Genomic DNA, 127,500 nt, shown 5'->3' on the forward strand with positions numbered 1-127,500 from the left:
GGGGGCCTTTCACGGGTCGGACAACAGAAAGGGGTTACCCCCTGAGTTTTTGGCTGGACTTGTGGGTCCTGGCTAAACCATTTCCTGTGTTGTGTGACCTACACAAAGCCAGGACGGAAGACCCGAAGCCCGACAGATTGTGTGAATGCCAATTGAAATGCCTCACACAACAACAGAGGGAATCGTCTGTGCAGGAAAATGAAAATTTTTGTTTAATTCCCACCATGGATGACCGGTTGCAAAAGCCGATGGGAGTTTTAGCAGAGATGGTTAAATTGATTGCTTTAATTAAAAGAACATGAGTAATTTTGTTTCTGCTTGGACACGGCTTCTTTGTGCTGGAGGTGGAAACCCAAAAAATGAAACTTTTTTTGAGTTTGGGCTCTGCGGATTAGATAGGTCTGTGGGTATACAAATGACTAGTACACATTACTATGCTAAAGTAAAAAGTTGAGGTTTACATGTTATTATTTGACTGCGCTAAAAATAATTCTTTTCCTTTCCTCTTGTGTAGGGTAACTACACTTTTTCCCCCGCTTCCCTGTTTTCCTCCCCTACTTTTCCGTTAATTCTCATTTTTCTTTGCATTTCATATTTCAATCATTATATAGATATATAAAAGCAAAAAAAAACAAAACACGTTTTGCGAGCCAGCTGAATCCTCACAAGGAAGTTTCTCTCCCTCCGGGCAGCTCCGGCCTCCATCCCTTCGGGATGCACGTCACTTGCAAGACAAAACCAAATTTGGGAAGACAGGAAACGAGTTCAAAACCCCCCACCCCTACCCCCCCCTTCCCCAAGTGCTGGGTCATCCACTCTCAGGCCTGTCTCTACCCGGTGGCGAAAAAATGGAAATAAACTTTTTTTTTCCCCCCAGGAAAAATAAGCACTCTGAAATCCCGCTTTTCTAAAAGCTTTGGGGTGGGGGGCAGCTTTAAAAGTTTGCTAAATCTGCTTTGTTTTCTCTTTTTTTCTTTTCTTTTGGCTGAAGGCAGATGGGGAGGAGAAATAAGGGGGGGGGAGAGAAAGAATTAAAAGTAAAAACAAGGACCGGCCCTCTCGTACGCTGCATTCCTTTCAAGGCGGACGTCAGCTTTCAGCTATGCAATGCCCGGTGACATAATTGTATCCAGCACCACCACTTGCTTCCCACATGCCACAAGCTCTGGGGGTTTAGGTTGCATCTGGTGCAGCCCCCTCCCCAAATCGGAACAAGATGCTGGTTGGAAACAAGAGGAGAGAAAGGGACAAGAATGGAAGTTATCATTGCTCCGAGGGGCCAGGAGTCTCCCAAGTTAAAAGTGATTTTCAGATTTGTGGACTTGCAACTCCCAGAATTCCCTAGCTTGGCAACTATCCTTAGCATATAGGTGGCTGGGGAATTCTGGGAGTTGGAAGTCCACAAGCCTTAAAAGTCATGAAGCTTGATGTACACACACACACACACACCCTGCTTCGGGTCCCCAAATCTGTTGAGCCTGTGCAAAAAAAACCCCCCAACAACAGATCACCCAGATCCCTTTTGTCGACACCTCAGGATCCATTTGGCTACGGGCTTGCGTTTAAGACCGTTGCACCGTCCCGGGATCAAGGGATCTCCGTTGGTAACCCTTTCCAGCCAGCTTCCGACCAGCAAAAGTCAAGATTTGCTTTGCAGCTGCAAGATTCGCAGCAATCTGCTGAACGACTGTGGCAAAAAAAAAAAAGGTCGCAAAACGAGGCCTCCCAAAACTGTGGCTTGTATGTCAAGAAGGACCTGTACGTGGCCCGGTGCTGGACAAAGGACCGGGGCTGGAGACCCCTGATATACAGGCAGACCTTGACTTGTGTCCACCACGGAACCCAGAATTAAAGTGAGTTTTGCTCCACCTTATAACGTCTTTCTTGCCACAGTTGTTAAGTGGGATCGCTGGAGTTGTTCAGCTGGTAAAACTTAACAACTGCGGTTGGTTTGAGGACTTCCTGTAAACCAGTCATGTCAACCGCATGGGCACAGCACGCCAACCCCGGCCCCGTAAGGGCAGAACACGTCACAATACAGCCCACGATGCAATGGACGGGCGCTGCATTTTTTTTTCCGGGGAGGGGGCATCCAAAGGGCGCCAGAGTTCACGGGGAATTCTCTGCTTGCACCGGACAGGGACCCAGGAGACGGAGTCACCAGTTGCAAGGCAGATGTGACTCAGGGGTGACGCAGCTTTTTTTTTTTAAAAAAAGACCCAGCCATTGTCTTCGGTTGCTGGTCAAAATTGGGACAATTTCTAACTCACAAAAGCTTCTGCTTCGGGCAAGTCGTTCCACCGGTTAATTGCACCTTAATTCCAGGTTGCTTCTCTCCTTGATTCCTGTCCATCCGTTGTTTCTTGTTTTCTGGTGCTTTGGAAAATAAGTTGAGCCCTGACCCCCCTCTTCTTTGTGGCAGCCCCTCAAATATTGGAAGACTTTGTTATCGTGTTCCCCCCCCCACACACACACCTAGTCCTTCTTAATAATTCTCAATTTGGGATTTAAGAATGGGGAAAAGGAATAAGAAACAGCACATCCACCCTGAGTTTGGGGATTTGGCCCACAGTCCTTGGAGGCAATGTAGCTTTGGTCTTCATTACAACTCCCGTCAATGCTGAGCACTAGCCACTACTGAATTAGGGCTGGGGGATGGTGTGTGTGTGTCTGTGTCTGTGTGTGTGTCAGATCTGCTCCACTCGTTTTATTCCCCTCTTTTTCCCTTGTCTGCCTCCAAACAAGCCCGCAGACCTGTTCTCAAGTTACTTGAACGCCTTCAATGACCCAGCTCCACCTTTTTTTTTGCAAACCAGCTCTTAACGTATATGCTATTTCATGTTTAAGAATTTGCAAGATGCCAACCTTTGGTAAAATGTCTTTTTTTTTGTCCCTTTCAGCAAAGCCCCGTTTTACCAAACATCCCACCACCCGCTTCTTCTGATCTAGAATTCTGCTGGAAATAAATCTGGCGTGTGCGTTCATACACACAAAAGACACCCACAAGGGTGGTGTCAAAATGTATTTTTCTTCCTGCCTGGATAAAACACTCAAGATTTGGGGAGAAACTTGCAGAAAATAAAAAATAAAAAAATTGTAAGCCGCCCTGAGTCTTCGGAGAAGGGCGGGATATAAATGGAATTAAAATAAAAAAAAATTATCTTGGGAAGTCTCAAGGTTCCAAAGCAGTTCTCCTGCATGCCTCTAGAGGGCAGAGTTAGCATTCAAGTTGTCCCAAAGCTTCCCTCTTGTGGACAGAGGGTAAACTGCACCACTCCCAAAATCCCAGGGAGTTTTTTGTTTTTTTTTGTTTAGAATAAGGTGGCTTGCTCAAATCGCTCATCCTTTCTGCTGGAGTCCATCTTCTGCCGCCGTTGCTGAATCATTTCTCGCCGATGGCGATAAGCGAGGAATTCTTTGCGCAGGGCGGCACAACGCTCTTCCGGGCTGGCCAAGGGCAACGGAGAGCTGGACCCATCCAAGGTGCCGACCGACTGGGAATTAGAAGGGGACGTTCTGCTGGGTTCGGCTGAACCTCTGAAGCCTGCAAAGGGGAGGCAGAGGAAGACATGGGTTCAAATCACAATGACACCCCCCCCCCACTCTGTCTGGGGAAAGGGGAATGGGATTAATTTGCTGTGCTGCCATGGTTCCGACAGAGAGAGACGAATAAAGCAGAACTCCCGAGGCTTGGAAATTAATTAATTTATTTAATAATAAAAAATAATAATTAATAAATCTAATCATCCTCATCCTGTGCTGTGTGCACTGGGCAGTAGTTTCCAGCGGTTTTGATCGTTTGCAGCAGCTTCGGCAATCGTCCCAAGGGACATTAATAATCTTAAAATCTCCCTGAAGTATTTGGAACAAATCTTAATACATACATTTAATAAATAAAATCCCATTTGGAATACTCTTTCCTACAAGCCGGGGGTGGGCGGGGGATGTGGTGTGTGTTTGCTTACTCTGTTTCTCCAACTCCTGGGCCGCGATGGTAGAAATGGGCCTTTTGGGGTCTCCACTCCGATAAACCTGCAAGGCGTCCAGTAACTCCGATTCCAGAGCGAACTCTGAGTCCCATTCGTAGTTCTCGTCCACAGACGTATTCCTCCTGGAAGAGATTTAAGGGAGTTAAGGCAGAAGGGTGAGAAAAGTGCAAATAAAAAGAGATGGGATGTCGTGGCAATTGTTATCAATACGAGCCACTGCTAAGCGCCCAGATTGCAATCCCAAGACTGTGGGATACTGTGATGGTTGTAAGTGCAAGTCACGTTTTTCGGTGCCGTTGTGTTTTTCGGGTGCTAAACGAACGGTCGTAAATCCAGGCCAATCTGCCGAACAAAATTTGGCGGCCCTTAAAGTGTTCCAATTAAAACAGGGCTCTTCAAACTTGGCCACTTTTAAGACTTGTGGACTTCAACTCCCAGAATTCCTCAGCCAGCCAGAGTTGAAGTCCACAAGTCTTAAAGCGGCCAAGTTTGAAGAGCCCCGAATTACAGGGAACATCCCCACCTGGTGGACACATTGGGAAATAGCAGCTTCCCGTACATCTGTGGCACGGTCAAAGCAATTCCCCTATCAAGATTTTTTTTTATTAAAGAGTTTTACAAAAACAAAATTTTATAATATATCCCCAAATCCCCCCCACCCCAAACCCGCCCACTTCCCCCCCCCCCACTTCCCAGAGCTAAATACAGGATTATAGTTATAATAATCATATTCTAAATAAAAATTATGCATAATATACAATTAACCAAATTCATAATGTGCTTTAACTCCCCTTTAACATAACTACATACAAAGTACCAATAACAATATCCCACTAAAATCTACTCATAAGCTAAATGGAACTTTTTAGTCCCATATTTGCTCTGAATATAATCTATCCATCTCCTCCAAACTGAAATATATCTTTCCTGTGAATGATCTTTCAAATAAGCAGAAATCTTAAGACATTTCTGCAAGATTCGAAACTTTAAACACCCATTCTTCTATAGTAGGCAAACTATCCTTCTTCCAATATTGTCCCACCAGTAATCCCTATCAAGATTTGGGATAAACAAAGCTGCTTTTTTTTCTTTTCCCCATTCCCAAGGCCCTCAACGCCCCCCCCAAACTCAACCAGGCCACTTTCAGCATTTGAGTCGATCTGTCTAGGACGGATTCTTACAAAATGCTCAGCCTCACGAGACACACAGACACACACACGGGATTCGACCTCACCTTTTCTCCAACACAGCAACTATGCTCTCCTTTGTGGATCTGCTCTCTTCTCCCGCGGAGCTGCTTTGGCAACTGGCCGCTTCTCCGAAGGGGGAACTGAGGTAGCTGCCCGCCACGGAGGTGGCCAACGAAGGCGGTCTTAAGAAAGACGCGCTGCCCCGTCCGCTGCTTTGGCTGGTCAAGCTGCCCCTCAGGAATTTCTCCGAGGGGAGGACTTGGGGGAAATTGGCAGGGGGGGACTTGTGTTTCTCGGGGGGCAGCTCGGACAAAGGAAGGGCCAGGCAGGAGACCTCTGCCTGGGGGCAATCCGGAAGGGGCTGGGAGGCTGGTGAGGAGGAGGAGGAGGAAGAGGAGGAGGAGGAGGAGGAGAGCGTCCATAAACATCCTTGGTCCTTCGACGGTGGGCTCTCGGTCCTGGAACACAGGTACAGTGGGCAAGCCAGGGACCCTGGCAAAGGGGTCTTTGCTGGACCCGTATCGGGATCCGGAAGTCGGAGGAAGGAAGTTTCCATGAGCTGATCCTGAACGAAGCTCGAATCGGGCTTCATGTCCATGTAGATCGGGCCAGCTGGCCTGTCCTGATCTGGCACAAAAGGCCGCCCGGGGCTGCCCAGAAGGCCAGGCGTGTGGCGGACGGTCTCCGGCGAGGGTCCGTCTTCCTTCTCATTCTCCTCCGGAGGCCAGTCGCCATCCACGTTCATCTCTTTGAAGAAGGGCAAACTCAGATACTGGAGAATCCCGCTCTGAGCAGAACTGCTCGCCCTGGCCTGGACTCTGGGTGACGTCGACTCTGACGTACGGCGAGGCGAGGAGGAGGAAGAGGAGGAGGAGGAGGACGGAGACAACGCCACGCTGTCCGGGAGCCACTGGGTATCCTGGGTAGCGCCGTACGGCGTGGCGGCCACCGGGCTGATGCTGACGATACACAAGGGCTCGGCTTCCTCCATCAGGCTGCTGCTGCTGTAGTCGAAGTAGCGGCCTTGGCGGTGGCCGGAAGCCTTGGCTTCCTGCTGGGCCTGGCCGGCGTTCTTGGGCCTCAAATGGACACTCTGGTGCCACGCGGAGTCCGTGGGAGGAGAGAAGAGTTGGAGATAGGGCCCCGGTGGGCCCTCGCCGTTCTCCAGGTGGTGTTCTTGCGACTCGTCCTCGCTCTGGACCACAAAGCGGCCGTCGGGACCTCGGGAGATGCGTTCAAGTGGAAGCAGCTGGTCCACCTGACTCTCGTAGGGGACGTAGTTGGTGCTGTTCATGGCGTGGCCACCAGAGAGACGGAGACTGAGGTTGCGGCCAGCTTTCTCGTCCCAGAAGAGGGTCCGGCGAAGACTTTGGTAGGGAGACCCCTGAAGCTTCAGCTTCATAATGCTGTCCGGACTAGCTGTACCTGTTGAATGCCTGTTGGGGGAAGAGATACATATAGGCTGCTTTACTAACCGTAGTGCAGGGAAGAGCAACAAAGATGATCAGGGGCCTGGAGGCTAAAACGGACAAAACGCATCGCGCAACGGTGCAACTTACTGTGTAGACAGAAGCTTCTTGGTGGAGGAAAACACAATGGGTAGATCTGGAAGGTCACGGAGAACACAAAAGGGGAAATTAGACACAAAACCAGGCAATGAATGAACCAACCTGGCAACAGGAAGGACCACTGCCACACCGCAACCTGCGACCAGACACACACCTCTGGACTTGGGAGTTCCCAGATCCCTCAAGGCCCAGCCTAGCCCACCTCACAGGATTGTTGTTGGGGGGAAAATGGGAGGAAGAAGCAATACCCTGTGTGTTTGCTGTGTTGATATATTTATAAAAAATAATAAAGGCACGATTTAAAAAAAGCAAAAAATTGAAAAGAAAATCATCGCATTCCATTTTTTTTTAAAAAAATAATAATTCAAATTTATACTAGGTATAAAACGCAGTCAGCGTGCCCGGCTGAGGAATTCTGGGAGTTGAAGTCCACAAGTCATAAAAGGGCCAAGTTTGAAGACCCCCCTGATCTCGACTCTCTGCCCACCAAAAATTTTCGTTTCGACCGAAGAAGTTACTTGGATGAGTAACAAAAACCTCTCGGTTTTAATAAACATCGGTCCGGTTGGAAGGGTTTAACCTTTTTATTTTGTTTTTTTAAAAAAGGTATCTTTCTCCCGTACCGCTGCCACTTTTGTTATCACGCCACTATGGCGCTTTTTGGGGTGGGGTGGGGTGGGCCTTACCTTGCCTGCGTTTGCGGAGACGGGCTGCTCTCCGCCGGTTCATGACGCAGGCTGCCATGGTGCTAAAAATGACAGCCGTGCTCAGGAAGCAGACACCCCCAATCACGCCAGCCAGCACAGGCTGGGGTAGCATGTCGGGAAGCTGGGTGCGGGACGGGTACACCTCCATTCCTGTGAAGACCGAAGCAAAACAAGAGCAATTAAAGATGTGGTTCAGATGCTAAGTCATGTCTGACTCTCCACGACCCCGTGGACCACAGCAGAAGGCTCCTGTCCTCCACCATCTCCGAGTTTGCCCAAATTCATCTTCATTGTGTCAGTGAGACTATCTAACCATCTCCCCTTCTCCATCTGCCTTCCATCTTTCACGACCGTTATTTCCCTGAAAATAAGACTGGGTCTTCTATTAATTTTTGCTCCAAAAGACACGTTAGGGCTTATATTTGGGGAAAAAAGAATAGAATAGAACAGAATAGAATAGAATACAACAGAATCTTTATTCAGAATAGAATAGAATCTTTATTCAGAATAGAATAGAATAGAATCTTTATTCAGAATAGAATAGAATAGAATAACATAGTTTTAGTCTTAGCCCCCAAAGACAATTTAAACCGGGTGAATCACATCCTTGGCTGGCAAAAGGATTAACTATCCCATCATATGCCACAAATCTTGGGACTTACCTGTGGTTGAAACATTCACCACATTGCTGGGATAACTGATGTGGCTACCGGCAAAAGCCGTCAGGCGGAACTCATAGAATGTATCCTGTGTTGGAAGGGGGAAAGAATTAGCAGATGTACCTTAGGTTCGCCCACCAAAATGGACACTATGTCACCATGATGAGATGGGTGGACTTCAACTCCCAGCATTCCCCAGCCACCATTCTTTAAGATGGGTGGACTTCAACTCCCAGCATTCCCTAGACAGCATTTTTTAAGATGGGTGGATTTCAATTCCCAGCATTCCCTAGCCAGCATTCTTTAAGATGTGTGGACATTAACTCCCAGAATTCCCTAGCCACCATTCTTTAAGATGGGTGGACTTCAATTCCCAGCATTCCCCAGCCAGCATTAAGATGGGTGGACTTCAATTCCCAAGCCAGCATTCTTTAAGATGGGTGGACGTCAATTCCCAGCATTCCCCAGCCAGCCACAGGAATTCTGGGAGTTGAAGTCCACACGTCTTCAAGTTGCTAAATAATACACTTGCAAACCCCACCCTCGGGCTGAGGATTCTCCAAGGGCTGGCAAAGCTAGAACTGGCATCAAACGCACCTTGATGAGTCCTGGCACCAGGAAGTGGGTCTCGGAGCTGGGAATGGATCCACTCAGCACCTCCCACTTTCCCTGATTCTGGCGCAGCTCCAGCGAATATCCGGTCAAGGCTGAAGGATCGTGGAGTGGAGGTTCCCACAGAAGGAGGACCCCCCGCGTGGTCTCGTTGGATCTCAGGAACTGGGGTGGGGGAAGGAAGACCAAGGAGGCAGTGGTGGAAAGGATGGGGGGCACAGTCTGAATTGGGACCGCTGAAAAAGGAAGAAAGGGGGGGGGACTGCCTTGAGGAAGAATGCAGATTGCTTTGATCTTCTTAAATCTTCCTCCTCGACTGACTCTTGCAAACTTTACTTTAAAAGTAAAATACAGGTAGCCCTCGACTTACAACCATTGGTTTAGGGACCGTTCAAAGTTACAACAGCATTGGAGATTGGACAACCATTTGTCTGAAATGGAATAGGTTTCCTGCCTGTGCAGAGGGTTGGACTAGAAGACCTCCAGGGCCCCTTTATTCTATTCTATTTTAAATTCTAATTCTATTATTCTATTCTATTCTATTCTATTCTATTCTATTCTATTCTATTCTATTTCTAATTCTAATTCTAATTCTATTCTATGCTATTCTATTCTAATTCTATTCCATTCCATTCTAATTCTGTTCTATTCTCTATTCTCTTCTATTATTCTATTCTTATTCTGCTCTATTCTATTCTCTATTTTCTTCTACTATTTTATTCTTATTCTACTCTACTCTATTCTATTTATTCTCTTGTATGCTATGCTATGCTACGCTATTCTATATTCTACTTCACTCCACTTTCTTTTCTATTCCATTCCATTGTCCATTCCATTAACTGCTGTTCTAAATTGAGGTGAATATAGGTGGTCACCTATATTCCTGGATGGCCTCTTTCTTAACCTGGTCAGCCTTGGAGGTCTGGCAGTTATCTATCCTTGGGCTATACTGACCAGAAACCTGAGGATCGGAATCGAGAAACACCGTCTCCCGTCCCGAGAAAAGCGGCAACCGCTTCTCACCCAGAGGCGTGATGGAGACGATTTCGCTGAACGGACCACTGCCGAGTTTGTTCTGGGCCAAGACGCTGAACTGATAGCTCGTATCTGGCTGCAGGTTCTCCACCAGGATGTGGGAAGCCCCCACGGGCACCGGTAAAGAGGCCCAGTCGTGGTGGGGCCGGTTCAGGCGTCTCAATCTACGATTAAAACCACGTGTCAAGGTAATGATTTAGAAGCTAACTCAAACTTGTATAATCTGAGATGAAAGATGCAGTGTTAGGAATGACTCAGCAGGGGTCTGTATCCCTTTAAGAGCTTGAGTATAAAAGGAAAGGCCTTGCTGGAGTCTTTCTCTCTCGTTCATTTCCTGCTGTAATTGCTGTGTGTTGGGAGTTGGCTGTATTACCACGTGTATGCATTTTGTTCCTTGTGTATATTGGTAGATAGTGTAATATAAACCACCATTTAACACAAACCACGCTTGACTGCATTTACTCCTGGGTTACCTCAGCGCAATAAGACTGTGCGTGCTCTGACACAACGTGTGTTAAAAAAAAACCGAACAAACATGGAGGCAACAGAATGCGAGCTTTAAAACAGAGGGGCGAATTTCTTAGCCTCCCCCCCTGGAAAGAAAGCAGAAATGCAGACGAATTTGTGGATGAAACATCCGGAAAGTATTTTAAATTTTGACAGAAAGAGAGGGGGGGGGGAAGGGAAATAGAATAGGTGAGAAGCCCCCAAAGGGTGGGCCCAAAGACTTACATTGGGGTGTACCAGATGCTGAATCTTTGAAAATAACCTCCATCAAACCCTGGTTCCCAGGTAACATTAACTGCTTGTCGTAAGGGCCACACGGAGACGTTGACCACAGCGTGGGGGCTGGTACCTGATTTTTTTCCGGCGGCGGCGGGCGGGGAGGGGAGAAAGAAAAGGAGCTGCATTAGTTTAACTGGATTCAGTGGACAGACAATAAATAAAGAGATTTAAGGACGATCAAAAGAAGAGATTTTGCCAGACAGAATTTGGGGTATGAAATAACAGGTAGTTCTTGACTTACAACCATTCGTTCAGTGACTGTTTGAAGATACAACAGGGGAAAAAAAGGACTTATAAAAAGGGACCGTGTAAAAAAAAAAGATGTTGAGACGCTAGCAAGAGTGCAGAGAAGAGCAACAAAGATGATCAGGGGACTGAGTAAAACATATAAGGAACAGTTGCTGGAATTGGGTATGTCTAGTTCAGGGGTAGGCAACCTTGGCTCTTTTATGACTTGTGGATTTCAACTCCCATGCTGGCTCAGGAATTCTGGGAGTTGAAGTCCACGAGTCATAAAAGAGCCAAGGTTGCCTACCCCTGGTCTAGTTTAATGAAGAGAAGGGCGAGGGGGGACATGATAGCAGTGTTCCAATATCTCAGGGAGTGCCCCAAAGAAGAGGGAGTCAAGCTGTTCTCCAAAGCACCTGAAAGCAGGAGAAGAAGCAACGGATGGAAACTAGTCAAGGAGAGAAGCAACCTGGAACCAAGGAGAACATTCCTGACAGTGAGAACAATTCACCAGTGGAACCACCTGCCTCCAGAAGCTGTGAATGCTCCAACACTGGAAGCTTTTAAGAAGAGACTGGACAACCATTTGTCTGAAATGGTATAGGGTTTCCTGCCTGAGCAGGGGGTTGGACTAGATGACCTCCAAGGTCCCTTCCAACTTTATTATTATTATTATTTACTCACCTAACACGTAGACAGTGGTGGTGGCACTAACCCTGGCCACACCATTATTGGCGGCACATTCCCACAAGCCGTGCTGTTCCTTCGTCAGCGGCCGCAGGATCAGGCTGCTGTTCGTGTCCATCTGCCCGTTGACCAGGCTCTTGCTGCCCACCTGTGCGGCAGGAAAACCCATCAAACCGGTCATCTTACGTGCAGCAAGCAATCCTCAATTAACAACCCTAATTGTGGACCGGCAACTGTGCCGCTCTACCAAGCGGTCGTTAAGTGAAAAGCCGAGCGACGTTCTTTATTTTTATTTTCACATTTTTTTCTACCCCGCTTTGGGAGCGGGAGGCCTGCAGGGCAGGTTGGCATGCAAACGGCAGTCTTAAAAGGTTAACTTTTTTTTTTTAATGCATCTACTCAATCTGTCGGGATATGCTCCACTTTGTGCAAAACGGCTGGGACTCACTTTTGTCCAAGAGATGATGGGTATGGGGTCTCCCTGAGCCACGCACGGAATTAGCAGCTCCCGACCCACTTCCTGGAAATATTCCTCTTTGGGCCGAAGGGTGAACGTGGGAGGATCCTGAAAAATAGAATGCCGCAGGAAAAAAAACACAACACCACTGCTTAACAGAGTTGGAAGGGACCTTGGAGGTCATCTAGTCCAACCCCCTGCTCAGGCAGGAAGCCCTATACCATTTCAGGCAAATGGCTGTCCAGTCTCTTCTTAAAAACCTCCAGTGTTGGAGCATTCACCACCTCTGGAGGCAGGTTGTTCCACTGGTTAATTGTTCTAACTGTCAGGAAATTCCTCCTTAGTTCTAGGTTGCTTCTCTCCTTGGTTAGTTTCCATCTGTTGCTTCTTGTTCTGCCTTTGGGTGCTTTGGAGAATAGCTTGACGCCCTCTTCTTTGGGGCAGCCCCTCAGATATTGAAACCCTGCTGTCATGTTCCCCCCCCACCGTCCTTCTCTTCATTAAACTAGACCTACCCAATTCCAGCAATTGTTCCTTATATGTTTTGGCCTCCAGCCCCCTGATCATCTTTGTTGCTCTTCTCTGGACTCTTTCTAGAGTCTCCACATCTTTTTTTACATCGTGGCGAGCAAAACTGGAGGCAGCATTCCACGTGTGGCCTTTATCAAGCACTACTAGCGCTTCACGTGAAGAGAACAGCAGCCTAAAACCGCCAATGAAAGGCGAAGCCAGAGTTGAAACCAACCCACCTTAAGTCAACCAGGGCCTCTTGGTTGCCTCAAAAGATGCTTTTTCAAAAAAAAAGCAACTGGATTGTGTTTTGCTTTTCACGGTCACCGTCCAAGTTGCCTTTGGAACAAGCAACCCATCTTAAAAGTTGCCAAGCTGGAGTGACCTAGGAGCTACGCATCTCTGCCAGCATTGCATGAGACAAGAGATACCTGGAACGTTTTGCTGAGAGCTCATTTTGTCGTGCCCTCCAATTTCTTACTCACTCTGAGGAGGACCCGCGTGGGTGCTGAAGTGCCCGCCGTTCCAAAACTGTTGTAGGGGGTACAAGCGTACACGCCCAGGGCATCGTCGTTGCTGGTGGCAATGAGAATTGTCCCGTCGGCTTTCAGAGACCAGCCTGGGAACTACAGGAAGGGAGAACGCAGGGAGTCAGGAAAAACGATGGGATAAAAACCAAGCTGGGGCAGGGGCTGCCTCAACCTCCCCAAAACGTTACCTTGCCAACCTCCAGCGGCTGCCCATCCTTGATCCAGCTGACGGAGAGCAGTGGGGGGTGGGCTCTGCTGGGGCAGCGGATTGTGCCTTGCATGCCGATCGGCAGAAAGGTCTCTGGAGGCATCTTAGCCACTTGAGCTGGATCTGTCAGATGGAGGACAGCCTGGTGTCAACGGTGGGGTTGTGAGATCTGTGCACTGGGGAGGGAAGCTAGAAGAACTAGGTGGTAGCAAAGGAGGGCATGAGATTGCGAGATCCTTGGGACTAGGATTTTGAGGTCAAGGGGTTCACCAAGAAGCTAGAAAGGAATTGGGTGTTAGCAAAGGAGGGCTTGGGGTTGTGAGATCCTTGGGACTAGGATTTTGAGGTCAAGGGGTTCACCAAGAAGCTAGAAAGGAATTGGGTGGTAGCAAGAGGGGGCATGAGATTGCGAGATCCTTGGGACTAGGATTGTGAGGTCAAGGGGTGGACCAAGAAGCTAGAAAGGAATTGGGTGTTAGCAAAGGAGGGCTTGGGGTTGTGAGATCCTTCGGACTAGGATTTTGAGGTCAAGGGGTTCACCAAGAAGCTAGAAAGGAATTGGGTGTTAGCAAAGGAGGGCTTAGGGTTGTGAGATCCTTGGGACTATGATTTTGAGGTCAAGGGGTTCACCAAGAAGCTAGAAAGGAATTGGGTGGTAGCAAAGGGCATGAGATTGCGAGATCCTTGGGACTAGGATTTTGAGGTCAAGGGGTGGACCAAGAAGGTAGAAAGGAATTGGGTGGTAGCAAAGGAGGGCTTAGGGTTGTGAGATCCTTGGGACTAGGATTGTGAGGTCAAGGGGTGGACCAAGAAGCTAGAAAGGAATTGGGTGTTAGCAAAGGAGGGCTTGGGGTTGTGAGATCCTTGGGACTAGGATTTTGAGGTCAAGGGGTTCACCAAGAAGCTAGAAAGGAATTGGGTGTTAGCAAAGGAGGGCTTGGGGTTGTGAGATCCTTGGGACTAGGATTGTGAGGTCAAGGGGTTCACCACGAAGCTAGAAAGGAATTGGGTGTTAGCAAAGGAGGGCTTGGGGTTGTGAGATCCTTGGGACTAGGATTGTGAGGTCAAAGGGTGGACCACGAAGCTAGAAAAGAATGAGGTCCAGGTAAGGCGATTTGGTGGCAGAAATTAAATCAAGAGGTGAATTAAGCAGCCCTTACACAGAACCGTAAGGAAGGCCGAAGCGGAAGGCGATTTCCTCAGCCCGTTGCTGGGGGTGCAGGTATATTTTCCCGAATCCTCCGGGGTCGTTTTCTCGACCAAGAGGCTTCCATCCACCAGGATTTGAATCCGTGACCGGAGATGGCTGGAGATCAGGAAGGAAAGAGGAGTCAAATGAAGTTGCACGAAGAGACAGCTCTGTTCTCATCCTAGATCAGCGGTCTCCGAACCTGGCGACTTTCAAGACTGATGATGGATTTCAACTTTCAGAGTTCAGGATGCTGGCTGGGGAATTCTGGGAGTTGAAGTCCACAGGCCTTAAAAGTTGCCGAGTTTGGACATCCCATTTTGACAACTGGCTCACGCTTTATGACGGATTCAGTGTTCCCGGGAACACGCGATTTCCCCCCTTTGTGACCTTCCGACAAGCGGATTCGCTTAGCAACCGTCGGGCCAATTTTAACAAGACCCAGTGATTCGCTTAACAACGGTAGCCAGAGAGGTCGTAAAATGGGGGCAAAACTCACTTCGCCAACGTTTCGCTTAGCAACAGATATTCTGGGCTCAGTCGTGGCCGTTAAGGCGAGGACTACGAGGACTTTCTGCCACCAGAGATAAAAACTTGGAGGGATTCTTCTTTCTTCGTACCCTCTCCATACCTGAGGTGGAAGACGTTGGTGCCCCCATGGAACCAGCTGTAGGTGAGGTTGGCAGGGTAGGCTTCCGCTTGGCAAGCGAAAAAGGCATTTTGGCTGAGGTTCACAACGACATCTTTGGGAGGAACCACAATCACCGGTGGCCCTGGCAAAACACAAGAGACAGAAAAGTGAATTTCTGCAGAAACATATGTGAATTCTTGTTAAGTCGAGGACCACCTGTGTATGTGTTTGGGTCTTTTCAGCTGGGAAGATGTGGTTTTGTGTGTGTGAGAGACTCTTACTACAATTTTGGAGACCATCTACACCTTTATGACTGCATGGTCGAGTGACAGGAAATTCCCCCTCTCGCTGTCGTCGTCACTTGAGGACTACCAGGCTGAGAATTTTTAAGTGGGGTTTTTATTTTTAGGGATGATTTAATTTTTTTTAATTGTTTTTAATTTTTGTATTGATTTGGTTTTAACTACCCTGTAAACCGCCCTGAGTCCTTCGGGAAAGGGCGGTATATAAATCCAATAAAATAAATAAATAAAATAAATACGGTTTGAAGAAGTCATAAAGGAATCTGGCCTGAGGGTGGCATTGTGAACTCTGCTGGGGTACAGGGGTTGGACTTGAGGACCTCTTAATATCCCTTCCGACTCCATGATCCCTCTTCCGGTTAATTACCCTATTTCCCCCAAAAGAAGACCAGGTTTTATATTAATTTTTGCTCCAAAAGACGCATTAGGGCTGATTTTTGCGGGATGTCGTATTTTTCCCATGTACAACAACAATCTACATTTATTCAAAATAAATAATGTCAATGTTATTTATTTATATTTAATTATATATTATTATTTTATAATTCAGTAAGCCTGTTGTGTGTTGCAACAGGAGTACTAAACGCGTCTGGCTGACGATCGTAACTGGGGGTAGAGCTTATATTACGAGCATCCTGGAAAAAAAATCATGCTAGGCTGGGCTTATTTTCCGGGTAGGTCTTATGTTTGAGGAAATACGGTAGCCCCTCTAGGCCAGAAAGGACTTACCTTGGATTAGGAGGCGGGTTGTGTGAATGATCGTGCCTTCTTGATTGCTGGCATGGCAAGTGTACAGCCCAGCACAGGTCCGTTCAACTTTAGCAATAAAGAGAGTCCCATTTTTCACCTGGAAAACGAAAATAAAAAATGGGTATGTTGCTAAAGACAAGCCAATCTTTAGGACGCTCTGATTTAACACCACCCTCTGATTTAACGGATCTCCATTTAACGGATTTTGGGTGCAGCAGGTCAAGTACACACACCCAGGCACACTTAACCACTTGCTTAGCAATGGGAAGTCTGGCCCCAACTGTGCTTGTTTGAAGTTTTTCTAAACTGCCGCCAAGGATCTACCTTTTTGTATTTAACGGACCTTTCTTTTCACGTAGGCTGTTAAATCCAGGTTTTACTGCAACAGGCACCCACAGGAAACAAAATACCTGCATTTCTTTCCCATTTTCAATGCTTTGGCTTCCTCTCTTCCAAGAGACCAAGGGTGGTGGGTTGCCAGTGGCCGAACAGGAGAGGGTCACAGACTTTTGGTCCTGGACCTCGATGAAAGCTGGCGGGGTCTTCTGGAAAACGGGGGGAGCTGCAAGACGGATGGAGAAAAGCACAGATGATTCCCACATGCCGTTCTTTCATTTCTCTCTCCCTCTCTCTCACTTGCTCCTATCTCCACCCTGTGCTGTTTGTGGTGAGGTTTTAACAGCCAGGATAAATCCCAAATTTTGGGGTTTAACATTCACTTGGAACAGACTTTATCACGGCTGCTAAAACCTCACAACAAACAGCATGACTTTCCACATAAATGCCGAGTGTTTTACTTAAGCTCTGCTACTACGATCCGCACGGCAGTAAAACACCACACCACAACACCAATACGATGCAGGTGAATCCTAGACTTACGACAGATCGCATTTACGACCGTTTGCAGGGCTCTGTGGTCAAGTGGCCATTCTTTAGGCGGTTTCCCCCGCTGTAACTTTCAAGTGTCACTAAATGATCCGTTGTTAAGACGAGGACTACTGCACTGTAGTTAACAGGACCTTCCCATTATGACAAGATGGTTGAGACCAGCAAATCTGGTTAAAACTCGATCCTTAAGCTTCCTGGCTTAACCAAAAAGTTCAGATTGATCTACCTCATGGTTTGTGAGGATGATTATAAAAACCAGGAACTCTTTTGACAATCGTTTGGTTACTATTTTCATTCAGATGTTCCATATTTGGCGAGGTTTCTGGAGAAAACATGGGCAGTTTGATTTGTTGGGAGCATGCAGGGAGGGGACACAAGCCTTATGGGTCTGTTGGTTCTAACCCTGTAGCTGTGTGTGTCTCTGTGTGAGTATATGACAGTCACAACCTTTGCTTAAGTCCCCCTTTGACCAGCATTTAAATTCAGTTTTAGCGAAACTGGTCAAAGTCAACAGCCTATGTGAGATACTCTTTGTTGAAGATTTTAATCCACGGCTCCCTGGGTGGGGATTCCCCCCCCCCAACTCCCCAATTCAAGGCTGGTCATTCACAGAGCAACGATTAGCCAGGAAGGAGATTACAACGAGGTTTAGCAAAGCAGCACCAATGAGAACCGGATTAGGTTCAAAGCACGTCTAGAAGGAGGTCAACAATCAGCTAAGAAAGAACGGCATTCGTAGGGCAAGAAATCCTTGGGTCAAAATGCGTGTGGGCGTAGGATGGTCACAATCTGGTCTGCTTTGAAAGGGGAAAAGAGTCACATTTTTTTTTGCAAAGGGAAGGAAAAAAAAATAAAATGGGTAAAATTGTCCAAAAAGCAGGCCACCAATGATGAGAGGCAGTTTTGTCTGCCTGCTTGCCCTCTGCAAAATTCTGTATAAAAGCGCCTCCGATGTTAGAAACAGTATCGTGATAAAATGTAAAGACTATTCTAAGTCCTCCCTCAAAATTAGACACACAGACGCTTCCGAACAATTTTGCAACCCCAGAAAATGAATCTGGTCACGTGGAATTTCGGTAATCAGCTCTGATCGAAGTAGACTGCCCAGGGAATTTAACTTCCTTTTTTTTTAATTAAAGAGTTTTACAAAAACAAAATTTTACAATATATCCCCAAATCCCCCCCACCCCAAGCCCGCCCACTTCCCCCCTACTTCCCAGAGCTAAATACAGGATTATAGTTATAATAATCATATTCTAAATAAAAATTATGCATAATATACAATTAACCAAATTCATAATGTGCTTTAACTCCCCTTTAACATAACTACATACAAAGTACCAATAACAATATCCCACTAAAATCTACTCATAAGCTAAATGGAACTTTTTAGTCCCATATTTGTTCTGAATATAATCTATCCATCTCCTCCAAACTGAAATATATCTTTCCTGTGAATAATCTTTCAAGTAAGCAGAAATCTTAGACATTTCTGCAAGATTCGAAACTTTAAGCACCCATTGTTCCATAGTAGGCAAAATATCCTTCTTCCAATATTGTCCCACCAGTAACCGTGCTGCTGTTATCATATTCAACATCAAATTGGTTTCTTTAACATCACAATCTACAACAATACCCAATAAAAACAATTGCGGAGAAAACTTTATTTTGCTTCCGAACAATTTTGCAACCCCAGAAAATGAATCTAGTCACGTGGAATTTCGGTAATCAGCTCTGATCGAAGTAGACTGCCCTGATCTGGCAAGATGTAATGTCAGAATAGGATAGGATAGAACAGAACAGAAATACAGATTAGAAGAGAACAGACCAGATATACAGAATAGAAGAGAAAATGAATAGAGAAAATGAATAGAATAAAAAACGAATAAACAGAAATACAGAATAGAATAAAACAGATATACAGAAGAGAAAAGAAGAGAAAATGAATAGAATAGAAAATGAATAGAGTTGTGCTTTAAATTGTAAGCCGCCCTGAGTCTTCGGAGAAGGGCGGGATATAAATGGGATTAAAAAAATAATACAGAAGAGAAATGAATAGAATAGAAAATGAATAGAGTAGAACAAAAATACAGAATAGAAAATGAATAGAATAGAATAGGCATAGAGTAGAGTAGAATAAAATAACAGTTGGAAGGGACCTTGGAGGTCTTCTAGTCCAACCCCCTCTTGAACAGAACCGTGGTTCTACTGAATTTTTTCCACTTACTGTCCGAACCCAGACAGACCATGCTCAGAAGGGAAAGGGCATCCAAAGCTTACAATTGACAATCAGGTGGATCCAGGTGCCATTCTGGAACTCATCATCGTTGTTGGGGCGGTTGAGGAACAGCACCCGGCATTCGTACCAGCCCTGATCCTCGGCACGCAGTCGGTCGATCTGCAGAGAGGCCCCAGCTTGGATCCGTACCCGACCTGCATTGCAATAGGAGAAAAGACAACCATTTTGTTAATTAAAAGCTCCTATCGCCTCTCAGCCTCGTCTTTTATACAGTTAACCCTCGACTTATTTGAACAAGCCGGCCTGGTCTGATGGGTTTAGGGGTATTTTAATGTTATTGTATTAATGTATTGAATTGGGCTGTAATATTTAATATTATTAATTTTTATATGTTATATTTTATTGTATTGCCCTGTATACCGCCCTGAGTCCTTCGGGAGAAGGGCGGTATAGAAATTAAATTATTATTATTATTATTATCAGCTTTGGCAAGGCAGGATATGTGGAATATGTTTGTTTCTTTAAAGCTGCGTTTTTTCACTTCCAGCTCCCAGAATTCTTCAGCCAGGATGACTGGGGAATTCTGAGAGTTCAAAGTCCACCCGTCGTCCTCAAGCGATCAAGGTTGAGAAACTCTGCTTTGAAAGAATTCAAAATCAAAGCAGTAAATTTGGATGTAGGGCGAAGGGAGCAAGTTCTGTAAGCTTTCAGCTACCCTGATGAATTGTGGCCTGCTTTTGAGGGTGTGTGCACAGGCGATCAAGAACAAACAAACAGATACCGACGCATGCTTAATTTTATTCTATCTGCTTGCTGCCACCCAGTTTATCAAACACAACGCCTCTGTATATACAGTAGCCTGAGTTGCAAGGCAAAATTTAACATTCTTGTCTCTTTGCATGCTTATTCCTTTCGCTGGGAAACAAAGAAAGTGGACTAACTGTGATTTATTTCTAGTCCAGCCATGCAGGTTCACAGCACGGACATTATTAGCAAAATGTGAGGAGATTAATTGTATTGTATTCGTTTCCAGTTATGTGGTGGTTTTTTTCCCCTTGTTTTATTTTCTTACATTGTGTTTCTTAAGTGTCAAGTTTGCTCCTTTTTTATTTATTTTTCTTATATTAAGTGTCAAGCTTGCTCCTTTTTTATTTATTTTTCTTGCATTTGTTTCTTGTTATGTAGCAAGTTTGTTATATGGTGAAGTTTTTTTTTCCTTTTTTTAAAAAATGCCTTACACTATGCAGAATGACATGGTTTGAGTGGGTAGAATCATAGAGAAAGAAAGAAAGAAAGAAAGAAAGAAAGAAAGAAAGAAAGAAAGAAAGAAAGAAAGAAAGAAAGAAAGAAAGAAAGAAAGAAAGAAAAAAAGAAAAAAAGAAAGAAAGAAAGAAGGAAAGAAGAAAGGGGAAAGAAAGAAAGAAAGAAAGAAAGAAAGAAAGAAAGAAAGGAAGGAAGGAGAGGAGGGAGGGAAAGAGAAAGAAAGAAAGAAAGAAAGAAAGAAAGAAAGAAAGAAAGAAAGAAAGAAGAAAGAAAGAAAGGAAGGGGAAAGAAAGGAAGGAAGGAAGGAAGGAAGGAAGGAAGGAAGGAAGGAAGGGGGAAATAAGAAAGAAAGATGAAAAGGAAGGAAGATTTTAATAAAGCCTGAATCTACAACTAACTCAGTTTAGGATTTTCTCCTGATAAAGAAAAAAATCTGTAGATAGAAGCCAGACCTAAGCTATAATCTCCATTTTCTTGCTCTCTGCCGTTTCCCTTCCTTGCAAACCACCAGGTTGTCTGGCTTAATCAACCCCTCTTGCGGTCTAGATTTTGGCTTGGCCAAACCCAACTGGCAGATGTTTGAGAATGCAAAAAAAAAAAAGGCAGCCATAAATAAATAAATAAAGCAGGACCACTCCAGATAATCACAGGCAACCACCAGTCTGAGCAAGTCCGCCAGAGTTTACAATCCCGAGAAAGATTCCTATCCTCGGTTGTTAAGAAAAGGGTTCAAAAGGCTGGCCAGACAATTGGGCAGAGACGCCTCTTAAAATTCCTTGACCCGGGAAAAAAGGAAAGAGGGGGGAGGGGAAAGAGGGCGAGGGGGGGTAAAGAAGGGGGGGGAAGGCAAACAGCGGCCATTTGGGGCCACCGGAGAATGCTGGAAAATCCTTTTTTGTTGTTGTTGTTGTTGCAGAACCTATGAAATTTCCCAACTCATTTGAGAATCAGTTCCTGATTTTCCTGAAGAATGAAAAAAAAAAGGATAATCCAGCATTATCTGGGGAATTCTGGGAGCTGAAGTCCACAAGTCTTACAGCGACCAAGGTTGGGGACCCGTGCTGTAGTCTATAGTTTCAACAGCTGAACATTGTATGTGTGTGTGTGTGTGTGTGTGTGTGTGTGTGTGTGTATAGTCTAGTTTCAACAGCTGAACATTGTATGTGTGTGTGTGTGTGTGTGTGTGTGTATATATAGTCTATAGTTTCAACAGCTGAACATTGTATGTGTGTGTGTGTGTGTGTGTGTGTGTGTGTGTGTGTGTGTATATATATATGTATATATGTATGTATATGTATATGTATATAGCAAGGTCCATTCAAAAAGCCTTGACAAATACTTAAACATACATTTGCCTTGCCTTCCAGCTAATATAAGAGAGAAGGAACCCGTGGCTCAGGAGGTTAAAACACTGCCTGATATATAATCAGCCCGGGTTCGAATCTCAGATAAAGGGTATGACTAACTGATGAGAACATAAAGAGTTCGAAATGATCATCTTAGCCTCCCAAATTCTTTATTAGCAATTTGAATAATTTGCACAAATAATGAGCTGTCATAAGTTGACTAGTTCCTGTGGATAAGCCCTGAGCCGGGCCAAAACAGGAATGAAAGAGTTAATTAAGCCTTGACAAATACTTAAACATATATATATATATATATATATATATATATATATATATATATATATATATATATATATATATATATATATATATATATCCAGTTTTGTTGCATTGCCACACAGAACACTTGGGACCTTCCCCCTGGGATTACTGTCTTCCAAACTTGAAGCTGACTCTTTCACTGAGATACCCAACCTGGGCACTATCTTACTATTCAGATCGCCTCCAAGGAGGCTTATAACAGAATAACAAGAGTTGGAAAGGGACCTTGGAGGTCATCTAGTCCAAGCCCCTGCTCAGGCAGGAAACCCTAGACCATTTCAGACAAATGGCTGTTGAGTCTCTTCTTTTAAAACTTCCAGTGTCGGAGCACTGACGACGTCTGGTGGCGAGCTGTTCCACCGGTTAATTCTTCTCACTGTTAGGAAATGTCTCCTTAGTTCCAGGTTGCTTCTCTCCTTGATTAAGTTTCCATCCGTTGCTTCTCGTCCTGCCTTCGGGCGCTTTGGAGAACAGGTTGAAAACACCCCCCCCCCCGCCCTCTTCTCTGGGGCAGCCCCTCAAATATTGGAAAACTCTTATTGCATCACCTCTAATCCTCGTTTTCCTCAAATTATAAACAGGATAAACAGGAATTGAAGGGGGGGAAAGTGGCAGCTGCAGGCCTGACGGAAGACCAAAGAATATTTTGTATTTCTTTGGCTTGGCTTTCCCTACTTCTCCAAACAAACACACCCTGAAGCTCTAAATCAATCTTGCCATTGCTATCAATAAATACGGGCAAAGTTGCCAGCACCTGTCTGCAAACACAAACACACCCTCCTCCTGGGTGAGCCCAGTCCATTGTCTACATATTAAAAAGAGCCTTTACTCTCTTGGAAGACAGCCAGGATTTCTCAAATGTCGGGGTTATTGCAGCCTTAAAAAAACAGGACAAATCGAATCCGCAATCCACCCAATGGGATTAAAGATAGGATTTTTATTCATCAGCAGCGCTGCGCAATTAAAAGCACCCTTTGAATTATTTTAATGGAGGAGCCATATCGGAGGGCTCCTGAAATTACCCTACGGGCTTTGCCACTGGAAACAAGAGCCCCCCCCCCAGCGTGTTTGAACTTTGCTTCTTGCCCTCGAAATGAACTGACTAAATTGGTTTATGGCTAAATTTATGATGGGGCTCCAGAAACCCAGGAAGGGGACTCATTTGTTTCGCGAAAGGCGTGTGTTGCTAGGATCTCCGCAACCATTTCAACGGAATCAAAAGACATACAGAACATAGAATTACGGGCGATCCTTGACTTAAAAGAGTTTCTTTTAGAGACTGTTTCAGAAATGAACTGGGGGAATTAAATATCTTGCTTTTTTTTCTTATGGGCACAATGATGGGGCCAAGACACCGTTTCCACAAGGTGTCAAAGTTTAGATACAGGCTCAACTTACAGTCATTCATTCAGTGTCCATTTGAAGTTATAATGGCACTGAAAAAGTGCCATTTTTCACACCTGTGTCCAGGGGTCTTCAAACTTGGCCCTTTTATGGACTTGTGGACTTCAACTCCCAGAATTCCTCAGCCAGGAAGAGGAATTTTGGGAGTTGAAGTCCACAAGTCATAAAAGGGCCAGGTTTGAAGACCCCTGCTTATGACCGTTGCAGCATCCCCAGGGTCAAGGGATCAAAATTCAGACACCTGGCAACTGACTCCCATTTATGACGGTCACAGTGACCCGGGGTCACGTGATCCCCTTTTGTGACCTTCTGGCAAGCAGTGTCAATGGGGAAGCCAGATTCACTTAACAACCTTGATAAGAAAGGTCGTTAAAAACGGAGCAAAACTCACTTTAAAAAAATGTCTCGCTTAGCAACAGAAATTTTGGCCGAGGACTACCTGTAAGAGGGTTCGGAAGGGACCCTGGAGGTCTTCTAGTCCAACCCCCTGCGGAAGCAGGAAACCCTATAAAATTCCAGACAAATGGGGGTCCAAATCTAAAGGGATATTATTAAAAACCACACATTAAAACTATAAAACTAAAGGCTCAGACGCCACCAATTGCTGCGCCACCGATCCCAGACCAGGGGGAGGGGAAAGCTTTCCCGGTTGAACTTCTGCCACAAGTCACTCACCAACGTAGTCTGGATCCACACGGGGGGAATACAGCCCGAATTTGATGAAGATGGGGAGCAGGAAGCCAAACCGCACCCACTCGATGACGTAAAGAGGGGGACTCGCCTCGTCCGGCTTCAGCAAGTTGCAGCGCAAAAGGGCACCTTCCCCTTTGCGGCCGATCACCGTGCGAGGTTCTGCTTTGTTGTTACCTGCTGGAAGAAACATCGATAGAAAACACAAACCAGCCGCTTTCTGAGGCTTCCGTTTTTCTACCTCATTTTTTGGAAGCCCCCCCCCTTCCCGTGGACTTGCTTTTGGTTAAAATTCCCCCAAGTGGGAAAAAGAGGCTTCCGTTTTTCTACCTCATATTTGAAGGCCACCTTTTTAAATCAAGGGGGTCTCGAAATCCCTCAAAGGGGAAAAAAAGAGGCTTCTGTTTTTCTACCTCGTTTTTGAAGGCCAGCCTTTTAGATCAAGGCCGTATTGAAATTCCTCCGAGAGGAAAAGGCTTCTGTTTTAAGAATTATGTTACTAGAAAAAGACAGAGCTGAGAGGTCCCAAGCGGGCTGTGTCTTGACACCCCCCCCAAATTGTATTCTCAGTTTTGGCGGGGGTCCATGGGGGAATCCCCGCCCCCCATCTAGGAAACCCACTTACCTTCAGCAAGGCTGTTGCAGACCAGGGTAATGCAGGCAAAACTCAGCAACCAATTCATAGCACAGTTATCCAGGCCAAACACTGCGCAAGGACGACCGCTATACCAAGACACCCCCCCCGCAGCACAGGATATTTGGGGAGCAACCCCTTAGGGAAAAGGAAGAGGTTGCCAGCCCACAATCACACCCTTCCTTGTGCACCACGCGGCTGGCTTTTCAACACAGCCCTCCAGAGGCGCTTGCAAAGTGCGGGCTGGGGTGTCTCGCACCCGGGTCCAGCTTTTCATCTCCTGCAGATCCGTCTGCGCAACGCCGGCCTTGGTGAGAAATTTCTCCCTTCAGCATTGACCTGGTGGAGCAAAGTTTGCGAAAGGAAAGAATAAAACCCGAGAATCGTAAAACTTATTTCAGTTCCAAAGAAAACCCCACATAGGGGGGCAAGCTACATAAAAACAGCTATTTTGTCTTGTCTTTAAAAGACAGGCTATATAATTTCAAAGGGCTTCGGCCTTGGGATGTACTATTTCTACAATGGCTCTTAAAGCCAGGGACGTTCAATTTCGGCAACTTTTAAGAGCTGTGGTTGGCTGGGGAACTCTGGGAGTTGAAGTCCACAAGTCTTAACAAGTTGCCAAGGTTGGGAACCCCAGCCTGTCAGGTGGTGGCAAAAGGAGACGCTGAAACCGACGCGAATACCAGTCAGTTGCCAAGTGTCTGGACTTTGATCACAGGGCCGTGGGAATGCTGCAATGGTTGTAAGTGTGAAAACAACGGTCACAAGTCACCTTTTCAGGTGCAATTGTAGCTTCAAATGGTTGCTAAATGGTCAATGCTGCAATGGTTGTTAAGTGTGAAAACAATGGTCACAAGTCACCTTTTCAGGTGCAATTGTAGCTTCAAATGGTTGCTAAATGGTCAATGCTGCAATGGTTGTTAAGTGTGAAAACAATGGTCACAAGTCACCTTTTCAGGTGCAATTGTAGCTTCAAATGGTTGCTAAATGGTCAATGCTGCAATGGTTGTTAAGTGTGAAAACAATGGTCACAAGTCACCTTTTCAGGTGCAATTGTAGCTTCAAATGGTTGCTAAATGGTCAATGCTGCAATGGTTGTTAAGTGTGAAAACAATGGTCACAAGTCACCTTTTCAGGTGCAATTGTAGCTTCAAATGGTTGCTAAATGGTCAATGCTGCAATGGTTGTTAAGTGTGAAAACAATGGTCACAAGTCACCTTTTCAGGTGCAATTGTAGCTTCAAACGGTTGCTAAATGGTCAATAAGATGAGGACTTATCTTGGGCACCTTGTGGAAATGCAAACACACGTTTGGAACCAACCAGGTTAATGGTGGTGTCTTGGGATCGTCACTGTGTCCAGGAGAAAAAGCACTTATTTAATTGCCCCCCCCTTTATCTCCTTTTGTTCCGCTGTCCCTGTAGCAACCTCTATTTTGCCTTTAGTTAGACCAGTTTGAATCAAATTTTACTTCAAACTCCATTTCCGCTTCTAAAACAACAACAACAACAACAACCCACCAATTGCCTTTTTCCTGCCAAAGCTGGTCCGGCCTCCATCATTGGCTGCATCAATTTTAGAAAAACAAGGCAAATCGCAAGAGTTGTTTCTCTTCCTGTCTGCAATTCAGCTCAATTAAAAACAGGAGATAATGCCACTTTTTTTTTTAAATCTCTGCCACACACAAACTTCAAAGGATTTGGCCCGCTCTGCATTTTGTACCAGGAAAAAGTGCAAAAGTTTAGGACCATCTGGGGAAAAAAAAAAGATGCTCTGCATTTTGTACCAGGAAAAAGTGCAAAACTTTAGGACCAGCTGGGGGAAAAAAAAGATTTTATTCTCATTTTTTTTAAAAAAAAATATCGCTTTAAGAGAAGGCAGGCAATTCAGATTAAAAGTCCGCAGTTGAGTATCCAATAATAGGCTTCTTGAAAATTAGCAGAAATAAATCCTACTGTAAAATTGGACAGGCCTCTCTAAGCAGCTTAACCTGGCAAATGCTCCTGGCTGGTTTCATTTTATCCTCACAAGAACCCTGCGAGGTAGGTTAGGCTGAGAAATAAGTAATTGGCTTCAGGGTCAGTTGTAAAGTGAGCAGGCAAAATAAATAAATTTGCAAATTTTGCCAGCATTTTCTCGCACGTATTTCTCAAGGACCATCTTTCCCAGCAGCCTTTACAACTTAGAAGGAGCAAGAATTTTAATTTGTGATTTGCTAATTTCCCAATCTGATAAGAGTACCAAAGCAGATAGGTGTCTTTTGGTTAATTATTTTGTTTATTTTATCTGCTGCTGCTGGCGGTCAAGATCAAATATCCCATGCGATTTTTCTCGCCATTAAAGCGAATTCCCTTCGGAAAAAGATGTGTCTGAATTTTAGTTATTCTACCTGCAGGCTTACAAGGAACAGATACGGGCATTTTTCAAAACAAAAGAAAAAAAAAGAACATTGTTTCAGAAGAAAGAGAATTTACTCCGGCAGGCAGACCACATTGCTGTAAAATAAACCCACCAACCCGTCCATTAAATCCAAAACCTGATTTAGTAATTTTCTCCCTTCTCTACATCTTTTGTTTTTTGACCAGTTCATCAACTTGGATGGAGAAAAAGGAAGAAAAAAAAATGAGACATCTGTCTTAGGGGCAAAAAAAGAGACCAAAAAGGTCTTTCTTAAACACTTAATTTTATTTCTCCAATTTCTTTAGCGGTCCAAACTCTAACAAAGCGATTCAATGAAGTCATTTTATTCCCTACAAATTGTACCCCACTTTTCTTTTAAGGAGGAACCCCAACCAGCACCAACAGCCCCCCCCCTGCCCACAAAATGCAATATAATTCTGTTCCTACCACGCCATCCATTCTGGCTGTGACAAACAGCAGGGTGAAAATGTCGTGTCTCTTTTCAAATTAAAAGGACAAAACTTCCGCTTCCTTGGAATCAATTTCCCAGTGCAAAAAAGGTATTTTAAGTTTTGCTTTCCAGAGCAGCGATTCCCCCAAAATCAGGATTTATTTTTTCCCCCCTCCCCTCAACCTCTCCTAGCCTTTTTTGCCTAGGAGATTTTAAATCTAGGAGGAAGCAAATCAGAAGACTGCCAGGCTGGAGCTGGGGATGGGAATTGTAGTCCAAGGTTCCCTGGCTGGAGGGAGAGAATATGAGAGTTCTGGAAGGGCTCAATTCACACAACCTGTTTTAACCCTAACCCCAAAAGGCCCAATCTTGTGCATTGGCGCAAGATGTGCCAACTTGGGCATAACACGATGGCTAAAAAGGCTTTTATATTGATGATTTTACGGCCCTTGTCAACAGCACAACAGTCGCTACATTTAATAATAAACACATTTAATAAACAAACAAAACAGGCTGTAAAAGGCAGAAAGCGGAGAATTGCAAGAAGGGGGTTCAATGCGTTTGTGTGAACAGAGCTACTGGATGCTCCCGACTCTCTCTCTCACAATTGGGGCTACCCACTTCTCGGCTGCTCCGTGGGAAATGAACCCACCCAGGCGTCCGGCTAAGCGGCCAGCAAGCACTTCCTAGGCCGGGGAAGCATTTCAAGAGACTGGTCCTCAGTGAGGCGGACGCCACGATCCTTCCTTCAAAAGGAAAAATCCCGGATTTTCTGCTTCTTTGTGTGTCTCCCCACCCCACCCCACCCCACCCCCGACTAATCCTCGGTGGGATGCGCCACAGAAACCCGGGTTTTAGCCCAGCACGGGTTCAGAACAACCCTCACCCTGCCCCCCGGCCGAAAGCTCATGCAAACATGGGAGTTTCGTTGCATAACCCGGTTCACACGACCACCCACTCCGCGAAGCGCACCGGGATCCGGAATCGCAGGATCCGGATCCCAAGGGGGGGGGAAGAACCGGACCGTCCGGGATCTTACCTGCTTGCCTCCGCCGGGAGATGCTGACTCCCGGCCAGGGCTCTCGGTCCGGTCCGGACAGGCACCGGTCTGAAGCTGCCGCCGCCGCCGCCATGCGCGGCTCTGCAAAGCGCTGCTAGGCTAACTTTGCGCGCCGGGCGCTTTGCAACGCGGCGCCCGCGGGCGCGCGGCGCGGCGCTCTTTCCGCTGCGTGCAATTTACTCCGCGGCTGCTCCGAAGCGCAAAGGCAACCCCCCCCCCCTTTTTTTTCTTTTTTCTTTTTTACATCTGCCCCCGCGCATCCGGATTCGGAGCCACTTCGCTTCCCCGGGGATGTGTGGAAACCCCGTCCCGGAGCGCTTGTCCGGGGGAAACTTCCCACACAATGGAGGGGCGGGGGCTTTGCTCCGCTGCCCCCCCCTACCCCAGCCTCTTGGTTGCCAGGGCAACCGCCAATCGCCTGCCCGAAAGCCCTTCCTGCGCCTTCCAAACGCGCCAATCGCCGGGAGGCAAAGGCAGGACCGGGGGGGGGCTTTAAAGGGGGGGAGAGGGAAAGGGAAAGGGGCGTGGCTTGGCACTGGGGGGGAGGGGAGAGAGAGAGAGGATTTATTTTTGCAAAGGTGTCTGGGATATGTAGTTTTTCCTCCTTTCCCTCCCCCACCCCCTCCAGGGAGAAACTCTGGAGGGGTTCCACTAAAAAAAAAATCAGGCTTTTTTCTCAACTTTGGGCAAGGGTGGACTTCAATTCCCAGCATTCCCCACAGCCGGCACGTGGGAACGGAAGCCAATTGGGGTGTGGAAAGTTGCGTCCGCCGGGGAATGCTGGGGAACTTGGAAGAGCCCACCCAAACCTGGAAACAAATGGCTGAGCTTGCAAAAACCCTGCGCTAAAGGAGAGGGGGGGGTGTTTTGCAAAATGTACAGAGTGTAAATTTAAATAAATAAATAAGATAGATAGAGAAACAAACGAATAACTAAATGGATCAACCACGGCTTTTTTTAAAGCAGGGTGGGCTGGGGAATTCTGGGAGCTGAAGCTTTTCATTTGGGGCAAAACTACACGATTTTCTTGATGTTGCAGTGGTCCCTTCTTTCCTCCTTCCTTCCTTCCCCATTTCGTCTTTTTCTTCTTTCTTTCTTTCTTTCTTTCTTTCTTTCTTTCTTTCTTTCTTTCTTTCTTTCTTTCTTTTCTTTCTTTCTTTCTTTCTTTCTTTTTTCTCCTTTCCTCCTCCCTTTCTTTCTTTCTTTCTTTCTTTCTTTCTTTCTTTCTTTCTTTCTTTCTTTCTTTCTTTCTTTTCTTTCTTTCTGTCTCTCTTCCCTCCTTTTTCTCCTTTCCTTCTCCTTTTCTTTTTCTTTCTTTCTTTCTTTCTTTCTTTCTTTCTTTCTTTCTTTCTTTCTTTCTTTCTTTCTTTCTTTCTTTCTTTCTTTCTTTCTTTCTTTCTTTCTTTCTTTCTTTCTTTCTCTCTTCCTTCCCAGAGCAGGCCGTGATAATGCTCTGTGGCGGCCCCCCCTCCTCACACATCCTCCCTGGCCGATTGCAAGGAAGCATACAATGAAGTCATTTAATACCCCAACGGTTGCTTCTAAATCCCCACCCAGACCTGTTTCCTGCATTTTGGGGGGGAGGCTTCCCCCCCCACCCCACCCCCGGCCTTCCAAGGCAGCAAGCCAACATTCATGGGCTGTGGGTATCCCGAAAGAGGAGATTATCCACCCTCCTCCATCCTTTTATAATCACCGCTTTGGAGGGGCGGAAACAAGATACGGCTTGAAGGTGGCTTTTAAGATAATCCAGGTCTGGGTGCCAGAGGCGCCAGATCCCTCCTGGAGAGGCTTGTGCTGGGGGGCAGCGGGGGGGGGGAACCTGCCAGTGCTCCATCGTCGCTGGGCCCAAACGGGGATGGGTTTGGGGGGGCATAAAAGGGGCTGGGGTTGTGTTCAGACCCCCCCAACCCCACCCCTCCTCTGAATTCAGAGAGTAAAAATGCAGGATCGGACACAGGCGGACCTTGAGCCAAATCTGCCCTCTTGGTCCCCAACAGATATTGCTGCAAGGACCTCAAGCTGTCTCCTTCGTTTGTTTTCCCTAAGATGATTCACACTTTTTTTTTTTAAAAAAGGACAAGTCTTTCTTTTCCTTTAGCTTGCTTGCTTAGCCTTTTCCTTCCCTCTTGCCTGCTTTCCCTTCCTTCCTTCTCCCTCCCTCCCTTCTCTCCCTCCCTCTCCAATTCTTCTTCCTTCCTTCCTCTCTTCTCCTTCCAATTCTCTCCTTCCTTCCCCATCCCTCTCCTTTCCATTTCCTTCCCCTTCCCTCCCTCCCCTTCCCTCTCTTCTTCTTTCCTTCCCATTCCCTCTCCTTTTCTTTCTGTCTTTCTCTTTCTTTCTTTCTTTCTTTCTTTCTTTCTTTCTTTCTTTCTTTCTTTCTTTCTTTCTTTCTTTCTTTCTTTCTTTCTTTCTTTCTCCTTCCTTCCTTCCTCCGTCCTGTTTATCTGACCACCAGTCTCAATGACCAGGCGGGGAGTGGCTAACTTAAGATTTTAAAAAAAATAGTTTATATGTAAAATAAACCTATAGGCAGCATGTTTATTTATTTATTTTAATCCCATTTATATCCCGCCCTTCTCCGAAGACTCAGGGCGGCTTACAATCTAAGCACAAATCAATGTTAATTTTGCCTTCTATGCTTCGTGGTCAGACCACAAATATGATTCCCCCCCACCCCCCCCCCCCGCCAGAGACCTCAAACTGATCTTTGTATTTAAAGGATGTTTTCTGGGAGGCAGTTGAGTGCGAATCTTACCATGGCTTCCGGTTCGGCCCTTAAGCCATCAAAACGCCCCTCCTTCCCCACAAAACCCGGCCCGGAACATCCAAGCAATAATCACAAACGCATGCTTTTTTTTTCTTCCTCCTCTTCCCTTCTTTTTAAATACATCCTCTGGCTTTCCTCCCTGCCTGCCGGGCAGCTGCACCACAGCCCTGCGAGGTAGGAAGAGCAGAGCGGGAACGAGTATTCCGTGGCTGAAAGGCAAGGATGGCAAATCCGTTGCCAACTACACAAATGAGTGATTGTGCTTTGTTACAAGACTCTCCCTCCCCCCCCCACTTGTCTGCATTGGAAAAAATCCTCATTATCTCCCATTGTTTCTTTTTAAAGGGAGGGTCTCTCGCACAAAAGCACACACACACACACACAACGCTCAAGCTGTCTCGCAGATCAAAACAGCCTGTCGCTTTGAGTTGGCTTGCTGAAGGCACAAAGGGAAGATCACCCTGACAAGCTGTCAATCTGACGTCGACCCAAGGCTGCTGGTGGGGGGGGGGGCTCCGATGGGACCCTCGCAGCCCCCCTCCCCAAATGGGGTATCTGCTCAATGATGCAAACCCGGCTGCTGAGCAGCAACTGACTTGACTCCTTGCAAAGAGCTGAAAACCCCCCACCTTAATTTGGGGAGCTGAAACTTATTTTGGGGTGTAGAATTTCTCAGATTTAATCCCCTTTTGAGGATTGGCGTTCCCTTTTGTGACTGGGACTTCATGCGTGAAACGTTTTGATCCGGGAGGGCCCTGGCCTTGCGTGGGAATTTCCTCTAGTCTAGGAGCACCCTTGCCCATAATCCTGGCTGCGGGGAGGAGGAGGGGGGAGGCAGGCCCAGAAGTCACGCCGGCTTAGAAAATGCAGGCTGTTTCAGGAAGCGAGGTGTTTTGATTGCACCGGGAGATAAAACAGAACATTCTTTCTGCAATTTACACTAGTCCTCGACTTACGGCCTCAACTGAGCCCACCATTTTGGCTGCTAAGCAAAGACCGTCGTTGCGTGAGTTTTGCCCCAGTTTATGACCATTTTTGCCACCGTTGTTAGGTCAATCCTTGCAGTTATAAGGTTAGTTAAACGGTCGTTAAATGGATCCAGCTTGCCCATGGACTTTATTTTATTTTATTTTATTTTATTTTAATTCCATTTATATCCCGCCCTTCTCCGAAGACTCAGGGCGGCTTACAAGCTTAGCAATAGCCTTCATTCTATGTATATGCCTGCTTATTAGGGCTTTCACACACACACACCAAGCGGCATTATTACAAAGTCAGCTTAATTGCCCCCAACAATCTGGGTCCTCATTTTACCTACCTTGGAAGGATGGAAGGCTGAGTCAACCTTGAGCCTGGTGGGACTCGAACCTGCACTAATTGCAGGCAGCTGGTGTTACTTAGGGAGGCATTAGCCCACTGCTCCACCAAGGCTTGTCAGAAGGTCGCCAAAGTGCGAGCCCCCCGCCCAGCGATGCTGCGCCCATCATAAATACAAGTCAGTTGACAAAAGCGTCTGAATTTTGCTGACGTGATCAAAATGGCTGCCCCGGTTGTAAATGTGAAAAACGGCGACAAATCAACTTTTTCAGGTGTTGTTGTAAATACATGGGATAAAAAAACTGATTCCCTTGGCCCTTTGATGACATGTGGACTTCAACTCCCAGAATTCCTCAGCCAGGCACGCTGGCTGAGGAATTCTGGGAGTTGAAGCCCACAAGTCATAAAAGGGGCCAAGTTGGAAGACCCCCGCCTTAATGAATTGAACTGGCTTCCTCTAACAACCCCTGCGTACGGCTGCAAAAAGAGGTCATAAAATCGGTTATGGTCACCGGTGACCCACTTAACGACCGCAACAACTCAAGACTGTAATTATGGTCGTAAATCGAAGACCACCTGCAAATAAATAAATAAGCTGGCAGCCAGAGAGGTACAATCTAACTTTTTTTTAATTGTTATTATTATGAGAGCTTCTTATCTTTAAGGCACTCCTTAACCAGAAACTCCCCCTCCTTGAAACTGGAGATTCTAAACCAGGGGTCTTCAAACTTGGCCCTTTTGTGACTTGTGGACTTCAACTCCCAGAATTCCTCAGCCAGGCATGCTGGCTGAGGAATTCTGGGAGTTGAAGCCCACAAGTCATAAAAGGGGCCAGGTTTGAAGACCCCTGCCCTATACCATTTCAGATAAATGGCTGTTAAGAAGAGACTGGACAGCCATTTGTCTGAAATGGTAGAGGGTTTCCTACCTGAGCAGGGGGTTGGATTAGATGACCTCCAAGGTCCCTCCCAACTTTTTAAAATTATCCTTCTCAATAATAATACTAATAATACTAATACTAACAACAGCAACAACAACAACAGTATGATAAAGGAACTTTGTGATTTTGTGTCTGTGTCTTTCTGTGTGTGTGTGTGTGTGTGTGTGTGTGTGTGTGTGTGTGACTCCAGTCAGACCGGATCCCTGCTAGATCCATTCTCTAAAGCGAACTTGTTTTCCCCCCAGAAAGGAGCCGAAAGAGGCACAACGGTTGTGTTCTTTCTCACAGGTAAGTCTCATCCTTTCCTGTGGCTACTTTGTACGCTGGTGAAACTGGACAACCGCTTTCTCCTGGTCGTACGTCTCGATGGAGCCCGGCCGCAACTGGCGGATTTTCTGGATGGCGTCCACCCCGGTGATTTTATGGGTCTTGGCAAGGTAACAGGCAAGCATGGTTCCTGTCCTTCCGAAGCCCAGCAAACAGTGAACAGCCACAGCCTGGCGGGTGGGAAAACAAAGAAACATTTCAAGGATTATTTCCCTCGTTTGCTTTTTCTATGTGATCTTCATTACAACTTTCAAAACAGAAGGTAAAACATGGAGGCAAACGAATGTAAAGAAAAAAAAGGATAAAGAAAGCAAAAACAGTAAGAAATACAAATACATGAATGAGAAACCGGCCACTAAACGAGTTGTTGTAAGTCAAGGACAACCTGTATGGTCCAAAAATGGTGTGTTTTTTTTAACCCTGGAAAGTTTGAGAGGGATGGACCTCAACTCCCAGAATTCCCCAGTCAGCATGGCTTAGTCTGGGAGTTGAAGCCCACCCCTCTTAAAGCACGCTGGCTGGGGAATTCTGGGAGTTGAAGCCCACCCTTCTTAAAGCACGCTGGCTGGGGAATTCTGGGAGTTGAAGCCCACCCCTCTTAAAGCACGCTGGCTGGGGAATTCTGGGAGTTGAAGCCCACCCCTCTTAAAGCACGCTGGCTGGGGAATTCTGGGAGTTGAAGCCCACCCCTCTTAAAGCACGCTGGCTGGGGAATTCTGGGAGTTGAAGCCCACCCCTCTTAAAGCACGCTGGCTGGGGAATTCTGGGAGTTAGTCCATTCTTCTTAAAGCAGGCTAGATGGGGGATTCTGGGAGTTGAAACCCACCCATCTTAAGGCATGCTGGCTGGGGGATTCTGGGAGTTGAAGACCACCCCTCTTAAAGCACGCTGGCTGGCAAATTCTGGGAGTTGAAGCCCACCCCTCCTAAAATTAACAAAGCTGAGAACCTTATAACATTCTTAGAAATCTTTGCCATGTCTGTTTCTTGGACGGCCCTACCTCGCAGGGGTGTCAGGCCCATAAGGGGTGGGCATCGCTGCAACAGCCAAGGCCCCCCCTCCCCACTTACCTCCCCCTTGGCGTTGGCATCTTCCACAATCTGCAGAAACCGCTGGATCTGTTCAGCCGAGGGGGAGCAGAAGTCGGCAATGCGTAGACGGTGCACTTGAATGCCCGGGCAGGTGTCGTGATAAGGTGGGTTCCGCTCGGTGAGCGACACCAAGTGCCGGATCCCGTGGTCATGCATGTACTGGTAATGAGCTGGGAGGCGGGGCATGGCCAGCCCAGCCAACAGGCCTGAGACGACCCAAGAGAAATTGGGGGGCAGCGCTGACGCCATAAGTCCTGCCAGGGCAGAGAGGAAGAATGGATTTATGACACGGGGAGAAAGAAGAGTAATATGATATGACAGCGTTTCAAAACTTTGGCAACTTTTAAGATGGGTGGACTTCAACTCCCAGAATGCCCCAGCCACCGTGTTTTAAGATGGGTCGACTTCAACTCCCAGAATTCCTCAGCCAGGTATGCTCTGGGAGCGGAAATCCACCTGTCGTAAGCGTGCTGGCTGGGGAATTCTGGGAATTGAAGTCCACCCATCCTAAAACATGGTGGCTGGGGCATTCTGGGAGTTAGCAACCTATCTTTAAGTTGCTAAAGTCGAGAGACACTGCTCTATGATGTTACTTTGGAGAGAGAGAGAGATTAAAAGGTATTTAATGATGGATGGATAGATAGATAGATAGATAGATAGATAGATAGATAGATAGATAGATAGATAGACAGACAGATAATGAAAGAGAACGAGGGGGAGGATAAAGATAGATAGATATAAAGAAAGAAAGAAAAAGGATTGCATTTTGAGGGTCCTGTCGCCTCCTTGTGGTCGACCCCAGTAATTGCAGGAGAGGCGAGAAGAAAGCAAAATAGCTTCTATTTATTTATTTATTTTTGCAGATCTTGCAACACTGCCTAAAAATAAACGCCAGCCCCCGGGGGAGGAGAGTCCCCGGCTGACCTGGGGTCTGTTCTGCGAATGCACCTCCTCCAGACGACCCTCGCTGACCCGGCAAGGCCCGTGCCTCACTCTTCACCCCGATTTGCAAGATTTGCGCAACCCTTCTTTCCCCCCCCTCCCTCCCCTCCCGCTCTTCATTCTCCATCGCTCCCTTATCTGGCTTTCCAAGGCTGCCTAAAAGGGCGATCGCTGCGCTTGGGACTCCATTGAACCCAGGTTGTACCTGAGAGGAAGCGAGGGAGGCGCAAACGCCCCGTTCCCACGTGCTTGGCTTGCCCCGGAACCAGCCGGCCAAGCATTCCCACGTGTCTAACGACGGGGCTGAAAAGCCAAAGGGACCGTCTCTGAACGCCGCTCTCCTCGCTAAGCGCGAAACGGGCAAGGCAGCGTCGTCAAACTCTCAACTTTTTAATTGGGTTTTTTTTTAAATTTCGGGGACTTGAATTAATTAATTGTTTTAACTGATTTTAATTTTTGTATGTTATGCTTTTAATTTTCCCTGTAAACCGCCCTGAGTCCTGCGGGAATAGGGCGGTATATAAATTTAATAAATAATAATAATAATAATAATAATAATAATAATAATAATAATAATAATAATAATAATAATAACAACAACAACAACAACAACAACAACTTCCCCAGCTCGATCTCAGCGATCTGGACGCGTCCAGGTTACATGCTCATCGTGGGGAAACCTTGGCTGGTTTCCTGCCACAACTTGCTGAACGAGGGCGAACTCAGGCCGTGATTCGGCTCACGAAGTTAGTAACCCAGGCTAAGCCACCAAAAAAAAAGCGGCCTCAAACTAACCAAGTTTGGCCTCTTGGAGAGAAAAAAAACGATTCCTTCAATGGAGCAGGTTGTGAGAATCTGGCTTGTTTGTAACCCTCTCTTCTGCGTAAGCTGTGGCGGAGAGCAGCCTTCAAGAGGACTAGAAACATTCCAGAAGGAAACTTCAAGAGGACTAGAAACATACCAGGACTCGAATCATATCAGGAGCCACCTTCAAGAGGACAAGAATTTTCAAAAGAGCTAGAAAAATACTGGCCTTCAAGAGGACTAGAAACAGACCTGCTGGTCCCTTGAGCCTACTCTCTGAGTTTGTTTGTTTTTAATTAATGTATTTATTTAATATTTAATATGAATAGTATTTAATATTTGTTATGTATGCGTATCGGGAGCCAGCCTTAAGAGGACAAGAATTTTCAAAAGGGCTAGAAAAATACTGGGAGTGGCCTTCAAGAGGACTAGAAACAGACCTGCTGGTCCCTTGAGCCTACTCTCTGAGTTTGTTTGTTTTTAATTGATGTATTTATTTAATATTTAATATGAATAGTATTTAATATTTGTTATGTGTAGGGGTGCGGGCCTATACATATGTTGTATATAGTATGTTTAGGGGTGTGTCATGTATGTGTTTCACTCTGAGAGCGGGCAACTAAATTTCACTTTTGATGTGTGCCGTTGTGCCCACAGTAAAAAAAAAATGACAATAAAGGTTATCTTACCTTACCTTACCTTTATCTTATTATTTTTAAATATTTTATTCATTTTTTTTTCATTTTTAACTTTTCTCTTGACGATGGATGTGTTTAAACTCAGTTACGGATAATTTATGTTTAAACTCAAGTTGCCCAACTTGCGCTTGGCAGGAATTCCCCTGTTACTTAACTCCCGGCTCAGAAAGAATCAACTTCAAAAGACGGGAGGCAAATATTGATTCTGCGCCCCCCCCCCCGCGTTGCTCGCAGTTTTTCCAACCAAATCCTAAAAAGATCTCCAAGCTCCTCATCCTGACCCTGGATAAACAGGGGTTTAATTTCCCACCCCGGCACGTTGCTTACTTATTAACCCAGCATGAAAAGATAAATCGTAGGACTTGCAGCCTTCTTCCAGACCGAGGAAGACTGAGGATTGATATTTTTCCTCTTTGAACACCAAGAAACACACACACACACACACGCACAAAAAGAAACACACACACACACACACAAAGAAACACATGAACAGATAAGATATGTCTCTGGCCGGCTCTTTCTCACCGGAGAACAAAATGGAGATATTTTTGCTGATCCTTCTTCTCTGCTTCAAGGAAGCTGTGCCACAGGAAAGTAAGTGGCGCATGGGATTTGTAGTGGAAATTTAGCAGGGGGGTGGGGGGGTGGGGGGAGGAGGGTCCAAGCAACCCCCTTGAGCTGAGCTGCTGATCTTCTTCCAAAAATCTGCAGTGGCAAAAAATGAAAAGGACGCTGGTTAGTATTAAGGTTTTTCCTTCGCCTGCAGTGAGTTTGGGGGCCTGGAGGGGGAAGGGGGGCCCAGAGATGTATTGCAGGAAGTCCTTGACTTATAAACGTTCGTTTAGTAGCCGTCCAAAGTTACAACGGCGCTGAAAAGACGCGACCGTTTCCTCCTCCCCGCCCCCCCACGGTCACGTGATTAAAATTCAGGCACTTGGCAACTGGCGTGTTGCAGTACCCCAGGGTCACGTGATCACCCCTTGCCGGCTTCCCGCAAGCCGAGTCAATAGGGCAGGCCGGACTCGCTTAGTGACAATAGGATCCCCTTGACAACCGTGGCCTAAAAGGGCGTAAACTCGGGTGCAACTCACTCTGCCTTGCTTAGTAGCAAATGGAAATCCCGCTCGTAAATCGAGGTCCATCTGTATGGCAAAACATCCCTTGTGGGACCCTCTTGGGGGGGATTTCCCACCCGTTAGGGGCTCCCCACTTCCGATCGTACATACAGATCATGCCAGGGTGTGTTGGTGTGTGTGTGTGTGTGTCCCCTCTCCGCTTGCTGACGGTCTGCTCTCGCGCTTCTTCTCCGTCAGATCTAGAGGACCGAGTCTTTCTCTTCCCAAAGCGTTCTGCCAGCTCCTACGTTCTCCTGAAGCCCAGCCAGGAGGGAGAAATGGTGAGCTTCACTCTCTGCCTGAAATTTTACTCCGAACTGAAGCAGGATTTCAGCCTGTTCTCCGCCGCCTCCCGAGATCACAGCAATGAGATCCTCGTTTTCAAGGAAGCCACCCGCTACGAAGTCAGCCTGGGTAACCAAGCGCTGCTTTTCCAGCTGCCGGAGGAAAGAGGCAGCGGCCTAGGGGAGGATCTGTGTCTGACCTGGGATTCGGCCACCGGGATCATCCAGCTCTGGCTGAACAGGATCCCCCTGCCCCGCAAAGTGGTCGCCAAGGGTTACCGGATCAGACGGGATCTGGTCATCCTGCTGGGACAGGATCAAGATTCCTACGGCGGCTCGCTGGACGCTGAACAAGCTTTCGAAGGAGAAGTCGGTGAAGTCTACCTGTGGGATAGCGTCTTGTCTGCATCTCAGCTGAGGGGATTCCAGAGGCACGGAGACTCTGCCCCTTTGCTGGATTGGTCCAGTCTGAGTTATGAAATCAAGGGGGATGTGATGGTGGCTCCTTCCATATTTTGAGACCTGGTTTTTCCCTGGCCTGTTCAATGTCTGTCTGTCTGCCTATTCTATCTATCTATCTATCTATCTATCTATCTATCTATCTATCTATCTATCTATCTATCTATCTATCTATCTATCTATCTATCTACCTACCTACCTACCTACCTACCTACCTACCTACCTATCTATCTCTATCCGTCCATTGATCATTCATCCATCCACCTACTATCCATCCATCTTCTTTCTTTCTTTCTTTCTTTCTTTCTTTCTTTCTTTCTTTCTTTCTTTCTTTCTTTCTTTCTTTCTTTCTTTCTTTCTTTCTTTCTTTCTTTCCTTCCTTCCTTCCTTCCTTCCTTCCTTCCTTCCTTCCTTCCTTCCTTTCTATCATCTATCTATCTATTTCTTTCTTTCTTTCATCTCTCTCTCTCTCTCTCTCTCTCTCTCTCTCTCTATATATATATATATATATATATATATATATATATATATATGTGTGTGTGTGTGTGTGTGTGTGTGTGTCTGTGTGTCTGTGTGTCTGTGTGTGTGTGTGTAAATTATTCAAATTGCTAATAAAGAATTTGGAAGGCTAATAAAGAATTTATTAGCAATTTGAATAATTTACACAAATAATGAGCTGTTTTCACAAAGAGACCATTTTGTGAAAACCTCCAGTGATGGAGCAGCCACAACTTCTGGAGGCAAGTAGTTCCACTGGTTTATTGTTCTAACTGTCAGGAAATTTCTCCTTAATTCCAGGCTGCTTCTCTCCTTGATCAGTTTCCATACGTTGCTTCTTGCCCTGCCTTCAGGGGCTTTGGAGAACAGGTTGACCCCCCCCTCTTCTTTGTGGCATCCCCTCAAATATTGGAAGACTGCTATCATGTCCCCCCTGGTCCTTCTCTTCGTCAGACTAGACATACCCAGTTCCTGCAACCTTTCATCATATATTTTTAGCTTCCAGACACACACACACAAACCGCCCTGAGTCCTACGGGAAAAGGGCGGTATATAAATCTAATAAAATCTAAATCTAAATCTAACACACACACACACACACACACCCTAATCATCTTTCTTGCTCCTCCTTACACACTTCTTAGGGTCTCAACATCTTTTTTTGTATCGTGATGACCAGAACTGGAGCCAATATTCCAAAGTGTGGCTTCACCGGTGCAGTATAAAGCGATACTAACACTTTAGGTGTTGATTTAAGTCCTGATGAAATGACCTCAGTTCATTCATGGGGAAAACAAGCGACAGCTAAGCCTGCCCCTTCTTCTCAGTTCAAGAGGCACATCAGACAAGCGTCATTCATTTGAGAAGCTGATTCGGTCCTTGAAGGAGGACACTGCTCCGCGCCCAAGGACATCAGAACGAGACAACTGCCCAGAGTTCTTGCGACCAGCCGTTTCCTCCATTGTCCACCACGATGGTCCTCTATCCTTTCCTCCTGCTTATCCTCGCCTGTCTGTCGGGATCCTTCGGCCAAGAAGGTGAGGCTTAAACCCACGTAGGAGCAGATCCATCTGTCCATTGAGGGCCCTGTGGTCTCCAGAAGCTGGGTGAAGTCGGTTGAGCTTTTCATTGGCGTTGCTCTCAATGGGGATGTTGGTCTTCTCTTCACTACTGCACCTTGTTCAGGACCCCAATGGACAACAATCTAAATAGTTTCTCCAATGGTGACTCTTAAGAGCAATGTAGTAGTAAGCTAAGGGTTATTACTAGATGTTGGAAGATATAAACACTTAGACTTAATGCTACATTCTAACCACTGGGAAAGAAGGAAGGAAGGAAGGAAGGAAGGAAGGAAGGAAGGAAGGAAGGAAGGAAGGGAAGATAGCCGTAACGCTTAGATTTATCTACCGCTTCACAGTTCTTTACAATGCTTTACAGAGTCAGCGTATTCTCCCCCAACAATATGAGTCCTCATTTTACCGACCTCAGAAGGATGGAAGGCTTGACTCTACCTTAGCTGGTCAGGATTGAACTCCTGGCTGTGGGCAGAGTTAGCCTGCAATGCTACATCCTAACCACTGGTAACCACTGGGAAAGGAAAGAAGGAAGGAAGGAAGGAAGGAAGGAAGGAAGGAAGGAAGGAAGGAAGGAAGGAAGGAAGGAAGGAAGGAAAGGAAGATAGCCATAACGCTTAGATTTATCTACCGCTTCACAGTGCTTTACAGCCCTGTCCAGGCAGTTTACAGAATCGGCCTCTTGCCCCCAACAATCTGGGTCCTTGTTTTACCGACCTCGGAAGGACAGAAGGCTGTCAGCCTTGAGTCAGTGAGCTTTTAAAGCTTGGCTGCTCTGCTTATTGTCTCTGGCTCCAAAGGAACCAATGGACGGAGCAGCCCTTCACTGCCCTGGCCCTTGGCAAAACAGCCAAGGCTTGTTGGACAGGTTTTCCCACGTGACTTTCTTGCTCAGGGCTCCAGATCCTCTTATCTGCCCATCGTGTTGCTAGCAGCCCTCCTTCCGATACCCAATCCTAGATAGCTCGCCTTCCTAACAGAGATGTCTTGGTCTCCTTACAGATCTCGAGAAGAAGGTCTTCGTCTTCCCGGCAGCTTCCAGGAAGGCCTCCGTGCTTCTGAATGTGCCCCTTCAAGAGCCCTTGAGCAGCCTCTCCGTCTGCTTGAAACACTACTCCCCGCTGTTCCGTTCCTACTCCCTCTTCTCTTATGCCACCCCATCCAACGACAACGATTTCCTGATTTTCAAGGACAAACCCCACCTGTATTCAGTTACCGTCGGTGGCTCAGTGGTAAATTTCAACATTCCCACGAAAGCTATTCCGCACTGGGAACACATCTGTGTCTCCTGGAACTCCACAAGTGGCTTGATCTATTTTTGGCTCAACGGAGTTCTTCTCCCCCGCTTGGGAACCAAGAGGGGTTACAGGATCAGCCCCCAGGCCTCCATCGTTTTGGGGCAGGACCAGGATACCTTCGGAGGAGGCTTTGACATCAACCAATCCTTCATGGGGGACATGTCGGAAGTCAACGTGTGGCCCCAGGTGTTGACCACTGATGACGTCAGGTTGCTCATGAAAGGGGACACGCTCCCTAAACCCCTGGCCAGTTGGAATTCTTTTAATTATACCCTTCAGGATTACGTGGTCCTTACGGATGAAGTGCCTTAGGTTCCCTCAAAATGGAAGGCCTGCCTCTGAAAAGAAAAAGAAAGTGAAGAAAAGAAACGAAAGAAAGGGGATATTCTTTGGGGGGGGGGGGAAAAAAAGAAATGCGTAGTTTTTCTGTATCGCAAATTAGGAAGTAGGTCGTGATTGACATGTGGATGATTCGTGCCCGGAAATCACAAGCGGGCATTCAATAAAATGAGCTGCTTGTTCATCATGATACGCTGAATTTTTCTCTTCTGTTTCTCTTAATTGCACAAGGTGGCTCAAAAGAATAGCAATAGCCCTTAGACTTCTAGACCGCTTCGCGGTGCTTTCCAGCCCTCCCTAAGCAGTTTACAGAGTCAGCCTATTGACCCCCCCCGACCGTGGGGTGCAAAAACGCAGTGGTGGCCCGTTGTGGCGCCCTGTGGCGCAGCGCCCAATTCTTGCGCCCCGCAGCCGCAGCACTAGCACAAGTGGGAAGGTGTGAACCACATGTGTACACAATGGCCACCCTGTCCCATGGCCCAGTGGCCAGCAAGCCACAGCCTACTACTGGGCCACGGCCCACAGTTGGGGGACTCCTCTTCTAGGGTTTTACCATTGACGTGTGAGCTTATGATATCATTGCCCTAAAATGAATGGGGAGATTTGTTTTATAAATAATTCTCAACTTATAGCCATTCGTTTAGTGAGCGTTGGAAGTTACCTCGCCGGAAAAAAAACCCCAGTCCTCACACTTACGACTGTCCTAGCCACACCATGGGTTGTGTGATCCAAAATTGGGTGCCTTGCCAACCGACAGGTGTTGAAGACTGTTGTAGCATCCTGGGGACACGTGTTCACCGTTGGTGACCTTCCCAGCCAGCTCCCAACACGCAAAGTTATCGGGGGAAGCTGGGTTTGCTTACTAACTGCGGTTAATGTGATTTGCGTAACAGCCACAGCCAAAAAGATTTTAAAATTGGGTGCGGCTCACTTAAAAACTGTCTTGCTTAGCAACGTAAGTCGTAAGTCACAAGCTGAGGGGCCTCCAGAGGAGAGACGTGACCGGGGTCTCCCTCGAATTAAAATAAAAGCGATGGCAAAATGAATTAAAATAAAAGGGATGGTAAAATTGGGTCAGGGCCAAAAGCTGACGTGACTTGAGCCGTTGGAATATTCTGGTCAAGGATCCGGAATGGCGACTACGGACAATAACTGTCTTTGTTTTAGGTTTAAGAGGAACATCAGAGCAACGTCATCAAGTGGAGGTGACTCGAGGTGTTTGTTTATTCATCTAGGGATCAGTCAATCAGGCTTAGAGAGGGTTGATTTAGTCCTGATTAAATGAAATCAATCAATTCATGGGGAAACGGGGAAAACAAAAGGGACGGTTCAGCCCGCCCCTTGTTCTGAGTTCAAAGACGCAGCAGAGAAGTGTCATCATCTTGAGAAGTTGACCTGGTCCTGGAAGGAGGACGCAGCTCCGCACTCAAGGACATCAGTCGAAGAGGGCTATCCAGAGTCCCTGTGACCATCATCCACCAAGATGGTCTACCTTCCTTCCCTCTTTCTTATCCTGGTCTACCTGTCAGGACACTTTGGTCAAGAAGGTGAGGCACGTAGGGGCAGCTCCACCTGTCTATTGAAGGTCCTGTGGTCTCCAGAAGCTGGGTGAGACCCACCAATGCCAGGCATTGCTCTCAATGGGGCTGTGGGTCTTCTGTTCATGGTAGAGCTTGTTGGTCATGTAGAATGTCAGATTGTAAGTTTGTGGGTTGATATCCTCACAGGATCCGTCTGTGGTGGGTTCAGTCAAAGTGGTTCCATGAGTAAAGGGGGATCTGAACTCCTGTCCACCATCTCCTTCCTTCCTTCCTTCCTTCCTTCCTTCCTTCCTTCCTTCCTTCCTTCCTTCCTTCCTTCCTTCCTTCCTTCCTTCCCTGCCTTCCTCCCTTATTCTAAATTCCATCCTATGCTATGCTAGGCTAGGCTAGGCTATCCTTCTCTTCTCTTCTCTTCTCTTCTCTTCTCTTCTCTTCTCTTCTCTTCTCTTCTCTTCTCTTCCATTCCATTCCATTCCATTCCATTCCATTCCATTCCATTCCATTCCATTCCATTCTTATTTCGTATTCTATTCTATTCTATTCTATTCTATTCTATTCTATTCTATTCTATTCTATTCTATTCTATTCTATTCTATTCTATTCTATTCTATTCTATTCTATTCTAATTTCTTATTTCTTATTCTATTCTATTCCATTCCATTCCATTCCATTCCATTCCATTCTTATTTCGTATTTCGTATTTCGTATTTCGTATTTCGTATTTCGTATTTCGTATTCTATTCTATTCTATTCTATTCTATTCTATTCTATTCTATTCTATTCTATTCTATTCTATTCTATTCTATTCTATTCTATTCTATTCTATTCTATTCTATTCTATTCTATTCTATTCTATTCTAGTGTCTTATTGTTTCTGGATCCAAAAGAAAGAATGGCTGGGGCACATAATCATCACTTGGCAAAACGGGGGGGGGGGCTTTATTTTTTTATTTTTTATTTTAATTCCATTTATATCCTGCCCTTCTCCGAAGACTCAGGGCGGCTTACAAGCTTAGCAGTAGCCTTCATTCTATGTATATGCCTGCTTATTAGGGCTTTCGCCCCCCCCCCCAAGCGGCATTATTACAAAGTCAGCTTATTGCCCCCAACAATCTGGGTCCTCATTTTACCTACCTCGGAAGGATGGAAGGCTGAGTCAACCTTGAGCCTGGTGGGACTCAAACCTGCACTAATTGCAGGCAGCTGGTGTTATTTAAGGAGGCATTAGCCCACTGCTCCACCAAGGCTCTTGTCCAAAAGGTTTTCCCATGTTACTTGCTCAGGGCTCAAGTTCCTCTTCTCTGTCCACCGTGTTGCTAGCAGCTTTTCTTCGTCTCCCACTACCCGATCTTAGGCCGATCTTCCGCTAACAGAGATGTCTTTGGTTTCCTTCCAGATCTCCAGAAAAAGGTCTTCATTTTCCCAGTAGCTACTAACAAGGCCTTCGTGCGTCTGAACGCCACCCTCCAGCAACCCTTGACGGATCTCACCGTCTGCCTGAAACACCACACGCCACTGTTTTTTTCCTTTGCTCTCTTCTCTTACGCCACCCGCTTGAAAGACAATGATTTCCTGATTTTCAAGCCAGATCGGAACACGTATTCCGTTCATCTGGGAGGATCAAAGCGGAATTTCACAGTTCCTACAAGGCCTTTTCCAGCTTGGGAACACATCTGCGTCTCCTGGAACACCTGGGATGGACTGGTCCACTTTTGGCTCAACGGAAAACTTCTCCCCCGTGTGGGAATGAAAAGGGGTTACAAGATCAGCCCTGAGGCATCCATTATTTTGGGCCAGGAGCAGGATAGCTTTGGAGGCGGCTTTGACATCAAGCAATGCTTCGTGGGCGAAATGACAGAGGTCAACTTGTGGCCCAGGGTGCTGACCACTGATGAAATCGGGTTGGTCATGAAAGAGGATTCCGTCCCTAACTGTCTGATCGACTGGAGATCGCTTAGTTACACTGTTCAGGATTACGTGGTTGTTACAAAAACAATGCCGTAGTCTTCTCCACTTCCAAAACATTAAGATTTCCAAATGTTTTTTTAAAAAAAAAACATGAAAGGAAAGGAAAGGAAAGTTCTTGGAGGGGGGGGGAGAAATCTGCAGTTCTGCAAATGTATTGCAAATCATTCAAGTAGATCGTGACGGATAGATAGATGATATCAAAATTATAAGTGGGCGTTCTAATCTCCTGGCAATAAAAGAAGCTGTTTATTCACCATACGCTGAATTGTGTGTCTTTTTTCTTTTTTAAATAGCTGGAAAGGATCTGGGGCTTTCCGCCAGGTGGTTGCGACTTTTCTCTCTGTTACATGGGGACTGAGCAGAGCGAGCACACCTCCAGCAAATTCACCCTATGCCTAGACTACTGCAACAGGGGCTTCCAGGGGCTGCCCTTGAAGAAGACTCTAGAACAGGCGTGTCCAATCCATAGCCTGCATGGATAGATAGATAGATGATAGATAGATAGATAGATAGATAGATAGATAGATAGATAGATAGATAGATAGATGATAGATAGATAGATAGATAGATAGATAGATAGATAGATAGATAGATATATGATAGATAAGTAGATGATAGGTATATGATAGAGAGAGAGAGATATGGATGGGAAAGATAGATAGATGATAGGTATATGATAGATAGATAGATAGATAGATAGATAGATAGATAGATAGATAGATAGATAGATAGATAGATATAGATAGATGATAGATAGATAGATAGATAGATAGATAGATAGATAGATAGATAGATAGATAGATAGATAGATAGATAGATAGATAGATATAGATAGATGATAGATAGATAGATAGATAGATAGATAGATAGATAGATAGATAGATAGATAGATATGGATAAGGAGAGAGAGAGAGAGAGAGAGAGAGAGAGAGAGAGAGAGAGAGAGAGAGAGAGAGAGATGGATGATAGGTATATGATACATAGATAGATAGATAGATCTATAGATAGATAGATGATAGATGGATGGACACACAGATATATAGAGATACATATAGATCATGGCCCAGAATTCCTCAGCTGGTGGAGCCATCATCAAGCCTTCCAAGTGCAGACGTGGAACCCACCCATCTGACTTGGGCCTGTTGAGGGAAGGATGACATTTTGACATGGCAAAGATAAGAATATTCCAGGCAGACTACGGATAATAACTGCCTTTGTTTTAGGTTTAAGAGGAATATCAAAGCAACGCAATCAACTTGACGTGACTTGAGTTGTTTGTTTATTTATCTGCAGATCAATCAATCATATTTACGGGCAATTAGGATGGTTGATTTAATCCTGATTAAACGTTATCATTACGTTCATGGGGACACTGGGAAAACAAAAGGAACAGTTCAGCCTGCCCCTTGTTCTAAGTTCAAGAGAAAGTTCAGAGGGGTGTCCTCATTTGAGAAGCTGAGAGGAGGACACGGACATCAGAACAAGCGTTCCTGCGACCAGCCGGTTCCTCCATCGTCCACCACGATGGTCCACTTTACTTCCCTCCTTCTTATCCTCGCCTGTTTGTCAGGATCCTTCGGCCAAGAAGGTGAGGCTTAAACCCACGTAGGAGCAGCTCCATCTGTCCATTGAGGGTCCTGTGGTCTCCAGAACTTCTCTGAAGTTTTCATTGGCGTTGCTCTCAATGGGGCTGTTGGATCTTCTGTTCATGGTAGAGCTTGTTGGTCATGTAGAATGTGGGTTGATTTCCTCACAGGTTCCTTCTCAGGTGGGTACAGCCAAAGCCCAGGTAGAGTTTCCATCAGTAAGGGGGGACCTGAACTCCTGGTCCACCATCTTCTCACTGAATCAGCCCGTCTTGGTGAGAAGGAGAAGCTGGCCTTGAGAAGGAGTTTCAGAGGTCAAGTAGAGGTCCTCCAAGACCTCACGCTGGAGTTCAACACCTTTGGGGCTATCATGCATTATTACAGGTGTATGGACAACAACATACCGTGGTTTCTCCGATGAGCAATTTAGTAGTAAGTTAAAGCAGGGTTACTAGATAGTGGTAATGATACAGGCAGTCCTCAACTTATAGCCATTTGTTTAGTGACCATTCCATGCAAAAACAGCGTTGAAAAAAACCAACTTACAAGCAGTCTTTGCACTTATGGCCATGTCAAGTCAAAGGGGCAAGCTAGATTTGCTTAAGGACTGTGTGACTCACTTAGCAACTGCCTTCTAGTCCCAACTGTGGTCGTAAATTAAGGGCTACCTCTAAAGGACTCTCTTTGGGAAAAATCTCAGTTGCTTTTATCACCATATCGCTATTTCGTTGGGCGTTTTATAGCCCAGCATTTTATGGCAATATTTCCAACGGGATTACAAAGATCAGGGTGTAGGTTGCAGACCTGGAGTAGCTGTTGAGTAATTTTTCCTCCTCTATTAAAAGGGACGCATTAAACATAACCCCAAATCTTGATATTTATCTCTGAAGAGGAAAAAGCTGCACTTTCCTCTAATTCAAGCTCAAGTTTGCCCTTAGTGTCATTTCTACATTGCCATTTTGCTGGACATAAAAAGGCCACAAATTTAGCAGGAGGAACTTACGACTCACAACTTACAAGGCACATAAATTTAAAATTAGGCAGTAATCAATTAAAAAGGAAGGCAGAATCTTCAGCTGCTAGCGTTGGCACTCTCGTCGAAATTAAAACTGAATTAGAAGTTGAAGGGGCCGCTTCGATTCCAATTAAATAAAAACAAGAAAAATATCAGATTTCAAATTGGCTTCCCTCTCAACACAGATGCAATAAGAGGGCAAATACAAACTTTGCGAAATCAGATTAAATGTGGCTTGCGGTCAGAGGTGTTCATATTTGTTCACACGTGCGTACAGAGCCGGCATTCTACTTTTCTCTTAAATTGCACCCAATGGAACATGGCATGGTTGATATTTGTGGGAGAACTTCTGCCTTGAAATTAGCATTGATAACTGCGGAATTTGGCCATCCTTGGGGGAGTCTCTCTGCTGTTGTTACTGAGCATTCTATTCTATTCTAATTTCTATTCTGTTCTGTTCTGTTCTGTTCTACTCTACTCTACTCTACTCTACTCCATCCCATCTGTTCCAATCTAATCTAATCTAATCTAATCTAATCTAATCTAATCTAATCTAATCTATATTCTAATTTCTATTCTATTCTATTCTATTCTATTCTATTCTATTCTATTCTATTCTATTCTATTCTATTCTATTCTATTCTATTCTATTCTATTCTATTCTATTCTATTCTATTCTATTCTATTCTATTCTATTCCCATCCCATCTATATTCTATTCTGTTCTGTTCTGTTCTACTCTACTCTACTCTACTCTACTCTAGTCTACTCTATCCCATCTGTTCCAATCTAATCTAATCTCTATTCTATTCTATTCTATTCTATTCTATTCTATTCTATTCTATTCTATTCTATTCTATTCTATTCTATTCTATTCTATTCTATTCTATTCTATTCTATTCTATTCTATTCTATTCTATTCTATTCTATTCCATCCCATCCCATCCCATCCCATCCCATCCCATCCCATCCCATCTATATTCTATTCTGTTCTGTTCTGTTGTAGTCTAGTCTAGTCTAGTCTAGTCTAGTCTTTCTTGGTCAGGGCTCAAGTTCCTCTTATCTCTCCACCGATTTTAGCAGCTCTCCTTCACCTTAGCAGCATTGTGTTTTTAGCCGCAATCCTTCACCCGATCGTAGGCAGGTGTCCTGTTAACGCAGATGTCTTTTGTCCCCTTGCAGATCTCCAGAAGAAAGTCTTTGTCTTCCCAGCCGGTAACAAGAAGGCCGCCGTATTTCTGAATGTCTCCCTTCCGCAGCCCTTGACCAACTTCACCGTCTGCCTGAGATACGCCCCCCTCCAGTTCCGCCCCTATACCCTCTTCTCTTACTCTACCAAGCAGAAGAGCAAGGATTTCCAGATTGTGAAGCCCAACCCCAACTCCTATAACCTTGTCATAGGTGGGATGAGCCAAGTCGTCGCGCCTTTGAAGAGGTCGGAGGCCGAGTGGCAGCACATCTGCGTGGCCTGGAACTCCACCACTGGCTTGGTCCACTTCTGGCTGAACGGGGATCTCCTCCCTCGCTTTGTCATGAGGAAGGGTTACAAGATGGGCCAAAACGGAAGCATCTCCCTGGGCCACGAGCTGGATGCCTGGGGCAAGAGAGAATGCTTTCTGGGGGAAATGGCGGACGTGAACATGTGGCCCCGGGTCCTGAAGGCGGAAGAAATTAATCTGGTCCAGAAAAACGGCGACGTCCCTCATCCTTGGCTCAGGTGGAGAGCCTTTAATTATACAGCTACGGGCGGTGCCCGCGTCGAAGAGGCTTTGCAACGGGTTTCTTGAGCTGCTGAGGAGCAAGTCCTGCCTTCAAAAAGGAAGAGAGAAACAACAACAACCCCTCCCTCCAAAAAAAAAAAAAATGGGGAAGAAAAGCAATTTCCTTTTTGGGGGGGGAGGGAAAAAAAATCAATAAATAATGATCCGCAGCTTTGCAAATGTATGGCAGGTAGCTGAAATAGATCGCGATTGATTTGTAGACGCCCGCCAATCGCGAGGGGGCGTTCGAATCTCCTGGCAATAAAATTAGCTGCTTATGCGTGATTCGGTGAATGTTTTTCTCTCTCTCTCTCCCCCTTTTGCTTTTAAACTGAAAAAAAAAACAAAAGGAAAAAAGAATCCAAAGGAAGTGGCTTTCCTGGTGGGAGGGGATTGTGCCATTTCGCTACAAGAGGGATGGCCAGAAAGCCTGCCAGTTCCCCCCCCCCAATGCTTAGACTACGGCAACAGACGTTGCCTGGGGCTGCCCTTGAAGACGGCTGTTGACGTTTGGGGTGGGTGGGTTTGTGAGATCATCCCTTGGAGGTCATCTAGTCCAACCCTCTGCTCAGGCAGGAAACCCTATTATACCATTTCGGACAAATGGCTGTCCGGTCTCTTCTTAAAAACTTCCAGTGTTGGAGCGTTCACCGCTTCTGGAGGCAGGTTGTTCCGCTGGTTAATATAAATCTCATTTATATCCCGCCCTTCTCCGAAGACTCAGGGCGGCTTACAATCTAAGAAGCACAAATCAAAGTGCTTAGCAGTAGCCTTCATTCTATGTATATGCCTGCTTATTAGGGCTTTCTCCCCCCCCCAAGCGGCATTATTACAAAGTCAGCTTAATTGCCCCCAACAATCTGGGTCCTCATTTTACCTACCTCGGAAGGATGGAAGGCTGAGTCAACCTTGAGCCTGGTGGGATGCGAACCTGCAATAATTGCAGGCAGCTGGTGTTACTTAAGGAGGCATTAGCCCACTGCTCCACCAAGGCTCTTAAATTAAATTAAATAATAAAATAAAATAATAAAATAAAATAAAATATGAAATGAAATGAAATAAAAGAAAAGAAAATTCTCTTTTGGGGAAAAAAAATCACTCCGTCCCACCGTCTCTTCTTTCTTCCTCCCTCCCTCCCTCCCTCCCTCCCTCCCTCGCTCCCTCCTTTCCTTCCTTCCATTACCAGCTTTTCCAAAGAATGGGAAAGGTCTGCCCTCTGGTGTCCCACTTTGGCATCTGCACCTTAAAAGAAAAGGCAGGGTATACCACAGGTCTGCAATAGGGGCGCCCTCTGGTGGCTCAGGTCGGTCATCCCTCCTGTAAAGGGAAGTAAAAAAGGGGGCAGGATCCAATCTGGGTCAGCCACTGGGACCCGAGGTTTTGTCTTCCAAGCTCTTGGAAGAAAGTTAGAAGTATCAGATGGAGAACTGATAGTCGGATGAGGAGCCTGGCCCCTCTACTCGCGCTCAGGCTGAGACACAGCTGTGCTGGAAGTCTGAGTTGGACAGTGATGAAGAACAGTTGGGACAAATCCAGGATGCACGAAAGCGCAGGCAAGAGAAGCGAGTAGGACAGAGGAAGGCAATGGGGCGGCTCCAAAGGCAAAGGAGAAGGCATGAGGAAGCCACGCCTGGGCTGAATTATAAAAGGGAAGGTGTGGGAGGTGCTGGTTGTCGAAGGCAACCGTTCGTGTCGAGCATCGAGTTTCTGTGGACTGGGTTTGTTTGCCTTGGACATTGACTCAGGTCTGTGAGAATAAAAGGGGTTGGGTCTTTTCCTTGCGGTTCCTGCTTGTTCCTTGGAAGAGGGGTTTCCCCTTGTGAGCATAACAAGAACTCACGTAGGCTGGGACAGAAGAGACATTGTGTACATTACAAAGCATGTTGCAATGTAATTACTCTCTTGGGGAAAGTCCAAGGTTAATACGCCTCTTTGTTCCATGTTCAAGAGAACCATGCAAGCATCACCCCAGAGTTTCACCATTTAAAGGGGGGATTCGGTCCTTGCAAGAAGGACACGGCTCCACACCTAAGGACATCGGCACAAGCGTTCCCGCGACCAGCCAGTTCCTCCATCGTCCTCCAAGATGGTCCTCCTTCCTTCCCTCCTTCTTATCCTCACCTGCCTGTCGGGATCCTTTGGCCAAGAAGGTGAGGCTTAAACCCACGTAGGAGCAGCTCCATCTGGTTTCCAGAAGCTGGGTGAACTTTTCTGAACTTTTCATTGCCGTTGCTCTCGATGGGGCTGTTGGATCTTCTGTTCATGGTAGAGCTAGTTGTTCATGGAGAATCTCAAATTGTAAGACTGTGGGTTGATTTCCACACCAGATCCTTCTGAGGTGGGTTCAGCCAAAGAGTTTCCATGAGTAAGGGGGGATCTGAATCCCTGTCCACCACCCTCCTCCCTCCCTCCCTCCCACCCTCCCTCCCTCCCTCCCTCCCATTCTATTCTTTCTTTCCCTTCCTTCCCTCCCATTCCCTTCCTTCCTTCCTTCCTCGGTCCCTCGCTCCCTCCCATTCTATTCTTTCTTTCCGTTCCTTCCCTCCCATTCTCTTCTCCCTCCCTCCCTCCCATTCTATTCTTCTTTCTTTTCCTTCCCTCCCTCCCATTCCCTTCCTTCCTTCCTTCCTTCCTTCCTTCCTTCCTTCCTTCCTTCCTTCCTTCCTTCCTTCCTACCTTCCTCCCATTCTATTCTCCTTTCCTCTCCTCTCCTCTCCTCTCCTCTCCTTTCCTTTCCTTTCCTTTCCTTTCCTTTCCTTTCCTTTCCTTTCCTTTCCTTTCCTTTCCTTTCCTTTCCTTTCCTTTCCTTTCCTTTCCTTTCCTTTCCTTTCCTTTCCTTTCCTTTCCTTTCCTTTCCTCTCCTCTCCTCTCCTCTCCTCTCCTCTCCTCTCCTCTCCTCTCCTTCCTTCCTTCCTTCCTTCCTTCCTTCCTTCCTTCCTTCCTTCCTTCCTTCCTTCCTTCCCTTGGCCTGTTCTCATTCTTGGCCCCCAGACCTCTTGGAGTGTCTGATGAGTGATTCAAACTTGCCCCCCCTTCCCTGTACTTCAACTGAGCAGAACCTTTCCTTCAAGACCCCCGAAAAAACCAAGTCAGCCATTCCTAGGTAACTTAACTGGGTGGCCTCTCCGCTTTGCTTTGTGCCGGGCCAAAACGGGCCAGGTGAAGTTAGCCCAGCTCCTCAGGCTGCTTTTCCTGCTGACCAGCATCTCTTTTGTCTCCTTTTAGATCTCCAGAACAAGGTCTTTGTTTTCCCAGCACCATCTGCCACCTCCGCTGTGTATCTCCCCGTCTCCAACCAGCAACCGTTGACCAAGCTGACCGTCTGTTTGAAGCACTACACCCTCCTGTCCCGTGCCTATGGCCTCTTCTCTTACGCCACCCAGTCGAGTGACAACGATTTCCTGATCTTCAAGAGCCAAGCCAACGAATATTCCATTTACGTTGGGGGTTCAACAGTCAATTTCAAGGTTCCCCAGAAGGAGAAACCAAGCTGGGATCACATCTGTGTGTCCTGGGACTCCAGCAATGGGCTGGTCCAGTTCTGGCTCAATGGAGAACCTCTTCCTCGACAAGGTTTGAAAAAGGGCTACAGCCTCAGCCCGGAGGCGTCCATCGTTCTGGGTCAGGACCAGGATTCCTTCGGAGGGGGATTTGACAGCGCCCAATCCTTTGTGGGGGAGATTTCAGAGGTCAGCATGTGGCCCCGGGTGCTGGACCTTGTTGGGATTAGAATGGTCAGGAACGACATGGAGCCTCGTGACCCTCTGATATACTGGAGATCCCTGAGCTACACCATCAAGGATGAGGTATTTTTGCAGGATGCCCTGAGTCCCCAAGGTGTGTCTGCCTGAGTTGGAAGAAAGAAGAAAGAAGAAAGAAGAAAGAAGAAAGAAGAAAGAAGAAAGGCAAGGCAAGGCAAGGCAAGGCAAGGCAAGGCAAGGCAAGGCAAGGCAATAAGAAAAGAAAGGAAAAGAAAAGTCTTTTTTGGGGAAAAAAAATCTCTATTTCTGCAACAGGGTGCAAATCGTTCAAGTAGCCGTTGATGAATTACAGGCAGGTGATCCGTGCATGAGAAGCAGGTGTGAGCATGCTAGTTTGTTTATTAATAAAATTAACTTCTTTTGTCATGTTCGGCTGCATGTTCCTTGTGGATTCTTCTTATTGGGGAAACAAATCCGAAATGCAGGTGTAGGGCCCACCATACCATCACAAAGAGCCTTGGTGGAGCAGTGGGCTAATGCCTCCTTCAGTAACACCAGCTGCCTGCCATTAGTGCAGGTTCGAGTCCCACCAGGCTCAAGGTTGACTCAGCCTTCCATCCTTCCGAGGTAGGTAAAATGAGGACCCAGATTGTTGGGGGCAATTAAGCTGACTTTGTAATAATGCCGCTTGGGGTGTGTGTGTGAAAGCCCTAATAAGCAGGCATATACATAGAATGAAGGCTACTGCTAAGCTTGTAAGCCGCCCTGAGTCTTCGGAGAAGGGCGGGATATAAATGGAATTAAAATTAAAAACAACAACAACAAAGCATCCAAGAGATAAATATCTTCCATGCCTTAGCATGAGTTTCTCTGTATTTTTCCTCCTTCTTCCCTTTCTCTCCTTGGTCCTTCCTTCCACCCTCCCTCCCTCCCTCCCTTCTTTCTCCTTCCTTTTCTCCCTTCCTCCCTCCCTCCTTCCCTCCCTTCCATTCCCAGCTTTTCCAAAGAGTGGGAAAGGTCTGCCCTCTGGTGTCCGACTTTGGCATCTGGATATATACCAAAGGTCTGCAATAGGGGCGCCCTCTGGTGGCTCAGTTTGGCCATCCCTCCTGTAAAGGGAAGTAAAAAGGGGGGCAGGATCCAATCTGGGTCAGTCACTGGGACCCGAGGTTTTGTCTTCCAAGCTCTTAGAAGACACTTAGAAGTATCAGATGGAGAACTGAAGTCCATCACGTGCTGGAAACATCCTCAGGGAACTTCTCTCTCATTAGATTAGAATGTAGGTGCAAAGAGATAGATGTTTGCCCTCTGGTGGCTCACGGGGGCAGCTGCACCTTTAAACAGAGAGCAACAATTCGGCCCTCTGGTGGATCTGCATGGCCATTGCACGCCTAGAAGAAAAGGCAGTTTTTCCCAAAAGGAAAATCTCTGTGTTGCTGGTGCCCGTGACTCTTTGTGAAAATGATGCTAGACTATTGTGGTTTCTTTTTAAAATTAAAAGTGTATGTCTACACTTGTGTTAGAAGATCACAAATCTAAAAAAAATGTCTTCTGAAACCTACAGGTCATCCTCATTTAACAACCGGTCGCTTGTTAATTGTTGGAGATTATAACAGATCACCCAAAAGCTACATGGGACCCTGAGCCAGAGTTTCCACAGCTGCGTGCACACACACACACACACACACACACACACACACACACACACACACACACAGAGCTTCCTTCCTTCCTTCGTCCCTCCCTCTGTCTTTCCTTCACCCCTCCAATCTTCCTTCCTTCCTTCCTTCCTTCCTTCCTTCCTTCCTTCCTTCCTTCCTTCCTTCCTTCCTTCCTTCCTTCCTTCCTTCCTTCCATCCTTCCTTCCTTCCTTCCTTTTCCTTTCTCCATGTTTTCTCTCCCTCCTTCCCTTCCTCTCTTTCTCTTCCTCCCTGCCTTCCTCCCTCTCTTTCTTTCCTTCCTTCCTTCCTTCTTCCCTTTCTCTTTTATTTCCTCTCCTCTTTCCCTCCCTTCCTCCCTTCCTCCCATCCTTCCTTCCTTCCTTAACTAGGACACAGAAAAAATTAGCGCTTGGACCTGTCCTCATGCATGGCCCCCAAACCTCTTGATCTGTCCAATGTGTGATTCAAGGTTGCTGGACCTACGACCGTCATGGCTTACAATAGGAAATTCAGGGCTACATTAGGGCTGTGAGTCAAGGGCTACCTGAATCCCCCCCAAGATTTTACCGATGTAGGAGATTGTTTGCAAGCTACACAAAGGGGAGAGAGGAAACGGGAGACTCAGCGGAACTATCAATCCATCAAACAATCGGAATAGAGCTGGAAAGGGACCTTGGAGGTCCTCTAGCCCAAACCCCCCCCGCTCGAGCAGGAGACCCCAGGGGTGGGATTCCAATATGCGAACAACCGGTTCTCTGGGTGGATGCCGCTTCCGGAAATCCGTTCTGGGCCTGGGCAACAAAACGTAGTTACTGGTTCTGCCGAAGTGGGGCCAACCGACTGAATCCCACCACTGGGAGACCCTAACCCATTTCAGACAAGTGGGCGTCCAGTCTTTTCTTAAAAAAAACAAAACTCCAGTGATGGAGCACCCACAACTTCTGGTGGCAAAGCATTCCACTGGTTAATTGAATTGATTTGGGATTGTAGAGTAGCAGAATAACAGAGTTGGAAGGGAGCTTGGAGGTCTTCTAGTCCAACCCCCTGCTCAAGCAGGAGACCCTAGACCCTTTCAGACAAAGGGCTGTTGAAAAACCTCCAGTGATGGAGCACCCACAACTTCTGGAGGCAAGCCGTTCCACTGGTTAATTGTCCTCCCTGTCAGGAAGTTTCTCCTTAATTCCAGGTTGCTTCTCTCCTTGATGAGTTTCCAATCCGTTGCTTCTTGTCCTGCCTTCGGGTGCTTTGGAGAAGAGGTTGACCCCTCCCCCTTTTCTTTGTGGCGTCCCCTCAAATGTTGGAAGACTGCTATCATGTCACTCCTGGTCCTTCTTTTCCCTAGACTAGCCATCCCCAATTCCTGCAACCGTTCTTCATGGGTTTTAATTTTAGCTAAAGCTGAAAATATCTAGAAAGGGAAGAAAGTGGAGCCTCCACTTTTTGAGGTACAAAGTGAAATGGGACCCCAGAAGCACTTGAAAACCTAATTCACCACCTCATCTGTGGCGATCAACGTGGACCTTCCCTTGTTTGTTTTGAGCACTCGTTGCATCCAAACAAGGCACAGCATGTACTGTCATGTCTCTTCTGTTGGTGTGGTGTGACCCATATCAAAGGCCAACCTGACAGGACATCAACAGCATTAGAGTCATCTGATAGGACTCGGGGAGGGGAGAAGTAAGAGAATTAATTAAATTGTTCATAAAGTAGGCAAATTGGTGTTGCATTAGATCCTGGTGGTTGAACTGGTTTGGTTTCAAACTTCCAAGTCGCAGTGGAATGTCCAAGGTTAAGGTGGACCTCCATTCTCCATCGCTTATCCTCCAACATTCTCCAGAGGTGGAAGGAATTGCTCCCCTCCTGAAAAAAAAGGTCTCAGGATGAGCTTCTCTGAGGACCGAGGTGAAAGGGTTGGAACTAAAGAGGCTGCAGTCCTCCAGTGAAGACCGTAGGAGTTTATATTGGACAGTAGCCTATGGCCCTTGATGACCTCAATGCTACGCAAACCACAATCCATACACCTGAGGATTGAGTACTTCTTCTTCTTCTTCTTCTTCTTCTTCTTCTTCTTCTTCTTCTTCTTCTTCTTCTTCTTCTTCTTCTTCTTCTTCTTCTCCTCCTCCTCCTCCTCTCCTCCTCCTCCTTCTCTTCTTCTTCTTCTCCTCCTCCTCCTCCTCCTCCCTCCTCCTCCTCCTCCCCTCCTCCTCCTCCTCCTCTCCTCCTCCTCCTCCTCCTCCTCCTCCTCCTCCCCTCCTCCTCCTCCTCCTCCTCCTCCTCCTCCTCTTCTTCTTCTTCTTCTTCTTCTTCTTCTTCTTCTTCTTCTTCTTCTTCTTCCTTCTTCTTCTTCTTCTCACTTCTTCTTCTTCCTCTTCCTCTTCCACTTCTTCTTCTTCTTCTTCTTCTTCTTCTTCTTCTTCTTCTTCTTCTTCTTCTTCTTCTTCTTCTTCTTCTTCTTCTTCTTCTTCTTCTTCCAATTCCAATTCCAATTCCAATTCCAATTCTTCTAATTCTCCTCCTCCTCCCCACTCTCTCTCTACTTCTCCTTCACAGTAGTTCACTGCCTTCTTTTCTTTTTTCGTTCTTTCCTTTCTTCCTTCCTTCCTTCCTTCCTCCCTCCCTCCCTCCCTCCCTCCCTCCCTCCCTCTGTCTTCCTCCATCCTTCCCCATTCTCTCTTCCCTCCCTCCTTCTTCCCTTAATTGCAGCACTCACAACTATACCCCTAGTTCCATAAAATATCACTCATCAACCCAACCTGGAGGCTGCACACATCTTTGGGATTTCAAGTTGCCTCACTGAAATTCCAGACAAAAACACAGTGCTGGGTGAAGATGAATTTATTAAAGGGCACGGCCATTTTGGGTAGAAATCAGCCATCGTTTCCAATTTCTCGCAAAAAAAAAAGAACACTTCACGGCGAACAATGGCTTTGCTTAACAACCGTAGTGTTCACTTAAGGACTATCCTGTTTGCTTTATGAGCTTTGGTGTTTGCTTCCTAACTGCTGCAAAAAAAAAGTCATAAAATTGGGTCCAGTCATGCTTTGCGACCCTCACGGCAATTTGTAGGATTTAATTACGGTTGTAACATGAGGACTATCTGCACCTCTTTATGCATTTGGGAGAAAAATCTTATTCCTTGGATTTGTAAAGATTTCACTATGTCGTTTCTCAACCTTTGATTTTTTTTTGAGGTTAACTTATCCAGAATTATTCTTACACAAAGCTAAAGGGATTATATTCCTTGGGCCTTCAGAAACTTATCAATAATAATAGCATGATATTGTGAGCCTCTTAATCTAGCGATGCTTTATTTTATATTGTGATCTTATAATCGATTAGTATGTTACAATATTACTGCTGTTTTTAATGCTATTTCTATGCTGGCTTTAATTGCAGGCACATAATACATTCATTTAATGCTTACTACCAGAAGTACAATCCATGTGATCCTTGCATATAAAAACACAGGGGAAGATCGGGAATGAGGAAGAAAGGACCAGATTTCAATAGGAGAGAATATTTGTAGCTCAGGGTTGAAATAAAGGGTCCTTGGTGCTCTCTGAGCTGGGTTTTTTTCTTGCAGACGTTTCATGACCCAAGTAGGTAATATGATCAGTACTAGAAGGGAGTGGGGTTTGCTTGCTCTGTCAGTGTTGGTGGGAAAGTTCTTGGTGATTTTGATTGTTTATCTAGTTAGTACCTTGATTGTTGGTCTAGTTTTAATCTTGGTTTTAATCTTGACTGTTGGTCTAATGTGATTCTTGAGTGTTGGTCTATGTTAATCTTGGTGTTAATCTTGAGTGTTGGTCTAGGGTTAATCTTGAGTGTTGGTCTAGTGTTAATCTTGGTGTTAAATCTTGAGTGTTGGTCTATTGTTAATCTTGGTATTAATCTTGAGTGTTGGTCTAGTGTTAATCTTTGCGTTAATCTTGAGCCTTGGTCTAGTGTTAATCTTGGCTGTCGGTCTAGTGTTAATCTTGGTGTTAATCTTGAGTGTTGGTGTAGTGTTAATCTTGGTGTTAATCTTGAGTGTTGGTCTATGTTAATCTTGGAATTAATCTTGAGTGTTGGTTTAGGGTTAATCTTGGTGTTAAATCTTGATTGTTGGTCTAGTGTTAATCTTGACTGTTGGTCTAGTGTTAATGTTGGTGTTAATCTTGAGTGTTGGTGTAGTGTTAATCTTGGTGTTAATCTTGAGTGTTGGTCTATGTTAATCTTGGAATTAATCTTGAGTGTTGGTTTAGGGTTAATCTTGGTGTTAAATCTTGATTGTTGGTCTAGTGTTAATCTTGACTGTTGGTCTAGTGTTAATGTTGGTGTTAATCTTGACTGTTGCTCTAGTGACCAATGCAGACACACAAGCTAACAGTAAACAACTTAATCAAGGAAACACCAAGAACACTCTCCCCAACTCTGAGAGAGAAAGCCAGTAGTACATACAAGTAAAGGCAAATCCCTTCTAGCACTGGTGATGCTCCCTAGTTGGGTTGTGAAATGTCTTCAAGCAAGCAACCAAAATCAGAGAGTACCAAGGTCCCCACAGCCCCCCCCTCCTCCTCCTCCTCCTCCTCATCTCTGCAAACCCCTTCTGTTCTAGCACTGATGATGTTGCCTAGTTAGCTCATGAAACATCTGCAAGAAAACCACCCAAAGGACCCCACAAATGACAGCATGGCTGAACCCTAAAGGTAAGGGGCAACGGACCCCAAAAAGCGGCTTCTTCAGTTTGGCCATTGGATTCAAATCTCCAGCCACTACATTTCTGAAAATCAAATCAGGAGGTCCAGTTGTACGGTCAGAGGTCCTCAAGCCAAATTACCTTTCTTTCCACACACCCCCCCCCACACCCCAAAAAATAAATTTGGAAAATCAACCTGCCTCGAAGGTCTGAACTGATTCAACTGATCGAGTAAAAGCGGGCAGGGATCCAAGTTCTGGATGTGATCAAATGTGATCTGAACGTCCCGGGTTTTGACCAGCGATCCTGGATGGAACTGAAGGGCTAATGATGTCTGGAGTAAGTTATGAGGTGGAAATTTACATCTAACAATTATATCGTGGCCAGGAAAGGTACTCCAGCACCACGTTGCCTTGAGTGTTATAGCTCAGGTTGGACCATCCGATCATGGGTGGGTTGTAGATAGAGTAGACGTTGTTGGTAGAATTCCACATGTACACTTGCTGGATCTCTCCTTGGAAGAACAGCTCCTCGTGGTGGGCTCGCCCAAGCTGGACCAAAGCATGTGGTCTGATGAAGTAGCCTTGACGTACTACCTTCCTGGGCAACGCATTTCCATTCAGCTGCAAGGTGAGGACTCCCGTCTCCGATGCCCAGCTGATGCAGATCTTCTGCCACTCTTGGTAGGAATCCGGGACTCGGAAGCGCTGGGGCACACCGCCTATGTAGACTGTGTACCACCAAGAGCCATCCAGGTTTTTAACCTTCTCAATCAAGATCTCCTTGTCTTGGTCTTTGGTGGCGTAGGAGAACAGGGCTTGTTTGGCTGACGCGTCGGAGAAAGAACAGAGGCAGACGGTGATGTTGTCGAGAAGTTCTCGAGGTTGTTCCACCTCCAAGGTCACGTAGCCTTTGTGGGAGAAGATGAAGGAATAGCCCTGCAGATCTGGGGGGGGGGGAGAGAGAGAGAGAGAGAGAGAGAGAGAGAGAGAGAGAGAGAGAGAGAGAGAGAGAGAGAGAGGAACAGAGAGAGAGAAAGAGAGAGAAAGAAAGAAAAAGGGAAAGAGAAAGAGGGAGAGAAAGAGCGAGAAAGAGAGACAGAGAGAAAGAGAGAGAAAGAGAGAAAGAGAAAGAGAAAGAGAGAGAGATAGAGGGAGAGGGAGAGAGAAAGAGAGAGAAAGAAAAAAGGAAAGAGAAAGAGCGAGAAAGAGAGACAGAGAGAAAGAGAGAGAGAGAAAGAGAGAGAAAGAGAAAGAGAGAGAAAGAGAAAGAGAGAGAGAAAGAGAGAGAAAGAGAAAGAGAAAGAGAGAGAGGGTGAGAAAAAGAGAGAGAAAGAAAGAAAAAGGGAAAGAAAGAGAGACAGAGAGAAAGAGAGAGAGAAAGAGAAAGAGAGAGAGAGAAAGAGAGAGAGACGACAGATTGATTTGTACTGTGTCTTCGTACATTTCCATCACATTGTTTCTTTGGAAAACTCAAGTCAGGGGAGTGTGTGGGTGTGTACTTGTTTATGGTTGAGAGTGTGTGTGTGTGTGTGTGACATTCTTTTTATTTTATCCCGTGGTCCGTAAATCTCTCTGCAGTGCCATGCGCTAACTAAATTAATTTGCAGTTTTGCTACTGGTTGTTCTCGACTTACAGCCACAGCCAAGACAGAATTTCCTTCACTAAGTGAGTTGTGCCCCGTTTTACGACCTTTCTCGTTAAGCCCATCGCTGCCGTTGTTAAGTCAGCTCCACGATTATTAAGCGAACTTGGCTTCCCCCATTGACTTGGTTTGTCAGAAGGTCGCAAATGACAGTCACAGGACCTTAGCAGACGGCAACCGTCATAAATACGAGCCGGTTGCCAAGGGCCTGAATTTTAACCCACGTGGCCGCGGGGATGCGGCATTGGTCGTAAGTGCGAGGACCGGTCCTAAATCCCCTTTCTCAGTGCCACTGGAAGTTCAAATGAACTTACCACGAATGGCTGTAAAGTGAGGACTACAGTCTGTGGGGTCGTGTCTAAAAAACCAAGATGGACGCCATGGTGGCCATCTTTCTTTTTTCTTTTTAACTCTACCCCAGTTCTGAAGAGCTGCCCTTGTGCGGTGTTGTTGCCTGGGGTTGTTGCAACACAACCAGCAGGTCAAGAGTGGTGACCTTCTCTTTTCACTGGTCATTCTGTCCTCGGCCAGCGAAGATTGCAGCTGGCTGGATCTCTGTGTACCAATCTCACCCCTGGCATTAGACCTCCAAAAAAACCACCCAGGGCACGTTTTTTTCCCTACTTTATCCAGCCCTTCTCTTAGTTTGTTTGATACCAGGAAACTTTACGATCCACAGAGAGAGCAGAGAATACAGGATAACGGGATGATTGGAAGGGACCTTGGAGGTCTTCTAGTCCAACCCCCCTGCTCAGGCAGGAAACCCTATACCATTTCAGACAAATGGCTGTCCAGTCTCTCCTTAAAAACTTCCAGTGTTGGAGAAGGGAGGGAGGAAAAAATAAGAGACTCGGAAGGGACCTTGGAGGTCATCTAGTCCAACCCCCTGCTCAGGCAGGAAACCCTATTACCATTTCAGACAAATGGTTGTCCAGTCTCTCCTTAAAAACTTCCAGTGTTGGAGAAGGGAGGGAGGGAGGGAGGGAGGGAGGAAAAAAATAAGAGACTCAGAAGGGACCTTGGAGGTCATCTAGTCCAACCCCCTGCTCAGGCAGGAAACCCTATTACCATTTCAGACAAATGGCTGTCCAGTCTCTCCTTAAAAACTTCCAGTGTTGGAGAAGGGAGGGAGGAAAAAATAAGAGACTCAGAAGGGACCTTGGAGGTCATCTAGTCCAACCCCCTGCTCAGGCAGGAAACCCTATTACCATTTCAGACAAATGGTTGTCCAGTCTCTCCTTAAAAACTTCCAGTGTTGGAGCTGTTCCAAGAGATGGAAACGAATCTCTTGGGGGAAAAACTGTGGAAGCATGAGAGAGAGAGAGAGAGAGAGAGAGAGAGAGAGAGAAATAGGGTCCTTCCCAACATCCTGGTTTGTGGATTTGGGAAAATCGTGGCTTAGAAGCAGCCAAGCCATGACCGAAAAGGCTAAGCACCTGTCAGCCCCACTCCTCTTGCAAATAATAAAGAAAGGAACTTCTGCTAACTTTTCTTCTGCTAAGCAAACTTTGGGCTTGAGAGAGGGAGGGAGGGAGGGAGGGAGGGAGGGAGAGAGAGAGAGAGAGAGAGAGAGAATTGGAATTAATTGGAATTAAAAAAAAAAGTTGGAGGGCAGAAAGGGATTGGAAAAGACACCCGGGCATGTCTGAAAATACAAAAATATCTACCGCACCTGGATTGGCAGGACATTTAGACCCACCCCTTTTAAGTTCAGGATAAAAGTCTAGGAAGTTGAAGGCTGAAACCCGCAAAGCAGGCTTGGCTCCAGCTGGGTTGGATCGACTGTCCTTGGTCCTTCTGGAGGTGGCTATCTCAGCATGAAGATCTTCTTCTCTTTCCTTCTCCTTCTGTCGGGCCTGCTGGGGGCGCTCTCCCAGGAAAGTGAGTACTGGCATGAAACCAGCTGGACTCCCATGGTTTTCCCTTGAAGACGTTTCGCTTCTCATCCAAGAAGCTTCTTCACTTCTGAAGTGAGCAGTGGAGAATGGAAGGATTGATATTTCTCGCAGTCATCTGGTCGTTAGTACTCTTCCTGAGAGTTTCTGATGCCACTTGGAGGTTTATCTGTGCCCTCGGGGTCACCCGAGTAGTGCAAATGGGTGTGGAACGCAGTCCTTTGGGCAGTTCCAAGAAGGCTCCTTCATCTCCTCCTCCTCCTCCTCCTCCTCCTCCTCCTCCTCCTTCTTCTTCTTCTTCTTCTTCCCCTTCCCCTTCTCCTTCTTCTTGTCTCCTCCTCCTCCTTGTCTCCTCCTTCTCCTTCATCTTCTTTGTCTCCTCCTCCTTCTCCCCTTCTCCTTCTTCCTCTTCCATCTCCATCACCATCACCATCACTTTCTCCTTCTCCTCCTCCTCCTCCTTCTCCTCCTCCTCCTCCTCCTTCTTCACCTCCTCCTCCTCCTTCCCCCTCCTTCACCTCCTCCTCCTCCTCCTCCTCCTCCTCCTCCTCCTCTTCCTTCACCTCCTCCTCCTCCATCTCCTGCTTGGTTTTCATTGTTGTAACCATTGTAGCTATTATTATTCCATGCTTGATCTGACGCCTGATACGAATTGAAGATTGCAAAAATGAAATGTGAGCACATGCTATCGTAGAAACACCTTAAAGACATTTCCATTCTTGGAGAATATATATATATATATATATATATATATATATATATATATATATATATATATATATATATATATATATATATATATATATATATATATATTTGCTTTCTGTTCTGCATCAGAGAGAAGGGGCACCTTTCACAAAAATGAGGTTCCTTCCCCCAGGGCATTCTGGGAAAGATCAAGGTCTATTTAAGGGAAAGCCTGAGTGGTCTTGATGTCGAGATATCAGGAAGTAAGAAGGTCAGAGAGATGCTTCTGATCGGAAAGCTTTGTAGCACCTCAGTGTTGTTTGGGTGTAGGACTGTCAATGGTCAAAGCAGAATGCGTGTTTAGGACAGGTTCCCTAGAGGGAGACAGGACCATTCATGGTTCCTCTGTTGATTTCTTCCCAGACCTTGAAGGGAAAGCTTTTGTGTTCCCATTGGCTTCCAACGTGGCCTTCGTGCAGTTGAAGATGGACCTCCAGAAGCCTCTGACCGGCTTCACGGTGTGCGAGAGGTTCCAGACGGACTTGGTGCGTCCGTTTGTCCTCTTCTCTTACGCCACCAAGGACGACGACAATGAGTTCTTGCTCCACACCAATAAGCAAAACATCCTGAGCGTCTTCATGAAACACGGGATCATCAACTTTGACACCTCCAAAGCACCTGTGTCATCCACCTGCAAGGAGCACCTCTGCTTCACCTGGGAATCCGAGACTGGATTGGCTGCTTTGTGGTGGAATGGGCAACCCTTACCTCGAAAAATCATAAAAAATCTCGAGGTCCAGGGCAACGCCTCCATCATTTTGGGACAGGAGCAAGATTCTGTTGGCGGCCAGTTTGATGCCAACCAATGCTTTGTGGGAGAGATTGAAGATGTCTACTTTTGGGACCGGGTCCTGCAACCGGATGAAATTTGCCGAGTTTGGGACAATCGGGAGGTCCCCCACCCGCTCATCAACTGGCGAGATCTGGATTACCAAGCCCACGGAGACGTTATGGTGGCACCGTCCAATGCCTGCGCCTGCCGAAGACAGAATGCTTGAATCCCCAAACGGGCGTGAAAAAATAGCCCGTGGTCTGAAGTTTGGTTCCCACCTGAGTGACTCAGTCAAGAGTGGGACAGCAATGGCCCGTCTTTTGGTTATGAAACACGCCAACGTTCTCCCACCGGAAGACCCTCCCCGTGCATAAAAGCGGCTGATTTGCTTATTTTGTCTAGAGAATGTTTCGGTTGTGTTTCGAAAGTGCAGTTGTTATGTGTGAGAGAGAGAAGGAGGGAAGGAATAAAGGAAGATGGGAGGGAGGGAGGGAGGAAGGAAGGAAGGGAGATGGGAGGGAGGGAGGAAGGAAGGAAGAAAGGAAAGAAGAGAGGAAGGAAGGGAGATGGGAGGGAGGGAGGAAGGAGGATGGGAGGGAAGGAGGGAGAGAGGGAAGGAGGGAGGGAGGAAGATGGGAGGGAGAGAGGAAGAGAGGAAGGAAGGAAGGAAGGAAGGGAGATGGGAGGGAGGGAGGAAGGAAGGAAGATAGGAGAGAGGAAGAAAGGAAAGAAGGGAGGAAGGAAGGGAGATGGGAGGGAGGGAGGGCGGAGGATGGGAGGGAGAGAGGGAGGGAGGGAGGAAGGAAGGAAAAGAAGACAGAAAAAAGTAGGAGACAGAAAAAGAAATGAAGGAAGAGAGACAAGAAAGAAAGAAAAAGAAAGAGAGAAAGAAAGAAAAAGAAAGAGAAAGAAAGAAAGAAAGAAAGAAAGAAAGAAAGAAAGAAAGAAAGAAAGAAAGAAAGAAAGAAAGAAAGAAAGAAAGAAAGAAATCAGAAGCTACCTTTTTAGCTAATGGGAATAACAGAACACAGAAAGTGGAACAATAGGGTTCTAACTTAATAGGATAACAGTACACGATTGTGTTTTCATATGTAGGATAGTAGAACTATAGGAATGTTCCGAGTTAGGCCGCAGATGTTAGCCAAATATCCCTGTGGACATTCTGCCTTCACTACCCCGTTCCCTTCCTCCGGTCCTCTTTCTGTCCTCGCCAAAACTCACAGCTCCATAAATTATCTGTTGAAATAACATCTTACCACCCTGTTGTGCATGCATTAGTAGGTCTGGGATTTATGTCCCTTGCGAAGCTTCCAGACCAGGCTAATTATTATCTGCCAGCCTGCTCGTCTCTCCAACTCCCACTGCAATTATTACCCCCCCAAAGCAAAATGCAGCCACTCTCTCTTTCCCCCCCCCTCCTGGCTCTGATCAGTCGCCAGGTCGGCAGCCTTTGACCTCACCAGGAAAGCTTCCAGACGGTTGCTTAAAAGCCGCAAACACAGCCGAATCGGTTGCCTAAGCAGAGGCATCGCCTCAAAAACACGTGAAGTGTTAGCACCGCTTTGTAAAGCCTTAGTAAGGCCTCGCCTTGGGACGCCGGTGTCCGGGTTTTGGTCACCAGGTTACCAAAATTTTGCAAAAGGAGTGGAAGAGAGGACGGAAGGGAGGGGGAGGAGGGAAGAGGGAGGGAAGAAGGGAATTTAGGGCTTGAGAAGCAGACACAGCCCCCTATGTGAATATCCAATGTGCCGACAGGAATACAAAAAAATCAGGTATAGAGCAAGCGCAAGCACCGCATAAGAACTTTCTCTGCACCATCTTGCAAAGATCCTTCTTGACTTTCCTTACTCAAGGGCCAATTACTGGGGGGGAGGGTCACCCCCAAATCCTGGGTCCTGCAGTCCAATTTGCCACGGATGCCGTATGTTATGTACTGGGCTCTTGAGGAATACCCCGTGGGTTGCTGGAGCAGCTAACGGCTCTCCAGCAACCCAGACTATATGTCTCCTGTGCTGCAATTGGCTATCTGCAGGCGGCAGTGGTTGATTCAAACCTATTGGCTGCCCCCTAGGGGCTAGACTATATATTGCGGCGAGTTGCAGCCATTTCCCCCAGTACAGTTTCTGCACGAAATAAACTCAGCTTCGTGTCGTCATTCCTGTGCCAAAGAACCCGCTATTTAACACCGTACGTGAGAAACAGCTAGCTGTGGCTTTGTCTGTCTCTTTTCGAGGCAGACAAGAAAGGAAGTCAAAAAAAAAATGATTTTTGACAGGCTGGTTTTTTTTTTAAAAAAATTATTATTGATGTTAGGACGGGACGTTGCTGCCGCCTCCTGTGCCAAGTGGAAAAATGAAATATTTCCTTATCAGCATCTGCCCAAACCAGCTGACTCTCCCCTGCTTCCTTTATGGCTACCAACTAATTAAATAATTTGTATCGCATAAATCATTTCCTTTCCCATTAACCTCCCATTAAAATGAAATGTCATTTCCGCCCCTTGTCTGCAAGGTCCCACTGCTACCTACCGCCATTAACCAGCCCCAAATTCCACCCCGTGTATAAGAGGAGGTGGTTTCTTGAGAAACAGGACAGCGCTCATCATTCCAACAATATGTGCTTTTTATTAGCTGTGTCGCTGCATCTACGGTCTGTTTTCCACCGCCGATTTTCCTCCCCAAACAACTCCCTTTACCAAGCGACTGGAGCTTCTGTTGAACTGAGAGGAAAAGAAAGCAGAAGAAGAAGTAAAGGAGAATGGGAGGGGCGGAGGGAGGGGTAAGAGAGAGAGGGAAGGAAAGGAAAGAAGGGAAGGAAGAGGGAAGAAAAGGAAGGAGACAGGAAGGGAGGGAGGAGAAGGGGAAGGGGAGGAGGAAAGGATAGGAAAGGAAAGGAAGAATGGGGGGAGGGAGGAAGTCGAAGTGCAGACTAAGAGAGAGAGGGAAGGAAAGGAAAGGAAAAGAAAGGAAAGGAAAGGAAAGGAAAGGGGGAGGGAGGGAGGGAGGGAGAAAGAGGGAGAGAGGGAAGGAAGGAAGGAAGGGGAAAGGAAAGGAAAGGAAAAGAAAGGAAAGGAAGGGGAGGAAGGGAGGGAGAAAGAGGGAGAGAGGGAAGGAAGGAAGGAAGGAAAGAAGGAAGGAAGGAAGGAAGGAAGGGGAAAGGAAAGGAAAGGAAAGGAAAAGAAAGAAAAGGAAAGGGGGAGGAAGGGAGGGAGGGAGAAAGAGGGAGAGAGGGAAGGAAGGAAGGAAGGAAAGAAGGAAGGAAGGAAGGGGAAAGCAAAGGGAAGGAAAGGAAAGGAAGAAAGGAAAGGAAAGGAAAGGAAAGGAAAGGAAAGGGGGAGGAAGGGAGGGAGAAAGAGGGAGAGAAGGAAGGAAGGGGAAAGGAAAGGAAAGGAAATGGGAGGGAGGGAAGAAGGACTAACAGAGGGAGGTGAAGGGAAGGGAAAGAAAGGGAAAATGGGAGGGAGGGAGGCAGGAAGAACGAAGAGAGGAAGGGAAGGAAGTAAATGGATGAAGAAGGGAGGGAAAGGAAAGGAAAATGCAAAGCAAAGTCAAATGCAAAGTAAAGTAAAGAGTAAAGTAAAAAAAAAGAAGAAGTAAAGTTAAAAAGTGCAAAGTCAAAGCTAAAAGAGCAAGTCGAGTTGCCCAACCTTCTGGGCCAGGCTCTTTCGCACCGTAAATCGGTTTTAAATCTTTCCTGGAGACGGGGCTGCTTGTCTCCCTCTGCTGACTCAGCCGATACTCACTTTCCTGGAGAGAGGTTTTCCAGAGACCTGCGGAAAGGAGCAAGCAGACCCACCACGGGGCCATCTTCTCTTCGTCCGGCGAGGCTTTGGAGAAGGAATGTGGTCCGTGGGAAGCCCAGCTCGGCGGCGGCTGCAAGCTGGCTTCGAAACCAGCGAATATATAGCCTCCAGGGCCGTCTCTCAATTCATCCTGCAGCGTGATTGGGGTGGAACCCAAATCCCATCCCACAAATATTTGGGGTGAGTCTGCAGAAGTCATCCAGTGGGGCCAAAAGAGCTCTTTTTAAGCTGGATGCCTACGGAGATCCTCCAGGTGACGGGTCTCTCCAAACGGCTTTTTCGAAATCAATCTGGACTTTCTTTGTTTTTTGCCTCAAAGATGTTTCGCTTCTCATCCAGGAAGCTTCTTCAGTTCTGACGGAACGGTTGGAGAGTGGAAGGATTTATATTCCTTGCGGTCCTCTGGTCGTTAGGACTCTCTCGGAGAGTCGCTGAGGCCGCCTGGGGCAGGGGGGGGCACCCGAATATTGCAGATGGGACGCAGTGGCTCAGTGGGTTAGGACGCTGAGCTTGTCGATCAGAATGTCGGCAGTTTGGCGGGTCGAATCCCGAGTGCCGCGTAGCAGAGTGAGTGCCCGTTACGCGTCCCAGCTTCTGCCAACCTAGCAGTTCGAAAGCACGTAAAAATGCAAGTAGAAAAAGAGGGACCACTCCGGTGGGAAGGTAACAGCGTTCCGTGCGCCTTTGGTGTCAAGTCATGCTGGCCACGTGACCACGGAGACGTCCTCGGACAAGCGCTGGCTCTTCGGCTTTGAAACGGAGATGAGCACCGGCCCCTAGAGTCGGAAACAACTAGCACGGGTGTGCAGGGGAACCTTTACCTTTACCTTTATGGATCCTTCTTGGAACTGCCAAAAAGACCGTGCTCTTCATTTCTCCTTCCTTTATAAGTGAGGGAGCTGAGTTCGAGGAGGCGAAAGTCTTCACAAAATGGCTTCTGGTTCACCCTCCCGATTTCCGGTCAGAAAAACTCTTCCTGAAGTGGAAGGGATGGGGAGTCCTCGACTTATGAGCAAGGCAGATCTGAAGTTCGGACAATTGCACCCCAATCGCGCAACTGCTCTTCAGGCGCTCAGCAACACAGCCACATTTTATGGCTGTTTGTAGCATCCTGTGGTCACTTCGGTTGCATTTTAGGATGGTTTCGCAAAAACACCCCCCCCCCGAAAAAAACTGGCACTCATTTCGAGTCTGGGGCAAAACCGCCGAACGCCAAAACAAGGGGTTCGCTTAACACTTGCAAAATAAGTCGTAAAAATGGGAACAAATCCATTTTATGACTTGAGGAGTACCTGTAATTTAACACAAAGAAATGGTTGCTGGTCAACCTATGTGTGCTAGATTCCTGTTTCATTTCCCTTACGTGTTTGTGTGGGTGTGTCTGTGTGGGTGTGTCTGTGTCTGTGTGGGTGTCAGTGTCCTACTGCATATTCATTCAGGCCATTTGTTGCCCGCCCATGGCTCAATTAATCTCTAGAATTGACTTCTCTAACTCGTGAGCTTTCCCCCCTAAAAAAGAGAGCTAACATACAACTTAGCACTAGGTGGAGACAAAGAGTTCGTTTTTTGTTCCTTTCTTGTTCCTGCCCTCTGGTGGCGCTGCTCTCTTGCAGCACCTTTTAAGAATCAAACCGTTGCAAGTCCCATGTGTGAGCTTTTTGCAGTATTCAGATGCTGATTAGCAGTGGCCATGGCTTACCTGAATTTGGTTCTTGGTTGGCACCTGGGTCCTCTGATTTTTTTTTTTGTTTTACGACTTTTTGAAGAGGAATTTACTTTCTTCAGTGGAATTGTTTCAATTCCTGTATACAAGAAGAGGTTCAGGCATTGATCAATGTTTTGTTCTAACATTGGTCTAGATTTTTGCAACCCAGATCTGGAAATCTTCTCCAGGATCATGGATGCTGGTTTGGGCCAGGCTGATGTGTCCTTAATTTGCCTTTGACGGGATTGTTTTCATCCCAAGGAACAAAATCAGCACTTTGTATGTTGACTCGGACAAAATGTTAAGAGTCAGGCGCTTCGCAGCTCAAGACGCCTGTCAGGTGCTCCAGTGGAAATGTCTTTTTATGAAATTTGATAAATCAACAACATGTTGTTCCCGAAAGTCAGCTCTTTGGATTCTGCCTTGGGCAGAATGAATGTCGATCTTGTTTTTGATGGTCAAGGGGTAAAAGACATCACAGCTGGGTTGAATGCCCAGTGAACCAGGGTGGTTTTGTTCTCCAAACAGATTGAACTGTCAATTCGGAATAATACAAACACCATTTGTGTCCATGCAATGGGCTATGCACAAATAGATAAACTATACTTAATTTCTTAACATGGTGGCTTCTTTCAAGGCAACTATTGTTAGAATAATTTAGCTTGTCATGGAGATCAGCCTTAGCTTGCAGAGTTTGACAAGATTTCCTTCCTTCCTTCCTTCCTTCCTTCCTTCCTTCCTTCCTTCCTTCCTTCCTTCCTTCCTCCCTCCCTCCCTCCCTCCCTCCCTCCCTCCCTCATATTCCTTTCCTTTCCTCTCCTCTCCTCCTCTCCTCTCCTCTCCTCTCCTCTCCTCTCCTCTCCTCTCCTCTCCTCTCCTCTCCTTTTTCCTCTCCTCTCCTCCACCCATTTTTCTTCCTCTCCTCCTCTCCTCTCCTCTCCTTCTCCTCTCTTCTCCTCCACCCATTTTCCTTCCTTTCCTCTCCTCCACCATTTTTCTTCCTCTCCTCCTCTCCTCTCCCTCTCCTTCCTCCTCTCTTCTCCTCCACCCATTTTCCTTCCTCTCCTCTCCTCCACCCATTCTCCTCTCCTCTCCTCTCCTCTCCTCTCCTCTCCTCTCCTCTCCTCTCCTCTCCTCTCCTCTCCTCTCCTCTCCTCTCCTCTCCTCTCCTCTCCTCTCCTTCTTCCTCTCCTCTCCTCTACCCATTTTCCTTCCTCTCCTCCTCTCCTCTCCCTCTCCTTCTCCTCTCTTCTCCTCCACCCATTTTCCTTCCTCTCCTCTCCTCCGCCCATTCTCCTCTCCTCTCCTCTCCTCTCCTCTCCTCTCCTCTCCTCTCCTCTCCTCTCCTCTCCTCTCCTCCACCCATTCTCCTCTCCTCTCCCTCTCCTTCTCCTTCTCCTCTCTTCTCCTCCACCCATTTTCCTTCCTCTCCTCCTTTCCTCTCCTCCTCTCCTCCACCCATTCTCCTCTCCTCTCCTTCTCCTTCTCCTCTCCTCTCCTCCACCCGTTTTCCTTCCTCTCCTCCTTTCCTCTCCTCCTCTCCTCCACCCATTCTCCTCTCTTCTCCTTCTCCTTCTCCTTCTCCTTCTCCTTCTCCTTCTCCTTCTCCTTCTCCTCTCTTCTCCTCCACCCATTTTCCTTCCTCTCCTCCTTTCCTCTCCTCCTCTCCTCCACCCGTTTTCCTTCCTCTCCTCTCCTCTCCTCCACCCATTCTCTTCTCCTCTCCTCTCCTTCTTTCCTTGACATTTTTAAGTCAGAAATGTGGAGGCAACAGCCTGTGTCTACCCCCAAACGATGGCTGATTCACTTTCCTTGCCTCTCTCGACAAGCCGAGGTCTATGCCACGTCACCCCGACCCAGCCAGGGGACAATTACAGACCACAGATGAGCTTGTCACTTCTTGTCCCAACCTGAAAGCCATCTTGGATGACAGGGGACTGCCAAGCGTGGGCAGTCCTGGGGCCGAAGGCAAGAGAGGAAGCTCTGCCTCTTCTAATAACTTGTCAACTGCCCTATCAGCTGTGAAAGAGCAAAGAGCGGTGAGATGTTCCTTTATTAAAATAATAATGATAATGATAATGATAATGATAATGATAATGATAATGATAATGATAATGAAATAATAATAATAATAATAATAATAATAATAATAATAATAATAATAATAATAATAAAGGAAAGCGATCAGATCAGGAGACAAAGAACATCTGCGTGGTCAACAGAAGACTGAACTTGTGATAGAGTCGCCTCTAGAAGAGATGGGCTATGCACAAATCTAGTAAGTAAGTAAGCATATGAATCACTAAATAAAGATGATTTATGGAATATGGATAACAGAGGACTTTGGATGCTGGAGTTTCAGGCATGATTCCGAGCCAATCAGAGCAGAGCTGGGAGGGACCTTGGAGGTCATCTAGTCCAACCCCCTGCTCAGGCAGGGAACCCTATGCCATTTCAGACAGATGATCCTCCAATCTCTTCTTAAAAACCTCCAGTGACAACCTCTACCTGTATTACAGTATAGCCTTTCTGAATAAACATTATTTTAGCCTTCCTGCGGAGTTGATTTCCTGATCTTTTTCTGCCTCGGGGAACTGACAGCCCCCTTTTAGCAACCCGGATTTCTGTCCGCCTCTTCGCCTGGCTGCCTTGCTAATTCGTCATGTTTCCGTTGCCCGCTTTTAATGCAGTTCGACAATAATGACTTAGAGATGCACAAGCTTTGATGGGGGCGATTAGAGCCGAATCAGGCAATGCCGTCAAATCAGCTCGTCAAAGTGATAATTTTCCCCCAAAGCAGACTCGGGAGATCCGATTTTGGCTGAGTTTCTTCTTTGGCCTTCACCATCTTCTCCTGAAGAGAAAAAGCCAGCCAGAGTCCCGTGGAAGCAGTTTTGATCCCTCTGGACACGTCGAACATAGAAGCTTAGGACTGGAAGGGACCCTCAAGGTCATCTAGTCCAACCCCCTGCTCAAGCAGGAAACCCTAAGTCATTTCATACAAATGGCTGTCCAAGTCTCTTCTTAAAAACCTCCAGCGATGCAGGACCCATCTCTTTCTTTCTTTCTTTCTTTCTTTCTTTCTTTCTTTCTTTCTTTCTTTCTTTCTTTCTTTCTTTCTTTCTTTCTTTCTTTCTTCCTTCCTTCCTTCCTTCCTTCCTTCCTTCCTTCCTTCCTTCCTTCCTTCTTTCCTCCTTCCTTCCTTCCTTCCTTCCTTCCTTCCTTCCTTCCTTCCTTCCTTCCTTCCTTCCTTCCTTCCTTCCTTCCTTCCTTCCTTTCCTTCCCTCTCTCTCTCTCTCTCTCTCTCTCTTCTTTCTTTCCTTACTTACTTACCAAAAATGTAATTCTGTTTCCCACCCAGCTCTCCTTGGGCCTTCAAGGTCATCTCCCTTTATTCTCTACACGTTTTGGTGCTCAAAGCAAAAAGTTTTCCTTCTGCTTCCAGGCTGTACCACCTGCAAACTGGCTAGAATAGAATAGAAAAGAAGCTGGAAGGGACCTCGGAGGTCATCCAGTCCAACCCCCCCCGTCTCAGACAGGTGAATGCCCAGTCTCCTCTTAAAAATCTCCAGGGATGGAGCGGCCACGATTTCTGGGTGGGGGGGGGGGAAGTTGTTCCACTGTTCAACTAGTCTTTGCCTTCCTCATTAGCTACAATTGTCGCTTCCCCAGGCCGCATTGCAACGAAATTTCATAAGCTCTTGTCGTCGGCAATTCATAATCCGGAGAGGATTCACCCCTGAGGCAAGGGCGATTGTTATCTTACAAGCTGCAATGCCCGGTGGGGGGGCTTTCCTCCCCTCTCTGGGGCTCCAGGCTCCGTCTGCGAGCTTCTCCTACCCCCTACCCTACGCTGCCAAGCCAAGGGTACTCATTACGAATCCTCTTGCTCAAATAATTAAGATTCCCAGGGGAGAAATTGCTGGCAAGCTGGAGCTTTCCTCCGGCTTCCCAATTAGAGAGGAAAGTTAATCACGTCGGTGGAGGAGGAGAATGCTGCGGGGAAAAGGATGCAGCTTCAACCCAAGAACTTTTGAAACTGCATCCCTGTTTTCTTCAGAGCCGGGAGTGGGATTTTTCACACTGGTCTGGGGAAAAAAGGCAGAAACGAGACTAGACAGGGCAGCCCTCGGCTGACGTTTCGTTCAGTTAGTGACCATCTGAAGTTACAGCGGCACTGAACAAGTGGCTTTTGACCCCTTTTCACACTCACAACAACTGCAGTCCCCCACACCCCACCCCGGCCATGTGATTGACATTCAGAGGGTTGGCAGCCTCCCCGGGATCATGTGATCAAAATTCGGACGCTTGGAAACACACACACACACACACACACACACACACACACACACACACACACACACACAGAAACACACACACACATATATACACGTCTACATCTACGTATAATATATACGTCTCTCTCTCTCTCTCTCTCTCTCTCTCTCTCTGTGTGTGTGTGTGTGTGTGTGTGTGTGTGTGTGTATGTGTGTGTGTGTATCAAAGGTGAAGTCCTGACAGGTCTCCAAATCGAAACTAGAACAATAGAAGGTAGAATAATAAAGTTGGGAGGGAGCTTGGAGGTCATCTAGTCCAACCCCCTGCTTCCAGACAAATGACTGTCTAGACTCTTCTTAAAAACCTCCAGTGATGGAGAAGGGAGGGAGGGAAGGAAGGAAGGAAGGAAGGAAGGAAGGAAGGAAGGAAGGAAGGAAGGAAGGAAAAAAGAATTGCAGAATAACAGAATGCCAGAGTTGGAAGGGACCTTGGAGGTCATCTAGCCCAACCCCTGCTCAAGCAGGAGGCCCTATCCCATTTCACAGAAGTGGCTGCCCGATCTCTTCTTGAACACCTCCAGCGATGGAGCACCCACAACCTCTGGAGGCAAGGAGTTCCGCCGATCCATTGTTCTCAACGTTAGGAAAAGCCTCCTTAATTCCAGGTTGCTTCTCTCCTGGGTTAGTTTCCACCCATTATTTCTCCTCTTCCCTTCTAGCGCTTTGGAAAATAAGTAGATCCCCCTCAAATATTGGAACGCTGCTAAACGCTAAATGTCATGGGCCGCTTTGTTATTTCCCCCCCCCCAAAACTGCGGGTTGTGTTGATTTTCCTACAATTGTCTTGGAGGGAAGCCGTAATCAACTCTGGGTTGGCCCTTCCCAGAAGCAGAGTCGGGGCTGGTGGTGTCCATGATCCCCCGCCTTGATTAACAAAGGCTTCCAGATGCTTCTCGCTCTGCCCAAAACCAGCATGTTTATTCTGGCACCTTGCCATCCGTGGCTTCCCAAAAGTCAGATTTAATCACTCAGTCACTTAAAGCAAGGGCTTTTTATATATATATATATATATATATATATATATATATATATATATATATATATATATATATATATATATATATATATATATATATATATTCCTGGTGGCACAGCACAATTTCCTTTCTTGGAAGGAGCTAAGGCTGGAAGTTTAGAAGATCAGAAGAAAAGAGAGGGCTTCACCTAATTACGGATGTCCTTCTCGCGAATGCTAAGAGATTGAGGTGCTTTCCACAAGGAAGGTGTGTGATTGTGAGGTTTCTCTGTATCTGCCTGGCTGAGCGAAGAATCTACAGGTGGTCCTGGACTTAAAATCACAGTGGGGACAGAAAATTCATGATTGAGTTTGGTGCAGTTGTTAAATGAGTCATTTTTTTAAAAAAAATTGTATTATTATTATCTCCGGAAAGTCCTATGTGCTCCGGAATTCAACAACCATGTTAATAGAATAGAATAGAAATTAGAATAGAATAGAAATTAGAATAGAATAGAATAGAATAGAATAGAATAGAATAGAATAGAAATTAGAATAGAATAGAATAGAATAGAATAGAATAGAAATTAGAATAGAATAGAATAGAATAGAATAGAAATTAGAAGAGAATAGAAATTAGAAGAGAATAGAATAGAAATTAGAATAGAGTAGAGTAGAGTAGAGTAGAGTAGAGTAGAGTAGAGTAGAGTAGAATAGAATAGAATAGAATAGAATAGAATAGAATAGAATAGAATAGAATAGAATAGAATAGAATAGAATAAGGATATATATAGAATAGAATAGAATAGAATAGAATAGAATAGAATAGAATAGAATAGAATAGAATAGAATAGAATAGAATAGAGATATATATAGAATAGAATATTTTTATTTTATTTTATTTTAATTCCATTTATATCCCGCCCTTCTCCGAAGACTCAGGGCGGCTTACAAGCTTAGCAGTAGCCTTCATTCTATGTATATGCCTGCTTATTAGGGCTTTCACACACACCCCAAGCGGCATTATTACAAAGTCAGCTTAATTGCCCCCAACAATCTGGGTCCCCATTTTACATAGAATAGAATAGAATAGAATAGAATAGAATAGAATAGAATAGAATAGAATAGAATAGAATAGAATAGAATAGAATAGAATAGAATAGAATAGAATAGAAGTGGAAGGGACCTTGGAGGTCTTCTAGTCCAGCCCCCTGCTCAAGCAGGTGACAATGATTCAATATATATTTGTTTGCAGCCATTACCTGGGGAGCGAGAGAGAGAGAAAGAGGAAGCATCAAATTTGCAATGACCTCCCATGGCTCCTGCTTATAGGTTTTGTAGTCACACACAACTTACCCCAACCTTTCTCCTACCAGCAGGAGGGAATCAGATATAATTTCAAACAGGGATGATTAAAGGCCTGGGGACTAAAACATAGGAAGAACGCTTGCAGGAATTGGGTATGTCCAGTTTAATGAAGAGAAGGGTGAGGGGTGACATGATAGCAGTCTTCCAGTATCTCAGGGGCTGCCCCAAAGAAGAGGGAGTCAAGCTATTCTCCAAAGCGCCTGAAGGCAGGACAAGAAGCAACGGATGGAAACTGATCAAGGAGAGAAGCAACCTGGAACTAAGGAGGATATTTCTTGGCAGTGAGAACAATTAACCAGTGGAACTCCTTGCCTCCAGAAGCTGTGAATGCTCCAACACTGGAAGTTTTTAAGGAGAGACTGGACAGCCATTTGTCTGAACTGGTATAGGGTTTCCTGCCTGAGCAGGGGGTTGGACTAGATGACCTCCGAGGTCCCTTCCAGTTCTATTCTGATTGGACTGGGATCATACCTGAAACTCCAGCATCCAAAGTCTTTTCTGCAGCTAGGTGCCATACTCGATTCAGCCAAAGTCTACGAGAAGGCCCATTTAAAAAATATTTTATTTGCGATGCTAAATAAACACCCTGGTGGAAGACAGAACATGGTTCGTTGCATAGCGGAAGCTGAGATCTCGGTGCATCAGAGACAGCCTCGGGAGCTTCATCACAGGAGGTGAAGGAGACTGCTGGACAGATTGCTCAAGCTCCAGATAGTCCTCGACTTACAGTTATTCTTTTAGTGGCGGTCTGAAGTTACGACGGCGCTGGAAAAAGTGACTTGCATCGATGACCAGTTGCAGTGTCCCCAGGGTCGCCGGAAACGAAATTCAGATGCCCGGCAAACCAGGATGTATTTACGACGGCCGGGGTCACGTGATCACACGATCTTCCCCAGCTGACATCGGACAAGCAAAGTCAGTGGGGAAGCCGGACTTGCTTAATGACTTTGTGATTCACTTAACAACTGCAGCAATTCGTTTAACCCCCCCCCCGCCCTTAGCAAAAAGGTTGCAAAATTGGGCACGTCCCATTTCGACAAGCGCCTTGCTTAGCCGGAGAAAGTCTGGTTGTCGAGGACTACCTGTAGGGACTTTCAGTTGGGGGTCTTCGCCATTTAGGCCGTCTTTCGGTGACAAAAGCCCATCCCCAAAATTAAGAAGGGGCACAGGTAACAGTGGAGCATTCCCCATCCTTCCGACAGGCCCAGGAACAAGTTGAGATGTTCCAGAAACCGACAACTTTGGGAAAACGAAGTTTCCTCCTGAAGCATGTCCAGGAACGTGGCGACTCCGTAGGGAGCCCAGAAAAGATAAAAAAACCAGCTGATGTTCAAATGGGGGTGCCCCCCTTTTCCACACCCCTTGAGACACACGGTGGCCGAGACCACGATGAGCGGCAGAAGGAGCAGAAGCACCAAGCAGAAGATCACATGGACCAGGGACCAGGCATGAAGCTCGGCGAGACGGTCCGGTATGCAGAGTCCGTTGGCGCTGCTCACCAGCGCAGCTGGGATGGCGCAGAGGAAGCCCATGGTCCACAGCAGGCTGGGCAGGAGCGGCCTGGGGAGACCCCAGGGGCTTGGGCAGGCGCTGCCAGCCGCCAGCAAGCCCTGAGCGAAGAGGGTCCCGAATTTGAGTCCGTGCATCGTTTGGCAGAGGCGGTCTTCAAAAGCCCAATTCCAGCGGATGCCGAGGGCGAAAAACGGCAAGGTGGAGGCAAAAACCAGCCCTGCGATGGTGAGCAGAGCAAGCTCCGCCTTGCCTGGCTGGCGCCGGTCCCAGAACCGAGGGCATTTGGCCAAGGCAACGCCAAGGATCACATTGCCTACAATTCCCAGGGTGCAGCTGATCCCTAGGAAAGCTGGAATCCCACGGATGAAGGTGGAACAAAAGGTGAACCGGCACGGTTCTGCGAAGTTTTGGTACCAGTCGTATTCCTCCGTTTGGTTCAGGGTCAAGTTGTCAATCAGCTGCCAGTAGTCCAGGTGGGCTGAGTAATCAAAGACGGTGGTGTTGCCTTCCTCCTGCTGCTGGGAGAGAGAAGATGGAGAGGTGAGGGAGCGGAAGGGAATAAGCGGGGGGGGGGGAAACGGGAAAGAAAAGGGGACGGGGAAAGAAGGGGGGGGGAAACCTTAAGAGCCTTGGTGGAGCAGTGGGCTAATGCCTCCTTAAAGTAACACCAGCTGCCTGCCATTAGTGCAGGTTCGAGTCCCACCAGGCTCAAGGTTGACTCAGCCTTCCATCCTTCCGAGGTCGGTAAAATGAGGACCCAGATTGTTGGGGGCAATTAAGCTGACTTTGTAATAATGCCGCTTGGGGGGGGTGGTGGAAAGCCCTAATAAGCAGGCATATACATAGAATGAAGGCTACTGCTAAGCACATTTGATTTGTGCTTTAAATTGTAAGCCGCCCTGAGTCTTCGGAGAAGGGCGGGATATAAATGGGATTAAAAAAAAGAAAAGAAACCAGGGCGATTGGTGGCTGAAGCTCCCCAAGAGACTTGGTAGTCATAGCCAGGACTGAAAATCATGCGAAGGAGCTAAATGGCATCAGGAACTGGCGGTCCTCCTGGCCCCAATTGGGACTGGATTTGTGTCTTGGAAGGAGGCGGCAAGGGCTGCCTCGTTGTCAAAGTTAAATAAAGATTCAGTTGCGAGTCTAATTGGGTTTTAGGTGGAGAAGCAGCCGGGCCCCTGCCTTTCGCCTCAGGCATCACCAATGCAGGTCTGTTGGTTCCTGGTCTTTGAACAAGAGGATTGTTTAAGCTGGTGTTAGAAGAAGAAGAAGAAGAAGAAGAAGAAGAAGAAGAAGAAGAAGAAGAAGAAGAAGAAGAAGAAGAAGAAGAAGAAGAAGAAGAAGAAGAAGAAGAAGAAGAAGAAGAAGAAGAAGAAGAAGGAGGAGGAGGAGGAGGAGAGAGGAGGAGGAGGAGGAGGAGGAGGAGGAGGAGGAGGAGGAGGAGGAGGAGGAGGAGAAGGAGGAGGAGGAGGAGGAGATGGTGATGGTGATGGAGATGGAAGAGGAAGGAGAAGGAGAAGGGGAGAAGGAGGCGGAGAAGGAAAGATGAGGATGACAGTTTTGTCCATTCAGAGGGAAAGGAGGTCAGGATGGACATCCAGGTTGGGGACGAGCCGTTCCCAAAAGATTAAAACCAGAGTTTGTCTTTTTTCATGATGGCTGATCTTTCCATCTGCCAGCTGAAGTGTTGGAGGGGGAAAAAAAACAGTGCCAGTTTGAGTGTGTGTGTGTGTGTCTGTGTGTTTGTGTGTGTGTGTGTGTGTGTGTGTGTGTGTGTGTGTGTGTGTATTGTCTGTGCGTGAGAGATTTCTTCTCAGAGCGAAAGCTTGCTTAAAGCGTGAGACTGGTGAATTTTTATACATTTAATAACTCTTCCCTGTGGCTGTCGTTTCGTCCTGCGTGGAAGAAGATGGGGCCATTTTTCATTCTCTTCCTTTAGGTGATGATAAGATCGCAGGCTTGGATTAGAAAAAGGCGCCGCATGGAGGGCAGTCTATTTATCCCCCATCGTGGTTCAATGAAGCAGAGATACCTACGTCTTCTAAAACCCTTTCCTTCCTTCCTTCCTTCCTTCCTTCCTTCCTTCCTTCCTTCCTTCCTTCCTTCCTTCCTTCCTCCCTCCTTCCTTCCCTCTCTCCCTCCCCGTCCTTCCTTCCTTCCTTCCTTCCTTCTCATCTTCCTTCCTTCCTCCCTCCCTCCCTCCCTCCTTCCTCCCCTTCTTCCCCTCCCTCCCTCCTTCCTTCCCTCCCTCCCTCCCATCTTCCTTCCTTCCTTCCTCTCTCTCCCCCTCCTCTCTTCCTTCCTTCTTCCCTCCATCCCTCCCTCTCATTTGGCTCCCTCACAAATATTTTTCTACCCCATCTTTTAATTTAAAAAGATCTCAAGCTGCTTTCCCAAGGAGGAACATCATTAAAATACAATAAAATTGCTAGATTGCAAACCTAATAAAAACAGTAAAATATAGAACGCAGCATAAAATAATAAACAGCTTTACCGTAACATTCCAGAAGCGGCACAGAACATCATGAAGATAAGTCGTTTTGGGCCAGACCGGAGCTCCCCTTAGCTTAGCCCAATCTCGCTTTCACCTCAATCCGCCTGGAGGCCAAACCAGCAGTAGCTTCCCTTGATGTTTCTTCTCCCAGTAAATGACACGGTAAGGTAAACTACCCCTGAACATGGAAGTTCTTCCAAGATAACATATCCAAAACTCGTGGCTAGACCCGTATTTCGTGCCTTTCCACCTGGCCAATGTTTTGCGCTGCTGGGAATTTGCCTCTTGCCTGTGATCGTGTGTGTGTGTGTGTGTGTATGTGTGTGTGTGTGTTAAACAGGCTGTTGCGCTCTATTTTTGCACACTAATTTGCACACGCTGAAACCGCTTCTCCTAATGTTTTTGCAAAACCCGAGCCTGTCCTTGCGGAGCACCAGGGCTTCAGCCAAACCGGAATAAAAATAAAAATTGTTCCTCTCTTGTGCCCCCCAGGTGGGTTCCCCTTGCACATTCATTTGTGCAAATTAAGGAACTGTTTGCAGATAGTCCTCGACTTACGACAGATCGCTTAACGGCTTAGTTTGAAGTCCCAACAGTCCTATCTGGGGGTTTCTTACAACCTGGATTGGTCTCTTCAGCCTCCGAGCGGCGTTTTACAGCCGCTTGCAGCATCCCTCAGTCACGTGACCCTGTTTTACGACGGTTTTGCTGAAAATCAACAATGACTTCTGAATTTCAGCAAAACTCAGCCCACTGATTTGCTTAACGACCAGGGTGTTCGCTTAACAAACAAGGATTCACTGAACGACAGCTGCAAAAAAGGGCATAAAATCAGGTTGGGTCATATAACTGGCGTGCAGGCTCTATTGCGGTCGTAACGCAAGGATTGCTTGTGGAGAGCCAAGGGATTTTGCTTTCTTTAATAATATAATATCATTTTGTTTATTGATATCTCAGACTTTTATTAGATCGATTGTCTAGCTTCTGTTTGCAGTTTTTGTGTTACTGTATATCAATACCGTTATTTCTGGGAGATTGGGGGGGGGAAAGGTTTTCTTTCTTTCAGCTCATAACATATAAAATTTCCGTTTAAATACCGATCTGGAAGCTCTATATATTCTGAAGTTTGCTACAATTAGGGGCACATATACCTGTCTTGTATCAAGTTGCATAATTCTTTCATTTTTATTGTCTGCACGGGAAGGTCACAGGCTCCAGAGAAGAAATTTTGCCTTCTTTTCATGATTATTTGGTAAGCTCCAGAAGGTTTAATGTCTGATTTGAAAGAAGAGTTCCAAACGTAAATTAATTTACTGGATGGTTTGAGGCTAACTGTGGAATTTGACTTTTGAAAAGGTTCAGAATCCATTTTTCTTTTTTTGTCTAAGCAAAAAAAACCCCAAACCCCACATATCTTTGCTTCTCTGAAACTCACCATAAAAGTCGCAAGCAACCTGGAATTGAGGAGAAACTTCCTGACATTGAGGACTATCAACCAGTGGAACAGCTTGCCACCAGAAATCGTGGGTGCTCCATCACAGAGACAGAGAAAATGGAGAGAGGGGGAGGGGGAGGGAGGGAGGGAGGGAGGGAGAGAGAGAGAGAGAGAGAGAGAGAGAGAGAGAGAGAGAGAGAGAGAGAGAGAGAGAGAGAGAGAGAGAGAGAGAGAGAGAGAGAAAGAGAAAGAGAGAGAGAGAGAGAGAGAGAGAGAAAATGCAACTAGCTAAAAGCACCAATGGACTTTCCATGGCCAAGGCAGGAGCTGAACCCAGGACTCCAGACTCTTAGTCCAGCTCTTTCGGTAGCCCTCAATTTACGGCTACAACTGGGACCAGAACTTCTGTTCCTAAGCAAGGTGGTTGCTAAGAAGTCTCACCCACACCTTTTTGCTGTGGTTGTTAAGTGAATCACTGCAGTTGTTAAGTGAATCACATGGTTGTTAAGCGAATCCAGCTCCCCCCCCATTGACTTTTCTGGCTGGAAGGCCCTGGAAAGGGGGCAAAAGGGGAGTCACGGGACGCTGCAACCCTTCGAAATACATACCGGTTGTCGGGCACATAAATTGTGGGAACACTTGTGCCAGTCATAAGCTTCATCTTCATCACATAATAGTAGTAGCCTCCCCCCTCTTCCTCCCAGGCCACCCCCCCACCATAAAAGACCCCCAAAGCCTTGGAAAGACTCACTGCGTGAATGCAGTTACCCATGATGTCTACGCCGGCCTGGTGGCTTCTATTGACGTCTGGGATCTGGTAGCTCCAACAGTCTTTCGGAAGTGGCAAATGGTCTCGATAGATAAGATGGGAGGGTGGGAAGATGGGGGTGGAAGATAAGCAAGGTGGGCGGGTGTTCTTGGACAGGAAGCACCAAGCGGACTCAATCTTCTGAGTGGAAAACGGAAGGCGAAGAAAGACGGACATTTGGCAGGAACTTGAGGAAATATCTCCAGAAGGTTTAGAAGGCAGGCAAACCCCCCCCCCCAGTTTTGACCTTCTTCCTGTCTTGATAACCTTCTTCAAAGTGGGCCGAAAACAACAAAGAGGTCACAGAAGAGTTTCCTCAGGAGAGAGCCAAGTCAGGTTGGTACAATAAACCGACAATGTGCCTTGTGTGGTGTTTTGAAGACCAACCCATTTCTTTAATGAGGGTTTGTGGCTGTGCAAGTCTTCTCCATAGGAATATGGTGGAGAGACGGAGCTTCGTGTAGACCCAACAGTGTTGAAGACAAAGGAAAGAGGATGGAGGTGGATGGTGGAAGGAGACTTATCTACAGATCAGGGTCTCTCAACCTTGGCAACTTTAAGGTGGGTGGTCTTCCCCCCCCAAAAAAGATACCATACTCCAGTACCAAACACCCATCGTGAATAAGGGGTTCTGCTTAATGACTGTGGATTTGCTTAATGACCGTTGCAAAAAAAATTAGGTCAGTTATGTGATGACCCACTTAATGACCGGCACGGGCTGAATTACAGTCGTTAGTCCAAGACTACCTGCCATCTTCTTCCCCTCTTTGACAGCACATACAGTCAGAAAAAATCATTTTATCTTTGCATCTCCATTGCCTTTCCGTGTTCTTTTTTTGTGGCCTTTGGTATTCTAAGGTAGACTGTCACTGCCCAGGGAGGCTCCACCAGGTGCCTGTTGACCGTCCCCTCCCCGTTCCGGCATCAGAGCCTCTCTGAAAGGCAACGAGCACTTAGAAACTGTCTCTAGCAGAAATGATTGATTGCCCTGAATTGCTTAGAGAGCTTTTGGGGAGAAATATGTCAGTATTAGAGGGAGAAGATCAATTTCATCTGACTGTTGATTATACTTTCCGCCTTCTTTGCTTATATTACCATGATGATTTTTATTGCTTTTATTCTTATTGGTGTGATAATTTTTATCGCATTTTCTGACACTGCTCCAACCTTTGTAAACTTTCTTTCTTTCTTTCTTTCTTTCTTTCTTTCTTTCTTTCTTTCTTTCTTTCTTTCTTTCTTTCTTTCTTTCTTTCTTTCTTTCTTTCTTTCTTTCTTTCTTTCTTTCTTTCTCTCTCTCTCTCTCTCTTTCTTTCTTTCTTTCTTTCTTTCTTTCTTTCTTTCTTTCTTTCTTTCTTTCTTTCTTTCTTTCTTTCTCCTTCCTTCCTTCCTTCTCTCCCTCCCTCTCTCTCATTCCCTCCCTCCCCATCTCTCCTCCCTCCCTCCCTCCCTCCCTACCATCTTTCCTTCCTTCCTTCCTCCCTCCCTCCCTCTTCTCCTTCCAATTCTCTCCTTCCTTCCCCTTCCCTCTCCTTTCTATTTCCTTCCCCTTCCCTCCCTCCCATTCCCTCTCTCCTTCTTTCCTTCCCATTCCCTCTCCTTTTCTTTCTTTCTTTCTTTCTTTCTTTCTTTCTTTCTTTCTTTCTTTCTTTCTTTCTTTCTTTCTTTCTTTCTTTCTTTCTTTCTTTCTTTCTTTCTCTTTCTTTCTTTCTTTCTTTCTTTCTTTCTTTCTTTCTTTCTTTCTTTCTTTCTTTCTTTCTTTCTTTCTTTCTTTCTTTCTTTCATGCTGGCTGGGGAATTCTGGGAATTGAAGTCCACCCATCTTAAAGCATGCTGGCTGGGGAATTCTGGGAATTGAAGTCCACCCATCTTAAAATTGCCAAGGCTGAGAAACGCTTCAGGAGAAGCAATATCCCTATCACCATCATTATCCTACGATGTTCAATGAACTTTATTCCCCGGACACAATGCGCAAGATCGTATCTCATTCTTTAATTTAATTTGCACAGTGCCTGGCTTAATGTTAATAATCATATCATTGCCTTTATATTAGACACGGACTCTTCCCCAGTGCAGATGCTGTTGGCAACCTCTTCAAATTACTTTGCAAAGCTTATTTCATTGTCACATGTTAGTATATAAAAAAACACACGTTTGTTGTCTCTTTTTTTTAGGGGGGGGCAAGGAAACCTCCCACACCACACCAGCAACATCTCACCATTGTCAGGTCACAAACACAACTGGCTTTATTGCCAGTTCCTGGCAGGTGAGGCCTCCAGAGGGCCCTGTTTTCCTGCCGGCGAATTCCTGCGCCGTTTTAGTAATTACTCAGGATCTGAATAATTCAGCAATAATTTTGTATAACAAACGAAGTTTCACATTCTTTAATTACAGCAGTGAAGTGCCGGAGTGTGTGTGTGTGTGCGCGCGAGCGTTTGTGCTAAATTATTCATCACTTATCATCTCCACGAGCAACTATTAAGACAGATTACTCCGGGGACAAACCAACCTGTTTTGGGGGAATGTACTAAATTATTGATTTTCTGCTGATTTATCTCTTCTTAAGACCCCACCGCATGTCTTAGGAGCTTCTCTTTTTCCCCTCTCCAAAAGGAAAATATGGGCTCCCATTTCATAATCTCTTGCAAGCAAATATAAATAAGCTCTTCGGCTTTAAAGCTGAAATCCAAGGAAATTAGCCCAGCTGATTATATCCAGGCAAGTCCTCGACTTACAACAATTCATTTAGGGACATTTCGAAGTTACGACAGCACTGGAAAAAGTGAATGATGATCGGGTTTTTTTCCACACTTACAACCGTTGCAGCACCCCCCCCCCCAGGGTCGCATGATCAAAATTGAGAGGCTTGGCAACTGACTCACATTTATGACGGTTGCAGCGTCCCCGGGGTCCCGCGATCGCCTTTTGCGACCTTCTGACAAGCCAAGTCAACGGGGAAAGCCAGATTCACTTAACAGCCGTGTTACTAATGTCACAACTGCGGTGATTCTCTTAGCAAATGTGGCAAGAAAAGTCGTAAAATGGGACAAAGGTCCCTTAACAGATTTCTCGCTTAGCGGCAGACGTTTTGGGCTGAATTGTGGTCGTACGTTGAGGACTACCCGTACATAGCTTCTTTCTTCCTTCCTGTGGCCAGCTATTTGAAAGAAACCTCCATAGACCCATGCTCCTTCACACCCCAGAGAACCATTTCTTTCGGGGGGAGGCTCAGCTAATCTCAATGTACACGTGTTGTACTTTGACAATAAAGGTTTATTATTATTATTTAAGGGACGTGGTGGCTCAGTGGGTTAGGACGCTGAGCTTGTCGATCAGAAGGTCGGCAGTTTGGCGGGTCGAATCCCGAGTGCCGCGTAGCAGAGTGAGCGCCTGTTACTCGTCCCAGCTTCTGCCAACCTAGCAGTTCGAAAGCACGTAAAAATGCAAGTAGAAAAATAGGGACCACTCCGGTGGGAAGGTAACAGCGTTCCGTGCGCCTTTGGCGTCTAGTCATGCCGGCCACATGACCACGGAGACGTCCTCGGACAAGCGCTGGCTCTTCGGCTTTGAAACGGAGATGAGCACTGGCCCCTAGAGTCGGAAACGACTAGCATGCATGTGCTGGGGAACCTTTACCTTTACCTTATTATTATTTATTAAAACGAAAAATACCGGTAGCTTTAATTGCTATTTATTGTGTTTCTCCCCCCCCCCACTCCTTGGCCTAGTGGCCACCAGGTGGCAATGTGGAGCTATCGATCCCAGCCAGACCCACCCTCCATGGACGCTGCTGAAAAATTTGGGGTGGGGGTGGGGGGCAGTGGTGGAAATAAAAATCGGGTGAATAAAAGACTGGGGGGGGGGAAGAAAAGCACTTCTCTCTTGATTGACATCTCCGATCTGTCTGTCATCTATCTCCCTTCTTTGTTTTTAAGCTTGCAAGTTTCTTCTTAGTGTCAGGGACCCCCCACCCTGCTCCCGGAGCTGGAGAGTTCCTCTCCCATTCCTGGCTGGATTTTTTGAGGGGGGGAGCCGACTCTGGAGGGGGCAATGATTATGGGAGGAGGGGGTCAGGGTCAAGGGAGAAATCTTCTTGCTGTCTGAGCGTTGCAGCCCTGGGGGAGAGCAGAAAAAGGGACTTGTTGAAAGGATGCAGAGAAGATGGGGGCAAGGAACGTGACAGGCAGACACCCCCCCACACACACACACCATCACGAAGCGTTGCATGGCTGCCCAAGGGGGGCTGTTCGGAGGACCCTGAGGTTTTTCCTCCGTCCCTGGGAAGAGTAGAGCCTCCTTGGGAAATGGCACTGAGGCCGGGTCTGGTTTGCCCACCCCAGCCCCTTCCAGAGATCAGAAGAGAGAGGCAAACTTTAGAGGTAGCCAGGTTAATGTAGAGATTCGTCTTCTTTGTCTTCCGGTGCAGAAAAGCCAAAGACAGGTTGTCTTTCGGAATCGAGGCAGTTAAGGTTGTCAGCCTTCTGATTTCCTCTGTGGGCTCTGTTTGACCAGAGGAAGGAAGGAAGGGAGGAAGGAAGGAAGGAAGGAAGGAAGGAAGGAAGGAGAAAGGGGAGAGAGGAAGGAAAGAAGGAAATTGATAGAAGGTGGAGAAAGAAAAGATACAGGGATGGATAAAGGAAGGAAGAAGAAGAAAGGAAAGATATTACAGAAAATATTGTGGGAAAGAAGGAAGGAAGGAAGGAAGGAAGGAAGGAAGGAAGGAAGGAAGGAAGGGTTTGGGATGGAGGAGGGAAGGAGGGAAGGAAAGAAAAGGGAAAGGGGAGAGAACAGGGAGAGAGGAAGGAAAGAAGGAAAGTGAGAGATGGTGTAGGAAAGAGGGAGAGAGAAAGATAGAGATGGATGAAGAAAGGGAGAGAGAGGGGAGAGAGGAAAAAAGGAAGGATGTTAGAGAAAGTACTGTGTGAGAGGAAGGAAGGAAGGAAGGAAGGAAGGAAGGAAGGAAGGAGAGAGGAACGAGGGAGAAGGAGGAAGGATCTTGCTGACAAAGACAAATGGGCTAATTACACTCCAAGGTAACATCAATATAGCCCCCTTTGTGGTCCTCAGTCAAGAGAGAGGGCAGGTGGGGTGGGGTGGATGGGGGGCAAAGAAGCAACATTTCAAAATGGGGCCTTTCAGTGTGGTAGGATGGAAAGCGCTGATCATCTTTCATCGTCAAAAGCCACGATCAACCCATTTCACAGAACCAGAGGGCTAATGAAAAAGGCCTCCTGGTTGGGAAGATGGCGGAGGGAATCCTTGGTGCTCCTCTCCCGATTCCCACAAGCAGCCGAGCTTTTCAGCAACCATCCCGGTGAAAGACATCTGCCAATCCCCTTGGTGCCACATGCCCCGATCCTAGCAAAAAGATACTCCCTCCCAAAGGGAACTCTGTTGGAACTTCGAACGGCCGCGAAACAAACTGTTGTAAGTCGAGGACTTATCTGTCCTGAACTCCCTCAACTGGGTGCCTTCCGCCGTGTCTTTCCGGCGCCCACCAACGTTCTGTTTTCTTTACGAGCAGGAGTAAAAGGTACCTCGTCTTTCCGGAATGATCTGCCCGTATTATTCCTGCCTTCAATTCCCCTTCTTGTTTTGTTACGGTGGATGACAGATGGAGCCCCTGCAGGTAGTGGAAACGGTAAGCGTTTCTGAGCACGGTAACTGATGAGTAACTTCACACGGCGTCTAGGAAAGGCGAGGCAAGGCCATCAATCTTGCAGGTAACGGAAAATTTCCGCTGGGGACGAGACCGTTTACGGGCTTTACTTTATTACGATGATTATTTTTAACAGGAGGACAAGGATTTTGCCTCGTCCTCGCCCTGGGAGAGATAAAACTCACCGTGGAGGCGGCCCTGGGCGAGATGCAACCATGGAGTTGAGTGCCTAGAGCGTCCATCCTTGCCGGGTAGGAAGCCAGGAAGAATATGTTAATAGTTTGGAAAGAGTTGGGGTTTGGGATCTCTTTTTTTGGGTGAGGGGGGAGGGCAGAAGGTGGGTGGTCTAGAGGAAGGCAAGGGGATGTGTTGGTAAGTTGATTAGAAAAAAAAGAAGGCTATTGGTCGGTCAGCCATGTTGATCAGATGATGGAGCTCTGGTTACCTGGGTGTGAAGAATTGGCAGTTTATCCCAGAAGGCAAGCCAGCATTAAACTGGGTTCCTTGGTATTCTCTGAGTTGTTTGCTTGCAGACGTTTCATTACCCAACTAGGTAACATCATCAGTGCTAGAAGAGGATACGTTTTGTGGAGAAAGAGGAGAGGGAGGAGGAGGAGGAGGATTGTGGGGTCCTTGATGCTCTCTGAGCTTGGTTGTTTTCTTGAAGACTTTTAATGGCCCAACTAGGTAACATCATCAGAAGGGAGTGGGGTTTGCTGCAAATGTTCCTTCCAGCACTGATGATGTTCCCTAGTTGGGTCATGAGATGCCTGCAAGAAAACCGCCAGGCTCAGAGAGCACCAAGGACCCCTCATTTCAACCCTGAACTACTTCTTTTTTCTCTTTTATTTTTTTCTCAGTTTAGAAGGGTCACCAAAATGAACCGTTGTAAGTCGAGGACTTACCTGTGGGGAGAGGACCCCCTCCCCATGTGTTCCACTGCCCCCTCCCCACTCTTGGCCCTGTTTTTTGATTATGGATGTGGTTGAAATTCACGCCGAGCAGCCGAGCGGAGCCAAAGAGGGCAGGCGGAGCATGCCAGGCGCTAATGCAGCACCCGGGAGATTGATAGAGGTCTCGGGTTTAATAGACCACACCGGCTTTTCTTTTGTCAGCTGAGAATAGGTCCTTCAAGGTCCAAGCCAGAAATTGCTTTTGCAAAGAAGAAAACAGAGACACGTCCACAACACAGGCGGCAGGGCAAGGCAGAAAACGGAGACACAAAAGCCGGCTGGTCAAAGCGCAAGACACGGACCAGGGTGGCCTCTGCACACGTTTTATTTTTCACCCCAAGCCAAGATTCAGAAGGATGAAGAGAAGAACAGGAGAAGAGAATCTAAGAGCGTTCTTAGACTTTACGCAACGCCTTGAGGGCATCTTGTTACGGATATTGTGGAGGTCTTCTCTCAAATTCTTGCCTGTTTAGAGACTCTGGATGGGTGCTTTGTTGGGGGGGGGGCATTAGAGTTAAGCAGCTAGACTTCTTGAGGGCTACACACACACACACACACACACACACCGGCTCCCTTAACAGAGTGCAACAGCATCTGGGTGATCGTCTGTAAGAAAGGTTTTCACAGGAGAAGAAGAAGGAAAGTCTGAGGGTGGAGTCAAGGAAGGACTCAGCCTAGAATCCTTACGTGTCCACAAATGCTTCAAGCCCAACCCCTCTCGAATTCCCTTAACCCCTTTAATGCTGACCGTTAGTTGATTCTTGGCTATGGCCCTGAGCACAAAGCATCTTCCCTGGGATTGAACGTAGGGTCCGGATCGATCCATTGTGCCTGACGTTCCTAAGGTTACCGATGCATCTGGCACTGAACAGGAGGTTGGATTGGATGACCTCCGAGGCCCCGTCCAATTCCGTGGCTCCATGAAGATCACTGCAGAAAGTGAATCCTCCATTCCTCCGAGGGAGGGGGGGGCAATTTGATGAATTCATCTGATGAATTCGTCATTCATTCATTATGAACACACACACACCACACACACACCGAGGTGGAGGTTGGGCTAGAAGACCTTCTGTTATGTTCTGCTGTTTGAGAACACTCAGAAACACTCGGCGGACGATCGGAACATCAAGGATTTGACCAAGGTGAGAAAATTAAGAAATATTCCACAATCTCTTTAAGCAGAGAGGAGCTTTACTTCATAAGGGGAATTAACTAGACAGCTCAGGGCACCAGCTGCAGAATCGGCATCTTGGTATGCTAAAAAAAATAAATCAGGCTGCCTCATTCAAGGAGCTGTCCAAATTCCCAAAGGCAGTTTCCAGATGTGAACATCAGCATTCTTGTCTCCTTTTGGTCTGGGAAACTAAGGGCGCATTGGGGCAATCTGAGCGAAAACAGAACAAAAACCAGCTTTTGCGCTCCAGGAATAAAGATTTAATGTTGATGGGCTCAACATCCTTGGTATGGTATCTCATCCAGGGTTTTTGGGAAAGCCCAGCTGTGTTTTTTTTTCTTGAATAATTTAAATTTAAATCATTTAAATCATTTAAAACTAGGCCTTTTAGCCGACCCTCGGATGGCTGACAGGAATTGACGAGAGGGGGGAAGAGATATGATTGGTTCCTGAAGTGCTGGAGTCCCGCCCACCTTGGACCTTAATCCTCCCTTGAGCAGACCTTTAGCAACTGCTTCAGTTAGTGACTATTCACACTTACAACGGGAAGGAAGAAGCAACCTTACTTTGTAACCAATCCTTGCGTTTTGAGAGCTTTCGCAGGTCTGCAAAGCAAAGGAAAACTGAAGTCGGATGGCAAGTCTTTTGCGGCGGCCGTTTCACTTAACAACCAAACGGTTAGCCCTAAAAGAATGGTCACTAAACGAGGACTACACATGCCTCCTTGGTTCCCATTTGTTGCGTTTGTTCAAAGCTTTTTGAAAAATTCCTGCTAGACCAGGTGTTTTTAACCTGGGGTCCAGGAAGCTGGATGGAAAAACAGTGATGAGTTTAATTTCAATTAACCTTTAATTGAAACTTAGCTTTTCATTCAATAACGTTGTAGGCCACAGTGTAATCTATGGCCTCTGGGCCACAAACTACTTGTTCACTTCAATAAATCTCCCTCTCTAAATTTATTTTAGCCTTAGGAAAGGCTACTGTCTTGTTATTGATTTAACGGATGAATAAGGAAGCACGTGTATTACCTTACTATTTGTTTTTGTTTTTTTAAAAATGTTTTGAGGCCGGTGTTTGTGCAGAATCAGCCTTGTCTGTAATGCCATCTGCAGTTATGTACACTCTTTTGGCACAAAAAGGGTGCAGAAGCCAGCTTTCAACTGGGATCATCTCCATATCACCAAATTAAGAAAAAAAACCCTTTGCAAAGAAAGAAGCAAGGAGCTATCAACAGAATAACTATCCATAAATATATAATGCAGAGTTGGAAACTGGAAGAGAATAAAAATAGAGAGGCTTCAGACACGCAACCTTCTCGTGTGCACACACAAGTAACACACATGCAAGCTTCTTGCTAAAACCAAGAGAGAAATGGACCGCTCACACCCACACACAAACACAACATGTGACTTCTTCATTGCAAAATTAAGCACAAGTGGTAGCCATTGCAAAGAAAAATATCAGAATTCATTTTAATGTATGCTGATTAGTGTACATTTAAAGCGACAAAGAATTCTAATTCTATTCTACTCTACTCTAATTCTATTCTATTCTATTCCATTCTGAAATTCTATTCTATTCTATTCTATTATTCTATTCTATTCTATTCTATTCCATTCCATTCCATTCCATTCCATTCCATTCCATTCCATTCCATTCCATTCTATTCTATTCTATTCTGAATTTCTATTCTATTCCATTCCATTCTGAATTTCTATTCTATTCTATTCTATTCTATTCTATTCTATTCTATTCTATTCTATTCTATTCTATTCTATTCTATTCTATTCTATTCTATTCTATTCTAGCCATCCTTACCTGTTGGCAGTTTGGTGTTGAATGAAATTAAAGATTAAATATATTTTTAATCACGGTAAAAAAGAATGGAAAAATTTTGGAAATAAATATGCATTAGCTTAGGGGGAACATGTATTTTAAGTAGTATACTACCTTTTTATTTTTATTTACTCTTATTCTTTTTTTTCTTTTTTAGTCTTATTTATTCCTTAAGAAAGGTCCAAGCATTGGGGTGGCTTACATGAGAAAAATAGACTTAAATATTTAAATGCAATTAACTTTGAGAAAATCTTAACCAGTAAGAATGTCTTGAACATTGTGGGAAAAATAAATGTAAACAAGAACTGTAAACAGGATCTATGATGAGGCAGCCCAGAATGACTAGATAGAAAAGAAGTATTATATTGATGCGACTATTATCTGTAGAAGTATTAGAAAAAAAAATTCACACTCAATTGTTATCTATCAAAACAACAAGAATTGTATTAAGGTTGGCAAAAGAGAACATTATGGGAAAAAGAGGAAATCAAGTAAAGCTATTATGTGGATTATAGGCCATAGAAACTAATTGTTAATGTTTTTTAAATGGAAATCCAGACAACACAGTGTCTTATACAAGCACCCGCGAAAACCTCAGAAAACAAATATATGTATATATATGTATATATATATATATATATATATATATATATATATATATATATATATATATATATGTGTGTGTGTGTGTGTGTGTGTGTGTGTGTGTGTGTGTGTGTGTGTAAATTACTAACAAAGAATTAAAGGGAAACTGAGATGCATTTCTGACTCCTTAGTCGTCATCAGTCAGCTATACCCTTCTGAGATTCGAACCTGGGCTGATTGCATACAAGGCAGTGTTATTTATATTTATTTATTTATTTATATACACGGAACGCCGTTACCTTCCCACCGTAGTGGTCCCTATTTTTCTACTTGCATTTTTACGTGCTTTCAACTGCTAGGTGGGCAGAAGCTGGGACGCGTAACAGGCGCTCACTCTGCTACGCGGCACTCGGGATTCGACCCGCCAAACTGCCGACCTTCTGATCGACAAGCTCAGCGTCCTAACCCACTGAGCCACCGCGTCCCATATATATTTGTTTGGAATATGGTTGTTTGGATGAATGTCAGGAGTCTTGGGGAACATTTTGATGTTCTCCAGGACTTAATCCATGCTTCCTCTGCACGTGGGGCTTGTCTTGACCATGAATTGTCCCCAGATCCAGGTCTTCAAAGATGGGTCCACTCACCTGGTGCTCCGTCCTACCCAACGCTCTTGTGGAGCTTCTCAAGGTCCACCCCACCAAGTCCCCTCCATGACAGGAAAGCAGAAAGACGCCAGCAAGATCACATGTATTATCCAGATATATTTATAAGTTTATCTTCTGAGATTAGCACAGGATATTTAGAAAGGTTATAAAGGAACATTGACATCAGCTGTAACTCATTTTTGTTTTTCTCCCCACAAACCCCTGAAAGTTTATATACATACAAGAACAAAGCACAACAATTTGAGACCGCCAACCTCACTTGTCCCCACAGCCAACCCAGAAGATTGCGAGTTTGTGTGTGTTTGTGTAATGCATGTTTTCCTTTATTATTATTATTTTTAATTTTAGCTCAGTACAAATATGGCTTTTGGGTAAAATATTCGGAGAGTCTGACTCCAATCAGGAAGCATTTTTGACCAATTCCAGTAGGGGGCGCCAGCTGCCAGGAGAGACAATAATTGCATTTTTTGATGCTAGACAGCAAGATATTTTATATATATATATATATTATGTGGCCACATAATGTGGCCACATTATATATATATATATGTATGTATGTATCTGTGCTGTTGCAGTTCACATGCATAGGATTATATTAAGATTATGCATAGAAGCAGGGGGTGAAAGGTGGCTGAGATACAGCTACTGAGGATTATAATTCCCATCAGCCTCCCATAACAGGTGCAAAATGCTGGTATGTGTATGTGTGGGGGTATTGTAGTCCAAAATATTGCAATATAGCCTGCAGCAGAATTTGGGAGGCTTGTTTCTCCCCATCCCACCTCCACCGTTTTCCTTTGTTACTGGAGAAGTTCTAGAGAACTTCTTTTGTAGGCAAGCAGTGGTGGAAACAGCGTGGGTGAAATGGAAAATGAATCAGAAGTTATTTCTCTGGATGATATGGAGGGCAGAATAACTTTCCTCACGTAGCGGTCAACGTCCACCTTCCCTCCAATTGCCATCACCAATGGTGACCGCTGAGGTCTGTTTTTCAGAAGGGCCGATAGCTCACCCTCCATTCTTTGTATGGCCAGTGGAGGCCTTTTTCTCTGCCGTCCAGGCGTGGGGTGGATTGGGCCCAGAGACTCAAGGGCTATTGGGAAGAAGGATGGCCGGGCAGCCTTCCTCACCCCACGGGGGTCTTAAGGCCTTGACCCAAAGGTGCTTTTTCAAAAGACAGCTGGACTTTGTTGGGCAGAGTTCAAACTTTGTCAAACTTTGACAAAGTCCGGTCAACTTTTGGAAAAAACGCCTTTGGGGCAAACCATGGACTGGATGATGGAGCCTCTCCATCGACGCCTTGAGGGAAGGAGACATCAGAGGCTGCAAATGGTCAAGTCCCAAAGGAAGCCAGGCACCATCCATGTTAGCTATTGGTCAACCGTGTTTGCCTCCAACCTTGTGGCCAAAAAGGAACCAGATAGTCCCGCCCAACAAGAAGAGGTTTTTTTCCCCCGTTTTGGAATGGCAAGATAATGTTCATTGGTGCCTAATGACCTTGGATACAAGGAGAAATCAGAGGCCGCCAAATGGGAAAATTGTCAAGACCCCCCCAAAGGAAGCCAGATACAATCCACTTAAGCTTCCCACCCCCTTTTTTCCCCTTGTATCAGGGCTTAGATGCTAAGCCAAGGGTCTTCAAACTTGGCCCTTTGATGACTTGTGGACTTCAACTCCCAGAATTCCTCAGCCAGGCGTGCCGAGGAGTTTGGCTCCTCCAGAATGAAACAGGAGGCCGAATCCACCAAGTTCGGAAAGTGGCGCTTCTTGTATTTTTTTTTATTTATAAAAAAAAATAATAGAATGCATGAGGGAAAATCGAACACGTGTTCCCCGTTCTCACAAATGCATAGGCAGCTTTTAAAAATCCAAAAAAAAGGGAATTAGTTCAACCCCGGAGGCATTTCTGAGGTTGGCAAGGTGCCGAAGGAAAGGACGATGGTTGTGAAAACTTAAAAACACCCGACCTGGAACTAGAGTTTACTTTCATGTAGGGGTGTAAACCTGGCTCAAAACAGGCTGGCTTTGAAACATGGTCTTGGAAGCTTGCCGATCAATTTATATCAATGCATTTCGAGTTGACTTCCCAGAATCCTTAGCACGGACCACCAGAGTTTTTTTTTTCTTTTCTAACCAAGATGGGATGGTGGATACCACCCTTATCATCAGTTGAATAACAACATCCATCGTAAAAACCAGTGGGCTAAACCAAGGGGTCTCCGAACGTGGCCATTTTTAAGACTTGTGGACTTCAGAATTCCCCAGGAAGCATTTTTAACTTTATGATTGTGTTGCTTAGTGACAAAAGTTGCCGGTCTGAGCTGCAATTGGCAAGCCACCACCAGGAGACAGTAGGTGGCCGGTTTTGTCCTATATAACCCCACACTGCCTCCTGGTGGTCATTCTAAGTAAGAACGTGCACAACGAAGAGCTAGAAACTAGCTTGGCTGGCTGGGGAATTCTGGGAGTTGAAGTGCAGAAGTCGGAAAGTGGCCACGTTTGGAGACACCCCCCTCCCTGACCTAAACTGTTGGGCTCCTGTTTGTAAACCCCTCTTCATCTTTTTCATAAGCAACGCCGTAGCAATGAACTAAAAGAAGAAAACCACAAGCAAAAGAAAAGTAAATTCACCAGAAAATTGGGGAGGGGTAGACATATAAATTAATAAATATAAAGCGGCCACTTTGCCAATGTGGAATTCTGCTTCTTTTCTCACGATTCGAACGGGAAGGTTTGTGGAGAAACGGGAGGCCGAAAGTCAATCACCCCTAGAGAATCAATTAAAAATAAAAAATAAAAACGGGAATGCAGACCTTTGTTTTCCCAAGCTAAGCAGTTTTTTTTTCTTCTTGGCTCCATGCTTTTTTATGTTTTTTGTGTTTTTTTTTGCAGAGGGGTCTGTTAGATGCAAAAAGTGGAAGTTTTTCCGCCACTGGAACGTTCCCAGATCCGGTAAACCCACCTTTTAAAGTCTCTTTCAAATCCTGGGCACAGAGACTACCTTGCAAGGTAAGCAAGCAAAAATTAAATGCAAGGGGAAAAAAAAACAGGTAGGGCCCAAAATGCCCCGTCCGCACAACCTGCCCAGAGACACGACAATGGACCCGAAAACAACCGATTCTCACGCCCCCAAATCGCAGCCCAGATTCCTCCCTTCCACGCATCGCCCTCCTAAAGTCTGTTTTGCTGGACGCTTTGGCTTCTTAAAGATGGCTTCAGTGGAAGTAAAGAGCAGCTTATTTCAAATATCACTCGCCTTTTTTTTTTTTTTAAAAAAAAGGGGTGCGGGAAACTCACATTTCCGACAGCAGTTATTAGCTGAAAAAGCTGCTGTTGGGTTGGAAGCAACGGGAGCAGTGCGTTGCCATTTAGCAACGGAGTCCTTCTGGGCAAGATCCTCTGCTCGTGTTAAAAGTGCCGAGAAAATAGCCTTGCGGATAGCACGGACAATTCATTGCAAAGAGGTGCAAAGTTTGGCGTACCCGCTCAGCAGGACTATAGTTCCCTTTTGGTGGTAGATAAAGTTTTTTTTTAAAAAAAAAACAACAACCAACAACTGGGGTGGGGGCTGATAGTATTGGAAGCAATATGAAGCAGGGAGGGGTCAATTTCTGACAGAACAATTGACCGGTGGAACTCCTTGCCTCCAGAAGCTGTGAATGCTCCAACACTGGAGGGTTTTAAGAAGAGACTGGACAGCCATTTGTCTGAAATGGTACAGGGTTAACTGCCTGAGCAGGGGGCTGGTCTAGATGACCTCCAAGGTCCCTTCCAACTTTATTATTATTATTATAACTAGAGGTCCTCAGGGGTCAACATTTGCCCCTCCCAATAAAATGTAGGCGTCTGGCCCAGCCAACTTCTGGAATCGGATCTCAAGGTTTGTGGACCCTCCGTTGAGGGGCTGTGACTATTCCCAAGGAAGAAAAGAGGAGGATGGGGGTGCAAAACACGACAGACGCACACTTAGCAAGCCACTCGCGGCGGCGGCGAAATTATTCTCGCGAAAAATGGAGGCCGGGGAGACAAATGAGCTGACACACAATTGGTGCTTGGGAGCTTCATCGGCGCAGCTCAGGGGCTCTCTCACATCGGAGAGAATGTTACCCCGATGACAATTTAGAGAGAGGACCACTCACAGACTTGGGGAAGGGGTGTGTGTGCAGTTTTATAGCCCCTTCACCCACTTCCCAGGGCTGATTTGCACAGCATATTTGTATTTGTCGCAACTTTAAGCGATGGTCTGTCTTGATCTCTAAGGGCAGAAGTGCAGTTGTGTGTGGGTTTTTTTTTTGCCGATAATCAGAGCCAGACTTTTACAAATGCTAGGGTGTGTGTGTGTGTGTGTGTGTGTGTGTGTTTCTTTTAAAAGTGCAAGGAGTGTTTCCCACCCCCTCCTATTTTAGTGATGTTAAGTCACTAGGTTTGTTATCTCTTATCTCTGCAAGTCTCATTTTGGGAAGACACAACAGGCTTCCCTTGAAACAATCCCCACTCTGGGCTGGCAAGGTATTAAAACCAGACTGGCGGGTTTGGCACAAACACAATCCCCTCAAATGGGCACCCCTCCTTGGCATTTAACTCAGCTGACAATTAACTGGGTTTAGCACAATGGGCACCTTAGATGTTAGTTCACTGACCTGCTGGTTAGAAGACAGCTGGGTTTTAAACATTTTGTTGTTGTTGTTTTTAATGAGGAGCGGGATTCTGTTCTTTCTTAGAACTGGGTTTTTGTTTCCAAACTTTTGCTGATGCGCTGTTTAAATATTTTTTTTAAAAAAAATACATAGGAGAGGACTCGGTTGTTTTCTGGCTCACTAAAAACGCACATTTACGTTCCCCCGGAGTCGTAACTAGATTTTAGAGTTCTTCGCCACTAAGACCGCCGCGGTGCAAGGTTATTGGGATATTAGTTGCAGATCTGGTTATATTTTTATTTTAAGCTATAGGACGGCAGGCGGTGGAGAGAAGCAGTGGAGCCGAGTCCCTGCTCGACTCAACCAACCCCACGGTCAATAAATCTTTGCAGTTTCGCAATTTAACAGCTTGTCTCTCCATTCTGTCCCTGCATTTGAACGATACGTCAAGATGGAAACGCTCCGGCCTCCTCTCCCTTCCCTGTCTCCGGCTCAATTGATTCGTTTAATTGGGTTCTGGATTTCTGGACCGTTTCCTTGCAGGGCTGTTGTGAAGTGGGGGGGGAGGGGGTGGTGGAAGAAAGCAGGAGATTCCCTATAAAAGCTTCAAAGGGAAGGAAAGGGAGGAACAGGCAAAAAAAAAATAAGTAAAAAAAAAGATGTTGATATTGAGGACTAGGAACATGGCTGGGCCTGGCCAGTGTTTGAGAGCTCTTTTTCTACACAGAGAGGGTTGAGAATGTTTTCTCCGAGGTTGGAGGAAGGTGGGATCCAAGTGAGCAGAGGGCAGAGCCAGAATCCAAAGTGGGAGGGACCAGAATCCAAAGTGGGTGGGGCCAGGACAAAACCAGGCGGGGCATAAAATGGGCGGGGCATTCTCCTTTTCTATCCCTTTATTCTTATTCTCTTTTTATCTCCTGCTTTTTATCCAGCTTTCCTTTAAATCTCGTTTGCCCTTTTCAGGGGTCTGAATGGATGTCTTTCTCTTTTTAATTTTTTTAACTGTGCCATGAAACTAGAGGGAGGAGGTTGCAGATTAAATCCTTCCCCCCAAATTTTGAGGATTTGCATCGCCTTTTGCATCAGAGACCAATACTTAACAAATCAGTTTCCTTTCTTCGATTCTGCTAATAATGAACAGGGATTAAAAAGCCTTGAGAAACATGCGTTCCTTTCCTTTCCTACAAAGATTGATTAAAAAAAAAAAAGAATTGTGGTTTTTCAAGATCGGTCACGAAAGCGACCTCCTGAAAACATGGCATGTTATAACAATAAGAGCAATAATGATAACGACAATAATTATAGCAACAAATAACACCATCAATAAAACAACAGCCCTCAATGGCCACCTTGAATTATTATTATTATTATTATTTCATTTATCTATTCTTGTTGACGAGAAAAAGCCATTTATTTCTTGGAGAGAGAAGAGGAAGTAAATCCAGAAGGCCTCTCTTACTCCAGAAATCAAATATTTACACGTCTGACAAACTCAAGGTTCTAGTCCATAGCAGGGCATCCTTTTGCATAATAGGGACAATTGGCGCGGTATCTCTTTACGGACCCGTTGCAAAGCTTTATTACAAAGAGAGAAAGAAGAAAAGAAAGAAAGAAAGAAAGGAAGGAAGGAAGGAAGGAAAGAAAGAAAGAAAGAAAGAAAGAAAGAAAGAAAGAAAGAAAGAAAGAAAAAGAAAGAAAGAAAGAAAGCAAGCAGCCCTGTAGGAGTTGAAATCTATTTTTTTCTTTTAGCAAAAGCAACTGCCTGTTACTCTTAAAATGTGTCCTAAGTGGCAAAGCCATGCAAGCATTTAAATCCATGCGCTTCGGTTTTTAAATGCAACACAGACAGCTGATCTGAGGCTGGAACCCGTCTTTTCGGAGTGGGGATTGGGGCAGGCTGAGTCACCCAGGGAAAAAACGGGGAAATAAAACAGGCAGAGAGTTTAAAACAGCAAAAGCGGCTGATCTGTTTGAAGAGGGCCATGCCTCCCCTGCATGAAGAGGAAACGTCCACAAAGGAATCAACTCTTGCGTGCGGAAAGAGACAGCCAGGGTTTTAAAACTGCGACTCACCCCGCTGAGTCAAAATACCGCCTCTAATTAGGATGACAAGGGTGTTCCCTAAGCGAGGCGCACAAAACACACACACACACATACACACATAGACGAGTAACCTTGTGTTTCTCTTTCCAGCACACAAAAGACCTTGAAGACTTCAATTGACGGCTTTTCTCGTATTGATTTGAGGCCTGGTGGATTTGCGCCGATTGATCACAAATCCTTTCGGTTGGATCAGGCTAAAACTTTAGGCCAGTATCTGTCCAACCCTTGGCAAGTTTAAGATGGATGGACTTCAACTCCCAGCAAAGCTGGCAGGGGAATTCTGGGAGTTGTAAGCCCACTCATCTTAAAATTGCCAAGGGGGAGAAATACTCTGTGAGTTGGGATAGGTAAAGGTAAAGGTTCCCCCGCACACGCGTGCTAGTCGTTTCCGACTCCAGGGGCCGGTGCTCATCTCCGTTTCAAAGCCGAAGAGCCAGCGCTTGTCCGAGGACGTCTCCGTGGTCATGTGGCCGGCATGACTGGACGCCAAAGGCGCACGGAACGCTGTTACCTTCCCACCGTAGTGGTCCCTATTTTTCTACTTGCATTTTTACGTGCTTTCGAACTGCTAGGTTGGCAGAAGCTGGGACGAGTAACAGGCGCTCACTCTGTTACGCGGCACTCGGGATTCGACCCGCCAAACTGCCGACCTTCTGATCGACAAGCTCAGCGTCCTAAGCCACTGAGCCACCGCGTCCCATGAGTTGGGATAACACCACCCCATATGGCCCCATTAAGAGGACATTGCTCTGGAAAAGAGAGACGAGGCGCTGAAAATCAAGTTTAACCCACTTTGTTGAATCCGTGCCATTGGAAAAATCAGAATATTCAGAGAGCCGATTCCGATGGATGTGATCTGAAACATTGCTTTGAAGTTCCGAACAGGAGGGCTGGATTGGGAATGTCCAGCTGGATTCCGACAAATCAAATTTTCAAGACCTTTCTCCAAATCATCCGAATGGCTCTGTTCAATCATCTATCCAGAGGCCTCAAATCACATCCTGAGAAATTCAAAATAAATGACCAGATGAAGTTCTGGACAGCCAGAACTGCAAAATATTGATCTGCTGGGGAAAGATTTCCCCCCCCACCCCACCCCGGCCACCCAATGTTACATCTTGCCAAAACTAGGAATCAACACAAAAATTGTGAGGATTTTGTTTTCTGCCTGTGTACCGATCCTACTACTAAATGTTTAAAAACAACAAAAAACCATAAAAAGTTGTTGTAAACTCGCAAAGCTAAGGCAACAGATTTACTCACGCCAGATTGGATGTTAAAATGCCAAAAGCCAACCCTTTTGTTTCATGCAAATTATTTCAAGTTCATGTTGCTTTATTTCATGCAAAGATCCACCATGTTTCTAGCCCTCGCTGAGGCGTTTGTGAAAACTTTTAAAACACTGGCAGTTAGTCATGTGATTTTTTCCCCCTTCCTCCTCCCCCCCCCACTTATACAGGCTTTTATGATCAAGTGGTTGGGTAGATGCTTTACTTTTTAAAAAGTGTATTGTTACGAAGGTTACAATTTGTTGTCGCATCAGCTGGCAAGCTTATTACTATCTGGGGCTGATCTTCACGTAAAAAAAAAAAATAATCAAGCTGATTTCCTGATTGTGAAGTAAACATAAACGTGTCCTCCCGGGGTCCCATCATGAGATCGAGAGGTGGGATTTGCAAGAAAACGGAGCAAAAGTGAGTTTGCCAAACGCCGCCATTTCCTGTCCAGGTGAAAGAAAATGGCAGCCATTTGCTTGTAATTGTGTTCATGGGGGAGGGCTGAGATCCGAGTGGCCTCCCTCCCCCATCTTGTAGTTAGCAGTGAACAATAAGGGTTTACGGCGGACGCTGTTGCTTTCAAGAACCCTGTTGGTCCAACTCTCCCCATCACTGGATGTTTTGGGGGCTGGAATTTGTGATCCCCCCCATAGTCCTTTCTCCTCTCTACGACAAGGAAGACACAGAAGGGTGTGACACCCTTGTACACTGACACAGTGTGGCTCAAAATTGAGGAAGACCCTGGCCTCTTTCCCGACCCCTTTAAAACACCCGTGTCCACCACCATCCCCGCCTCCCATGATTGGGAAGCTTTGACGACACCCAACTACACTGTCACAATTATTATTATTATTATTTTTGCCATGGGTTTGGGTAGGGACTTCAATTGGGTAGCTGGCGCCCCTCGTTTACACAGACCACAAAACAACATCCTTCTCTCGGACAGAGAGAGCAACGAAACGAGACCGAAGGATAAAATCAGTTCACAAGGACTTCCCATCCGGCAAAGCCCTTTCCCCACTCTTCCCCGCCGGGAGCTGGTTTCCACACAAAGTAAGCGGATCCAGGTGCAGGCCCCCCCCCAAATTTGTCCAAATCACGAGAACCCAAGTAAGAGATTACCGATTCTTCAAAAATCACTCGAGCGATTGGTACTCGTTTGTCCAAATCAAGAAGGAGCCGAGTTACGAGGACCGATTGCTCCGAATCAAGAAAACTCAAGTTGCCGGTACCAAATGCGTCTGAACGAAAAGGATCCAAGTCAGTTACCGCTTTCTCCAAAACTTGGATCCGAATAACTGGTGCTCAAAATCAAGAGGACTTGAGTAATTTTGGTACTCATTTGTCCATATCAAGGAGGATCTGAGTTACCTTGACAACCCACCCCACCCAACCCCCTCTTTTTTTTCTGAATCAAGGAAATTCAGGTAATTTGTCTGAATGAAAAGGACCCAAATCACGGGTATTAATTCGTCCGGATCACTGGACCCGAGGAACCGATGCCAATTATCCAGAATTAAGAGGATTTAAAATAACTCGTAGCAATTTATCCAAACCGAAACTCCAAATTCCCAAGATTAATTTTTTTTTCTGAATGAAGAGGATTCAAGTAACCAGCACCAGGTGGTTTGAAGATGATTTAAGGAATGGGCACCAGATCAAGAAGACTTTGAAAGCAGAGACCCTTCCTTTTTTTTTTCCAGGAGGACCCTCCCCCAAGAAACAAAAGATTCTTCAAACAGCAGCGGCGTTATTGGAGGCCCACGGAGCTCCTGGACCTCTTCAAATGCGTCTTACTTAGTTCCTCGCTTCAATCATCTGGACTCTTGGGTCCTTCACCCCCTCCAGGATCCGATTTGCAGGAAAAGATTTCTCAATGGGAGGAAGGACCTACAAAGCACCCGTGGGGGGGGGGGCGTGTGTGTGTTTTACACTCCGGTGCAGTGTATGCTAACCTCCCAATTTATTGATTTTGTGTTTGTTTGTTTTTTTGCACAAGCTGATTTTATCCTGGAGGCCGTAGCCCACAACGGGGACCCTCCTAAAGAACGCGGACCCATCCAATCCCTCAAACGCCCCCCTAACCCTAACCATCAAGACATGCCCACAACAGAAGGGGACAGGAATGGGAGGCCTTTGGAAAGAAAGAAAGAAAGAAAGAAAGAAAGAAAGAAAGAAAGAAAGAAAGAAAGAAAGAAAGAAAGAAAGAAAGAAAGAAAGAAAGAAAGAAAGAAAGAAAGAGAAAGAAAGAAAGAAGAAAGAAAGAAAGAAAAAGAAAGAAAGAGATAGAGATAGAAAGAAAGAAAGAAAGAAAGAGAGAGAGAGAGAAAGAAAGAAAGAAAGAAAGAAAGAAAGAAAGAAAGAAAGAAAGAAAGAAAGAAAGAAAGAACGTCCAAAACAGAGCACATCGTTAAAAGGAAAGAAAAAAAAGGGAGGGGGGAAGAAGAGGGGAGGGAAGAGACACACACCCCCTCAAACCAACAGCCCTAAAAACAAGCCAGAAGGAAGAAAGGAAGGAAGGAGAAAGGGAAGGGAAGGAAAGTAGCATTACCCCTCATTCTTCAGCTCTCTGTGTTTAGTGTGAGCTCGGCAGGCTTAGGAATGTAGATACAAGCAAGCAGGAAAAGCTGGGGGGGGGGGCTTTTGTTGGTTTCCAAGGATTCCCAATGTTCAGGTGGGGGGGGAGTTCCCCCCCTCCCATGTGGTTGCAATGTTTTATACAAGTTCAAGAAGCATCATGAGCCAGTTGATCTTTTTATGCCCCCCCTCCTTCTTTCTTTCTTTCTCTCTCTCTCTCTTTCTCCTTCTCCGTCTACCGTTAATCTCGGCCCTGCCTTTCTCCGTCCAATTCTTTCCTGGGCACGAGAGAAATGCCACAGACATATTGGGTGGGTGGGTTCCGTTGTCATCCAATGGTTGAGGCCGGGGTCCAATTGGCCACTACTTCTTCCTTTTTTCCCCCTCCTCCTCCTCCTCCTCCTCCTTCTCCCCCCCCCCTTGCTGCCCTGCCACCATTTCCCCACCCTTCCCCTCTTAGATGAAATATTCCTTCTTGTCATCCCCGCCTGGTTGACCTCCCTCTGCGTTGATAATGGCTGTGTCGGCATCCGGGGCGTCGTCTGAGCCTTTGGCCTCGTGGGTCAGGTAGGTACCTGTGTGGGAGGGAGGGTGAGAAGGAAGGAAGGATGGTGATAGAGAAAAAAGGAAGGAAAATGAAGGGGAGGGAAGGAGGGAGGGAGGGAGGAAGGGTGAGAAAGAAGGAAGGATGGTGATAGAGAAAAAAGGAAGGAAATTGGGGAGGGAAGGAGAGCGGGAGGAAGGAAGGGAGGGAGGAAGGGAGGGAGGGAGGGTGAGAAGGAAGGAAGGATGGTGATAGAGAAGAAAGGAAGGAAGATGAAGGGGAGGGAAGCAGAGCGGGAGGAAGGGAGGGAGGGAGGGAGGGATGGTGATAGAGAAGAAAGGAAGGAAAATGGAGGGGAGGGAGGGAGAGCGAGAGGAAGGAAGATCATAGACAAGGAAGGAAGGTGAAAGGGAGGGAGGGAGAAGATACAGAACAAAGGAAGGAAAATGGCAGGGAGGGAGGAAAGAAGGGAGAGAGGGAGGGAGGAAGATGGAGGAAATGAGGGAGTGAGGGAAGGAAGGAAAGTGATGGAGAAGGAAATAAAAAGGAGAGGGGGGAAAAAGGGAGGAAAGAAAATAGGGAGGGAGGGAGGGAGGAGGAAGAGGGAAAGAGGGACGGAGGAAGACAAATGAGAATTATTTGCCTCAGTTCCTAGGTAAAAAAAGACCACATATTTTTTTTTTTTGCAAATCTTCCTTCTACGGGCAGATAAAACGGAGGAGCATTGGAAGCCCTAACTCATTCCTGCGTCTTAGGCCAAGCGCCTGGATTTTGGCCAGGTGACCACGGGGTTGCGGCCGTGGCCGTAAGCCCAAGGACCGGCCCTCCGTGACTCCTGTCAGTGCCCTTGTAAACTTCGGATGGTGGCTAAATGAGTGCCTGTTAAGTCCAGGACTTCCTGTAGGCCTCCAATCTGGGCAACTGATTGACCGAGGCCTCCCTCTGAAGAACAGCGAAGAGCCGGGGCAGTGGAACTCCAAGACACATGAAGATGGGACGGGAGGGGCCGAAGGGACAGGAGGGGGCTGGCCCTGGCCCTTACCTTTGTGCCGAATCAAGTAGTGTCCCAGAACGATGAGGAGGATAAGGAGGAAGAAGATGACGAAGGCTACCACGCCCCCGACAATGGCGTGATAGCTACTCCTTTGTGGCGTCATGGGACTGGCATCTATCCGGATGGAAGCAGAATGCAAGATTCAGGGGCCAAAGCAAAGTTCACTCTCTCTTCTGCAAAATTACGTTATTGCTCGCTATTTCTGGGTTTCACACCCACGTACCAGAAGAACTTCATTTGTCTTTAGAGATGCTATGAAATTATCTTAGCAAGCCGGGATATCTAGGCTAGAGTATCCCGACAGGCCACTCAGAACATGGCTTGCTTGCTTCAGCTCCCACCTTATGGAAGCCTAGCTAGCAACTGGCCCAAATAGGGTACCGCCGGTTAATGAATGCCGGCGGGTTATTCCCAGGGGAAGGGCGTTCTCTGTGGGTGCGCCTGCCCTACGGAACCAACTACCCACAGAACTTAGGACTGCCCCCCGACCTTCGCTCATTTCGCCGGGACCTGAAAACTTGGCTCTTCGATCTGTTTGGTCCAGACTGTGGGGTTGTTAATTTAACTGGGTTTTAGATTTACTCTTGGGGCTTGAATTTAATTTAATTGTTTTAATTGTTTTAAATTTTTTGTATTCATGGTTTTAACTGCCCTGTAAACCGCCCTGAGTCCTACGGGAATAGGGCGGTATACAAATCCAATAAAATAAAATAAAATAAATCAATAAATCAATTTATCTACTGAATTCAATAGCTGAGGGACCCAAGTCTTCTCAGTGCCTTAATCCTGTTTTTCTTGAGTTTGGCAGCTTTAAGATAGGTGGACTTCAACTCCCAGAATCCCCCAGCCAGCCACGCTACCTGGGGGAATTCTGGGAGTCGAAGTCCTCACATCTTAAAACTGTCAAGGTTTGAGAAACACCATGTTAATCCATAACTACCTTTGCTTGTTCGCTGCATTGCTCTTCGTAGCCAGAAACATTGTTATTATCACCATAGGTTTGTGCGTTTCTTTTTTTTTTTAAGAAAATGCACACACCACCACAAAGGTTACCCAGGGTGCAATTTTTTGCAAATAGCAGAGTTGAATTACACAGAAAATACAGGCTCAGCGTGTAAACGGATAGGTAGGCTAAAAAACGACAACAATTAGCACAGCGTTGTGATATGCCTGGCAAGCTGCACAACTACCATTTGGAGCTGTGTAGTAACTTCACCAAATTAGTGAGGGTGTTTCCTCCATCGGGAACTAAGGTTGATCAAGAATTACGGCCATTTTCAAGTTCTTGGCCAAGATGAAATGGAAACCAAATATTTTGAGATTTTCTATTTTCATTTCCTGACTCTACAGAGCTAAAATGCCTCTTTGAGGGTTTTAATTTAGTTTTTTCCCCCCCAAGTTTGTTGTTGCACTAAAAGTTGCTAACCAGGAGAAATATGGATCTCTCTCCTTTCTTGTATCCACCAGGACCCTTGGTAGGCCAATCTCCATAACAAAATTAGGACCTTTTATTAGATTGCTCTAGATGAATTTTTAATAACTCTGGTATTGTCTGAAGTTAATTTTTAATGGAGTTTATTTGGGTTAATGACCTTTCCAACCCCAGTGAATTTCTGCCTGTCCCTCGGTTGCAGAAAACTAGGCTGTAGTAGACAATAAGTAAAAGAATTTATAAGGGCTGGCACTTTCCTCACAACTGCCATTTCCACAACATCCCTTTGAGGTAAATGAAAGGAGCTGGTGTGGGAGGAGGGCATTTCCTAGGAGTAGGGTTAAGGATTAGGGGCTGCCCCAAAGAAGAAGGGGGGGGGTCAACCTCTTCTCCAAAGCACCTGAAGGCAGGATGAGAAGCAACAGATGGAAACTAAGCCAGGAGAGAAGCAACCTGGAACTAAGGAGAAACTTCCTGACAGAACAATTAACCAGTGGAACAACCTGCCTCCAGAAGCGGTGAATGCTCCAACACTGGAGGTTTTAAGAAGAGACTGGACAGCCATTTGCATGAAATGGGGATAGGGTCTCCTGCTTGAGCAGGGGGTTGGACTAGATGACCTCCAAGGTCCCCTCCAAGTCTGTTATTTCCTTCCTTCCTTCCTTCCTTCCTTCCTTCCTTCCTTCCTTCCTTCCTTCCTTCCTTCCTTCCATTCCTTCCTTCCTTCCATTCCTTCCTTCCTTCCTTCCTTCCTTCCTTCCTTCCTTCCTTCCTTCCATTCCTTCCTTCCTTCCTTCTTTCCTTCCTTCCTTCCTTCCTTCCTTCCTTCCTTCCTTCCTTCCTTCCTTCCATTCCTTCCTTCCTTCCTTCCTTCCTTCCATTCCTTCCTTCCTTCCATTCCTTCCTTCCTTCCTCCCTTTCAGATCCTTCCTTCCTTCCTTCCTTCCTTCCTTCCTTCCTTCCTTCCTTTCAGATCCTTCCTTCCTTCCTTCCTTCCTTCCTTCCTTCCTTCCTTCCTTCCTTCTTTTTTAAAAATAAGGTTTTTAAGAAGAGACAGCCCTTTGTCTGAAATGGGGATAGGGTCTCCTGCTTGAGCACTGGGTTGGACTAGATGACCTCCAGGGTGTCTTCCAACTCTATTATTCCCTTCCTTCCTTCCTTCCTTCCTTCCTTCCTTCCTTCCTTCCTTCCTTCCTTCCTTCCTTCCTTCCTTCCTTCCATCCTTCCATCCTTCCTTCCTTCCTGGTCCCTTCCCACTCTGTTATTCTGTTAATAAGTCAACGAAGAGGCAGAGGGGCTACAAAACCTGGCTTACCGCTGACGGACAGGGTGTATTTCGCAGAAGACCTGCCCACAAGATTGGAAGCATAGCAAATATAAGTCCCACTGTCGCTTTTGTTGAGGTTGGGGAAGGTGAGGATGTCATCCTGAGCATCTAACAAGGCGTCAACTCCATCCTTCTCCCACCTGTATTCCTGAGGGCTGTAAGGAAAGGAAGAAGAGAGACGTCTCAAACAACTTCAGACAGATCCACGGATCAAAGAGAAGGGAAGATGTTGATTTTTTTGGCTTTGTTGAGTCCCCGCTTAACAACCACTCATTTTACAATGGTTCGACGTTACCACGGGCATGGAACAAGTGCAATAGGGCCCGTAAAACGAGGGTCTCCAACCTTGGCGACTTTAAGAGTGGTGGACTTCAATTCCCAGAATTCCTCAGCCAGCCTGTCTGTTTGAGGAATTCTGAGAGTTGAAGTCCTCAACTTCGCCTGTCAGTGGAATTCTGGGAGTTGAAGTCCACCACTCTAAAAATTACCAAGGTTGGAGACCCCCTGCTGTAAAGCACCCCCTGGTGGTCGCAAATGGTTCTGGTGCCCCCTGTGGTCACGTGACCACGTCGTCAGCTGCACAGCTGTCACGATGTTCTGCAGTCACGTGACCACCATTTGCCAAGGTTTCGCCCATTTCCAGCAGAAAAACACTCATTCAAATGAATCGGCTGCTTAGTCACCATGGCATATACTGAACATCCACAGCATGAAAAAAACGCCAGAAACTCACTTGCAGTCATCCGGTGTCTCAACTTATAATGCAATTTTGAGCTCAATTGTGGCTATAAATTGAGGAATATTTGTATTTTATCATTTCAATTTCTATAGTCACCCCTTGGAACTTGTCCCCAAAAAATTAAAAGAAACAATAAGAATAAAAGAACTGAAAAATAGCCAGGATTGATTCCACGGTCTGGCTACGATTAATTTTTATCTGCATTCCCACTCACGGCCCCCTTCAAAATATGCTTGCATCGGCTTCTTCGCTTCTAGTTTTATTTTTTATTTTACTTTATTTTATTTTTGCTGCTGTAGGACTTTTATTTGATCATAAACCATTTATTATTTTTTGCAGGGTACTGAAAGCACACACACACACACATACACACACACATGGTATGTAGGCAGCTGAAAAATAAAGGATCTCCAGGACTTTTTTTTTTTAAAGTAAGTTTGCAGTCCTCATGGTTAATGATGCGTTGAAAAAGCTACATATGCTACGCTTGGCTGAAAAGCGCCAAAGCCAGAAAAGTGCTTTTCCCAACAATGCTTCTTCTTCCAAAGCAGAGAAAAATTCAAAAAGGAAAACGCAAAATAAAAACAATTATGCAAATGTTCCTCATTTTAGCCTCCTTTACGTGGGCTGCCAAAGTTTGCCTCTCCTGGGTGTCTGTGCGTGCGTGGGAAGCTGCGAACTCAAAATCACAACTGTCCCACACAGACCCACCTGTTTTCAAAAGCAACTTAACTGTCAACATCCAACTTGAGGATCCAAATAAAATTCCCAAGTTCCGAAAATCTTACTCTTTATTGAATACACGGCGTGTCGAAACAAAACTAACTCTGAGGTTCCAACACCAATTCATAGATTTTAAACAATAGTTTTCCCAGCTTAAACCCCCAACGCCTTACTTAGTCCATATAAACAAGTTCATTTTGTTATGGGAACTGTCTGCTTCAGATCCACACCTGTTCTGGTGTCCTTGAAAAGGTTTCAGGCTCTCACAGTCTTCAGCTGAATCGAAAAGGTTTCATTTCTCCATCTAACCCACACAAAAGCAACACACACACAGACACACACACACACATTACTCTAAAGCCAAGTTGAAATGCAGAGGCAAGAAAGCTTGGTTTTCTCCAAGATCAAAAGCCACAAAACTGGAAGAAGAGGTCGGATAGAGGCTGGAGAAAAATAGCATTTTAAGAAAGGACAGGACACTTACATCGGATTCCCTTCTCCTTTGCATTGAAGCACTAAGCTGTCCCCTTCTTGTGGACGCTCCGGTTTGGATTCGATTTTTGCCGTTGGTTTGTCTGCGGAGAAGACGACCAAGGAGAAGAAAGAGGAAGGTTATAGGTGGCCCTCGACTTACGAGAATGAGCCTGAAATTCCTGTTGCTAAGCGAGACATTTGTTGACTGAGCTTTGCCCCATTTTATGACCTTTCTTGCCACAGCTATTAAGTGAATCACTGCAGTTAAAATAAGATGGCCACCCGGTTGTAAAGTGAATCCGGCTGCCCCATTGACTTTGCTTATCAGAAGGTCGCAAAAGGGGATCATGTGATCCTGGGATGCTGAGACCGCCATAAATACGAGTCAGTTGCCCAGCATCTGGATTTTGATCATGTGACCCTGGGGATGGTTCAAAGGCCGTAACTGTGAAAAGGGGTCCTAAGTCACTTTTTTCAGCGCCATGGAAATTTTGAACGGTCGCTAAATGAACGGTTGTAAGTCAAGGACCACCTGTATCTGGCTGGACAACTATTGATTATTATTCTTTATTGGGTTTATTAATCTAGAGATGAGTCATTCCGTTGACATCTGCATCAAAGCCTTCCTTGCCAGTTTGAAAGCTTCCTGGCTCTTTCTCTCTTTGAACTTTTTAAAAGATATTTTTAATTAAAATAATAATCAATGGGATGCTGACATGCTGCAAAGCAAGGCGATTCTTTTTATTTATTAAAAGCTGCTTTTGCCCCCTCTTGGTATTCCAGAGTGGCCTGCCATAGAATCATCCTCGTTATTTCAAGATCACAGTCTAGAACAGGGGTCTTCAAACTTGGCCCTTTCATGACTTCTGGACTTCAATTCCCAGAATTCCTCAGCCAGGCACACCTGGCTGAGGAATTCTGGGAGTTGAAGTCCACAAGTCATAAAAGGGCCACGTTTGAAGACTCCTGGTCTAGAAAGGCGCAACATTAAAGGAAAGGTAGAGAGGGAGGGAGAAGGAAAAATGAAGAGGAAGGGGAAAGGCAAACGAGACAACTCAATTTTGAATTGTGTGTTTATGTGTGTGATTTTCTTTAGAAGGCTGCAAGAGTTCTTGTCATTTTTATTTCAAGAAGGCCTTTTAGGGAAATTAAAAATGGGAGGAATTCTGGGAGTTGGAGTCCGCCTATCTCTAAGTGGCCAAGGCGGACAAACAGTGTGGAAGGCTCAGAATGGAAATGTGTTTGAATATTAGTAGCTTGGGCTGGTAATTCGGCTGTTGCTTTGATCTCCGAGTTTGGCGATTTGGCTGCAAACCTTTCATCTCCATTCGGGGGGACCTCTTCAGTGTGCTTTGAGTTGTGCTTGTCTGTCAGAGCACTGGCCTTTGAATACCTTTTTGTGTGATGCAAATGCTGAGTCATGGTCTGGCTTTGGTCTCTTTGATTGGTTGTTTGTTGTTGCTGGGCCCACAGCCTTTGGTGTTTAAATATCGTCTGTGTGATGCAAATGGTGTCGTTTGTTCAGTTGCTTCTGAGTCATGGTCTGTTTTGTGCAAAAATCACACACCCCCCAACAAGAAATCAGACCACGTCCCGACAACAACTGCCATCCAAACAAACAACCTGAAACCAGACCCGAAACCAGACTAGACCAAACGAACAAATGCCACTGGCATCACACAGATGATATTTAAAACACCAAGGACTGCGGCCCAGCGACAACAACGAGCCAGCCAAACAGCCCGAAAACAGACCATGACTCAGCGACATGCGGACAACAACATCCACACCAATTTGCATCACATTAAAAAGGTATTCAAAGGCCAGTGCTCAGACAGACGAGCCCAATGCGAAGCGCGTGGACGATGTCCCCTCGAATGGAGACGAAATGTTTGCAACCTAATTGAACAAGCTTGCAGATCAAAGCAACAGGCCAGGCTCAGAACTGACACTGTCCTAATTCGGCAAGGTTTTGAAATAAGTCACGGGCTTTTCCTGAGTCACATACAAAAGACGGAGAGACGCTGCGAGGCGGACTTCTCAAAGATTTGCAGAGAGGAGTGGTCCACTGTGCACGTAACATCTGCTCCATCGTCCTCTTTGCCAACCATAATTTCTACTTGGCTGCTGACTGTAAACGTTTTCCCGTTTGCATCTTTGGAGACTTCCAACGACTGGCCTGTTTGGGAGAGAAAGAGAAAAACAAACAAAGAAACTTAAGATTGGTGGCTTAGGAGGATACAGCAAAAGGAGATGAAATGATTTCAGACAGAAAAGGTCATCCAAACAGATAAGAAAAAAGAAAAGAAAAGAAAAAAAGAAAGGAAAAGAAAAGAAAAGAAAATCTTTATTGTCATGAATGAAATTCTGTTGCTTGCTCTCAAAAGTTTCCACCTACAAAACACACATTTAAAACATACTATATACAACACATGTATAAGCCTACACCCTTACATATAAATAACATATAAATATTAATCCCTGTCCATCTTGAATACATAGCGGAAAGAGGAAGCTTTAGCATTCACAAGCTTAATACTGTAAATACAGTGTTTGATTCTGGATCAAAAACATGCTGAGTGGATAGTTTCTGATCTAAAAAATTCAACTCGCGAGTCAACAAACTCATCTCAAGGATCCTGATCTTTTATTGCCGGGGGGGGGGGGGAGAAATCAACATTTACAAGAGGGCTTTTTATTTATTTAAAGCTGGTTTTGCCCCCTCTCGATATTCCAGAGTAGCCTGACATAGATTCATCCTCATTATTTCAAGATCACAGTCTAGAAAGGCGCAACATTAAAGGAAAGGTGGAGAGGGAGGGAGAAGGAAAAATGAAGGGGAAGGGGAAAGGGAAAATTGAGACAACTCAATTTTGAACTGAGTGTTTATGTCTACGATTTTCTTTAGAAGACTGCAAGAGTTTGGGAATATGACTAAAATTCTATTCTATTCCATTCCATTCCATTCCATTCCATTCCATTCCATTCCATTCCATTCCATTCTATTCTATTCTATTCTATTCTATTCTATTCTATTCTATTCTATCCATTCTTATTTCTATTTCTATTTCATTCTATTAGTCCATTCCATTCCATTCCATTCCATTCCATTCCATTCCATTCCATTCCATTCTATTCCTAATATTCTCTATTCTGTTCTGTTCTGTTCTGTTCTGTTCTAATTCTAATTCTAATTCTAATTCTAATTCTATTCTATTCCTATTATTCCCTATTCTATTCTATTCTATTCTATTCTATTCTATTCTATTCTATTCTATTCTATTCTATTCTATTCTATTCTATTCTATCCATTCTTATTTCTATTTCTATTTCATTCTATTAGTCCATTCCATTCCATTCCATTCCATTCCATTCCATTCCATTCTATTCCTATTATTCTCTATTCTGTTCTGTTCTGTTCTGTTCTGTTCTAACTCTAATTCTAATTCTAATTCTAATTCTATTCTATTCCTATTATTCCCTATTCTATTCTATTCTATTCTATTCTATTCTATTCTATTCTATTCTATTCTATTCTATTCTATTCTATTCCATTCCATTCCATTCCATTCCATTCCATTCCATTCCATTCCATTCCATTCCATTCTGCCTGGCAAGGTAAGCTGTACATTCTCAAGCTACAAAATTAAATATTTATATATTGGCATGTAATTTGACACTACTTAGAGATAATTGACGTACAGATAATTAACCTGGCCACAGGTTATTGTATGTTAAGGGTCACTGGTTTAATAGGCTTTAAAGAAAGACGGGGCTAAATCCAGTCAATATAGAATGGTAAAGGTAGGGCTCTTAATTTTACAAAAGCTTCATTAAAACCTTGACTACACCTGGGAAACAAACTGGATGACCCAATCTGACATCCTTCTTTGGTTTTTGACTAGCATGTTTGTGGCTTACCTGTCAAGACTCTATTCCCTTTATTCCATCTAAGCTGAGCAGCTGGTTTACTGCCAGAAGAGGCACACGTCAACAGGGCTACGTCTCCTTCCCTAAGAGGACCTGAATAACCCGAGATTTGGGGTTTCTGTGGGATTCCTGAAAGAGAAGAGGACAATGAGGACTAGTGACTTAGAGTATCCCAGAGAAGATGCGCTTTGAAGTGTTTGTTCCCAGAAAGGACAATGCCTTTGAGCTTGGAGTGAAACTGTAGCTCTGGGATGGGATGACATCTCTCCTGCCTCCTTATTAAATTTTTCATAAGAATAGAATAGAATAGAATAGAATAGAATAGAATAGAATAGAATAGAATAGAATAGAATAGAATAGAATATAGAATAGAATATAGAATAGAATATAGAATAGAATAGAATAGAATAGAATAGAATAGAATAGAATAGAATAGAATAGAATGGAATGGAATGGAATAGAATGGAATGGAATGGAATGGAATGGAATGGAATGGAATGGAATGGAATGGAATGGAATACAATACAATACAATACAATACAATACAATACAATAAGGAAAGAATAGAACAGAATATGAATATTAGAAATAGAAATAAGAATAGAATAGAATAGAATAGAATATACAATGGAATATAAGGGAATATTTCTATTTCTAATATTCATATTCATATTCTGTTCTATTCTTTCCGTATTGTATTGTATTGTATTGTATTGTATTGTATTCCATTCCATTCCATTCCATTCCATTCCATTCCATTCCATTCCATTCCATTCCATTCTATTCTATTCTATTCTATTCTATTCTATTCTATTCTATTCTATTCTATTCTATTCTATTCCATTCTATATTCTATTCTATATTCTATTCTTATTTCTATTTCTAATATTCATATTCTGTTCTATTCTTTCCTTATTGTATTGTATTGTATTGTATTGTATTGTATTGTATTGTATTGTATTGTATTCCATTCCATTCCATTCTATTCTATTCCATTATATTCCATTATATTAGAAATAGAAATAAGAATAGAATATAGAATAGAATATAGAATAGAATATAGAATGGAATAGAATGGAATAGAATAGAATAGAATAGAATAGAATAGAATAGAATAGAATAGAATAGAATAGAATAGAATAGAATGGAATGGAATGGAATGGAATGGAATGGAATGGAATGGAATGGAATGGAATGGAATGGAATACAATACAATACAATACAATACAATACAATACAATACAATACAATACAATACAATACAATACGGAAAGAATAGAACAGAATATGAATATGAATATTAGAAATAGAAATAAGAATAGAATAGAATAGAATAACAGAGCTGGAAGGGACCTTGGAGGTCTTCTAGTCCAGCCCCCTGCTCAAGCAAGGAACCCTATAACATTTCAGACAAATAATCTCATGTTTGAGATGTACAAAACAGGTCTTCCATTCCTGGAACATTTCAGCCACCCCCAAAAGTATACGTGTTTTTTTCTCTGGGAATCTGCAACTCATGTCCCTGTATTCAGAAGCATTCTGGCAGTCCTTGACTGATTCATTTAGTCACCGTCTGAAGTCACAACAGCACTGAAAAAAGGGGACCAGTTTTCACACTTACAACCGCTGCAGCATCCCCACGGTCACGTGATCATAACTCAGAGGCTTGGCAACTGGCATGTACTTATGACAGTTGCAGGGTCCCGGGGTCACGTGATCCCCTTTTGCGACCTTCTCACCAACAAAGTCAACGGGGAAGCCAGACTCACTTCACAACCCCGTTACTAACTTAACAACGGCACGATTTGCTTAGCAACGGTGGCCAGAAAGGTCGTAAAGTGAGGCAAAGGCCACTCAACAACTGTCTTGCTTAGCCACGGAAAATCTGGGCTGGATTCTGGCCGCTAAGTCAAGAACTACCTGTATTTCCCAGACAGGAGAGGACTGGGGTTTTTCCCGATGGAGGCCGCCCCCCCCCAAGAACTTAGAAAGACTGAAATGTTCCAGGAACAGACCCCCCTGTTTCGGACAGGGCTTGCCACTGACCCCTTGGCCTCACCCAACACGGTGACCATCGCTTTCGCAGTCCGGACGGGCCGGGTGAATATCGTGCAGGTGTACTCTCCCTCATCGGCCAGCGTGGTGTTGTCAATGCTGATGCTCAGCTCGTTGGCTGTCGAATTCTCCAGCTGGATTCGAAGGTCTCGCAATGCTGGGGGGAGGAAGCAGGGCGAGTTAGAGAAGGGGCAAAGGGGTCATCTTAGGCCTGTCTGTCTGCCTGCCTGCCTATCTATCATTATCTATCTATCTATCATCTATCTCTATCATATCATCTATCTATCTATATCATCTATCTATCTATCTATCTATCTATCTATCTATCTATCATTATCTATCTATCTCTATCATATCATCTATCTATCTATCTATCTATCTATCTATCTATCTATCTATCTATCTATCTATCTATCATTATCTATCTATCTATCTATCTATCTATCTATCTCTATCATATCTATCTATCTATATCATCTATCTATCTATCATTATCATCTATCTCTATTTATCTATCTATCTATCTATCTATCATATCATCTATCTATCTATCTATCTATCTATCTATCATTATGATCTATCTATCTCTATCATATCATCTATCTATCTATCTATCTATCTATCTATCATTATCTATCTATCATTATCTATCTATCTCTATCATATCTATCTATCTATATCATCTATCTATCTATCATTATCATCTATCTCTATCTATCTATCTATCTATCTATCTATCTATCTATCTATCATTATCTATCTATCTCTATCATATCTATCTATCTATATCATCTATCTATCTATCTATCATTATCATCTATCTCTATCTATCTATCTATCTATATCATCTATCTATCTATCATTATCATCTATCTCTATCTATCTATCTATCTATCTATCTATCTATCTATCATTATCTATCTATCTATCTATCTATCTATCTATCTCTATCATATCTATCTATCTATATCATCTATCTATCTATCATTATCATCTATCTCTATCTATCTATCTATCTATCTATCTATCTATCATATCATCTATCTATCTATCTATCTATCTATCATTATGATCTATCTATCTCTATCATATCATCTATCTATCTATCTATCTATCTATCTATCTATCTATCTATCATTATCTATCTATCATTATCTATCTATCTCTATCATATCTATCTATCTATATCATCTATCTATCTATCATTATCATCTATCTCTATCTATCTATCTATCTATCTATCATATCATCTATCTATCTATCATTATGATCTATCTATCTCTATCATATCATCTATCTATCTATCTATCTATCTATCTATCTATCTATCTATCATTATCTATCTATCATTATCATCTATATCTATCTATCTATCTATCTATCTATCTATCTATCTATCTATCTGTCTGTCTATCTGTCTATCATATCTAATTTATATAGCCCATCGCATCAAAAACAATATTTTTTCCTTCCTTCCTTCCTTCCTTCCTTCCTTCCTTCCTTCCTTCCTTCCTTCCTTCCTTCCTTCTTCCCCTGTCTATCTATTTATCCATCATTTATATAGCCCATCTCATAAAAAACAATCTTCCTTTCTTCCCTTCCTTCATCTCTTATCTATCTATCTATCTATCTATCTATCTATCTATCTATCTATCTATCTATCTATCATTATGATCTATCTATCTCTATCATATCATCTATCTATCTATATCATCTATCTATCTATCTATCTATCTATCTATCTATCTATCTATCTATCATTATCTATCTATCTCTATCATATCATCTATCTATCTATATCATCTATCTATCTATCATTATCATCTATCTCTATCTATCTATCTATCTATCTATCTATCTATCTATCTATCTATCTATCTATCTGTCTGTCTGTCTATCTGTCTATCATATCTAATTTATATAGCCCATCGCATCAAAAACAATATTTTTTCCTTCCTTCCTTCCTTCCTTCCTTCCTTCCTTCCTTCCTTCCTTCCTTCCTTCCTTCCTTCTTCCCCTGTCTATCTATTTATCCATCATTTATATAGCCCATCTCATAAAAAACAATCTTCCTTTCTTCCCTTCCTTCATCTCTTATCTATCTATCTATCTATCTATCTATCTATCTATCTATCTATCTATCTATCATTATGATCTATCTATCTCTATCATATCATCTATCTATCTATCTATCTATCTATCTATCTATCATTATCTATCTATCATTATCTATCTATCTCTATCATATCTATCTATCTATATCATCTATCTATCTATCATTATCATCTATCTCTATCTATCTATCTATCTATCTATCTATCTATCATTATCTATCTATCTCTATCATATCTATCTATCTATATCATCTATCTATCTATCTATCATTATCATCTATCTCTATCTATCTATCTATCTATATCATCTATCTATCTATCATTATCATCTATCTCTATCTATCTATCTATCTATCTATCTATCTATCTATCTATCTATCTATCTATCATTATCTATCTATCTATCTATCTATCTCTATCATATCTATCTATCTATATCATCTATCTATCTATCATTATCATCTATCTCTATCTATCTATCTATCTATCTATCATATCATCTATCTATCTATCTATCTATCTATCATTATGATCTATCTATCTCTATCATATCATCTATCTATCTATCTATCTATCTATCTATCTATCTATCATTATCTATCTATCATTATCTATCTATCTCTATCATATCTATCTATCTATATCATCTATCTATCTATCATTATCATCTATCTCTATCTATCTATCTATCATATCATCTATCTATCTATCATTATGATCTATCTATCTCTATCATATCATCTATCTATCTATCTATCTATCTATCTATCTATCTATCTATCTATCTATCATTATCTATCTATCATTATCATCTATATCTATCTATCTATCTATCTATCTATCTATCTATCTATCTATCTATCTGTCTGTCTGTCTATCTGTCTATCATATCTAATTTATATAGCCCATCGCATCAAAAACAATATTTTTTCCTTCCTTCCTTCCTTCCTTCCTTCCTTCCTTCCTTCCTTCCTTCCTTCCTTCCTTCCTTCCTTCCTTCTTCCCCTGTCTATCTATTTATCCATCATTTATATAGCCCATCTCATAAAAAACAATCTTCCTTTCTTCCCTTCCTTCATCTCTTATCTATCTATCTATCTATCTATCTATCTATCTATCTATCTATCTATCTATCTATCTATCATTATGATCTATCTATCTCTATCATATCATCTATCTATCTATATCATCTATCTATCTATCTATCTATCTATCTATCTATCTATCTATCTATCTATCATTATCTATCTATCTCTATCATATCATCTATCTATCTATATCATCTATCTATCTATCATTATCATCTATCTCTATCTATCTATCTATCTATCTATCTATCTATCTATCTATCTATCTATCTATCTGTCTGTCTGTCTATCTGTCTATCATATCTAATTTATATAGCCCATCGCATCAAAAACAATATTTTTTCCTTCCTTCCTTCCTTCCTTCCTTCCTTCCTTCCTTCCTTCCTTCCTTCCTTCCTTCCTTCCTTCCTTCCTTCCTTCCTTCTTCCCCTGTCTATCTATTTATCCATCATTTATATAGCCCATCTCATAAAAAACAATCTTCCTTTCTTCCCTTCCTTCATCTCTTATCTATCTATCTATCTATCTATCTATCTATCTATCTATCTATCTATCTATCTATCTATCTATCTATCTATCTATCTATCTATCTCTAAATTATATAACCCATCTCACTGAAAAAAACCTCTGGGTGTCATATAACAAAGCTAAAACAGTGAACAAATACATACAACCACATATTGCTATTTGTTATAAAAGGCTATAAAAAATGGAACAAAACAAGGACATTTGTTTACTGCTTTCAACAGCTTGAAAAAGTTTAGATTTTTTCCCCTCCTATCCTGGAAATTTGGTATATGTCGAGATTCTAAGCCTCATCTAAAATATAAAATCAGGGAAAGCTCTAAAGTGCAAAAATTTTTTATCTCTTTTTAAACATTAAAGCAGAGTTTCTCAAGCTTTTCTCAACTCTCAACTTTAAGATGAGTAGACTTCAACTCCCAGAATTCTCCCAAGCCACTGCATTGGAGTGGCAAAGCTTGGGATTACCACTAGAGGACAGCAAAGAGATAGGAAAACTATCTCCTTGCTGCCATCTAGTGGTCATTTCAGTGCTAGTACATCGGATTCCCAGAATTCCCATGGCTGGCTGAGATGTTAAAAGTTGCTAAGCTGGAGAAACACCGCTCTAAAGAATTTCACAGCTGTAATTACAGGGAATCACAAAGAATGCTGAATTTGTGGCAGTAAAAAAAAAATACACACGCTGGAGGGAATTGCATGCTCCAGCTGAAGGCGTGAAGTCTGTGATTAGGGGAAATTTGTGGCAAACGAATCAGAAAGAGATTGCAAATTGTTCAGAACCGCCTGTATTTGCGTGGATTCCAGATCAAAATACTGCAACCTCTTTCTGCATGACACTTCCTTAGGAGAAAGACTGTTGCAAACGGTCTTCCTGCTAACACTCATCTTCATGCCTTCAGATAAACAAACAAACGTTGGAACTAGCAAGCTAAGGCTTCAGTGAATTGCTACAACATCCCTGGCTGCAGACAGAAGGAAACAAAAAGGCCAAATTTAAAGGAACCCCCCCAAAAAAAACTTCTCCCCAAATCAAAATGAAGAAAAACGAGCTATCCACAACGTTGTAAATACTATTAAAAACAGAGTGACATGACATGACATCCTTGGAATTTACAGTATGGAAATCAATAGGCTTTCCTCTTAGATTTATAGGGCTGGAGCATCATTCATCAATAAATCATTGATCACATTCAGATAACATCTCTGCAGTTCAACAAATTAAGAGCAGCAAGTGTCTCTCTCAACGCCAAGCCTGGAGCAAAATTATCAGTTTGGGACTTCTCACAGAGCTGGCTTCGTTTGAGGATGGCAAGAAGAAAAGAAAAAAAAAGTTTAATCTGTTTAACTTTGGGCGTACACACAGACAGGGCTGCAGGTCTGTAATGCATAGTAAGAACAGAATAGAAGTGAACAGAATATGATGGAGGGGTATTTGGGGCTGGCTTTTGGAAAAGAACTAGGCAAATGTGTAGAGAATCCAGACAATATTAGACAGTGAAAACAATAAAGGAGAATATTTGTAGCTCAGGGTTGACATGAGGTTTCTTTGATGCTTCGCTGAGCTGGGTGGTTTTCTTGGAGACGTTTCATGACCCAACTAGGTAACATCATCAGTGCTAGAAGGGATGGAATGGAATGGAATGGAATAGAATAGAATAGAATAGAATAGAATAGAATAGAATAGAATAGAATAGAATAGAATAGAATAGAATAGAATAGAAAATAGAATATAGAATAGAATATAAAATAGAATAAAATACAACAGAATATAGAATAGAATAGAATAGAATAGAATATAGAATAGAATTTTATTTTTATTTATTTTTATTTTAATCCCATTTATATCCCGCCCTTCTCCGAAGACTCAGGGCGGTGTACAATTTAAGCACAAACCAATGTGCTTAGCAATAGCCTTCATTCTATGTATATGCCTGCTTATTAGGGCAGAATGTAAAATAGAATAGAATATAGAATATAGAATATAGAATATAGAATATAGAATATAGAATATAGAATATAGAATATAGAATATAGAATATAGAATATAGAACAGAACAGAACAGAATAGAATAGAATTGGAAGGGACTCAGTTGCCAAGTGTCCAAATTCTGGTCACATGACCATGGAGATGCTACAATGGTTGTAAGGTTGAGGACCAGTCATAAATAACATTTTTAGGACCACTGTAACTTTCAATGGCCACTAAACAAATGGTTGCAAGTCAAGGACCATCTGCGGCTGTCATTTGTGGTGCTTAAAAAAGGACAATCTGCCTTTCACACCAAACCCAATTAGATTTATTTTATTTTATTTATTTTTATTACATTTATATCCCGCCCTTCTCCGAAGACTCAGGGCGGCTTTGTGTGGCCCCAAAATATCTTGTTTTCGGTTTAGACCAAGCCACCCAAAATACAAAGAAACAAAAATCTCCAAGATTTTCAAAGTAGCCGACGATGTCGGGCTCTTTTAAGCAAATGGTTCGTTTTGCTTTTTAAACTCCCGTTTCAAATATGGCCCTTTTCAAACTCGTTAGTCGGCCCCGGTAGTGAGAAGGAGGAGGATCCTGAGAAAATATGGATTACATCCACCATAAAAATGTCTTGTGTTCGTAGCATATTAATAGCTTCAAGGTGGAGAAAATAAATTCTCCTTGAGGGGGAAAAAAAATATGTTTCGCTGGTCACTGGGAGGCCATTTCGAGTCACCGCAGGTGAGCGGGAAAACCAACATCTTTAAGGTTTGTTTGCAGATAGTCCCTTATCTCCTTTACCCAGGCAGGAGAAATCCCCATTGAAGCAAATGCTCTATTTCCTCTTATTTGACAGAGCTGGGATTTTCAGAGAGGCCTCTGGATTTTTACCTTTCCCTCCGTGACGTCAAGAAGGGCTTGAAGGCAGATTTGGACACCGAAAACTGAGGGGGTTGCAAATGCCCAAAAAATATAAAGCGCGACAACAGAAGCTCGGTTTGCAAGGACCTGGTTCCAAATTGAGCCAGAGGGATTTGGCTGGCAGCTAATTGCATTTGTTATTGGCGCCTCTGACAGTCTACAGCGTTTCCCGTCGTTGGGATTTAAGGATGGGGACGGATAAATCACGGTAAATAAATTTGGGGACTGTCGCCGGGCAGCGGCCACAAGCTGGGCTGCGATGCCGTCGGCGTTACCTCGTTTTTCTCCGAAGTAGAGCGTCTGCTGAGCGGGATTGGACCACTGGAGCGAGGAATCTTCTGGATCCTCCACCTTGCAGGAGAGGATCACCTTGGAACCTGCCACCACGACTTCATCGGAGGTCACCGGTTGGCTACCTGTAAAAGAGACGGAGATTAGTCACTTGATGGGACTCCTTGAAGCTCGTTCGGTCCCTCTCCGCCCAGCCAAGAGAATCCCTGAAACCCATTTTTTTTTGCCAGCGGGGGGGAGTGCCAGCCTCTCCGCCTCTTTAGCTTCCTTGAGGACTAGAAGCTTAGGTCAACCTTGGATGCCAGCCACTCACTCTTCCCCCCTCACCAAGAGAATCCCTGAAACCCACTTTTTTTTAACCAGCGGGGGGAGTGCCAGCCTCTCCACCTCTTTAGCTTCCTTGAGGACTAGAAACTTAGGTCAACTTTGGAGGCCAGCCAACTCACTCTTTCTTCTGCTTCCCACAGCTATTTGACCAGTGACCAGCAAAGGAAAGCAAAAGAACCAAGACTCTTAGCAGCGCTAGAGCAAAACAGGAAAAGCTTCCTTTCATAGCTGACCCCTTACATATCCAAGCCAAAGCATTTCATTGCCCCCCCCTCCCCGTTCAAAAATGCTGGGGGTGTCTTCCACTCAGCACATTCTGCACCGCCTACTTAATCCAGGAAACGCAGCTCATGCCCCCCAGTTCCCCCCCCTCCTCTGCCCCCACAGCCACCCATCCTCTCAAGGACTGGAAAACGTCTCTTGGCCGGGTCCCCAAACCCGGAGCTTCTGCTGCTGCCACCCAGCCCCCCAACAAACAACCAGCCCCTTGTCTGCCCCCGTGTTGCTATTCAGACGCAGCCCTTTGGAAACCGCCACACATGGAAGCTTCCAAAACCCTTCACATGATGGGGCCGGCCTTGCCAAGGAATTCCGGCAAGTGGGCGCAAGCAAGATCAGGCTGGGTCCAAACGGCTAGATTAAATTTCGGAAGCTTCCTCCCCGCCCTCCGCCCCCCCCCCCAGCACGGTAGGGAAGAGTCCCGAACCTGTCAATGGAATAAGGGTTCCTAATGGGGCGCTTCCGCAGCAAGAGCTGGGGGGGTCCCCCAATCTCCCCTGCAGCCCCCCCCCCCGAGCGGCGGTCGAGAGAAAGCAGATCCTACTCTTTGGAAGTATACATTTAAAATGCAAAAGAAAATAATGGGAAAATAAGGGAGGGGAAAGGGAAAGGGGGGGGGGAAGTGTAAGGCAGAAGGGAAAAAGAAAGGAAAAACGTTGACTTCCGACTCCTTTGGGTGCAGTAGAATAAGGTAATAGCATAAAACCTCGATTATTTACTTTTAGGTAATACAGGTAAGCCCTCGACTTACAACTGTTCATTTAGTGACCAAAGTTACAACGGCACTGAAAAAGAATAGAATAGAATAGAATAGAATAGAATAGAATAGAATAGAATAGAATAGAATAGAATAGAATAGAATATAGAATATAGAATATAGAATATAGAATAGAATATGAATACAGAAAATACAAATAGAATAGAATAGAATAGAATAGAATAGAATAGAATAGAATAGAATAGAATAGAATAGAATAGAATAGAATAGAATAGAAGGTGATGGGAATAGAATAGAATAGAATAGAATAGAATAGAATAGAATAGAATAGAATAGAAGGTGATGGGAATAGAATAGAATAGAATAGAATAGAATAGAATAGAATAGAATAGAATAGAATAGAATAGAATAGAATAGAATAGAATAGAATAGAATAGAATAGAAGGTGATGGGAATAGAATAGAATAGAATAGAATAGAATAGAATAGAATAGAATAGAATAGAATAGAATAGAATAGAATAGAATAGAATAGAATAGAATAGAATAGGAATAGGAATAGGAATAGAATAGAATATAGAATATAGAATAGAATATGAATTCAGAAAATACAAATAGAATAGAATAGAATAGAATAGAATAGAATAGAATAGAATAGAATAGAATAGAATAGAAGGTGATGGGAATAGAATAGAATAGAATAGAATAGAATAGAATAGAATAGAATAGAATAGAATAGAATAGAACAGAACAGAACAGAACAGAACAGAACAGAATAGAACAGAATAGAATAGAATAGAATAGAATGTGATGGGAATAGAATAGAATAGAATAGAATAGAATAGAATAGAATAGAATAGAATAGAATAGAATAGAATAGAATAGAATAGAATAGAATAGAATAGAATAGGAATAGAATAGAATAGAATGGAATGGAATGGAATGGAATGGAATAGAATAGAATAGAATAGAATAGAATAGAATAGAATAGGTCGTAAAGTCGAGAAATGCTTGCAATATATATACTAGCCGTCTCTCTAACCACAAGCCTATCAAATCAGCCAAACCCCAAATCAAAGTTTCTTCCTTCCCCTCCCCCACCTCAAGCACAAAGCCCAAGAGAGGTTCCCAAGCCGAAACAAAAGTAATTGTGTTCGTTTTTAGCTGTCTCTGGGATGAGAAGGCTTCTAAGGAGATTGTTCCCACCTGGCAGGTGAGAAATGGGTCGTGCCGGGTACGCTGAGTACCTTCCTCCTTCTGCGTCTTCTCGTCCTCCGAAGAGTTAATCCTTATGCTGTGATAAGCTCGGTTACCTTCTGCTGTCAGAAGTCAATCCCTGTTCTGGCTCTTTAGTTGCCATGGAAAGGAAAAAAGACGGCTTTTGCACTGTTCTTCCTAGCTCAGAGTAAGGCGTCCAGGACCTGTCACTCTGCAGCTGTCAATCT

General features: G+C 45.1%; 10 protein-coding genes across 17 annotated transcripts in view; 5 read left to right on the forward strand and 5 right to left on the reverse strand.

Annotated features, from left to right (window-relative positions):
• Positions 1–3,007: 3,007 nt before the first annotated feature.
• IGSF9 (immunoglobulin superfamily member 9) lies at positions 3,008–29,185 on the reverse strand. The gene is made up of 21 exons (XM_081340429.1): positions 28,716–29,185; positions 24,815–25,162; positions 24,175–24,369; positions 19,207–19,359; positions 16,449–16,600; positions 16,018–16,135; positions 14,987–15,128; positions 14,327–14,472; positions 13,147–13,289; positions 12,914–13,054; positions 11,910–12,026; positions 11,459–11,609; positions 10,493–10,616; positions 9,680–9,924; positions 8,711–8,961; positions 8,117–8,201; positions 7,434–7,604; positions 6,739–6,784; positions 5,224–6,615; positions 3,966–4,111; positions 3,008–3,544 (listed from the first exon to the last, which is right to left on the reverse strand). Exons 2-21 carry the CDS (start codon positions 24,870–24,872, stop codon positions 3,312–3,314), a joined length of 4,209 nt encoding a protein of 1,402 aa, XP_081196555.1. The 5' UTR covers positions 24,873–25,162; positions 28,716–29,185; the 3' UTR covers positions 3,008–3,311.
• Positions 29,186–33,242: 4,057 nt separating this feature from the next.
• On the reverse strand, positions 33,243–41,755 carry DUSP23 (dual specificity phosphatase 23). Of its 3 annotated transcripts, XM_081340248.1 has the most exons (4): positions 38,717–39,268; positions 38,151–38,330; positions 35,161–35,435; positions 33,243–34,260 (listed from the first exon to the last, which is right to left on the reverse strand). In XM_081340248.1, exons 2-4 carry the CDS (start codon positions 38,230–38,232, stop codon positions 34,075–34,077), a joined length of 543 nt encoding a protein of 180 aa, XP_081196374.1. In that variant the 5' UTR covers positions 38,233–38,330; positions 38,717–39,268; the 3' UTR covers positions 33,243–34,074. The 3 variants fall into 3 exon arrangements, with proteins under 3 accessions (XP_081196374.1, XP_081196376.1, XP_081196375.1); XM_081340250.1 differs by lacking the exons at positions 38,151–38,330; positions 38,717–39,268 and adding an exon at positions 41,686–41,755; XM_081340249.1 differs by lacking the exons at positions 38,151–38,330; positions 38,717–39,268 and adding an exon at positions 36,329–36,420.
• On the forward strand, positions 39,019–39,543 carry LOC308675610 (serum amyloid P-component-like; the record flags this gene model as incomplete). The annotated part of the gene is made up of 1 exon (XM_081341054.1): positions 39,019–39,543. The coding sequence occupies one exon, from the start codon at positions 39,019–39,021 to the stop codon at positions 39,541–39,543; it is 525 nt and encodes a 174-aa protein (XP_081197180.1).
• On the forward strand, positions 40,804–46,463 carry LOC308675611 (uncharacterized protein). Its single transcript, XM_081341055.1, has 3 exons — positions 40,804–41,018; positions 42,057–42,655; positions 45,553–46,463. The coding sequence occupies exons 1-3, from the start codon at positions 40,955–40,957 to the stop codon at positions 46,234–46,236; spliced, it is 1,347 nt and encodes a 448-aa protein (XP_081197181.1). The 5' UTR covers positions 40,804–40,954; the 3' UTR covers positions 46,237–46,463.
• On the forward strand, positions 44,065–54,424 carry LOC308675191 (serum amyloid P-component-like). Of its 2 annotated transcripts, none has more exons than XM_081340246.1 (3): positions 44,065–44,238; positions 52,509–52,710; positions 53,786–54,424. In XM_081340246.1, the coding sequence occupies exons 2-3, from the start codon at positions 52,647–52,649 to the stop codon at positions 54,409–54,411; spliced, it is 690 nt and encodes a 229-aa protein (XP_081196372.1). In that variant the 5' UTR covers positions 44,065–44,238; positions 52,509–52,646; the 3' UTR covers positions 54,412–54,424. The 2 variants fall into 2 exon arrangements, with proteins under 2 accessions (XP_081196372.1, XP_081196373.1); XM_081340247.1 differs by having other exon boundaries at positions 44,082–44,238; positions 52,550–52,710.
• LOC308675236 (C-reactive protein-like) lies at positions 47,562–50,845 on the forward strand. The gene is made up of 2 exons (XM_081340335.1): positions 47,562–47,788; positions 49,983–50,845. The coding sequence occupies exons 1-2, from the start codon at positions 47,725–47,727 to the stop codon at positions 50,585–50,587; spliced, it is 669 nt and encodes a 222-aa protein (XP_081196461.1). The 5' UTR covers positions 47,562–47,724; the 3' UTR covers positions 50,588–50,845.
• A 6,087-nt stretch (positions 54,425–60,511) lies between the features above and the next one.
• LOC308675190 (serum amyloid P-component-like) lies at positions 60,512–69,983 on the reverse strand. The gene is made up of 2 exons (XM_081340245.1): positions 69,402–69,983; positions 60,512–61,546 (listed from the first exon to the last, which is right to left on the reverse strand). The coding sequence occupies exons 1-2, from the start codon at positions 69,658–69,660 to the stop codon at positions 60,966–60,968; spliced, it is 840 nt and encodes a 279-aa protein (XP_081196371.1). The 5' UTR covers positions 69,661–69,983; the 3' UTR covers positions 60,512–60,965.
• On the forward strand, positions 64,063–65,885 carry LOC308675582 (C-reactive protein-like; the record flags this gene model as incomplete). The annotated part of the gene is made up of 2 exons (XM_081341024.1): positions 64,063–64,126; positions 65,251–65,885. The coding sequence occupies 2 exons, from the start codon at positions 64,063–64,065 to the stop codon at positions 65,883–65,885; spliced, it is 699 nt and encodes a 232-aa protein (XP_081197150.1).
• An 8,387-nt stretch (positions 69,984–78,370) lies between the features above and the next one.
• ACKR1 (atypical chemokine receptor 1 (Duffy blood group)) lies at positions 78,371–84,102 on the reverse strand. 5 transcript variants are annotated; one of them, XM_081340332.1, is made up of 3 exons: positions 83,271–83,846; positions 82,987–83,110; positions 78,371–79,853 (listed from the first exon to the last, which is right to left on the reverse strand). In XM_081340332.1, the coding sequence occupies exons 2-3, from the start codon at positions 83,005–83,007 to the stop codon at positions 78,942–78,944; spliced, it is 933 nt and encodes a 310-aa protein (XP_081196458.1). In that variant the 5' UTR covers positions 83,008–83,110; positions 83,271–83,846; the 3' UTR covers positions 78,371–78,941. The 5 variants fall into 5 exon arrangements, 4 of the variants coding, with proteins under 4 accessions (XP_081196458.1, XP_081196459.1, XP_081196457.1 ...); XM_081340333.1 differs by lacking the exons at positions 82,987–83,110; positions 83,271–83,846 and adding an exon at positions 84,022–84,102; XM_081340331.1 differs by lacking the exons at positions 82,987–83,110; positions 83,271–83,846 and adding an exon at positions 84,022–84,075 and having other exon boundaries at positions 78,371–79,856.
• Positions 84,103–104,153: 20,051 nt separating this feature from the next.
• Positions 104,154–127,500, reverse strand: part of CADM3 (cell adhesion molecule 3) — an 80,621-nt gene continuing 57,274 nt past the window's right edge. The window contains exons 2-9 of the mRNA XM_081340463.1: positions 124,718–124,858; positions 117,827–117,979; positions 115,759–115,896; positions 113,846–114,016; positions 111,848–111,938; positions 109,890–110,056; positions 107,131–107,256; positions 104,154–106,119 (exon numbers count right to left, since the gene is read on the reverse strand). Coding sequence (XP_081196589.1) covers positions 106,001–106,119; positions 107,131–107,256; positions 109,890–110,056; positions 111,848–111,938; positions 113,846–114,016; positions 115,759–115,896; positions 117,827–117,979; positions 124,718–124,858 — 1,106 coding nt within the window. The 3' untranslated portion in view covers positions 104,154–106,000. The remainder of the gene's footprint in view (positions 106,120–107,130; positions 107,257–109,889; positions 110,057–111,847; positions 111,939–113,845; positions 114,017–115,758; positions 115,897–117,826; positions 117,980–124,717; positions 124,859–127,500) is intronic.

The sequence above is a fragment of the Vipera berus genome, assembly GCF_964194415.1.
Source record: "Vipera berus genome assembly, chromosome: 16".
Lineage (NCBI taxonomy): Eukaryota > Metazoa > Chordata > Lepidosauria > Squamata > Viperidae > Vipera > Vipera berus.

Bases quoted from the DNA above. Each gene is read 5' to 3' on its own strand.
- IGSF9 (XM_081340429.1), bottom strand. From the start codon at position 24,872: ATGAATTGGTTGCTGAGTTTTGCCTGCATTACCCTGGTCTGCAACAGC. The intron at 16,136-16,448 runs GTATTTTGTTTC...TTCGTTTTCCAG, and splicing joins AAAATGGGAAAGAAATGCAG to GTGAAAAATGGGACTCTCTT. The intron at 11,610-11,909 runs GTGAGTCCCAGC...CCTGCCGCACAG, and splicing joins CCATCATCTCTTGGACAAAA to GTGGGCAGCAAGAGCCTGGT.
- DUSP23 (XM_081340248.1), bottom strand. From the start codon at position 38,232: ATGCGCCACTTACTTTCCTGTGGCACAGCTTCCTTGAAGCAGAGAAGA. The intron at 35,436-38,150 runs GTGAGAAAGAGC...CTGCCCTGGCAG, and splicing joins TATCTCCATTTTGTTCTCCG to GACTTATGGCGTCAGCGCTG. The intron at 34,261-35,160 runs GTAAGTGGGGAG...CCCACCCGCCAG, and splicing joins ATGCCAACGCCAAGGGGGAG to GCTGTGGCTGTTCACTGTTT.
- LOC308675611 (XM_081341055.1), top strand. From the start codon at position 40,955: ATGGTCCTCTATCCTTTCCTCCTGCTTATCCTCGCCTGTCTGTCGGGA. The intron at 41,019-42,056 runs GTGAGGCTTAAA...GTCTCCTTACAG, and splicing joins GGGATCCTTCGGCCAAGAAG to ATCTCGAGAAGAAGGTCTTC. The intron at 42,656-45,552 runs GTGCCTTAGGTT...CCGTGTTGCTAG, and splicing joins ACGTGGTCCTTACGGATGAA to CAGCTTTTCTTCGTCTCCCA.
- LOC308675236 (XM_081340335.1), top strand. From the start codon at position 47,725: ATGGTCCACTTTACTTCCCTCCTTCTTATCCTCGCCTGTTTGTCAGGA. The intron at 47,789-49,982 runs GTGAGGCTTAAA...GTCCCCTTGCAG, and splicing joins AGGATCCTTCGGCCAAGAAG to ATCTCCAGAAGAAAGTCTTT.
- LOC308675191 (XM_081340246.1), top strand. From the start codon at position 52,647: ATGGTCCTCCTTCCTTCCCTCCTTCTTATCCTCACCTGCCTGTCGGGA. The intron at 52,711-53,785 runs GTGAGGCTTAAA...GTCTCCTTTTAG, and splicing joins GGGATCCTTTGGCCAAGAAG to ATCTCCAGAACAAGGTCTTT.
- LOC308675190 (XM_081340245.1), bottom strand. From the start codon at position 69,660: ATGACTTCTGCAGACTCACCCCAAATATTTGTGGGATGGGATTTGGGT. The intron at 61,547-69,401 runs GTGAGTATCGGC...CCCCCCCCCCAG, and splicing joins GAAAACCTCTCTCCAGGAAA to ATCTGCAGGGCTATTCCTTC.
- ACKR1 (XM_081340330.1), bottom strand. From the start codon at position 81,267: ATGAAAAATGGCCCCATCTTCTTCCACGCAGGACGAAACGACAGCCAC. The intron at 79,854-81,201 runs GTATAAAAATTC...CTCTCCCAGCAG, and splicing joins ACAGGGAAGAGTTATTAAAT to CAGGAGGAAGGCAACACCAC.